This window comes from Lithobates pipiens, unplaced genomic scaffold, assembly GCF_037356315.1.
Source record: "Lithobates pipiens isolate NorthernLeopardFrog02 unplaced genomic scaffold, aLitPip1_a1.2 Scaffold_16, whole genome shotgun sequence".
NCBI classification, from domain to species: Eukaryota; Metazoa; Chordata; class Amphibia; order Anura; family Ranidae; genus Lithobates; species Lithobates pipiens.
The window spans coordinates 594730274-594874452 of record NW_027507748.1 but is presented as its reverse complement, the minus strand read 5'-3'; the positions used below and the strand labels follow the sequence as shown (position 1 = coordinate 594874452).

The 144179-nt window shown below is 45.9% G+C and overlaps 2 protein-coding genes across 2 annotated transcripts; both read left to right on the top strand.

Moving 5' to 3' along the window:
• Nucleotides 1-13002: 13002 nt before the first annotated feature.
• On the top strand, nucleotides 13003-13487 carry LOC143983847 (cytochrome c oxidase subunit 6B1-like). Its single transcript, XM_077483947.1, has one exon. The coding sequence runs from the start codon at nucleotides 13072-13074 to the stop codon at nucleotides 13330-13332; it is 261 nt and encodes an 86-aa protein (XP_077340073.1). The 5' UTR covers nucleotides 13003-13071; the 3' UTR covers nucleotides 13333-13487.
• Nucleotides 13488-32247: 18760 nt separating this feature from the next.
• Nucleotides 32248-133591, top strand: LOC143983846 (polyunsaturated fatty acid lipoxygenase ALOX15B-like). The gene is made up of 14 exons (XM_077483945.1): nucleotides 32248-32396; nucleotides 42806-43004; nucleotides 44816-44897; nucleotides 73381-73509; nucleotides 75899-76002; nucleotides 83179-83351; nucleotides 97908-98051; nucleotides 99511-99714; nucleotides 114004-114090; nucleotides 118126-118295; nucleotides 123635-123756; nucleotides 125792-125892; nucleotides 132972-133142; nucleotides 133289-133591. Exons 1-14 carry the CDS (start codon nucleotides 32256-32258, stop codon nucleotides 133466-133468), a joined length of 2007 nt encoding a protein of 668 aa, XP_077340071.1. The 5' UTR covers nucleotides 32248-32255; the 3' UTR covers nucleotides 133469-133591.
• The last annotated feature ends 10588 nt before the right edge of the window (nucleotides 133592-144179 follow it).

Below are 144179 nucleotides of genomic sequence, written 5' to 3'. Positions count from 1 at the left end.
ACTGTCGTGAGCTAGGCGAGTACGCTTATCGGTCACGATCCCCCCTGCTGCACTGAACGTCCTTTCGGACAGGACACTGGATGAGGGGCAAGCCAACAGTTCGATTGCAAATTGGGCAAGCTCTGGCCAGAGGTCAAGCCTGCCCACCCAGTAGTCCAGGGGTTCATCACTCCTCAGAGCTTCCACATCGGCCGTTAACCCGATGTAGTCGGACACCTGACGGTCTAGGCGTTCTCTGATGCTGGATCCGGATGACACCTGTCGATGGGTCGGCTGAAAGAATGACCTCATATCCGAAGTCACCAACACATCTTCAAACCGGCCTCTTCTTGCAGGCGCTGTTGGATTGGTACCCGCAACTCCTTCTCTGGGAGTGGGAATTGCTCCTCTGCCAGCGCACGCAAAAGCAGAATGCAGCATTTCTCGAAGCAAGGCCTGAAAGTGCTGCATTCTGACAGCCCTCTGTGACGGCGGTAACATTTCCACCATTTTGTGTTTGTACCGGGGGTCTAAGTACGTTGCCACCCAGTACTGGTCCTTGACCCTTATGATTTTCATACGGGGGTCCCTATTAAAACACTGGAGCATGAAGGCCCCCATTTGCACTAAAGTGGAAGCGGTGTGGTGGCCTGGCTCCTGCTTATCATCCAGGATAATGTCGTCCTCTTCATTCTCCTCTCCCCATCCATGCACAACAGGGATCCTGAAAGGTTTAAAGCATGCTCTTCTTGCTCCTCCTCATCCGCCCCGGCACCATCCTCCTCTGTCTTCTCTTCAGACTCCTGTTGTTGACTTGTCTCAGATAGAGTAGCCCCCCCTGGGAATTCATTCAGCATTGCGACTTCCTCAGCTTCCCGCTCCTGCTCCTCCACAGCTTGATCAATGACACGACGCAATGCACGCTCCATAAAGAAGGCATAAGGTACCATGTCACTGATGGCGCCATGGCTGCGACTGACCAGTTTGGTGATCTCCTCAAATGGGCGCAAAAGTCTGCATGCGTCGCGCATGAGCAGCCACTGGCGTGGTGAAAAAAAAACCAGCTCCCCAGAACCGCTTCTGCCGCAGAGTTCATACAGGTAGACATTAACTGCACGTTTCTGGAGCAGCCTATCAAGCATATAGAAGGTTGAGTTCCATCGCGTCGGGCAATCGCAAATAAGACGTCTGACTGGCAGATTGTGTCGCCGCTGAATGTCAGCAAGGCAAACCATGGCCATGTAAGATCTTCTGAAATGGGCCGAGATTTTCCTTGCCTGCCGCAAGATGTCCTGGACCCCAGGGTATTTGACAAGGAATCGCTGCACGACCAAGTTTAAGACGTGTGCCATGCATGGCACATGCGTGATATTGCCCTGTTTCAATGCGCTAAGCAGATTGGCACCGTTGTCACACACCACTTTACCAACTGTCAAATTGAGCGGTGTTAGCCACTGATCTGCCTGTGAACGCAAAGCTGAAAGGAGTGCCGGGCCAGTGTGGGTCTTTGCTTCCAGGCACAACAACGCAGCGCGGCATGGCAACCTCTCACCTGGCATGTCGAATAGGTTCTGGGGAGCTTGGGCGGCGCAGCGGAAGAGACGCTAGCAGCGGAAAAGGAGGAGTCAGCCGAGGAGGAAAGGGAGGAGGATGGAGTAGGAGGAGGAGGAGAAGAAGAGTCAGGCCTGCATGCAATCCGTGACGGTAAAACAAAATCTAAACGGGTGCCACGGGTTACATGCTTGACAGCCGTCAGATGGTTCACCCAGTGGGCAGTAAAAGTGATATACTTTCCCTGCCCGTGTTTGCTAGACCACGTGTCTGTGGTCAGATGTATCTTGGCACCGACACTGTGTGCCAGAGATACATTCACTTGCCGCTGAACATGGCCATATAGCTCTGGGATGCCCTTCTCTGAGAAATACTTCCTCCCTGGGACCTTCCATTGTGGTGTTCCAATGGCCACAAATTTGCGAAAGGCCTCCGAGTCCACCAGTTTATATGGCAGTAGTTGGCAGGCTATGAGTTCTGACAAGCCAGCCGTCAACCGTTGGGCAAGAGGGTTATCCGGCGTCATCATTTTTTTACGCTCGAACATTAGGCCCACGGAAGCCTGCCTTTTTGCAGAAAAACGTGAGCTTGGCGTGATGGAAGGTGGAGTGGAGGACAATTGTGAGGAGAGAGGAGAAGAAGTAGAAGACGAGGCTGGAAGGTGAGAGCCTGCAGTGTGGCTTTGTGTGTTCCGTTGCTCCCACTCGGCTCGGTGATGGCTGCTTATGGGCCTTCTTAAGGCGGTCGTCCCTAGGTGAGTGTTGGGCTTACCGCGACTAATGCGTTGACTGCAAAGATTGGCAACGCTATTGTCAGCAGCGGACACGTTAAAGAAAGCCCACACTGCGGAGCCATGTGCTGGTGTCCTGGGAGCGCCAGATGTGACCGTACATGGTCGATGACTCGCTCCTGATACATTTGCTGTCTGCTTTGTCCCTCCTGTGCAATGTAAGTTATTCCTGCTTCTCCTCCCTATCTGCTGGTCCATATCTCCCTCTGAACTCCCCTCCTTTTCCTTTTCTTGTGGGCACCCATGTGACATCACTAGACACATCATCATCAACGTCACCTTCCCCACCGCTATAAGTAGAGATCTCGGAGTAGGCAGCAACACCGGGGACCAACCTCCTCCTTGGGATGATCTGGGTACTGTCGTCAGACTGCTGAGTAGCGGTTGTTGCTGCCTCCTCTTCCTGATCCAATACCAAGAGTGGCTGCGCATCAGAAATGTCTTGATATGGATCGGAAAATAATTCCTGTGACTCAAGCGGAAGGTATGTGGTGGTGGTGGTGTTGTTGGTGGTAGTGTCTTTGGGGGTGCACACAGCAGAGAGTGAAGAAGAGGATGAGGAGGGTGCAGAAGAGTAAGGCTGAGCGAGCCACTCAACCAAGTCTGGTGCATCCTTTAAAGTAATTGAACGCACTTTCTGCAACTTCCTACTTTGGCTCAAGCCTGTTGCTCCTTCCCTACCCCCACCACCCCTGCGGAAGGGCCTGCCTCTTCCTCTGCCTGTCATTTTTTAAATGACCCTGTGACAAAACTCTCAGTCCCTATACCGATGAAGGACTGCTGCAGTATAGGGCAGCGGTCAGCAGTAGTGCACCTCAACCCTATGTATTGTGGACCTATACCAGTCCTTATAGAGTAGCAGACTGTACCTCACTCAACCCTATGTACTGTAGCACCCTATACCTTACCAGTCCTTATAAGGACTTTTGTGGACCAAGTAGGTTGTGTGTGAGTGATTAGCAGACTGTACGTCAGTCCCTATACCGATGAAGGACTGCTGCAGTATAGGGCAGCGGTCAGCAGTAGTGCACCTCAACCCTATGTATTGTGGACCTATACCAGTCCTTATAGAGTAGCAGACTGTACCTCACTCAACCCTATGTACTGTAGCACCCTAGACAGACCAAGTTACCAGTCCTTATAAGGACCTTTGTGGACCAAGTAGGTTGTGTGTGAGTGATTAGCAGACTGTACCTCACTCAACCCTATGTACTGTAGTACCCTATACCTTACCAGTCCTTATAAGGACTTTTGTGGACCAAGTAGGTTGTATGTGAGTGATTAGCAGACTGTACGTCAGTCCCTATACCGATGAAGGACTGCTGCAGTATAGGGCAGCGGTCAGCAGTAGTGCACCTCAACCCTATGTATTGTGGACCTATACCAGTCCTTATAGAGTAGCAGACTGTACCTCACTCAACCCTATGTACTGTAGCACCCTATACCTTACCAGTCCTTATAAGGACTTTTGTGGACCAAGTAGGTTGTGTGTGAGTGATTAGTAGACTGTACGTCAGTCCCTATACCGATGAAGGACTGCTGCAGTATAGGGCAGCGGTCAGCAGTAGTGCACCTCAACCCTATGTACTGTGGACCTATACCAGTCCTTATAGAATGGCAGACTGTACCTCACTCAACTCTATGTACTGTAGCACCCTAGACAGACCAAGTTACCAGTCCTTATAAGGAGATTTGTGGAACAAGTGGGTTGTGAATGATTAGCAGACTGCAGCAGAAGGGCAGCAGTCAAGTATAATATTCTTTCTATATTTGGAAGAAAGAATATTATACGTGTACACGCCTATTACCATACCACTGATACCAGTCCTGAAAAGAACCTTTGTGGAACTAATAGTAACAGCTACTGATTAAACTGACCCTCACTGCCTCACACACTGCTTCCTGCCTGTCCCTATATAAACTGACAAAACAGAGGCTACTGGAACAATAATTGAAATAGCACTTTTGTGGACCTGATAGTAACAGCTAATGACTAAACTGGCTGTCCCTGCAGCACACACCGTCCTGTCCCTTTCTCTAAACTGACAAAAGACACTCAGGCTGCTGCAACAATCACTAGCACAGCACTGCCTATCCTGAACTACACCTAACACCTATACCAGTCCTGAAAAGAACTTTTGTGTACCAAATAGCTAGCGATTTGGGTCACTGTAATCTCTCCCTGCTCCACACAGCAACCTCTCCCTATAGTGACAGAAGAAAGAATGTAAAATGGCCGCCGGATCGGGTGTATTTATAAGTTAGGGGGAATGTCCAAGTGTCCATGTGCTGTCATGTCTGAATTGGCTCTCCTGTACCCCATGATGGATGTGTCATCATAGGTCAAAGTTCTTTTACACAGTAAACACGGAAGTCCGCCGGGCGAACGGCGCCAATAGTCCGCCGAACTTGCGGACCGCGAACAGCCGAAATTCGCCGCAAAACGACCGTCGGGCGAACCGTTCGGCCATCACTAGTGAGGATATCGCCTTTGGGCGCAGTGTACTGCAGGCTGCAGTATGAGTCCTCTAGTCTCTTTTGTTGTGTCTCCCTCCCTTCAGTTGGCATTGCTATGGGACATCCCACATAATAACTACTATGGCTCTGTGTTCCATGATGTATGATAAGAGAATAGTATTTTTATAACAGCTTACCTGTAAAATCCTTTTCTTTGAAGTACATCACGGGACACAGAGGTCCCTCCCTTCTTGGTATACACGTGTATTGCTTTGCTATAAAACTGAGGAACTCCCAGCAGTAGGAGGGGTTATATAAGGCGTTCACTTTTTTGTCTTAGGGCATGCCAGTGTCCATCACCTGAAGGTGGCCTATAACCCACATAGTAACTACTTTGTGCCTCATGATGTACTTCAAAGAAAAGGATTTTACAGGTTAGCTTTTATAAAAAATCCAATTGTCTCCTACGATGTCTTGTCCTTAAAAGGGTTGTAAACCATCGTGTTTTTTCACCTTAATGCATCCTATGCATTAAGGTGAAAAAAACTTCTGACACTAACCAGCCCCCCTATTTTACTCACCTGAGCCCGTTAGTTCCCACGGCAGAGACACGCTCTTCGCTTTACCCCAGAAGATGACGATCTGAGCCACTCTATGCAAAATGAACTGTACAGTGAAGCTAAGCAGGATATGTTTGTTTTTTTTTGTTTGTTTTTTTAAACGAGGGTTTACAACCTTTTTAACACCCTCTGACTTTTTCCTGGTTCTTTTCCTGTTTCTTTTTGTACCGTTGTTTTTTGGATTTTTGTCCTTGCTCCCCTGAGGTGTTTTTACTATACTTTTTTGTGGGGACCTGATTTTTGGTTCTGGTGTCTGTATTCTCTAAAAAAGTTACCGATTTATCAGACCATTCACCTTCGCTATCTGATGAAGAGTATAGGTACTGAGAAGGGGTGTTATTTCTAGTTCTACCACGGTGTGAGCGGCTCCTACCACGTGGTACAGTTAGATTGAATATATCCCCTCTTTCCCAGTCTTGGATGTTTTGTCTGAACTTTTCCTGTTTATTAACTCTCATAATTTTTTGAGCTTTCTCTACCTCCTTTTTGAGCTATTCATTGTATTTTTCAAAATCGGGGTCCTGTCTGTATGGCTCAAGTAATTGAGCACTCTGATCGATTTCCACCTGAATTTCCACCAGTTGGATTTGTGCCCCCGTTCACTACTACTTTTTTCCACTTTTCCAAAAACCTTGGGGTCTGGAGATGTGCGGCTGGTATAACTTTTTTCTTCAAGCTCCTGGGGATGACCACATCCATAATGTGGAAATTCAGCGAGGAAATATCGCACTTTCGATTAAGGTATTTTATAGTCAATTTTCTGTGATTGTTTTTTTCAAAGATTCATTCCCAGGGTCCCCAGAGGACTGGTCACGAGAAACTGCTGTTTGTATCTCAAGATTAATTTGGTCATCCAGCACATATGCCATCTAGATGTTATGTTACTATATAATGCACTCAGGTTTAAATGTTAGGTAGGAGGTCACTAATACCGGTATATAAAATTACAATGATATAACGAGGGAGCACTGTGATAATGGAGGGTTAATAAGAAACCCAGACCATATAGTATACATAAAGAAAAAGATAAAAATCACTGAGTCATCACCTCCTCTGGAGATATAGAGGAGAGTATCCTATAAGGAATCAGATACCTCAAACTCTATCTCATAGACATGTGCAGAGTAAAATATTTCGTTTCGGAATTTCGTTTTCGTCTGAAAACTTAATTTATTTAGTTACTCCCGAAATTCGTTTTTATTTATTTCGTTTTTCGTTCAAAAATTGCATTCGTCCGAAAATCCACATGAATTACGGTCGAATCTGTCTTGGAAGGCTTATGGTGTCTGTCGAATGTATAAAGAAGATTCGACGGAGCTAACTATATAGCATACTTTAGAACCCTATTAAAGTCTATGGGACTCCAACGTTCAAAATCTAAAGTGCTAATTTTAAAGGCTAATTTGCAAGTTACTGTCCTAAAAAGTGTTTGGGGACCCGGGTCCTGCCCCAGGGGACATGTATCAATGCAAAAAAAAGTTTTAAAAACGGCCGTTTTTTCGGGAGCAGTGATTTTAATAATGATTAAAGTGAAACAATAAAAGTGTAATATTCCTTTAAATTTCGTAGGGGGGGGTTGTCTATAGTATGCCTGTGAAGGGGCGCATGTTTCTGGGGCTTAGAACTGTCCCTGCACAAAGTGTCATTTATGCAGGAAAAAAAGTCCTTTAAAATCACTCGCAGCTATAATGAATTGTCGGCTCCCGTAATACAGAGAACACTCATTGAAAGTCATTGATAAAAAAATAAATAAATAAATAAATAAAAAAAAAAGCGTGGGGGTCCCCCAAATTCAATTACCAGGCCCTTCAGGTCTGGTATGGATATTAAGGAGAACCCTGCCTCAAATTTAAGAAAAAATTTGACGTGGGGTTCCCCCTAAATATCCATAACCAGACCCTTCAGGTCTGGTATGGATATTAAGGGGAACCCCGCGTCAAATTAAAAAAAAAATTGACGTGGGGTTCCCCCTAAAAATCCATACCAGACCCTTTATCCGAGCACGCAACCTGGCAGGCCGCAGGAAAAGAGGGGGGGACGAGAGAGCGGCCCCCCCTCCCTCCTGAACCATACCAGGCCACATGCCCTCAACATTGGGAGGATGCTTTGGGGGTCCGTGACCCCTCAAAGCACCTTGTCCCCATGTTGATGAGGACAAGGGCCTCATCCCCACAACCCTGGCCGGTGGTTGTGGAGGTCTGCGGGCGGGGGGCTTATCAGAATCTGGAAGCCCCCTTTAACAAGGGGACCCCCAGATCCCGGCCCCCCCCCCTGTTTGAAATGGTAAGGGGGTACAAAAGTACCCCTACCATTTCACAAAGAAAGTGTAAAAAATGTTTAAATAAAACAAACACACTTTTTAAAAATTCCTTTATTAAAAATAAAAAAAAGATTCCAGCGGCGGTAATCCACTCTTGCTATCCAGCGACGGACGGTCAGCTCTCCATCGATGTCTAATGTCATCCAGCGCAGCGCAGCATCCTTCTTCTGTCTCCTCCACGGAGACACTGGAGGCATTCCGGCGCTGACGTTTCTTATATACGGAGGGCGGGGCCACCCGTCACCTGACCCCGCCCCCCTCTGACGCAAGGGGAAACCCGGGGTTCCCCGTGACGTATGGGTGACCCCGCCCCCCTCTGATGTAACGGAAACCTGCCTGTGTTACATCAGAGGGGTGCGGGTCACCCCTACGTCACAGGGAACCCCGGGTTTCCCCTTGCGTCAGAGGGGGGCGGGGTCAGGTGACGGGTGGCCCCGCCCACCCTATATAAGAAACGTCAAGCCGCCGGAATGTCTGTAGTGTCTCCTCCACGGAGACAGAAGAAGGATGCTGCGCTGCGCTGGATGACATTAGACATCGATGGAGAGCTGACCGTCCGTCGCTGGATAGCAAGAGTGGATTACCGCCGCTGGAATCTTTTTTTTATTTTTAATAAAGGAATTTTTCAAAAGTGTGTTTGTTTTATTTAACAATTTTTTACACTTTCTTTGTGAAATGGTAGGGGTACTTTTGTACCCCCTTACCATTTCAAACAGGGGGGGGGCCGGGATCTGGGGGTCCCCTTGTTAAAGGGGGCTTCCAGATTCTGATAAGCCCCCCGCCCGCAGACCTCCACAACCACCGGCCAGGGTTGTGGGGATGAGGCCCTTGTCCTCATCAACATGGGGACAAGGTGCTTTGAGGGGTCACGGACCCCCAAAGCATCCTCCCAATGTTGAGGGCATGTGGCCTGGTACGGTTCAGGAGGGAGGGGGGGCCGCTCTCTCGCCCCCCCCCCTCTTTTCCTGCGGCCTGCCAGGTTGCGTGCTCGGATAAAGGGTCTGGTATGGATTTTTAGGGGGAACCCCATGTCAAATTTTTTTTAAATTTGATGCGGGGTTCCCCTTAATATCCATACCAGACCTGAAGGGTCTGGTTATGGATATTTAGGGGGAACCCCACGTCAAATTTTTTCTTAAATTTGAGGCAGGGTTCCCCTTAATATCCATACCAGACCTGAAGGGCCTGGAAATTGAATTTGGGGGACCCCCACGCTTTTTTTTTTATTTATTTATTTATTTTTTTATCAATGACTTTCAATGAGTGTTCTCTGTATTACGGGAGCCGACAATTCATAATAGCTGCGAGTGATTTTAAAGGACTTTTTTTCCTGCATAAATGACACTTTGTGCAGGGACAATTCTAAGCACGGGAAACATGCGCCCCTTCACAGGCATACTATAGACAACCCCCCCTACGAAATTTAAAGGAATATTACACTTTTATTGTTTCACTTTAATCATTATTAAAATCACTGCTCCCGAAAAAACGGCCGTTTTTAAAACTTTTTTTTGCATTGATACATGTCCCCTGGGGCAGGACCCGGGTCCCCAAACACTTTTTAGGACAGTAACTTGCAGAATCTTTTCTCTCTGTCAAATCTTTTTTCTCTGTCGAATATTTTCTCTATATAATCTTGGACTAATAGAGGTAAGGTTAGGCACATTCGACCACAGGTTCTATAGACAGATTGTTATTGTCAGAGTCATGTCGAATCTCCTATTCTATATCGAACTGTTGTAACAATGAAAACGAAAATAAAGCATTTATTTATGTCGGATCTTTCGTTTTTCGGATTTTGTGCTTTCGTTATCGTTTGTCAAAACGAAAACGAAAATAGCTGAAATTCGGACGAAAATGCATTCGGACGAAAACGAATGCACATGTCTACTATCTCATACACAGTCAGATCATCCCCATACAATTATAACAGGGAGTGGATGGTAGTGTGATCCTCTAGATATATAAGCATATATTTAAGGAGGACTAAAGCTTCGTACACACAATCAGATTTTCCAACGGGAAATGTGTGATGACAGGCTGTTGGCGGAAAATCCGACTGTTTGTATGCTCCATCAGACAATTGTCAGATTTTCCGCGGACAAATGTTGGATGGCAGGCTTTAAAATTTTCCGTGGACAAATCTCTGTTGTTGGATTTTACGGGCGTGTGTTCACAAGTCCATGAGGCAAAAGTCCAAATTACAAACACGCATGCTCGAAGGCAAGGATGAGCCGGAAGCTGTAAACTAGCGTTCCTAATGGAGAATTAACATTCGTGACATGGCAAATTCTGAAATCTCGAAATGCAGCGCACATTCTCTTCTTCTTTAATGGGATAATAATGAAGCTGCTTTGTTGGTGATACTGATGGAGTTATTGATGGAGCAAACACATTTTCAAAGGCTTTTTTTTCTAGTGGTATCAAGAATAATATTATTATGCTTGTTATTTTTATTTTTTTTTGGTGCAAGTTACCACAACACCATTATCCCATAGTTTTTCAGATTAAAGATACAACTATGTTGGTGTCCCTTGTCAATTTTTAATTTGTAATTTTTAAAATGTAACTGCCTACTCCCAAACTGTCATTTGAAGTAAAACACATAGCCAAGTATTATTCAACCAAAAAATAAAATAAAAGCCTCATGCACGTGTCCTGCTTCTTAACTAGTTGCCGACCGGGCCATAGCCGAAAGATGGCTACAGCACAGTCAGCTTATTCTGGGAGGGTTCCATGGACGTCCTCCCACAATCTTGCTCTCGCGCGCCCCCTGAGGTGTTCTCCCGGAAAAATCTGTGACCGCCGCATCACGGATCACAGTAAATGGCCCCTGGTAGCGGCCATTTACCACGTGATCGCTCCATCAAATGACAGAGCGATCAATTGTAAACAAACCGTTGTCTCATGTCATGACGCCGGTTCCTCTCTCCACTCTCTGTACTGATCTGTACAGTGCGAGGGGAGAGAACGTTTGCAGCAGCTCTGTGGACTTGATCTGTAGTGCTCACAGCGCTGCTCAGTGCCCATACTCTGCAATATTCTGCAGTACTCTGCCCATACTCTTCAATACTCTGTCACTAATCTGCAGTACTCTGCCAATACTCTGCAATACTCTCCACTACTCTGCCAATACTCTGCAATATTCTGCCAGCACTCTACAATACTCTGCAATACTCTGCAATTAAGGATGAGCCGAACACCCCCCTGTTCGGTTCGCACTAGAACCTGCGAATAGACCTAAACTTCGTGTGAACTTTAGAACCCTATTAAAGTCTATGGGACTCGAACGTTCACAATCTAAAGTGCTAATTTTAAAGGCGAATATGCAAGTTATTGTCATAAAAAGTGTTTGGGGACCCGGGTCCTGCCCCAGGGGACATGGATCAATGCAAAAAAAAGTTTTAAAAACGGCAGTTTTTTCAGGAGCAGTGATTTTAATAATGATTAAAGTGAAACAATAAACGTGTAATATTCCTTTAAATTTCGTACCTGGGGGTGTCTATAGTATGCCTGTGAAGGGGCGCATGTTTCCCGTGCTTAGAACTGTCCCTGCACAAAGTGTCATTTCGCAAGGAAAAAAAGTCTTTTAAAATCACTTTCCGTTGTCAGCTCCCGTAATACAGAGAACACTCAATAAGTGTTCTCTGTATTAGCCGACAATTCATTCATTGATAAAAAAAAAAAAAAAAAGCGTGGGGGTTCCCCTAAATTCAATTACCAGGCCCTTCAGGTCTGGTATGGATATTAAGGGGAACCCCGCATCAAATTTAAAAAAAATTTGCAGTGGGGGTCCCCCTAAAAATCCATACCAGACCCTTTATCCGAGTACGCAACCTGGCAGGCCACAGGAAAAGAGCGGGGGACGAGAGAGCGCCCCCCCCCTGAACCGTACCAGGTCACATGCCCTCAACATTGGGAGGATGCTTTGGGGGTCTGTGATCCCTCAAAGCACCATGTCCCCATGTTGATGGGGAAAAGGGCCTCATCCCCAAAACCCTGGCCGGTGGTTGTGGGGGTCTGCGGGTGGGGGGCTTATCAGAATCTGGAAGCCCCCTTTAACAAGGGGACCCCCAGATCCCGGCCCCCCTGTTTGAAATGGTAAGGGGGTACAAAAGTACCCCTACCATTTCACAAAGAAAGTGTAAAAATGGTTAAATAAGACAAACACACTTTTGAAAAATTGCTTTATTAAAAATAAAAAAAATAAAAAAAAGATTCCAGCGGTGCTAATCCACTCTTGCTATCCAGCGACAGATGATCATCTCTCCGAGGTCCAGCGATGGTTGATCTGATCCAGCGACGGGGGTTTTCTCAGTCCAGCACTGTCCATACATGCATACATCTTCTGTCTCCACTGCGGAGACACTGCGGGGATCCCAGTGCTGACGTTTCTTATATTAGGAGGGCGGGGCTACCCGCCACCTGACCCCGCCCCTCTGACGCTGGTGAGGGAAGCCATGGGGTTCCCCAGTGACGTATGGGTGACCCCACCCCCCTCTGATGTAACGCAGGTTTCAGAGATCCCCTGTCACAGTTGGCCAGTCTATGACTTCAATGGTAGTACAGGGCCAGACGTGATGTGGAGTATATGAGAGATGGATGGCTGAGTCCGCTGAAACAGAGGCAATCAGTGGTGCATTCGCATAGTACAGCCGTAGGTACAGGTAAAGGCTGAATGGAGTTTGTGCACCAGCATACTCAATGGTAGCCGAACAACTAACCTGGCTAATTAAAGCTGGACTGGTCATCTTAAGCTACCTCCCTGGCGGTATTCCCGAGTGTGTCTCGGAGTTACATTTCAGTACCATTATCAGTAACCCCGAGCCACACTCGGGATTGTGTTGTAGAATCCTGGTGCAGTGTACTTACCTTGTCCCCAGGATCCTGCAATGTCCCCCTGCTGTGTTTGTGCGCTGTGTCTTCTGCTTGATGTCCTGCGTGCCGGGCTCCTTTCCCTGCGAGCATTGTGACGCATGGGGGTGGAGCCTGGCAGCAAATTCAAAAAGTACACAAAACATAACACATACAGTACATTGTTATCTTACAGATGACATTACTGTATCAAATCATTTCACCTCCCTTTTATCCCTAATGCTTTGTCCAGTGCCCCACATGTAGTTTTATATGATATATACTGTTATTCTGCCTGGAAACTGGAGATTGTCCATGGCAACCAAAAAGTGTCCCTTCATGTAAAAGTGGTTTTAGAGCAACTAGAAAACAGAGATAATAAATTAGAATCACTTGCAGAATTGAGCGATATAAAAAATAATAATGCTAGCGGCACTTCCGGTCTCTGAGAGAAGTGGCATTGAAGCGGGGTGTACGGACTACGAGGCTGAGCAGGCAAAATGGCAGACGACATTCGTACCAAGATTGAGAACTATAAGACCGCGCCATTTGATGCTCGTTTTCCTAACCAGAACCAGACCAAACATTGTTTCCAGAACTACCTGGATTTTCATCGATGTGAGAAGTCTTTGAATGCCAAAGGACAGGATCCCTACCCATGTCAGTGGTATAAAAAAGTATACCGGTCCTTGTGCCCCAACTCCTGGGTGGAGAAGTGGGATGATCAGAGAGAAGCAGGCACATTCCCGGCCAAAATCTGAAGGATCTACGTTGGACTTGTGAAGTTTATTCCTGTAATCTTGAATGTTCATGCCGGACCTGATGTTTCTGCTGGTTTTGTCCACATACATTTTGCTTCCATTTTAAATCGATGGAGGAGCATCCAGTAACTTTTTATTTCTATGTCAATAAAACATGAAAATTAAAAAAAAAAAAAAATAATAATAAAATTAATTTTACTAATTATTTATTATATTATAATTTATGATTTTGTGTATCAAACTTCATCATACCCGGGATGTCTACTAGACTCTTGTATGGACAGATTTAAGTGTGTTATTCCTAAGAATTACAGGCCTACAATATAAAACACCAAATTTCTATGCAAAACAATTGTACCGCTTTCAGCATAAAAAAATCTGCCATAATCATACTGCCAGGGAGGGTAAAGTGCTTGTAAACCTACTTACAGGTAAGCCTATAATCAGGGTGGCCAGGTGGGTGCTTGGGTGTGCGAAAGTCCCCCCAGATAGTCTTCAAGCACCCTCATAGCACCCCCAAAAATTCCACTGAGGTATTGGCATAAAATTCGCACATTTATTTTATAATATTGTACCTGCTGTGAATCTTGTCTGATACTTGGCTGGGGACTCTTTTTTGAAGAGGAGGGATACAGACACATAAGCAGCTGTTTAATTAGATCTGTCTGAGAGGGGGCGGATTGATCCACAATGTTGTGCAGAGGCTCTACCTTTTAAAAGCACCTGTGACAGTCCAGCCCAGCAGTCAGAAGGAAGGAAGGTGTGAGGTCAGCTGAGTTGCTGGTTGTGTCTTTACATGGGAGACCGCTGGGGAGGAGCAGAGAGCTGACTGACTCTGCAGTGCTAGTTATCTGACAAGAGAAGGGGGTTTTCTGGTGTGCAAAACAGGGGGGGGGGGGCTGTGGTCCTAGGAGGAGGGAGGATTAGGAGGATGGGTGCTGGCTGTTCTTTTCATTTGGGAGCTGTTATTGTGCTGGGGGAGGGGAGGGAGACTCCACTCTGCAGTTTTCTGCCATTAGTCTGAGCTGCACACTCCATGCGTCCCCCGTCATACACCCCCCGTGCTTGCTGCACGCTCCATGCGTCCCCCGTCATACACCCCCCGTGCTTGCTGCACGCTCCATGCGTCCCCCGTCATACACCCCCCGTGCTTGCTGCACGCTCCATGCGTCCCCCGTCATACACCCCCCCGTGCTTGCTGCACGCTCCATGCGTCCCCCGTCATACACCCCCCGTGCTTGCTGCACGCTCCATGCGTCCCCTGTCATACACCCCCCCGTGCTTGCTGCACGCTCCATGCGTCCCCCGTCATACACCCCCCCGTGCTTGCTGCACGCTCCATGCGTCCCCCGTCATACACCCCCCCGTGCTTGCTGCACGCTCCATGCGTCCCCCGTCATACACCCCCCCGTGCTTGCTGCACGCTCCATGCGTCCCCCGTCATACACCCCCCGTGCTTGCTGCACGCTCCATGCGTCCCCCGTCATACACCCCCCGTGCTTGCTGCACGCTCCATGCGTCCCCCGTCATACACCCCCCGTGCTTGCTGCACGCTCCATGCGTCCCCCGTCATACACCCCCCGTGCTTGCTGCACGCTCCATGCGTCCCCCGTCATACACCCCCCGTGCTTGCTGCACGCTCCATGCGTCCCCCGTCATACACCCCCCGTGCTTGCTGCACGCTCCATGCGTCCCCCGTCATACACCCCCCGTGCTTGCTGCACGCTCCATGCGTCCCCCGTCATACACCCCCCGTGCTTGCTGCACGCTCCATGCGTCCCCCGTCATACACCCCCCGTGCTTGCTGCACGCTCCATGCGTCCCCCGTCATACACCCCTGTGCTTGCTGCATGCTCCATGCGTCCCCCCATACAGCTATACTCGCTGCACACTCCAAAAAAATATTTTTCAATGCCAGAGAAGAAGCTGAAATGACCCCTCAGCTCTTTCAAAGGACTTCAGCCTGACATTGGGGAGGATTTGAAAGACATCTGTGTGGGTTCATGCACAGATGTATATTGAAATTGCCTCAAAGTTGCCAGAGGTAGTACAGGAACTACTTTGTAAATCAGTGCAGCGCCACAAAGTCAGCATTGCACTGATTGGGCTACTTCTATTACTTGCAATAGGCTCTGATTTGACCTGTCTAATCGCATGTGAAATAGCATAGATTTGATGGCTGTCTGATACCCATGATTGCTCCTGAGAAGAACGGAGATCTGTTTACATTGACAGACCTGTCAGGGTTGAGGAGAGCGACCTGTTCCTACTACTTGGTCTTCTCCCCTCTATGCAGCTATAGGGGTAGCAGTTGGGTGTGGTAAAAATGTGGCTCAACTGCAGGATTTTACAGTCCCCTAACATTGCTGGTGTGGTGTCACAGTATATCTCACTATAAGAAAACATTTTGCAGTTTTTTAGGGTTATGGGACAATGTTCCTGACTGCATGGCCTGCTTTTCAATGTGTGACTGAGTTTTTATGGTTCTCTGGCTTCTTTGTGACTGTTGACTTGTTATACTTGACTATCTCACTGACTTGAGGTTATTGCTGGCCCTGACGTTTGCTGCGGGGGGGTAAATCATTGCTGGCCCTGACGTTTGCTGCGGGGGGGGGGGGGGTAAATCATTGCTCGTCCTGATGTTTGGGGGGGGGGGGGGGTAAATCATTGCTCGTCCTGACGTTTGCTGGGGGGGGGGGGTAAATCATTGCCCGCCCTGACGTTTGCTGGGGGGGGGGTTAAATCATTGCCCGCCCTGACGTTTGCTGGGGGGGGGGGTTAAATCATTGCCCGCCCTGACGTTTGCTGGGGGGGGGGTTAAATCATTGCCCGCCCTGACGTTTGCTGGGGGGGGGTTAAATCATTGCCCGCCCTGACGTTTGCTGGGGGGGGGGGGGGGGGGTAAATCATTGCCCGCCCTGACGTTTGCTGGGGGGGGGGGGGGTAAATCATTGCCCGCCCTGACGTTTGCTGGGGGGGGGGAGTAAATCATTGCCCGCCCTGACGTTTGCTGGGGGGGGGGGGGGTAAATCATTGCCTGCCCTGACGTTTGCTGGGGGGGGGGAGTAAATCATTGCCCGCCCTGACGTTTGCTGGGGGGGGGGGGTAAATCATTGCCCGCCCTGACGTTTGCTGGGGGGGGGGTAAATCATTGCCCGCCCTGACGTTTGCTGGGGGGGGGGGGTAAATCATTGCCCGCCCTGACGTTTGCTGGGGGGGGGGGTAAATCATTGCCCGCCCTGACGTTTGCTGGGGGGGGGGGGTAAATCATTGCCCGCCCTGACGTTTGCTGGGGGGGGGGGGTAAATCATTGCCCGCCCTGACGTTTGCTGGGGGGGGGGGGGGGTAAATCATTGCCCGCCCTGACGTTTGCTGGGGGGGGGTAAATCATTGCCCGCCCTGACGTTTGCTGGGGGGGGGGGGTAAATCATTGCCCGCCCTGACGTTTGCTGGGGGGGGGGGAAATCATTGCCCGCCCTGACGTTTGCTGGGGGGGGGGGGGGGGAAATCATTGCCCGCCCTGACGTTTGCTGGGGGGGGGGGAAATCATTGCCCGCCCTGACGTTTGCTGGGGGGGGGGGGGTAAATCATTGCCCGCCCTGACGTTTGCTGGGGGGGGGGGGTAAATCATTGCCCGCCCTGACATTTGCTGGGGGGGGGGGGGGTAAATCATTGCCCGCCCTGACATTTGCTGGGGGGGGGGGGTAAATCATTGCCCGCCCTGACGTTTGCTGGGGGGGGGGGGTAAATCATTGCCCGCCCTGACGTTTGCTGGGGGGGGGGTAAATCATTGCCCGCCCTGACGTTTGCTGGGGGGGGGGTAAATCATTGCCGGCCCTGACGTTTGCTGGGGGTGGGAGTAAATCATTGCCGACCCTGACGTTTGCTGGGGGTGGGAGTAAATCATTGCCCGCCCTGACGTTTGCTGGGGGGGGGGTTAAATCATTGCCCGCCCTGACGTTTGCTGGGGGGGGTTAAATCATTGCCCGCCCTGACGTTTGCTGGGGGGGGTTAAATCATTGCCCGCCCTTACGTTTGCTGGGGGGGGGGGTAAATCATTGCCCGCCCTGACGTTTGCTGGGGGGGGGGGGTAAATCATTGCCCGCCCTGACGTTTGCTGGGGGGGGGTAAATCATTGCCCGCCCTGACGTTTGCTGGGGGGGGGGGTAAATCATTGCCCGCCCTGACGTTTGCTGGGGGGGGGTAAATCATTGCCCGCCCTGACGTTTGCTGGGGGGGGGGGGGTAAATCATTGCCCGCCCTGACGTTTGCTGGGGGGGGGGGGAAATCATTGCCCGCCCTGACGTTTGCTGGGGGGGGGGGGAAATCATTGCCCGCCCTGGCGTTTGCTGGGGGGGGGTAAATCATTGCCCGCCCTGACGTTTGCTGGGGGGGGGGGTAAATCATTGCTGGCCCTGACGTTTGCTGGGGGTGGGAGTAAATCATTGCCGGCCCTGACGTTTGCTGGGGGTGGGAGTAAATCATTGCCCGCCCTGACGTTTGCTGGGGGGGGGGTTAAATCATTGCCCGCCCTGACGTTTGCTGGGGGGGGTTAAATCATTGCCCGCCCTGACGTTTGCTGGGGGGGGGTTAAATCATTGCCCGCCCTGACGTTTGCTGGGGGGGGGGTAAATCATTGCCCGCCCTGACGTTTGCTGGGGGGGGGGGGTAAATCATTGCCCGCCCTGACGTTTGCGGGGGGGGGGTAAATCATTGCCCGCCCTGACGTTTGCTGGGGGGGGGGTAAATCATTGCCCGCCCTGACGTTTGCTGGGGGGGGGGGTAAATCATTGCCCGCCCTGACGTTTGCTGGGGGGGGGGGGTAAATCATTGCCCGCCCTGACGTTTGCTGGGGGGGGGGGGGGTAAATCATTGCCCGCCCTGACGTTTGCTGGGGGGGGGGGGGAAATCATTGCCCGCCCTGACGTTTGCTGGGGGGGGGGGGAAATCATTGCCCGCCCTGACGTTTGCTGGGGGGGGGGGGAATCATTGCCCGCCCTGACGTTTGCTGGGGGGGGGGGGAAATCATTGCCCGCCCTGACGTTTGCTGGGGGGGGGGGGTAAATCATTGCCCGCCCTGACGTTTGCTGGGGGGGGGGGGTAAATCATTGCCCGCCCTGACGTTTGCTGGGGGGGGTAAATCATTGCCCGCCCTGACGTTTGCTGGGGGGGGGGGGTAAATCATTGCCCGCCCTGACGTTTGCTGGGGGGGGGGTAAATCATTGCCGGCCCTGACGTTTGCTGGGGGTGGGAGTAAATCATTGCCGGCCCTGACGTTTGCTGGGGGTGGGAAATCATTGCCGGCAGCTATAATTTGGCCACAGCCATTTTAGCCACACATGCACATTTTGATGTCTGCTCCCTTTTTCTTCCGGCTCGGCACCCCCAAAAAATTTGGGTTGCTGACAAATTTGTTAAAGGTCCGGGGGGATTATACTCAAATGGTGCATGTGATTTCAAGAAATAGTGCCAGTCCAGACTGCATTTTTAGGGCATTGCAGCCCACTTTTATTTAAGGGAATGGAAAGTTCACAAAACAGCAATTTCTCCCTCAGGGGGTTCCACCATTACTGTAACTTGCTAATTCAGCCTCCTGGCTCATTCACTTTGCCACATGGCTGCTTAAGGCCTCAGGCCTGCTCCTTAGAGCAACACAAATACCCTTCAGTCAAGCTCTCTTGTACCTCACTCTGGATTTTTTTACTTCATTGTGACTACACAAGGGGGATTCAGTCTAATATTACTAATAGCACTCTTCTTTCAAGTAATCACTGTCATTGCTATATTTTTCCACTTAACACCATAGCTTTTTTTTATCATTCTTTATTTTCAGACAAGGTGTGTTTATCAGCATAACTGCATAGGTACGTAACAAGGGTCAGACAGTTTAACCCTTTCATGACTAAGCCTATTTTTGGCATTTGGTTTTTACAAGTTAAAATCCATATTTTTTGTGTGTGTGTGTGTGTGTGTGTGTCTGTGTGTGTGTGTGTCTGTGTGTGTGTGTGTGTCTGTGTGTGTGTGTGTCTGTGTGTGTGTGTGTGTCTGTGTGTGTGTGTGTGTCTGTGTGTGTGTGTGTGTCTGTGTGTGTGTGTGTGTCTGTGTGTGTGTGTGTGTGTGTGTGTGTGTGTCTGTGTGTGTGTGTGTCTGTGTGTGTGTGTGTGTGTCTGTGTGTGTGTGTGTGTGTGTCGCACTGCATTTGCGCAGCTGTGTTTTAAACGCAACGTTTTGGCAAAAGGGACATTTTCATGATTTTAAAAAATCTAAATTTTTTTGCATAATGTGAAAGACAATGTTGCGCCGAATAAATGGATACCAAACATGTCACACTTTATAATTGCGCACACTCATGGAATGACGACAAACTATGGTACCTAAAAAAATCTCAATAGGCGACGCTTTACATTTTTTTTTTTTTCTCAAGTCATCTTCCAGGATGGCACACCTGAGATGAGGCTCTTCCCTACAGGAAACACAATCAATCAACAGCTGTTTTAAGTCCCCACCCTTCCCCTTGATCCTCAGTTTTTGATTGCGTTTCTCCCTACACAGCGGAACTTTTTATTTATTTTTTCAAAATGACCCGAAGCCTGGGGCTGGTGGTCTCCCCCTGGGAGTCGGACCACAAGCTTGGGAAGCGTCTGAGTCTGGTAGGATAGTCTTGTCCTTCCTGGGGGGTTCCCCTATCTTTTCCTCAGGGGGGCAGCAGAAATTGGAAGAGCCCCCTGAGAGCTGAAGGACCCTGGGTACAGTGGTGTACCCAGAACTTCAGGGGCCATTATCCTGTCTCCCCTCCTTACTTGTACAGGTGGCTGTTCAGACAGGGGTGCTGGCCATCGGTTCTTTCCGGGGGATCGTGTCCCTGACTCCTGGGTCCCCAGTAGCTCACATGGGCTGCCGGAGAGGGCGTGGCAACAAGCACCCGCGTCATTTTCAAACCTCGGGAAAATGGCGGCGGCGTTCTTGCCCAGGAGGGAAGGCTGAGTCAGTCAGTAGGAGCAGGCGCCCACATCCTCCTTTCTCTAGAGCGAGGAGGCACCAGTTTACTACGGTGGATGTCTGCCTTTTCCACCTCAGATGGGAATGAGGAACGGAAGGCATTGCCCCCCCCCCATGTGTATTGACTGACTGGTACAATGCAGGACACAGCCTAACCTGGCACCTCCCTATGGGGACAGCAGTGGGGGGGGGGGGGGCACTTTGGCGGCTATCCTTTTGTGTGGATCTTAAGGATGGAAAAGCAAGCATGCTGGCTGTGGCAAAAAGAGGAAGACAACGGTGAGTACTTTCCTTTTGCCGTGGGAATTTAGCTGCAAAATCCCCAATTCCAGCCAGAGGGTTTCTGGGCAATTGAGATCTCTCCTGGGGTCTGGATTCAAATAGCCCTGAAGCGTCTGCTAAAAACACCAGCTGCAGCTCCCTCTTACATCAGAGAAGCTGTATGGTGGACAGGTGGTGCAGAGGAACGAGTGTGCCTAAACCACCTCAGATGGGAAAGAGGTAGGTAGGCCATTGCTCCCCCTTTCCCCGTGTATATACTGACTGGTGCAGTGCAGAACCCAGGGTTGGGATATAAATGGCCCAGATGCCACTGCTAAAACCACCAGCCGCAGCTCCCTCTTACAGCAGAGACACGGTGGTTATTGCAGCAGTAGGTTGCCAGCCTCTCCCTACATGCCCTGTTGTGGTACATTAGTAGGGATGAATATAGCGTACAGAGGGGACCTGGTAGATACAAAGTTAGGCCAGAACAAGTTACAGGCTAGGTATACCACTGAACAAGTTATTAATTGGGCAGTGGTCAGTGGATTCAGAAGCTCCCCTGGTCAGCAGGTGCACTAGGTTACCGGCCCTATTAGCCCAGCTGCTAGGAATCTGAAGTTGCTTCATGATGCTTAAAAGCTGACCTAACATTAAAGGATGGGCAGGGACCAAGCTTCTGTGTGGCACAGTAGGGGTTCCCTTGTGACAGATCCTCCTTTTGGGGGTTGCTTGCTATAGGTAACTTTCATAAGCTCCAACCTCCCACTCCACCTTTACACTGTGGTTATATTATAATGTAGGAGTGTAGGAGGCAAGAAGAAACTTTTTGGTTTGGGCTACAATCCACTCAGTGGCAGATCTAAGGGCGATTCACCATAGATCGCTTCCTACATCCTTTTAATTGAGGATTTTCTGTGCAAACCTATGCCAGAGCTACATAATTGCTTGTTTGAAGCCTGCAAATAGCTATTTACCCCCCCCCCCCCCCCCCCAGGCTAAATTGGTAACCACCTCTTTTAGAGGCTTTTTTTTAAATTGGTCTCTAGGGCTGGGCTCATTGAGACTTTAGTTGCTAATCGGCACCACCTGGTATGAGCTGGCTAGCGTTTTCTCAGTCTATGGAGATAAGGTAGGACAACAACTACTAATAGTAGGGTGTCCAACCATTTTAGGATTTGTTCCTTCACTGGTGAAGGTTTAGTATCTACAGCCCAGGCTATGCCTATGAAATTGCCTGTTGGTTATTTCATAAAGGGATAGACCATGACTCCTCATTGGCTGCACACCAGTAGACCTCAGTAGTGAAGGTTTGTCCTTGCTGGGATGTTTTTGTGGCACAGCAGAAATACACATTGAGATTTGTGACATCTCTGCTTATAAGGGCTATATTGCTGTACATCAGAAATGTGCTGCACTGAAGCTTGTTTGCTGTCCTTTATATCCTAAAGGTACTGCTTTGTTTGGCTACAGATCAGAAAAATACAACAGTGAAGGTGGTCTGTACTTTCTGGTTTTGTGCTGCACAGCAGAAATGCACATCATTGAGTCTGGTGATCTCTGCTCATAATGGTTATATTGCTGCACATCAGACATACACAAGATTGAGGTCTGTCTGTGGGGCTTTGTGTCCTGTTTTACTGCCTTGTTGGTTACTTATCAGAAAGGCAGCAGTGAAGTCTGATGGTCCTGATTTGAATTGGGTTTGTCCTGATTCAGACAGTGCTATTAACGGCAATGGCTGCCGAGTTTAACCACTACAGATCCGCGCTATTGCCAAATGACGGCATTAGCGCGGACCTACATTTCCGGGACTACGTCTATTGACGTAGTCCCGGTTACGAGCGGCCTGCGCGCCCCCTGAGGGGCGCGCGCGGCGCGCTCTGTGATCGGCGAGTCCGTGAGACTCGCCTGATCACCGATCCGTGTAAGGGGTTGATCCCGACCCCTTATCACGTGATCAGCTGTCAGCCAATGACAGCTGATCATGTGATAGAACGGAGCCGGTAATCGGCTATTCCTCCTCGCGCTGACAGCGCGAGGAGAGAAAAAAAAAGCCGATCGCCGGCGGCCGTGATCGGGACATCAGTCCCAATCACGGCCATCAATACAAGGGACCACCTGCCACCTGCCTGTGCCCACCTGCCTCCCGCAGTGCCATCCTGAAATAAAATAAAAGCAAAAGTGCCCCCCGTCAGTGCCCCCCGTCAGTGCCCCCCCACAGTGCCCCCCCACAGTGCCACCCACAGTGCCACCCAATCTGCCTCAAAGGTGCTGCACCCCAGTGCCGCCCATCTGTGCCCAGCAGTGCCGCCCATCTGTGCCCAGCAGTGCCGCCCATCTGTGCCCAGCAGTGCCGCCCATCTGTGCCCAGCAGTGCCGCCCATCTGTGCCCATCTGTGCCCAGCAGTGCCGCCCATCTGTGCCCAGCAGTGCCACCTATCAGTCCCATCTATCAGTGCCCATCAGTCCCATCTATCAGTGCCCATCAGTCCCATCTATCAGTGCCCATCAGTCCCATCTATCAGTGCCCATCAGTCCCATCTATCAGTGCCCATCAGTCCCATCTATCAGTGCCCATCAGTCCCATCTATCAGTGCCCATCAGTCCCATCTATCAGTGCCCATCAGTCCCATCTATCAGTGCCCATCAGTCCCATCTATCAGTGCCCATCAGTCCCATCTATCAGTGCCCATCAGTCCCATCTATCAGTGCCCATCAGTCCCATCTATCAGTGCCCATCAGTCCCATCTATCTGTGGTACCTATCAGTGCCCATCCGTGCCATCTTATCTGTGCCCATCTTTGCCCATCGGTGCCGCCTTATCTGTGCCTATTAGTGCCGCCTTAACTATGCCCATCAGTGCCCACCGGTGCAGCCCATCAGTGCCCACCAATGCAGCCCATCAGTGCCCACCAATGCAGCCTATCAGTGCCGCCTAATCAGCGCACTTCAATGAAGGAGAAAAATGACCCGTTTGCAAAATTTTATAACAAACTATTAAAACATGATTTTTTTTTTTTTTGTTTGTTTGTTTAGCAAAAAATAAAACTCCGAGCTGTAACTAAATACCACCAAAAGAGAGCTCTATTTGTGGGAAAAAAATGATAAAAATTTCATTTGGGTACAGTGTTGTATGACCGCGTAATTGTCACTCAAAGTGCATCAGCGCTGAAAGCTGAAAATTGGTCTGGGACTGAGGGGGGTTTAAGTGCCCAGTAAGCAAGTGGTTAATGCGATTTGACATGTTGAGTCGCATGACAAATCATTTCAATATGGATGTGCTATCTCTATTCAGAATTGTTATATTGTTGCACATCAGACATATACAAGATAGAAGGTTGTCTGTCCTTTATGTCTTGCATATACTGCCTTATTGGCTGCATATCAGAAAGGACACAGCAGTGAATATTGCTTGTCTTTTTCTGATGTTGTTTTTGCTGCTCAGCTGAGACACATTGAGGATGGTGGCATCTCTTCTCAGTATTGGTATATTGCTACACATCAGACATACACAAAGATTGAATGTTTGTGTCCTGTATGTCCTATATTTACTGCCTTATCGTTTGTATATCAGGCACAGCAGTGAGCAGTGTTTCTCATTGATCTACCTTTCTGCATTTTAGGGATACACAGCAGGGGTTTGTTGGCTGCAATCCTCCAGGGAGTCACAGCACTGGGGAACCCTTACTTGTTCGACCTGAAAATTGCTATTTTTTTTCCCTGCGACCTGTGTACTCTTGAGGTCTGTGCATCCAGGAATCGGGGACTGCTGGAGTCGCACACACAAATGGTACCCATTGGAAGCCATAGTATATGACTTCTCATGCGTCTTGCAGTCCCAAGTCGCAGGTTGGGTCGCACGGGTGTGGGAACCCTAAACTTATCTGTCCCTTCTGATTTGAGGTTTTATTTTGCAGCAGACCAGAAAGATTGAGGAAAAAGACAGACAGCCTTTACAGCTGCAGTGTCTGCTTTTATGTTGCACAGCAGAAATACTCAAGATTGAAGCTTGTTGGTGCTTTGTTTCAGAAAAACACAATGCTGCAGGTTGCTTGTGTCCTTTCTCAGTGTTGGTTCCATCTGAACTACACTACAGAAGTACAGAAAGGATTGTCTTGTGTTCCGTGTTTTACCCTGTAGCATAGCAGAAATGCACAACACGGGAGCTGGTGTTCATATTGATCTTATATCTGTATTTGCTGGTTTGTCAGAAATAAACAACATGGAAGTTTGGGTCTTTTTGCCTTTATATTTATAGCTTTGTTTTGCTGTACATCAGTAAAACACAACAGTAAGGCCTCATGCACACTAGCGTTTTTACAGCCGCTTTTTTTGCAGCTTAAAAACGGCTGTCCATGTTGGTCTATGGCTTCATGCCCACCTAGGCGTTTTTGAGCTGCAAATGGCATAGGCATTTTTAAGCTGTAAAAAAAACCCAGGACCAGTGCGTTCCGTGGCGTGGAGCTAGAGCTGTAAAAACGCGAATTGCGGGAAAACGCGCATAAACGCACAACATATTTTCTTTGTTTTCTGAGTGCTATAGCCAAGAGATGTGTTTCTTAAAAAACGCTACTTAACGCTAACCGCGCAAAAACGCGGTAAAAATCGCGTTTTTAATGAAGATTTTTCCAGGTATCGGAGCTAGCTTTGCAGCCAGTTTTTTAAAACGTCCATGTGCCTGAGCACTAAAGGGGGTTCCTGTCCTTTCTGTATTTATAGATCAGTTATGACCTAGCTAGCTGCACTAAAGAAATGCGCAGCATTTAGGGTTTGCTTGTGTCTTAATGTTATGTCTTGGTAGCACATCAGAAAACCAGACTGTGAGGACTGTTCGTCTACATGGAGGTTCAGATTTGGGTCTCTTCCCATATTTGATATATGGGTTTAGCTAGTCACACTCAGGCACACAACATTGTTGTCTATGCTTGTGTCCTTTCTGTCTAAATCTATTGTGCCGTGCCCACAATCTATGATCATTTTATTTGTGATATTAATAACACCTGTATCACCTTTTGTATTTCAGCCTTCTTTTCCATGGAGGGGCCAGGACTTCAGGCTGCAGATGCCACATGTCAGAAAACCTTGACCACTTACATTCAGGGATGCCAGAACCATTTCCTAGGGTTGAAGCCCTGTAGGGTTATGGGACACTGGAGGAAGGGGATAATGAATCGCCCTGTTTAGTAATAACTTGGAGAGTTCTGTTCAGAGGAGTATTAGGGCCTAAGGCTGAAGTATAAAGATGTATACCCGATCGAATAGGTTTCGGCTCGGTGCATGGCCTTCATCTTGCCCCCTTATAGCAAAACTAGACGTAGCAATATGGGTAGTCTACTCCTGCTAGGGACTTTAATCTCCTGAAGTGGGCTCTCAGGCATAAGTAAAGACACAGATTGGGCATGCCTTAAACCCAGGGATCAAGCTTCTGTTAATCTATTTCCCTTAAGTAGGCTTCCCTTTAGTCTATGTCAGCAAAGTTAAAAAGGAACAAAAAAATTGTCTGTCAGGGCCCCCCTTTTTTTGAAGTTTTATTTCCCTGAACAGGGTAGTGTTAAGATGGGCCCTCTTATTGATTAATGTAGTGTCCTTGCCTTACACAGGTCTCTTATTTCTCTTTTTAGTGGTTCTAAGTAGCACCTACAGGCACAATAGGCCATGGTTGTTAGATGTGTGAGGCAACATTGCTAAACTACAAGTTTAACATGTTTTCTGATTCCATCTTTAAGAGCCCATTTCACTTAGATACTGTATCCGAAGTGGAAAAGGCAGGAACATCTGTGGAGCAGACCTGCAGATCAGCCGTATGATCCAGCTAAGATACCTTCATCAAGCATATGGAGTGGAGGTAAAGCTCACTGCAGAACCAAGGTTCACCAAGAGTCTTGCAGTGGCCCCACCCTACGGTAGGCCTGAGGTACTTGTTTATCCTCTCAGGTGTGCCGTCCTGGAAGATGACTTGAGAAAGGTACCAGTTACTTACTGGTAACTGTCTTTCTGGGAAATCTTCCAGGACGGCAGGCCTACTTCCCACCTGTTGGAGAAGGGAAAATTCTAGAACATTTGAAGGTGAGTACCTATGAGGAATAATTTCCCTTGTGAACCGGGTTCAGGAGTTACTTCTCTACAAACTGAGGATCAAGGGGAAGGGTGGGGACTTAAAACAGCTATTGATTGTGTTTCCTGTAGGGAGGAGCCTCTCATCTCTCAGGTGTGCCGTCCTGGAAGATTTCCCAGAAAGACAGTTACCGGTAAGTAACTGGTACCTCCCCCCCCCCCTTTCTTCCCCGGTTACCAGGTTGGTTACAGAGGAGGTCTAGTGCTAGAATTATTGCTCTCACTGACTATCACGGTGATGCCTCACATGTGTGATTTGAACAGTTTACATATGCGGGCGCGACTTCCTATGTGTTTTCTTTGCTTCGTGGGGACGGCGGGCACTTTAAAAAAAAAAAAAAAAAATTATTTTAAAATTAATAAATAGTTAAAAAAAAAAGTGATCACTTATTGCTGTCACAAGGAATGTAAACATCCCTTGTGACAGTAATAGGTGGTGACAGGTACTCTTTATGGAGGGATCGGGGGGGTCTAAAAGACCCCCCCATCCCTCCTTTACATTTCAAAAGTATTCAGATCACCGTTTCGGCAGTTCTGAATACTGTATATTTTATATTTAAATCCAGCACCATTGGCAGCCGAGTAAACGGGAAGTGACATCATGGCGTCGCTTCTGTGTTTACAATTAGGAGATGGGAATGAAGCCACTTACGGCTTCATTCCAGTCTCTTCCCAGCCGCCAGAGGCATCGGTGCTCCCGATTGAACGGGAGCCCCGGTAAGAGTGGCGGAAGGGGGATGTCTCCTCCGGCATAACAGCCTAGCGGCTTTTAGCTGCATCAGTTATGGCTGGAAAGCCGATGGCAGGCTCTAAAAATCAGTACTGGGATGATGCCTGCAGGTGCGGGCATCATCCCGGTATAACCCCCGGAAGCTGAATATGCACATCTGCATATGCTCGGCGGCAAGGGGTTAAACAGTCATAAGACTGGGTCAACATATCAAGTTCTCCGCCTTTGCACATCAGGTAAACCATGTGGGGGTAAAACAAAGATTCCCCCAGCATAGAGATGGTAGCGGGGGCCGGGGAGACATCTCCACAATTGCTTGTACGAGCTAAAACTGGTAATGACACATACAAATTTACACAACACTACAACATTCCGTGCATTTTTATAGTTGTGTGGGAAGCTAAGCAACCCAAAGGTCAGGTAAGCCCAGACATGGGACACATGAAAAAGTAATGCACTTCAGTAGGTTCACAGTATCTGATCAAACAGCCCATGAGTGGGTGAGTTGTGGGAGAGGGATTTGTATTAAGGGAAAAGGGGATAAAGGGTAGATGAGGGGAGAGGTGTCAAGGACCAGTAGAAGGAGGGGAGGTAAGCAGGGTGGAGAGCAAGTAGCAGAAAATGGAAGAGGGGGGGGGGGGGTGTCGAGAAAAGTAGAGTAGGGTAGAATAGTGTGCTGCCCCCCTGGCCAGGGAGCAGGACAAGCCCATGGGGTCAGCCTGACTGTGCAACCTCTTTGAGATAAGCATCCATGTATAAATTAAATGTTGCCAGGGTCTCCTCTGTTCAAGGTGGCAGTGAGATCTTCCATGTCTCTCTTCGTTTACTTTAGAAAACCACAGGGACTTCATCGGTGGGTTCTCCAATCTCCAACAGAGGGGGATGCATGCCTAAGCAGCATTCAGTAGCTGACTGGTTTGAAAGGCCTTGTATTAATGGGTGGTTCTCGGCGAGTTGTAATTTTGTAGCAGGTCTCTTGGACTCTAGTGGCTATAGAGGATTTTGCAACAAAGTGTAGGATATTCTTTCTCTAGGAGTCAGTGAATTGTGTGATGAGTTCCGCTTCCCACTTAGAGAAATGGGGGGGGGGGGGGGGGGGGAATAAACCCTTCTGCTGTTTGAGTCAGGGAGGAGTGTATAAGCGAACCGCACTGGTTCCCCGTAATGAGATGAGTTCTAGTCCAGTAAACTAGAAAAGTTGCGCAGCTGCAGAAGTTGGGGGGGGGGGGGGGGGGGGGGGGGGTCTGTAGCAGTAGAGTTTCCCATTAGGCCTAGTACCCGACACTTAAGGTGAGGGTTCTGAAGGCCGGCTGTAAATTCTGGATTACCCAGAACCGGTACCATGGGGGAGGGTAGTGGAGCCACTGAAGAGTGCTGGAAGGTGTCTCTAGCCACTATTGGAGTGCTACCTAGTGTCGGGTGGTCCGCAAGGTCCCTCGGCAGAGGTATAGCAATCCAAGGCCAGCTCTTGGCCATGTCCCCAGAATCCCCCATTTCCATAGCCACCCAGTGCTTTGCCTCTGTGGCAGTGCCAATCCACTACCCTGGTGAGGTGAACCGCCCTGTAATATGCTTTCATGTCTCGGAGGCCATGCCCAGGCCTTCACTACAAACAGTGGGGCAAAATTTGCCAAGTACAAATTGGTGGGATCAGGGGTTATATCGACTCCCAGGTATTGAATTAGGCTAGTTGCCCATCTCAGCGGGAAGGCCGATCATAGATGTTGAACAGTGTCCCTACCCACTGTTATGATGAGAATAGAGGGTTTAGATTAATTTGGGAGAGCGCCATATTTCTGAAGGGATTGAAGCAGGTTTGGGAGGGAAGTGAGTGGTTTCGTTAGGAAAAAGATCAGGTCGTCTGCAAATGCAGCCACTTTGTGAGTCTCTGAAGATTTGGGGTAACCGATGATGCCCGTGTCAGCCCTTATTCTGCACAGAAGGTGGTCCAATGAAAGTATAAAGATCAGAGGTGACGGGGCAGCCCTGCCACGTGCCATTTGCAGTGGTGGCGTGAGTAAAAGGACAGTATCCATCCCAGCATAGATGACCGAAGGCCATTTGTAGCTTTTTTTTTTATTTTTTTTATTTTTTTTTTCCAATTCCATAACCCAGAACAGTAGAATTTTGACACAAGGTGTTTTTTCTGCACTGCAATTTCTTGTTACTGTCACATTAACCAAACGCTTTAAAGGGTATAAGGGGCTGTGGTACTACGGAGCCATGCTTGTGCCCGGCGGCTGTGATGTCTGCAGGGCACCCTCGATTGCTCCTGACAGAGCCAGACCAAGGATCTGTGTATAAACACACAAAACTACGTCCTGTCAGGGGAGAGGAGACGGCTTGTGTTCCTAGTATATAGGAACACCGATCGGTGGTCTCCCCCAGGCAGTCCCATCCCCTACAGTTAGAACATGCTGAGGGAACACATTTAACTACTTGATTGCCTGTAGTGTTAACCTCTTCCCTGCCAGTGACACTTATACAGTAATTGGTGGCTATTTTTACCTCTGATCGCTGTCAGTGGTCCCAGAAAGTGTCAAGGGTCCAATTTGTCCGTCGCAATGTCGCAGTCCTGATAAAAATCGCAGTTCGCTGCCAATACTGGTAAAAAAAAGCCATAAATCTATCCCCTATCTTATGAACACTAACTTTTGCGCAAATCAGTATACGCTTAATGTGTATGTGTTTTTTGAAAAAAAAGCTGAAAAATAAATATATAAACTAAAGAATGTTTGTTTTTAAATTGTCATGCTTTGTTAGTGCAAAAAATAAACCGCAGAGGTGGTCAAATACCACCAAAAGAAAGCTCTATTTGTGGGGGGAAAAAGGACATCAATTTTTAGTTTTTGTATTAAGTCGCATGTCAATTGTCAGTCAAAGTGACGCAGTGCTGAATTGCAGAAAATAGCCTAGTCATTAAGGGGGTAAATCCTTCCGCTGAAGTGGTTAATCTGGGGAACTTCCCTGCAGTGCTCTTGTCAAGCTGGGATGTAAATCACTTCATAGGTAACAGATCTGATGAGTGATTGCCTGCAGGTCTATCCTTGCTGCCATAAATTCCCTCTGCAGCTTCAGGACTGGAGACCAGGGGCTTCCTAAGTTTTTTTTTTTTTTTTTTTGTTTTATTTATTTTTTATTTTTTTGTTTTTTTCCTGGGTCTTGTGGCTCCTTGACTTTTTGCTGTCCAAGATCAAAACATCAGTGTTCTCTTTATGCCCTCAAGTGCCCAGTTCACCTTGATGGGTAAAGCCAAGCATACCTGCATTTTCATGGTTTTTCTTGAGTGTCCTGTTTGGTCTGTATGGGCAGTTTGGCCCACTTGACTATAATTACCTTTGTTAGCCTGCACTGACTTTGCTACAATCCCTTGTCTTACTACCAGAACCTCAGCCCAAGTGTCCTCCTTTCCTGAAAGATGTAAATGGGTGCAAAATATATTAGCCTTGGCTGTATTGCAGAGAAAACGGTCACTACATGGAAGGCTGTCCCTTCTAGCTGCAGTGACTAGGTGAGCTCATGGAAACCCACCTAGTTGACGTGTTTATCAAATGTAGTTCTATCTACTCCAGTATTGGTGGTGGACTGTCCAGATGCGGCGCTTCCCCTCCTAATCCATGTGCATTGCCTCTAATCTACATGCAAGGCGTCGGCCAAACTGATTCCTTTTTAACACATTAGAGCCTGATGCTGTAATTGGCTTAAAAAAAAAAAAGGTGGGCTAAACCATACCATTAATATGTTACTGTTATAGTAGTAATTATAGTTGAATATATCTTTTACATTGTATTGAATATATAACTCTGAGCTTCATTACTTCTGTTGTATATTATGTACTTGACCTATTGTCAAATACTCTATTGTATGTTCAATAAAATATTTTTGACAAAAAAGGTGGGCTAATTGCACCAAGCACTGCACCCCATGTCCACCCAGTTGTGACAAAAGCGGATTCGCTTATCGCCATGATTCTCCTCCTGGCCAATCAGGAAGCAGGTCCTGAGAACCGTCACCTGATAGGACTGCTTCTCCAATTAAACAATTGGCCACCTAGGAGGGAGGAGATGCATGGCGAAAGCGGCCATGAGGAGGAGCTTCAGGGGAATCCGCTGCCTGCGACCTAGATGGGGTTTAAGTGCAGGCTGGTGACCAACTGCCTGACCAGTGTTTTCTGCCCCCCAATCAATATACCACAAGCTGCCCCTGTTCAGTAGTTTTGATGCATTAGCAGCAGCTTAACACTTATTTAGACAGTGATGCAGAGTGGGGGATATACTTTTAGGCCCAGTAAAGTGTTTGTGTTGTGTTTGTGTTGTGTTTTTGGTTTTTTAAGATAAGGCCCCTCTACAGTGGGGACTGTAAATGTAAAGAGTGAAAGCATGTATGGTGCTGCTGCATGTCTGTACATAATGCCCAGAACGCCCCCCATCAGCTAGATCAAAGCATAGTAAAAGGTTTTTGGCCAACCTATATGTGGCATAGTACATTAACACATGCAGGACTCCTGCCATGTTGTAGGACATTAAAAAATAATTCCTGGAAGTGCCATGCCAACTTCCTTGTCTGAGTTTTTTCAGTAGTATATATTTACCAGAACAGATATAAAAAAAAAAAAACGAATATCTTATGCATGTTGTGCTATATTTTTTAGATTGAATTATCTATGTACTATGTCCAGACAGGATTGGTTCATGCTACTGATCTTATAATTGTAGGTGTGAACTTGTAAATTGCATAAGAGAGATGTATAGCTGACTGTTCAAATGTATGTCTTGCAGAGCTGCTTCCTTAAGGATAATCTCCTGAAATCCTGAAGATGTATAGGTTGAAGGTAGTGACGGGAACTGACCTGGCTGCTAGCACCTGTAGTAATGTCTCTATAGTCCTTGTGGGGGTGCATGGAGAAAGTGAAATACACAAACTGCCCCATAAATGGAACAACTTCATATCTGGAGCTGTGAGTATCACTACATTGTGCTGACAGTGTTTGTAATAGGTTACAATTGCATTACAACAGTCATAGCAGCCAACACAGCTGCTATGGGGTCTGCGAAGAGGGGGCTGATTAAGGAGGCTGGTATTGGAAATTAAACATAGAAAATGTGTAGATCCAAATCCAGTACTCCGAGTTGGAGAGGTTGATGCTAACACTCTGTAAACCCTATGACACTTCCAAACGTTTGTCACCTCTATTTCTTTTCTTAAATCAGGGGACACAGCCATAACTATGTGGGTTATATTGGCCTATCAGGTGCTGGACACTGGCACGCCCCTTACGGCGGGAACTTCCCCCATATAACCCCTCACATTACTGGGAGTCGTGTGTTTTTTTTTTTTTTTCTTTTTTTTCTTTTTTACCAGTGCCACAAGGTGTTGGGTACGTGTAAGGATGTGTTGTACTGAGCTCCACGGGCAGTAATCCTTTGAGAGCCAGCCATCCTGACTGGATCCATTCTGATGTCTCCGTAATGGACTAAATGAATGGTACCCAGGCTTCATCATTCATCGACATGAGGTATTGCTTGCGAATGCTTTTAAAGCTGGGCCCTGGGATCCAGTACTTTTTGGTAGTAAAGCCAATAAGTTTACTGGCAGGGTCTTCTCGCAGGTCCAGGATTGCGGGATTACCTGAGTGTACCCCTGTTCCTGAAGGTTTCCTTTCAAGGTCTCGGAGCCTACTGTGAAGGGTGACTTTTTTTTTTTTTTTTTTCTCTGATAAACCCTGCTGCGAGGAAAGGTAGGGGAGATTTTTCTCAGGAATCTCTCCTTCCATGTATTATGTCTTTCACCTCTGGAGGCTGTATTGAGAACTCAAATGTGTAAAGAGTAAACTAGTGCGCTCCACCTAATATGTCATAAAAAAATACAAAATTGATGCGCATAGGAAGCAGCCAGCATAAAAACAGTGATCTCTGCACTAAAAAATAGGTATATAGATTAATAAGAATGCGGCGCTACCTAAAGGTGCTAAAACTTATAAATAAATAATAATCCCAAAATCAATATAAATCAAATAATATCGACTAAATGAAACATGGATATAATAAGAAATGAATCAATATAAATAATCCAAATTAAGATACGCGTGCACGCAATAAATGTGCAACAATTAGTGAATAAAAGTCCGTGAAAAATTATCAATCCAGTGATTAAATAGAAATAATTTGCATAGATAATCCAAATGTAAACAAGCATATAAAAAAAAATATATATATATATATATATATATATATATATATATATATATATATATATATATATATATATATATATATATATATATATATATATATATATATATATATATAGTGAAAATCCGTGAAAAAAACAAATGTAGTGACTATTTAAATAATCAATATACACACGTGATTGTCCATAAATAGAGTGCACTGATGACTGATAAAATTGCAAAAAATATATAAATAAAGTTCATGCAAAAAAGTGTGAAGAATCAATTCCCAAGAGTGGCAAATCACTGCAAACTTCAGTGCTTAATGGGTGCACCAACTATTTTCCCCAGCCTCTCACCTCCAATAGCTGGTAAACAGGCACTGTGTAAAAGGGTAACTGCTGGCTTCTTAATCATTCAGTCACACTGCTCCACCGCTGTTTGTATTTCACTGTAAGGTTATATATTATATGCCCTCCCAATAGCTCCAGGATATCCAAGCCATATAAAATGGAAAAACACAGAGGGCTTTCATGTGTAGTATCTTCGCTATTTTATTGAAATAAAAGGTAAAATCCACACTTACATTCACAAATACAGCAGAGTGTGCAGCAACCGCGGACTTCCGGTTTCGGCCGTAAACCGGAAGTGATAGGTCCGACACCAAATTCCTTCCCTGACGCGTTGCGTTACAGAACGTAACTATTTAATCACTGGATTGATAATTTTTCACGGACTTTTATTCACTAATTGTTGCACATTTATTGCGTGCACGCGTATCTTAATTTGGATTATTTATATTGATTCATTTCTTATTATATCCATGTTTAATTTAGTCGATATTATTTGATTTATATTGATTTTGGGATTATTATTTATTTATATGTTTTAGCACCTTTAGGTAGCGCCGCATTCTTATTAATCTGTATTGAGAACTCGCCTTTCTGAAGCTGGAAATAGTAGCCGCTCACCATGATGCCGGCGCTCACTCACTTCTCTGTTGGAAGGGGGGGGCTTGGCTAAATGGCGTCAGACACCGACCACACGTGGAGGAAGTTTAGAGCTCTGCAAATGAAGCTGCTGCCCGGTGGTGGAGGAGCAGAGCTGTTGGTGGTCAGGTTTGGTGACGGGCATTTCCCTTTTTACAACATTGTACTGTATAGCTATGATAGCAGTTATTCTGTACTATAGCCTAGCAAGTGAAAAATTCTTTTGCTGGTACTTCCTCTGCCTTGTACTGTAAGCTCAGTGACAAAGGGACCAGGAACTCCTCCAAGGGTTCTAAGGGGTTAATGGTATGCTACAAACTAAAAACCCTTACAAAATGTCTTCCTCCCCTGAGAGGTAAAAAGAAAAATACAGCCAGATTAGCAGTCAAGGGTAGAACATGTCTGTCCCTGTGTATTTCATACAGATTTTTTTTTTTTTTCTTCTACCATTTAAAAGATTATTGCTGTCTCTCCATAGTAGGACTAAACATGGCAGATTCCCATCTAGTCCTCTGGGCCCTTTTGGGGATCAGGTAGATCTTCCCAAATATTGGAAGATGCTTATCTTTCTCCCTTTGTCTTTCAGGACAGCACCTGGAGAGAGCATGGCTCCACCCACTTCCCCAGGAAACACTGCAGTTTTCTTTAAAGTCCGGTCACTTCCACAATGGCCTCGGTCATAGTGTTTTTCTCTGGCCATGGTGGAAGCGCTGCAGGGAACCAGGGGGTGCTGCGCTTTCTCCAGATGGGGAGAGCTGGAAGCATACCTGTGCCTGTGGTGTTTTTTTTATTTTTTATTTTATTTGTTTACTCAGACCAGCCCGGCCTCCTACCTTGCGTGTGGGGGTCGCTCCGGCGTCCTCTCCCTCAAGCCCAGGGGAGTCTTTGGCTGCTGGAGGTCCCACTTTCCCTAATAGACCAGCGGCATGAGGCTAAGGCGCTTCTTGATTTCCGCGCTGTTCTCCTCAGGGTTTGGATGGAGAGTGCGTCATTCTGGCTGGGGGAGGGACTTCTGGCGATGCAGGTTCCGGCTGCTGGAAAGCAGGAAGAGGGGATGGTCTTGGCTGACATCACTTCCAGTCCTCACAGCGGCAAGAGCACACAAAAATCTAAATATTTAAGCACCTAACGCCAGAGAAGCCGATGATGGAGGATCAATCTTACAAGTGGTTGCAGGAGGCTAAACAACCAACAGATGACGGACTCAGGAGACGGTGGTCAGAGGATTTACAGGTAACAATCAGTATAACAATGGAGGAATGCTTGTTTTAGCTCATAAGTGCTCAATTAGCACCAAGATTCAAGAATCTGCTTATAAACTGACACAATGGTATCCAACACCCCAAAAACTACACAAATGGAGTCCGCAGGTCTCCGGCCTGTGTTGGAGGTGTCGGGGAGATGTGGGTTCTTTATTGCACATTTTGGTGGTGTTGTCCACTGATTACTCCTTTGGGACTTGGTAAAGAAGCTCATCAAAACCATAACAGAAATCACTTTGACCTTGGATGCTACTGGCTGCTTACTGCACATATCCAACTGGTCCTTGAAAAAATACAAGCGCACTCTCACCATACACTTATTAGGTGCAGCCAAGTCATTGATTCCAGTCCACTGGAAGTCCTCACTGGTCCCATCCACAAGGGACTGGCTCTACAGAGTCGCTGAAATTTATGAGATGGAAAACACAAGGGCACAAGCTAATGAAAAGGTGGAGTGTTTCTTGAACTTGGCAACCATGGATTCTTTTCAAACACTCCGAGGCCTTCTCCGATATTGTTACGGGCTGAGTCGGAGCTGTACGCCAGTCCAACGCCCCCCCCCCCATGTTACCGGAAGTTGCATGGTAGTGAAGCCTTTGGTTAAGTGGGTTGACCCTTATCCTCTTTTCCTTTCTACTCCCCCCCCCCCTTCACCCTTTTATATATACTTCTCTCTACTACTTATTCTCTCTACAAATCTCTCTTGAGGCCCTCTTATACTCCTAGTTCCTATCCAACACAATAGGGACCAGTAATTCGGTTAATCTCACTTGAGGTACTCAAATTCAGTTTTTTTAATCCTATTCAGTTGTATTATGGGATACTGGATTAGCCACTTGAGGGGAAAAAAAATGTAAGTTGACATCCAACCATATATTGTCACTCTTTGCTCTTGCTCATAATGTTTGTGGTTGCGTGGATAACTTTCATTTGAATATGACTGTACAAAAATGGATCACATTGTGTTTATCTTAATTTATTGTCTTTTGTTTTAATGATAAAAAAAAATTGTGAAGTGGAAGGAAAATTATAAATGGTTCAATTTGTTTTTTTTTTTTTTTTTTTTTTTTTTTTACAAATATGTGAAAAATGTGGCATGCACTTGTATTTGGGGCCCCCCTCAGTCAATACTTCATAGAACCTCCTGTTGCAATTAAAGCTGCAAGTCTCTTTGAGGGTGTCTCTACCAGTTTTTCACATCTAGAGTGACTTTCTTGGCCATTCTTTGTAAAATAGCTGAAGCTCTGTCAGAGAAAAGCATCCCCACAGAGCACCTTCTTCCACATGTTTGCTGTGTCCTCCACATGGTTTCTCGCAAACTGCAAATGGGACTTTGCATGGTTTTATTTCTACAATGGCTTTCTTCTTGCCACTCTTCCATGAAGGCCAGATTTGTGGAGTGCATGACTAATAGTTGGCTCTCTGCAGCTCCTCCAGAGTTACCATGGGCCTCTTGGCTGCTTCTTTGATTAATACTCTCCTTGCCCAGCCTGTCAGTTTAGGTGGACGGCCATGTCTTGGTAGGTTTGCAGCTGTGCCATACTCTTTACATTATCAGATGATGGATTGAACCATCTATGTAAGTCTTTGACTTTCAAATTTGTTTTTGTAACATGACAAAATGTGGAAAATTTCAAGGGGTATGAATAAGGCACTGTAAATGCTGGAATAAACATATGGGGAAAGACAGTTAAAAACAAGACCCATCAATGTGTTTTCTTTAACCACTTTCAGACCGGACCATTTTGCTGGTAAATGACCAGAGGTCTTTTTACACTTTGGCACTGCGCTGCTTTAACTGGTAATTGCGCGGTCATGCAATATTGTACCCAAACAAAATTTGCGTCCTTTTCTTCCCACAAATAGAGCTTTCTTTTGATGGTATTTGATTGCCTCTGCGATTTTTATTTTTTGCGATATAAACGTAAAAAGACCGCAAATTTTGAAAAAAAATGATATTTTCTACTTTTTGTTATTAGAAAAATCCAATAAACTCAATTTTAGTCATACATTTAGGCCAAAATGTATTCAGCCACATGTCTTTGGTAAAAAAAAAGTCAATAATTGTATATTTATTGGTTTGCGCAAAAGTTGTCACATCTACAAACTAAGGTACGTTTTCTGGAATTTACGCAGCTTTTAGTTTACGACTGCCTATCTCATTTCTTGAGGTGCTAAAATGGCAGGGCAGTACAAAACCCCCCCAAATGACCCCATTTTGGAAAGTAGACCCCCTAAGGAAATTGATAAGAGGCATGTTGAGCCCATTGAATATTTTATTTTTTTGCCTCAAGCGATTGAATAATGACAAAAAAAAAATTTTTTTTTTTTTTTTACACAAAGTTGTCACTAAATGATATATTGCTCACACATGCTATGGGCGTATGTGAAATGACACCCCAAAATAAATTCTGCTGCTTCTCCTGAGTACGGGGATACCACATATGTGGGACTTTTTGGGAGCCTAGCCGCGTACGGGGCCCCGAAAACCAAGCACCGCCTTCAGGCTTTCTAAGGGCGTAAATTTTTGAGTTCACTTCTCACTACCTATTACAGTTTTGAAGGCCATAAAATGCCAAGATGGCACAAAACCCCCACAAATGACCCCATTTTAGAAAGTAGACACCCCAAGCTATTTGCTGAGAGGCATGTTGAGTTCATGGAATATTTTATATTTTGCCACAAGTTGCGGGAAAATTACAAACTTTTTTTTTTTTTTTTTTTTTTTCACAAAGTTGTCACTAAATGATATATTGCTCACACATGCCATGGGCATATGTGAAATGACACCCCAAAATAAATTCTGCTGCTTCTCCTGAGTACGGGGATACCACATATGTGGGACTTTTTGGGAGCCTAGCCGCGTACGGGGCCCCGAAAACCAAGCACCGCCTTCAGGCTTTCTAAGGGCGTAAATATTTGACTTCACTCCTCACTACCTATTACAGTTTTGAAGGCCATAAAATGCCAAGATGGCACAAAACCCCCACAAATGACCCCATTTTAGAAAGTAGACACCCCAAGCTATTTGCTGAGAGGCATGTTGAGTCCATGGAATATTTTATATTTTGCCACAAGTTGCGGGAAAATTACAAACTTTTTTTTTATTTTTTTTTTTTTCACAAAGTTGTCACTAAATGATATATTGCTCACGCATGCCATGGGCATATGTGAAATGACACCCCAAAATAAATTCTGCTGCTTCTCCTGAGTACGGGGATACCACATATGTGGGACTTTTTGGGAGCCTAGCCGCGTACGGGGCCCCGAAAACCAAGCACCGCCTTCAGGCTTTCTAAGGGCGTTACAGTTTTGAAGGCCATAAAATGCCAAGATGGCACAAACCCCCCCCAAATGACCCCATTTTGGAAAGTAGACACCCCTAAATTTAGGGGTACACTAGTGAGACTAGGTAATAAATGGCGGGTGCCCTGAAACTATAAAAAAATAACTAACCAACCAGCGTCACCTGTAACAGTTATATGGTGATCACTGGTGAAAGGGTTAACTAGGGGGCAATCAGGGGGCTTTATGCGGTAGTATATGGGGGTCCCTGGCGCTATAAAAAGCTGCGGCGAACCTAAATACCTACTTGCCTAACTAGCGTCACCTGTGACACTAATACAGCGATCAGAAAAACGATCGCTTATTAGGCTGGGTTCACACTGGAGCGATGCGGGAACGCCACGAATGCGCGGCGGGTTCCCGCATCGCATGCCTCCCGGCGGCAGTTCACACTGCCCTATGCGAACTGCTGGGAGTGTCAGTGAAATGTTACTGACACCCCCAGATCAGTTCGCATATCGCAGTGCGATCTGCAAACTCGGATCGCATGGTGTGAACACCCATGCGATCCGATTCTGCTGCGGGCCAAAAAAAGGGTCCCGTGCGAATTTGCGGCGGGTGCGGCGGGTGTGGCGGGTGCGGCGAATGGCTGAACTCGAATCGCACAGAGATCGGATGTGATTTGCACTGCAGTGCGAATCACATCCGTTCTCAAACCGCTGCAATCTGAACCCAGCCTTAGTGACACTGGCGACGGGGGGTGATCACGGGGTTAAACCTTTATTGGGGGGGTTAGGGGGGTACCTTAGAACTAAAGGGGGCTAACCCTAACTGCCCTAACAGTTATTAGTCACAAATGACACCCGCCGGGTGATCAGGGGGTTAAACCTTTATTAGGTAATAAATGGCGGGTGCCCTGAAACTATAAAAAAATAACTAACCAACCAGCGTCACCTGTAACAGTTATATGGTGATCACTGGTGAAAGGGTTAACTAGGGGGCAATCAGGGGGCTTTATGCGGTAGTATATGGGGGTCCCTGGCGCTATAAAAAGCTGCGGCGAACCTAAATACCTACCTGCCTAACTAGCGTCACCTGGGACACTAATACGGCGATCAGAAAAATGATCGCTTATTAGGCTGGGTTCACACTGGAGCGATGCGGAAACGCCGCGAATCCGCGGCGGGTTCCCGCATCGCATGCCTCCCGGCGGCAGTTCACACTGCCCTATGCGAACTGCTGGGAGTGTCAGTGAAATGTTACTGACACCCCCAGATCAGTTCGCATATCGCAGTGCGATCTGCAAACTCGGATCGCATGGTGTGAACACCCATGCGATCCGATTCTGCTGCGGGCCAAAAAAAGGGTCCCGTGCGAATTTGCGGCGGGTGCGGCGGGTGTGGCGGGTGCGGCGGGTGCGGCGAATGGCTGAACTCGAATCGCACAGAGATCGGATGTGATTTGCACTGCAGTGCGGTGCGAATCACATTCGTTCTCATAAACCGCTGCAATGTGAACCCAGCCTTAGTGACACTGGCGACGGGGGGTGATCACGGGGTTAAACCTTTATTGGGGGGGTTAGGGGGGTACATTAGAACTAAAGGGGGCTAACTCTAACTGCCCTAACAGTTATTACAGTCACAAATGACACCAATGCAAAAAAAAAAAAAAAAAAAAAAAAAATGACATTGGTGTCACTGTGACTGGGGGGCAGGGGTAATTGGGGGGGTGATCGGGGGGTAAAGGGGGGGTGTGAGTGTGCCTGGCATGTTCTACTGTGTGTGGGATGTGTTGGTGCAACTCACTGATCCGCTCTCCTCCGTGTCGGAACGAAAAATACCGACACGGAGGAGAGAATACATCACTTCCTCTCCTGTGTTTACATTACAGGAGAGGAAGTGATGTCACCGGGGATTTCTATTCGTCGGGAGCGATCGCGAGGGGGTGGCCATGAATGAATGGCCGTCCCCTCGTCCGGGATCGCTCCCGAACGAAAACCGACCGCCGCAGGCACCGGGCGGGGGCCCGATCGGGCCCCCGACCCGCGGGAGGCAAATCACGTACATGTACGTGCTTATGCCTGCCCGTGCCATTCTGCCGACGTACATCGGCGTTAGGCGGTCGGCAAGTGGTTAAAAGAAGTCTTTAGTAACAAACATGTCTCCTAAGAATAATCCAGTGCTTCTTTCTCATTAAATGCTCCAACAAATCGTGCATGGTGAACTACAGTACACCTCCCTGGACAGATCCCGTGCTCTCTTCTGCTCACACAAGCTATGTACTCACCAGACTCTCATGACCCTCTTATCCTAATAAGTGTTTTGTGCTGTCACTCTAGGCAGCCTTTCAGGTCACCTTCAAATCTTGGGTCTCTGTACCCTTTAATCCTCTAAATACATTTTGACCATCATGAGTAAACAATGTAATAGAATGCAATAATGTAGACTTTTTTATAAAAAAAAAATGTAAAAACTCTTCCAAGTGCGTACTCACATTAAAAACAAAGGCCAGCATTTTAATATGGTTACTATGCAACTTTGATCCAAGATGGCCACTGATGACACAACTTCCTGTCTACTTCCAGCATGTGTTCTACAGGCCGATGTTTCATAAGATTAGGCGACCCATCAGAATATGTAACAAAAGTGATGTTCTATTGCTGCCGTCTTGCTACACCCCACACTCCACCACCGTAAGAATACACTGAAAAGGGGCAAGCGGACATCTTGTTACACCCATCAGTTTTTCATTTCAGACTTATTTAGAAGAAACTGATCTTATATGGTGAAATGGAGTATTTGGAAAGCCATTGGACCATTAAATCTTTAAAATTCAACATCTGAGCAGTTTGGGTGTCTAAATACTGCATTTCACCTTATAAACTGTTAAAAATAAGTGTTTAAATGCAAAACTCCAGTGGGTGTAACAAGATGGCCTCTTGCCCCATCTGTGTATCCTTGCTGTGGAGTGCAGGGTGTAGCAAGATGGCGACGGAATGTAATTTCCATTACACATTCTCACTTATCTGCTGAAACATTGGAGGGGATAGGTTATTGTGATGAATAGCCCTGCCCAATGTGTTTTTTTGTCCAATTAATGTCAGGGATGGATGTTTAGCATGCCCCCTCTGCCTCTTTATGTACTACTGCTTCTTTTTTTTTTTTTTTTTTTTTTTTTTTACTTACTATTGCCACAATCTTGGTTCTCTTTGGTACCCTCTTGCACCTTGCCCATCCGGCATCACAGAAAACATCACTCCTGCTCTTGTTTTTCCACCAGCTGAATCGATTCAATCTACTTAAAAACTAGTCGGGAAAGTTTATTTTCAGCACCTTTAAAAAATATAAATAAAGGCTACCAATGAAACCTAAAAAATGCTTTAACATGAGAAAAATATTGGTAAGACTTATTAAAACTTGACCTATTAAAGTTTGTGGCTTTTGCTATGTTTATTGTGCTGAATATTTGATAATTCATGGCAATTTTTCACGTTCTTTATGAGCACAGTATTTATGCATGTTGGGAGTGCAGCACTTTGGTTGTACCTTTTCAAAGTACAAAACATCACTTGGTCTTTAATCGGCTTTAGTCTGTATCTCTACCAGCATGCTCTTTGAATTATCCATGATCAGTGGTTGAATTCCACTTTTGGCTTTTCCAGGTGACAGAGTTTAATATTGCTGTAAATCAAGACCTTGGAGAGCTCCTGATGATTAGGCTGTCCATGGAGCGCTACCTAAAGTTCCCTCTGGATCCCTGGTACTGCAATTATGTCACTGTGACCTGTCTCAAAGGCCAACTCTACAAATTCCCATTGTATCAGTGGATATCCAAGTCTGTGGAGATCCCAGAAGGGAAGGGTGAGCTATGACTTGATCATTATTATAATAGTGTTTAATTTAACTGTCTATTGGCACTTTTCTGAGGCAGACATGAAATATTACCAAACCATAACATTGAGTCTAATTATGGAGATCTTTTAAAGCGCTACAAAAACTCCCTGCAAAAGAACATGCCCATAGCAGCATGTGTACAGCATACATGTACTTTCAAACTTTTTTATTTTTATTTATTTTTTTTCCTCCAGGAGGGGGTGGGTTATTGGGAGATGGAGGGCTTTACCCATTTACCTTGTACTCTAGGCCCGTGCATTGTATACATTATCCACTCCTGACCCCTGCACTACTTGAGCATTATGTACTTGTAACCAGGCCCGGATTGGGACAAAAAATAGGCCCGGTCATTTTAGACTGAGCAGACAACTTTTTCAGGGATCAGGGAGTCGGTAGACATTTGTGGGGGTGGTTGTGGTTGGTACGCCACACTGTAATGTGCAGGGACAGTGTGATATAAAGGGAAGTATACTAAAAAGGCAGTTCCCTTTATATTAGTGTCCCAGTCCTATTGTGGCCATACAGTGCCAATACTGTCTGTCTCCTATTGTGCTCATGGCACAGTGACACTGACCTGCTCTGGTGCGGGTAGAGCTTGGCTCTCTGGTGGTGCTGGGGCTACTAGTTCCCCCAGCACACTCCTTTCGTTTTTCATGTCTCCTGTAATAGCTGCTACAAGCACTCCTCAGCTTGTTTCTGGGTTTTCTTTCACTCCAGCAGCGTGCATGCTGGGGACTGTAGTCTGCTCCCTGCTGAGACCAATGGTGCCATGTATCTCAGACTACATTTCCCATGATGCCCCTCTAGTTGCTTCTAATTGGCCCTCTGTTTTGGCCAATGGGGAGGGAAAACGAACACAGTAAATCCTCCTCCTCTTCCCCTGCTGCCAACATGAGAAGGGGAGCGAGGAGGGGAATATTGTGATGGCAGCCTGCAGATCTCCACGGCTGGAGGAGGAGAGCGGAACTGTCAGCGTGGCTCTGAGGCTGAGCTGTGTGTGAAACGCACGGCTCAGCCCATGCAGCCGCCAGGTCCGCATGACACAGGCACGGCTGCATGGTGGTAGGCTAGCAGCGACAGTGGCCTGTGTTTACCCATGATCAGGCCGCAGTCACCACTTGCCTTCCGCTGTGCAGCCTGATCAACAGGCCAAGGAGCGGGCCTGTCTGCCCTATGCCCGGTCTGCCCTATGGCCAGTCTGGGCCTGCTTGTAACCCAGAGCAGTGTATGCCTGGGTTTTATTTAATTATACCCATGCAAGCCCCTCTCAATTTGGCCTCACCCACCCATCAGTGTTGTGTCCTGTGCTTATATCGGCTTTGTCCTATACTTTGCCCTCCATATTTGTCCCAACAAGGGACAGATTTTCTATAGTAATGTTTGAAGATTATTGCACACTTTTGTAGAAAAGGCAGCAGAGCCTGGCTCTGAGACTCTTGGAAACTAGACTGTATGGCTCCCTGTAGACTGAACCCCGGACATCTGAGAATGGTGGGGACAGGTAAAATACATTTTAAGATAACTGTACTAAACCCACTGTTAATAGTATATTCCTAGTTCCACCCATGACAGAACTAGTTTATTAACATAAGTCATTTTAATGTCTGTGCCAGACTGAGAGAATCTAATGCACGGCTGCTATGGGCTACAGTAACTTTTTGGTATCTGATCCTGCAGAGTACAAACATTAACTGGCTGTTTGGTACATCTGTCAGATTTATGTGCTAAATGGGGGAATTGTGGTAGCAAATGTGACTGTATAATCTGTTCTGTTTCAGGTGTTGTGATAACTAAGAATATTCACCCTGCTCTCCAGCAACAAAGAAAATTAGAATTGGAGATGAATAGAGAGACACACAAGTGAGTGATCGGCACATACATTCTCTGTATGGTGAGAGGGGGTTGTCCATTATAGGACAGTTCATTTTCACTCGCATCTTGCTAATGACAAAACTTCTGCTCCAGCCATCCTGCTGATTGTTCTTTAACCACATCAATACTGGGCACTTTCGCCCCTTCCTTCCTAGACCAATTTTCAGCTTTCATCGCTCTCGCACTTTTAATAAGAATTGCACGGTCATGCTACGCTGTACCCAAATTACATTTTTAGAATTTTGTTTGCACAAATAGAGCTTTCTTTTGGTGGTCTTTATATTTTTTTTTTTTTTTTTTTGCGATATAAGCAAAACGGAAATTTGCAAACCTTTTCTTCATTAAAAAAAAATTTTTTCATAAATTTTAAGTCAAAATGTATTCTGCTACATGGTTTTTGGTTAAAAAAAAAATCCTGTTAAGTGTATAATTGGTTTGTGTGATCACGGACATGTTAGGCAAATGATCATTGGGACATGTGATTTTACTGTTTGTATATGTGGGGGACCTGTGTTTTTTACTGTGTGGTGACAGACTGGTGATCAGTGAGTAAAAAGCTGTAAACAGCTTGTACTCACTGATCACCAGCTGGCTGCAGAGATCCACTCCACTCCTCAGCGACAACTTCTGTGAGAGGAGAGCTGTGTCCAGTCTGGTTTTTCCTGGTTGGAATTGATCACTGAGAATTGGGCCAGTCTGGCAGTAAGGTAGTATCTATGTAGATGTGGGAGGCCTAGCCCGCCTTGTTTTCATTTGATAGTTTCATTTTGATAGTTTGGGGAGGCTCAGGGTATAATATAAAACAAACAAACAAATTTTAGAACTTTTTGCTTTGGAAGGAACGGAGATGGTCCATCCTTAGTGGGATGGGGAGGGCTTCTTCTGGATCGCTAGCGTCTCAATAGCTATGGTGAATAGTGGGGATAAAGGGCAGCCCTGCCTTGTGCCTCTAGCAATGTGAATTGGGGCAGATATCCCTGTGATGTGATAAAAGCTGTTGGTGTTGTACAGAGCTTTTATGATTCCTATAAAATGCTTGCCAAACCTCCATCCTTCTAAGAGTGAATATATACTGCCAGGACATGGAGTTGAGCGCTTTTTATAGATCTAGGAAATGCCACATATCCTGTTTGGAGCCTCCAGGCCAGTTAGATTGTAAAATTGAAACTGTCAATGGTTTGTCTGGTTTGGCCTCTAAAGTTTCTGCTAATGTAATTTGGTCTTCCATGATAGCGTTATGTTTTTCAGAGTGTGGGGATGGGGGAGGGTGTTGGAATTGTGATATGGAGCTGTTACCTCCCTGTTGGTTGTCATTATACAATTTGCTATAGAATTCTTGAAAAGCAGAGATTTTGGTGGGGTCTGAGGCTGTAATCTGTGTCTGGATCTAGAGGTCGACCGATATGGGTTTTCCTCTGGCCGATATTTAGAAATCGGGGCAGCCGATGGCCGATATGAGGCCAATTTTATTTTTTTTATTTTTTTCTTTATTTTATTTTTTTTTGTCCTTCCTTAATTTCATTAAATCTAACAGTTTATAAAGGGATACAGAAAATTGCTTAAATTAACCATTTATTAAACAGAAGTACACAACAAGCCTCCAGTCAGTGCACATGTATATCAGTTAGATAAAAACATAACTATGTATCTTAAAAATACACAGTTAAGGTAATCAAAACTTTTGAAAGAAATCAACGTAATCAACAGAATAGATAGTAAACAATGAAAAGTGCAAATTTTCTTTAGTTTTAGGCTTTTTGCTTCAGTTCCAGTTCTCGATTCTCTTCTTCACCCACATCCATCACCTAAAAGTTCTCTTGGTACTCCCAGTTTAAGAGCTTCAGGTTGTAGTTCAGGAAACGGTCTCTCTGCATTTTCTCCTGTGAGCCTGCTCCTCTTCTTGTCATAGATGATCCCAATCTCACTGAACACTCTTTCACTGGGAACAGAAGAGGCAGATGGACAGAAATTTTCTTGCCAGTGGTGCAAGGTGACACAGGCGGGATGCATTCTGTTTCCACCATTCCAGTGGCAGACCAGTCCGTCTATCAGTGGCTCTCGGAGGTACTTTTTCCAACTGCTCAGATATTAAGTGCTCATCACTCTCTTCAGCAGGAGTTCCATGAGCCCCCAAAATGTTTGCTTACATTTTCTCCAGAAGACCAGAGGGACTGGGTTCCTCCTTCTGTTCTACCCTTGTCCTGGTCTGGTTTTTGTTCTGGCCCTTCATCTCCACTGGTGGCTCTTTTTTTTGTTCGGACACAATAGCATTCTCTTCTCGCAGCCAAGTTTTTGCTTTGTTCAGTGTGTCCCCTGCAAATACATGAGCCTTGTACCAAGGATCAAGCAGTGTTGCCAGCACCAAACATTTGGTATCTTCCATCTTTGTGAATCGTCTCTCCAAGCTTTGCCACATGGTTTCCCGTGTTTTGATCCCCCTTGTGGTGTGACCCTCTGCCTGAAGCACCATCTTCAGCACAGCAATGCATGGGATGATGCAGGAGATGGAGGCCTCTTCCTTGCGGATATCCAAAGTCACTTCCTCAACAGGGCCCAGTGTATCTATCAAATTTGAGATGATATCCCATTGTTCTGCTGGAGGTGTGGTAAACTTGCCATGTTCTGCTACATAGAGATTCAGGGCACGCTTCTGCTCCAGCATCCTCTGCAACATATGTAATGTGGAGTTCCAGCGTGTGGGAACATCCTGAATGATGCTGTGCTGGGGGAGGCCAAGATCTTTTTGGATGGCTCCAAGACGCTGCTTTGCAAGCACAGAGTGGCTAAAGTGTGTAGCACAAGTCTTTAATTTGGCAATGATGTCCCCCACTACTCGCTGACTGCTGATGCCCTCTTTCACCACAAGCTGTAATGTGTGTGCGCTGCAGCTTAAGTCTGGTATATCTGCCAGTCTGAGGCCTTTAATCATGTTGGCACCACTGTCTCGCAGCACAGGCACCACTCTGTCTTGGTTGATGTCCCATTTATTAAGCATGCTAAGGAACATCTCCCTGATATAGTCCCCAGTATGGGAGCCAGACATGGCCTTGACATTTTAGAATTACCTGTTTCCTTTCCCAGTTACTGTCTATAAAATGACATGTTAGGCTCATAAGTGATTCTGCTTCACCAGACCAACAGTCTGTTGTGAAGGACAAATGGGGGCCAGCATTCTTTGTTGCAATTAGTGTCTTAATCCGCTGTGTAACCTTCTTGTACACACTTTCCAGCATGTCTGTGCGGTAGTATTTTTCACTTTTGATTGAATATCTTGGTTCTATGGTTGCCAGCAAGTGTTGGAAGCCATGACCTATGCATTCGGTAATTACCCCTTCCGTAAGTTTTCTTACCCGTACCTGTATCAATACCCTTTTACCTTTTCCCATTCCCAATAAATAGACCACACCGGAGTTTGGAGTATAAATTGGCCATAGCAGCCTTTTATTTAACCAGAACTTTAACCAAAATAAAATAAATAACTTTAATGTTATAATAGAAACATACTTATATACATATTGCAACAGCAATTACAACTCCCAGTCGTTTGGTCTTTGACGGTACCTCGGTTCCATTTAACGTTACTATTTTCCAAAACCAAAAACCCACTGCGGGACCAAATTTGTACCATACAAGGCCTCCGGTCGTTTAACAGCCCGGAGACAACCCCACCTTCCCGCAGTGTAACCAAACCCGTATCCCAGCCTACCCTTCCGCTGGGATACACCAAAAGGGGCACATACGACCTATGAGCCCCCCACACCGTTCCATCACCTAATTTGTTTTACCCCGTCAAAGACCAAAGACACCGCCTTCCACTGCTATGACGACCTCCACCACCGAACCTGCAAGAAAAATGAGAAACCCGACAGCAATCGGAAAACAACAGTACAATAACTCAAAATAAAGGGGCGGGTGGGTGGGCAACTTCCACACTTGTGACCCACGCTTCCTGTTGCAGCTCCTCCCCCTCCTTATATGGCGCTCCGCCCTCTCCTCTCTCTCTCCTGCCGCTCCACCCCTCCCTCTTTCTATTCTTCAGTTTAACCCTATAAGGGGCTACCTAGCATTTGTCATGCCAGCCCTGCACCTACGTCTAGCCTGCGTTTCCGGGCTTCCCTTGACCTATGCATTCGGTAATTACCCCTTCCGTAAGTTTTCTTACCCGTACCTGTATCAATACCCTTTTACCTTTTCCCATTCCCAATAAATAGACCACACCGGAGTTTGGAGTATAAATTGGCCATAGCAGCCTTTTATTTAACCAGAACTTTAACCAAAATAAAATAAATAACTTTAATGTTATAATAGAAACATACTTATATACATATTGCAACAGCAATTACAACTCCCAGTCGTTTGGTCTTTGACGGTACCTCGGTTCCATTTAACGTTACTATTTTCCAAAACCAAAAACCCACTGCGGGACCAAATTTGTACCATACAAGGCCTCCGGTCGTTTAACAGCCCGGAGACAACCCCACCTTCCCGCAGTGTAACCAAACCCGTATCCCAGCCTACCCTTCCGCTGGGATACACCAAAAGGGCACATACGACCTATGAGCCCCCCACACCGTTCCATCACCTAATTTGTTTTACCCCGTCAAAGACCAAAGACACCGCCACAGCCCGCAAGGATGACCCCTTAGCCTTAAGGGCCCCTCCACACCCGAAGAGCCCGCTCAATCCCCTCCTGCACTCCCAGAGTCCACAGGTCAGTACCCACCGCCGTGAGATGCACACCATCCCCCCTGAGGTACATGCCCACATTTACCTCCAACTCCGTGTGCCGTATCACCAACCCCCCATTCCGGGACACAAACCTCCCCAGGGCCTTATTAACCTTAATTCTAGCCTTATTAATTCGAACCACAGAGCGAGCCATACGCCACGCGGTCCGTGCAACGATGTCCGACCAGATCACCACCATGCTCGGAAAATCTCTCCGAAGCATGAGAAAATCCCGTTTTACATCGGACACAATGTCCCTGGTAGACCGGGCCCCCAAATCGTTACCCCCCACATGCAGCACCAACACATCCGGGGGCCTATCTAGCCTGGCGTACCGAAGAAATTCCGGCACCACCCTGTTCCATTTAAGCCCAGGAATCCCCAACCAACGTACACTCGCCTCCCCCCGGGAAATCCCCAGCTGCCTTCCCTCCGGCCTGACATCTGCTCTCCTGGCACCCCAAAAAACATAGGAGTGCCCCAATATCCAGACGAGGCGTTCGCGACCTCCATCTGAAAGGAAAAACAAAAACACTAGAGCAACTATACCAATCCCAACCACGACCCCACCAAAACATCCACCCCCCCCCGCCTGCTACAACACATGAACCCAAACCCTGAACACCCCTTACGTCAGATGTGGTCGCACGTACGACCGAAAACGCCGAGATTCCCAGCGCCCAATCCTCTTGACCACCGCCTCGTCCAACCCGCACCTGGCCGCCTCAGTGGCTGCCCCGATGCGGAAGGAGTGGGAGGCGAACTGAGTGCAATCCAAACCCCCAGCCCGCAGACACCTCCGAAACACCGCCACAAATTGAAAACGGGATAAAAAGGTGCCGTCTTGATGCACCAGCAACGGGCCCGCCCCTTGCGGCCGAACCCTCAGGAACTCCGAAACCACCCTCACTGGGCATAACCCCGACCCCGGCAGCTCAAACAACCATACATCCACCCCAATCCCAGTCTGATCTGTCTTGGACCTACGCAGGCGCAAACGCACCCTATCAGCCCCCAAGGTCACATCCTGACCCAACAAACCCCCCCCAACCGTCTTAGCAGGACTGACCAATTCCCCAACCCGAAAAGCCCCAAAGAAGGCCAACGAAAAAGCCGCTCGGAACAACCGCACCTCGTAACCCGAAGTGCACTGTTCCCCCAAGCGCCCGCAGACAACCTGTAGAACCTGGAAGGTCACCGGCCTCCGCATATCCCTCCGCGGATTGCCCTTTTTGTACCCCTTAACCGCCTGCTTGACCCAAAAATCCTTCGTGTGATCAACTTCCCCCCGCAACTTAAACCAAAACGCCAGTGCCGTAAGCTTGCGCTCAATCAAGGACACCGACCCCGCGCGTTCCATCACCCTAGCCACAAAGCACAACACCAAAAGCCCCTGCTCACCACTCCCACCCAGCTCAGCGTCCGCTAGCCGTGTAAAATCCAGCCATTCCTTCCATACTTTACAGTACGCCGCCCAGGTCGCCTTGCTCACCGACCTCCTGATCCAGTCCGTGGCGAGTCCAACGCAACCTCCCAGAGCCACCCCGGGCAGGGGATCCCATCTCTCGCCGCCTCCGGAGCCAACGCCCGAAACCTCTCCCACTGGAATCGAGATAAGGCATCAGCCACGTTATTGTCCACCCCAGGCACATTAACGGCATACAAAATTATGTTAGCCTGCAAACACCGCAGCACCAGGTGGCGCAGCAGCCGGATCACCGGCTGCGAGGAAGCCGACATCCGATTGATCACCTGCACCACTCCCATGTTGTCACAGTGCAACCTGATCTTCAGATCCCTGCACGACGCCCCCCAAAGCTCCATCGCCAGCACCACCGGAAACAATTCCAGCAGCACCAGGTTCTTCGCATACCCCGCCTCCACCCACGACCTGGGCCAAGCCTCTGCGCTCCACTGTCCCCGAAAAAAGGCCCCATAGCCCGCGGACCCCGCCGCATCCGTCACCAACTCCACGTCAAAATTACTCACCGGCCCTTTCATCCACACCGACCGTCCATTGAAGTCTTCCAAAAAAGTCTGCCAAATCCGCAAGTCCTCCCTAAGATCCCGTGTCAACCGAATGAAGTGGGTTGGAACCAGGACACCCGCCGTAGCCCCCGACAGCCGGCGGCAAAATATCCGCCCCATCGGAATGATCCGGCAGGCAAAATTTAACTTACCCAGGACCGACTGCAATTTCCGCAGTTGCACTTTCCGCACGCCGAACAACTCCCGCAGCTCCTGCCTCAGTCCCTCGACTTTGTCGTCCGGCAAGCGGCACTCCATAACCTCCGTGTCTATTTCAATGCCCCAAAAAACTCAAGACCGTGGCCGGCCCCTCCGTTTTATCGGCCGCCAACGGCACCCCAAAGCGATCCGCAATGTGTTGCAACGTGGCCAAAAGGATCGCACACACATTGGAGGACGGGGGGCCCACGACAAGAAAGTCATCGAAGTAATGAATCACCGACGCCCAGCCCGACACATCGCGTACCACCCATTCCAAGAATGAACTAAACAGTTCAAACAAGGCACAGGACACGAACAGCCCATGGGCAAGCACTTGTCCACGTAAAACCGTTCCTGCCAATAACACCCCAAGAGCCAAAAGCTCTCCGGGTGCACGGGCAACAGCCGAAACGCCGCCTCAATGTCAGACTTTGCCATAAGGGCCCCCTTACCGTACCGCCGCACCCAGCCTACCGCCGCATCGAACGACGTGTAAGAAACCGTGCAGGCCTCGGGATCGATAGCATCGTTCACAGACCCCCCTTTTGGGAAGGACAGATGATGGATAAGCCGGAACTTGTTGGGTTCCTTCTTAGGCACCACCCCCAACGGCGACACCACCAAGACCGGCAAAGGCTGCTCCACGAACGGTCCACACATCCTCCCCAAGGAAACCTCCTTAGCCAATTTGTCGCTGACCACCCCCGGATGCCGCAAGGCGGACCTCAAGTTCCTAGCCACCGGGGGAGCCACTTCCAGCGAACACGGAATCCGAAAACCCACCGCAAACCCCTCCCCCAGCACCCGCGCAGCCCCCTTGTCCGGATACCTATTTAGAAAAGGACGCATCCTTTCCACCCTCACCGGGGTTGCTCCCCTTGAACGCAGGGTCCCCAGTACGCTTGCCCCTCTTAAAACAACGGGAGAGGGAGTGAGTGCCTCCGCAACCGGAACACTCATGTTTAAATCGACAGGACCCCCCGAACTTGCAGGCCCCTTCGTTAAATTGCCAGCACACGCCCATCTTTTTTCCGGCCGGAAGTCCAGAGGCGGGGGTACCCCCGGCCCCCCCCTGAAAAAACTGCGAAGGCGTCCGCGCCGACGCCATCAACCGCATCCAAAGGCTGATATCCTTGTGGTCCCACCGAATATCAGGCCGCGCCGCCCGCCGCTGCCGAAACTGCTCGTCGTACCGCAGCCAAGCCGTACCCCCATACACCCTATGCGCTTCCCCGATAGCGTCCATGTAACAAAACAGAGCCGAGCAGTGCTCCGGCGCTGTCTCGCCAATCACGCTGGCCAAAATGGCAAACGCCTGCAGCCAATTAGGGAAGGTCCGCGGTATCAGCCGATACCGCCTCTTCTCCTCATCGTCCTTCTTAGAGCTATCAGGCTTGACCCTGTCCAAATTGAACTTCTCCAGGGGAAGCAACGAAAAGATCTCCACATACTCACCCTTCTTGATCTTGTCCCTTACCTCCTGCTTGAGATGCGCCCCCAACGGCCCCTCATAACAGACATAAACCTCACACTTAGCCGCGTCGGCAAGCCGAACCAAATCAACCCGAGCCGCGGCCTCTTTCGCTGCCACCTCCTCCCCCATACTTACCGAGGATGCTCCCGCCACCGGCGTTTCCTGTTGCGAACTTACCTCCACAGTCCCGGCCACCGGCGCCTGCAACCCTGAGGGCGAGCCCAAAGCCAGCGACCCGAATGCCCCATCCCCTGGCCCTCGTAAGGCACCCCCTCCCTGGGGCACCCCACCCCCCAGAAGTGAACCCGAACTGGACCCAGACCCCAGACCACCCACCCAAGGCGCCACCTGCGGGGGGCCCCCAGAAGCCCCGTCAGCAAACCTCTGCAGCAGATCCTTCAAACCCCCCAACAACGCCTGCAACGATTCCTGGGTCCCGCCGGAGGCAGGCAACCCGCCCGCCTCCCGCGGCACCACCCCCGCGCGGCCCCACGCCCCGCTCCCAACCACTCCCCCTGACAGACACCCCACATCATCAGGCAAAACATTAGCATGAAAGTGAAGCCCCTTACCTGGCTGCGTGGGTCCCCTCCCGTCAGCCGACCCTCCGGAACCTCCAGCCGTCTCCACTCGACCAAGGACCTCCTCTTCGGAACCCGACAGCTCCCCCTCGGAACGCACATCTGCCGCGGATGGCATAGGCGTCGCAGACCCTCCGGCCGCTGGGCAGCCCGGGGGTGTAGCAGCGTTGCTGGTAGACGCTCCGTCGTTGCAATAGGCCCGACCAACCATCCTGCCGAGCAAGGCACCCGCACTGCGCACCCGTGCGGGCCCCGTAGGCCTGTTCCCGTCCACCCTCAGGGCTCCGCTTCCACTCCTCTCCGACCTGCCCGCCGCGTCTGGTAGCTTACGCGCAGGTGTGGCTCTGGAACTCCTCCGCCGTGTCTCCCCGTGCGGCGGCAGCACCGCGGCCGCAAGGGGAACCGTGCTCCTTCCGTCAACTGACCGCGCCGGTGGGGAGGGGGTGACCGCAGGCTCCAAACCCCCACTCCCCGAGCCCCGCCCATGAAAAGGATTCCGCCCGGACCCCCCCCTAGCCCCCGCAGATGACCGTTTCGCGGGGGGGGCCGGCGGGTCCGCTATCGGGCTCCTGGTAGGGCGCTGGACTCTGGTGGAGGGGCCAGGAGAGAAGCGCTCCGGTGGCCTGGACCGCCGAGCGCGTGGTGTGGCATCCCCCCCCTCTACAGGCCCCCCCGCCGCCGCACGTGTAATGGCCGCCACCTGCTCCTGCAGCCAGTCCGTCCCTCGCGCTCCCGCCGCCGCACGGAGCCGCTCAAAAAGCTCCTCCATGTCCCCCATCGTAGGCAATGTCCTCCCAAAGTCCCTGGCAGCCAAAAATACCACCCGTCCCGCCCGCAATGCCGCCGTGTAGCCCGCGCTGTACCTGTGCGTCCTGCCAGCCAGGCAACTTCCACACTTGTGACCCACGCTTCCTGTTGCAGCTCCTCCCCCTCCTTATATGGCGCTCCGCCCTCTCCTCTCTCTCTCCTGCCGCTCCACCCCTCCCTCTTTCTATTCTTCAGTTTAACCCTATAAGGGGCTACCTAGCATTTGTCATGCCAGCCCTGCACCTACGTCTAGCCTGCGTTTCCGGGCTTCCCTATATCTGCAACAACTGTAAAGGGCTGGTTGTCTGTGGCAATCATTTCTGTGATTAGGGTATCAATTTTCTTGGACCGGGGATCAGTATTTTGCCATTTTCTTTTAGAATCAAACATCTGTACTACAGTGGGCTGAAAGTTGGCTGAAGAAGCTGCATCTTTCTCCCTCTGTGCGCCTTTATAAGCTTGGAGGTGGTGGACTTTCAAATGATTCCACATATTTGTGGTATTTTTAGCCTTTCCTTTTTCTGCTCCCATGCTCAGCAATTTCTGGCAGATATTGCACTTGGCCTTCCCTGATGTTGGCTCACTGAAATACTGCCATACTGGGTTTGATTTCTTTTCAGCCGTCATCAGACTGTAATTATTAAAAAATTTAAAATTGCAATCTTAGTCATTTTAAAGGAGGGCACAGCAGTGGCGGCTGGTGCTCAAACGTTTTTGGGGGGCGCAAACAAACTGAAAAAAACACACCCCATCAAACGCAGCCACTGTGCCCCATCAAATGCTGCCAGTGTGCATCCCCGTCTGCCCTGCACTTACCTTGTCTCGGTAAGGCAGCGGGTCACGGCGGTGTGCTCCACAATCCTCGATGTCTTCTCCTGTCCTCTTTATAGGCATCCAATCAAAGTGACTGTCGTTTCAGCCAATCAGGTGACAGGTAACAGACCCGAGCACCTGATTGGCTGAGAGGCGGTTCAGGGTTAGGAAAGTGAATGAATTGGTTTCCTAACACAGCGCTGAGTGAACAGCGAGCACCCAGCACCTTTTTGGATGCTTATTAGAGCCTGTGGCTCTAATCGGGTGCTTCCAAAAAAAAAAAATGCCATGCGTGATAGAGATGTGACAGGAGAGAGGCGCTGGCGCCCGTGTGCCCCTTATGGATGCACCTCCACTGGGGTACAGAGAGGCGGCTGTGGAGGAGGGGTTGCAGAGAGGCGGCTGTGGAGGAGGGGTTGCAGAGAGGCGGCTGTGGAGGAGGGGGGGGGGGTTGCAGAGAGGCGGCTGCGGAGGAGGGTCATCCATTTTCTAAATGTCAGCCTCAGCCAGGTTTCACTTTAAAAGGATATTAAAGTCTGCAAGGGGGCACAGTAGCACACTCCATTTTTGTGACTTACCGTGCATACATATCTGCATGCACCTGATAGGGCTAGGTGCATGCTGATGAGCTGACCAGCCAATCGCATAGTGAGCTAGAAGCAGCCAGCAGGCTCCGCCTCCGCAGGCAAGGAAGAGGAGCTTAGCTAGTGCTGGCTACGATCTCCTGCAGAGGCTTGTGATAGTCTAAATGATGTTCCTCTGTGGCCAGCCGCACGGGTGAAGGATCGAGGATTAATTTTACTTGCTGCTGCTGCTGCAGCGGGGACATGTCTGTACTGCAGGCGGCCGGGTATAGTGTTACCCGCAAGTCGGCATGGTCTGCACAATCTGCCGATTTCATAAAAACTGACAAATATTGGTCGACCTCTATCCGGATCTTAAGGATAGCTCTAAGCCTTGTCCTGGGGTTTAGTTTGTTGGCTAGCATTGAGCCTAACCTGTCTTTTTGTGAATAAAATTTGGCCCCGCTCCATTGTAATTGTTCTCAGCTCATGCTGTGAGCTAGGTTTAGTTCTAGCCTGGCGGTGTCAAGTTGAGACGTGATTCTGTGTGGGTCTCTTTTGTGCTGAGCCCGAAGGGTCATAGGTTTTCAAGTTTGCTAATGCCTGCCTCTTTTCCTTTTTTTTTTTTTTTTTTTTTTTTTTTTTTTAATTTGTGAAGCTAGTTGTATAATTTTTTCCCCTGACTGTAACTTTATGGGCTGCCCATAAAACTTCTGCCGAGACATCCCCGACTGTTTAATAGAGATGTATTTTAGTAGTGCTTTGTTGATCTCGATCATCCTAATGGGGTCTGCTAAAATGGACTTAATCTCCGGTGGAAGTGCTTGGGTCTGTGGAAAGTTATGGAGTGGTCAGAAAGTGTCTATGATCTTGGAGTTTTCTACATTGGGTAGGTGATGTGTGGGCAAGAGGATGTGATCTATCCTGGCATAGGATCGGTGGGGGCTAGAAAAGTGGATGTAATCCCTCTTCGTTTGGTTGGCTTCTCGCCAAACATTGACATTCCCTGAGCATGAATCGGTCTAGCAAATTTTAGGCTAGCTTTGGTGGGGCAAGTTAGCGTGATTTTGGTTGGGTTGGATTTGTCCAACCCTTGGTCTAACTCCCCAAGAATGGGAGTCCCTTCCAGGAGGGAATTTGGGGTTGACATCATTGATTGGAAAAATTTGTGTTTGTCCTTTAAGGCATAGTATGATGCAAAGAAGTATACTTGGCCATCTATATTGACCCTTTGACCAGGATGAATCTCCCTTCTGGGTCTTGGTATTCTGCCAGGCGAAGTTGCTAGTTTTAGAAAACAGAATTGCTACTCCTTTTTGTCTCGCCCTCTTTTGCTAGGAAACAGTGGGAAGTGGTGGTGCAAGTAGTTGGGGCTGTACAGTTTGGGGAAGTGAGTTTCTTGAATCAAAACCATGTCAAATTTGAGGGACTTGTAGCTGTTGAATAACCTTCTCCTTTTGAAGGGAGAATTCAGTCCCTGGGCGTTATGAGTGGCTTTTTTAAGTGCCCTTTTGGGGGGGGTCAGCCATGGTGGAGATGCTGCCAAACTGTGTGTGTCTGTGTGTCTGTGTGTGTGTGTGTGTGTCTGTGTGTGTGTGTGTGTGTCTGTGTATACTAGATGGAAAGGGAGGTGAGAAGAGATCGGGGGGGGCGGAGAAAGGAAGAGGGAAGAAAGAAGGGGCCATAGGAAGCCACCTTGTAAGTTTTGGACTAGCTCCCTGGGAACCTAACTGTACCCTGGGTGCTACGCCTACAAGAAACATATGCTCAGCTAAGGGCAGACAACCCAGACCAGATTCTTGGTAATCTGCGGGACATGCACAGCACCTTAGCACCTATGGTTAATATTTTAACCCTTTCATGACTAAGCCTATTTTTGGAATTTGGTGTTTACAAGTTAAAATCCATATTTTTTGCTAGAAAATTACTTGGAACCCCAAACATTATATATATTTTTTTAGCAGAGACTCTAGAGAATAAAACAGCGATTGTTGCAATATTTTATGTCACACGGTATTTGCGCAGTGGTGTTTTTAAACGCAACTTTTTGGGAAAAGGGACACTTATGAATTAAAAAAAAACAAAACATTAAAATTAGCCCAATTTTTTTTGCGTAATGTGAAAGATAATGTTACGCCGAGTAAATAGATAGCAAACATGTCACACTTTATAGATTGACGACAAAGTACGGTACCTAAAAATCTCAATAGGCGAAGCTTTAAACATTTTTTACGGTTACCAGGTTAGCGTTACAGAGGAGGTCTAGTACTAGAATTATTGCTCTCGCTCTGACGATCGCGGCAATACCTCACATGTGTGATTTGAACACCGTTTACATACGCGGGCGCGACTTCCGTATGCGTTTTTAGGTGGTGACAGGTCCTCTTTATGGAGGGATCGGGGGTCTAAAAGACCCCCCACCCCTCCTTTACACTTCAATGTATTCAGATTGCTGAAAACGGCGATTCTGAATACCAGATATTTTTTTTAAACCGGCACCATTGGCAGCCGAGTAAACGGGAAGTGACGTCATGACGTCGCTTCCGTGTTTACGATGAGGAGACTGGAACGAAGCCGATTACGGCTTCGTTCCAGTTCCTCCGCAGCAGCCGGAGGCATCGGACACGGAATCGGTGCTCCCGATCGAACGGTAGAGGCGGCGGGAGGGGGGGGGACGTCCCCTCCCGCTCCTCCGGCATAACAGCCGCATCGGTTGTTATATCTGGATAGCCAATCTCCTGCTGCAAAAAACGGTACCAGGATGATGCCTGCAGGTGCGGGCATCATCCCGGTATTGCCCCCGGAAGCAGAGTACGCATATCTGCGTACGCTCGGCGGGAAAGGGTTTAAAGTCCTAAAATAAAATATAAAAGTAAATAAACACTTGAACGGAACACAGTGATCATCTTAAGAGGGTTGTTTCAGTTCCTTTTAGAGTACCCTTATTGGGTATTCTCCTCGGTCTTCCCTGGTAATGAGACAGCCTATAAACCTTCCTGACTGTGCCTCCGTTGGAGCAAAAAACAAGATCGCTGGAAAAAAACAGGAGGCAACCTGGGATCTAGGAGACTATGGTCATAGGAAGTCCTCTTAGTAAATTGGAGGAACAGTGGTTATTTAGGCTGATCTAGTTGGGAAATTACCAAGTTTGGACCTGCTTCCCCCAGAGTCTGACCCATCTGAGGTCAGTGGAGAAAAGGGGTTGTCCATGGGAGGACCAGATATGTTCTGGTGAGTCAAGGGGGATATAACTTGGAAAGTGGGGGAGCTATGGCTCCTATCAGTGGGGGAGGAAGTCCCTGGGGATTACTCCTTCTTGGAGTAAAGAAAAGGTGGTATTAAGTTGAGTAGGTGATATTTCTGCGCTCAGGTCTGAGTGTTCTTTTTTTTTTTTTTTTTTTTTTTTTTTCTCTTTTGGCTGCTGCTTGTTCCACAAGGTTATCGGGCTAGTTGGGGGTGGTCGTTTAGCTGAGTTGTATGGCAGGTTGCAAGTGTCCATGTCTGCTTCCCGTGAGATTAACTTCAAGGAAAGGAGGGTCTTCTCTCCATCTTGGAAACTGGAGAATGAGTAGTGTTTGCCCCTGTGATGAAATTTGATAGCGAATGAGAATGTCCACCAGTATTTTATTTATTTTTGGGCTAGCACCAACGGAAGGGGTTTCAGGGCTCTTCTCTGGTTTGTGGAAGGGGACAAGTCGGTGAAGATTTGTATAGGGTGAGCATGACCAGAGATTTTAGTCACTCTGGACTGCTTCATTATCTCCTCCTTGACCAGATAGAAGTGTGGCTTGGTGATGTCTCTGGGAGTCCCATCCTTTCTGGGAGGTCCCAGGGCTCTGGACTGCCCAGTTTCAGACTATGCTGTGGTATATTCAGAATCAGAAATTTGATTATTTCCTGGGTTGCTTGTGACACATCAACAATGGACTCCGGGAGGCCTCTGTTCCTGAAATTGTATCATCTGGATCGGTTTCTTTATTGTACATCATAGGACAGTCTCAAGTAACTACTTGGTGGTTTAGAGGCCTACCTTCAGGTGTTGACACTGGTATAACCAATACAGGAAGTTGACTCCGCTATATAACCCCTCCTCCTTCCAGGAGCACTTGTTTTTTTTTCGCCAATGTCTAAGGTGTTGGTCACGAGTGAACATGTGCTCTAAAGGAGCTCCAGGAGGGATCCATGCTGGATTTAAAGAAACCTCCACAATCGGATCCATCCACACCACTGAGGCCATAGGATGGTACCTGGACCTCGATGCAAGAACAAGGTTTTGCCTGTAATGCTTCTCTTTGAGAGCTGGACCCTAGGAACCGGGAAGCTTTTTGGTCTTGCTAAATTTCCTAAAGTTGGCCTGAGGGGTGCTATACAAGGCCCAAAGGAGCGGTAACACTTTTAAAAGGTCCCCAGTCTTTAAGCGTGTTTAAACGCAGCCTGCCGTGATGGGTGGAAGTTGGATCTGTCAAATCAGCAGTATCCTACATCTATGAATGATGTGTCTTAGTGCAGCTCTGTCTCAGAACATGTGTGGTCCCAGTGGCAGAGGGGGTTCTATTTCTCTGCAGAGGAAACAATACTTTAAGTTCCCAAAGATCCCTACTTCACAATCTGAAGTACAGAGGCTAGCAAAGATGGTTTGCTCTACTTGCATGCTACCCCTAACAGTTAGCTGAAGGGCAGGTCTCTTTCTTGTGTTCATTGAAGCCTTTACAGCCTTTGCATGCGTTTCCCGTCCACACATTACTAAAAAAGCTTATTTATACTGAATGGCATCATCCGGATAAGCAATTTTTTTTTTTTTTTCCCTTTCATAGAGACTCGCAAAGCTCTATCCTATAGAAGAAAGATTCACTAAAAGATGGAAAGTTCCAGCAGTTGACACTGCGAATTCCAATGTGTGGAAATCCCCCCGTGGACAATGCGCTTATGCTTAAAGCGGGAGTCCACCGGGACTCCGCGTTTTTTTTTTTTTTTTTTTTTAAAGCCAGCAGCTACAAATACTGCAGCTGCTGACTTTTAAATAGTGACACTTACCTGTCCAGCGCGCCCGCGATGTCGGCACCCGAAGCCGATCGCTCGCTCGGCTGCCGGGTCCCGCCGCCATCTTGGGTATGGGAATCAGGAAATGGAGCCTTTCGGCTTCATTTCCCGGTTCCCTACTGCGCATGCGCGAGCCGCGCGGCGCAATCCGGACGGTCCCCGCTGCCTCTGGGAGCTGTGTTTCCCAGCAGGCAGCGGGGCACTTGCTGAAGGGGGCGGGCGCTTGCGGAACGGGGGCGTAACCTACGCTCGTTCCGCAGAGAGCTAGCCCGGAAGTGGGTGCAGTTACCTGGATTATCCAGGTAACTGCACCCCCCTCCCCCCTGAAAGGTGCCGATTGTGGCGCCGGAGGGGGGGGGGGATTCCGATGAGCGGAGGTCCATTTTAGGGTGGACCTCCGCTTTAAAGATCCAACAGATAAGTTGGAAGGTCTGTTAAAATCCTTTTTTCTTAGGTACTATTGCTCAGCCTGAAATTGCAGCTATAGGCATCTGTCGGTCCTTAAAGGACCAGTTCAGATGCTCTCAGATGAGCTCCCTGCACAGGAACTGGCCGAGCTACCTAAAGCTTTATGCTTTGCTGTAGACGCTATGAAGGATTCTATTCACCAGGCATCACGCCTTGTGTTTGTACTTGTACATATGCGAAGTACCCTTTGGTTAAAGGGTTGGTCAGCTGAGACGCCTTGTAAGAACCTTCTAACTAGTTTCCCCTTTAAGGGAGAACGATTATTTGACAATAGTTTGGATGAATACATTCAAACTATTTCCAGTGGAAATGGTACTCTTTTGCCAGTCAAAATAAAATGTAAGTGCCTTTCATTTAAACTGTTTGGCCTCTGCCATCAGACCAGGCATAAAGGAAGACCTGGGGCTACAAATCTGCAAAGCAGAATACATGACCTCCTTATGAAGAGGCATCTCCCCTCACCAAGGTGGGGGATTTCTGATGTACTCAGAAGTCTGGCAAAGGGAGATTCAGGACAAATGGACTCTCTCCAGTGTCTCTAGGATACAAGCTAGAGCTTTGAGAGTTTCCTCCATCTCGTTTTCTGAGATCAAATATTCCCAAGGATTCAGGAAAAAGGCAATCCCTGTTGCAAGCATTAGACCGATTATTGGCTCAAGGGGTGATCAGACAGATTCCCAAAAAAGCAAGGTTTGAGGTTTTACTCAAACCTAATTACGGTGCCAAATGGGGATATCAGACCAAGTCTAGATCTATGTAATCTAAATCGGTTCCTGAAAATCCGCTCCATTTGCATGGAGTCAATCAAGTCAGTAGTTTCCATCCTGCAAGGAGAAACTTCTGGCGTCCATCGACATCATAGATGCATAGCTGCTTGTCCATATATTTCCTCCTCACCAGAGGTTTCTGCAGTTCAAAGTAGAACACAAGCATTTTCAGGTAATAGCCTTGCCCTTCAGGCTTGCTACAGCACCTCAGGTATTCACTAAGGTATTAGCCCCACCTCTAGTCAGGTTAAGGGCACAGGGCATGACAGTCTTGGCTTACTTAGACGTTCTATTAATAGACCAGTCAGTGGCTTGCTTGAAGCAAGGTGTAGCCATCACAAGCGGTTACCTTGAAGGTTTGGGTTGGATTCTCAACCTAAAGAAATCCTCCCTAAAGCCACTAAGGCTGGAGTATCTGGGCCTGATCAGACACAGCCCAGAAAAGGGGTGTTCTTGCTTCCTGCAAGGATCAGCTCCATACAGGAGCTGGTGAGGATGATCAGGTCGAAGATAAATCCTTCAATTCGCCTTTGCATGAGGTTGTTGGGGAAGATGGTAGCTTCATTCGAAGCATTTGCCTATACTCAATTCAATTCTAAACTGAAAGCAGTATTCTGTCTGCTTGGAACAAAACGATTCAAGCTTTGGACTTGCCAATGTGGCTGTCCCATGAGTGTCCCAAAGCCTCAGTTGGTTACTATCTTGGAACCTGCTGAAGAGAAATTCCTTCAGATCAATTATCTGGAAGGTAGTAATGATGCCAGCCTTTTCTGGCTGGGGAGTAGGAGCCTTGCCCATCAACATCCTAGAGATTCTGGCAGTGTATCTGACTCTAGAAACCTGGACCTCCAGGTTAAAGAATTGTCCTGCCAGGATCCAGTCCGACAATGCCACAGCTGTGGCATACATCAATCACAAGGGGTCACCAAGAGTCTCTCTGCTCAGAGGTAAACCAGATTCTAACTTGCCAAGAAGAGAATGTCCCATGCCTATCAGCAGTTTTCATTCTGGGAGCAGAGAATTGGCAGGCGGACTATCTAAGTCGCCAGCAATTCCCGGTGGAATGGTCTCTTCACCCCAATGTGTTTCAGGCTGTTTGCAAAAGATGGGGGACTCCGGACGTAGATCTAGCGTCCAGATTCAACACTAAGCTAGTCAACTTTGCATCCAGGACAGGTGACCCACTCGCATACGGAACAGATGCGTTGGTGACCCCGTGGTATCAGTTTTTACTGATCTATGCACTCTTCCCCCGATTCAGTTGCTACCTCAAGTTCTTTGCTGGATCAAGCTGGAAAGAAAATCTTTAATACTGGTAGCACCAGCATGGCCCAGAAGGTTATGGTACGCAGAGATTGTAAGGATGGCAGTGGAGGGTCCAGGGCTCTTCTCACTAAGGCCAGACCTGCTATCCCAGGGGCTGATATTCCATCCTACTTTACTACATCCTACTTTACAAACACTAAATTTAATGGCTTGGCTATTGAGACTCAAATTCTGAATAAACGTGGGCTTTCCAGGTCAGTTATCTCTACTTTGATTAATGATAGGAAGCCAGCTTCTAGAGCTATATATTAAGCTTATGTTTCCTGGTGTGAGTCCAAGGGTTGGTACCCTCGGAGATGTATCCTAGGCAGAATTCTTACCTTTCTACAATTAAGCATAGAAATGAAGTTGGCCCTGAGTACTATTAAGGGCCAAGTCTCAGCCTTATCAACTTTTATTTCAGACTGCTTGCTATGCATTCTTTAGTCCAGGGTTTCATGCAAGGAGTGCTGTGGATTAATCCACCAGTTAAATCACTTAAGCCCTTGGGAGTTAAATTTTTAGTTTTGTCAGTGTTAAACAGCCATTTGAACCATTGCAGCATGTTCTCATAATCCAATTAGGATTTCAGAATTTGCTGCTCTCTTGTAAGGAGTCATATTTGATTATTCATGAGGACATTGGTGTTACACCCTCGTCCAGGTTTTTTGCCAAGTGTTTCAGGCTTTCATCTGAAGACATTGTCCTGCCAGGGTTTTTTTACCAAGACCTTGTTCCAGGGAAGAAGGGTCACTACATTGTCTTGATGTAGTGAGAGCAGTGAAAAGGTATTTAAGAAAACTTCTCCGATTTTGTAAGACTGTCTTATTTCTTCCAGAGGGTCCTAAGAAGGGACAGGCAGCTTCAAAATCCACTGTTAAGTGCATTTGGCAAGTTATAATTCAAACTTATGATTTTAAAGGGAAAGATTCCCCCTTTTCAAGTTAAGGCACACTCTACCAGAGCTGTTGGTGCTTCTTGGGCAGTGCGTCACCAGGCCTCCAGGTCTCAAATCTGCAAGGCCGCGACTTGGCCTTCAGTACATACATTTGCAAAATTTTATCAAGTGCATGTAAGATGGAATGAGGATATCTCCTTCTGGTGCAGTGTGCTGCAGGCAGCAGTATAAGTCCTCGGGTCTGGGGGTTACCCTACAGGCTGTCTCTCTCCCCTCAAGTAGCATTGCTATTGGACATCCCACCAAGTAATTACTTTAGACTGTGTCCTATGATGTACGATACAGAAAATAGGATTTTTAAAATGGCTTACCTGTAAAATCCTTTTTCTTGGAGTACAACATAGGACAGAGCCCCCGCCCCTCTGTTTTATGGGGTGAGAGTATATTACTTGTATTGCTTGGCTACAAAAACTGAGTGCTCCTGGAAGTAGGAGGGGTTATATAGGGGAGTCAACTTCCTGTATTGGTTATACCAGTGTCAACACCTGAAGGTAGGCCTATAACCCACCAAGTAATTACTTGAGGCTCTGTGTCCTATGATTTACTCCAAGAAAAGGATTTTACAGGTAAGCAGTTTTAAAAATCCTATATTTTTTTTTCTAGTTCATCGATTCTCAGTGTGGTCCAAGTTTTGGTTGGTGACTGCCATGTCAAGTTTATGCTCAATAGCTTCCATCCTGGATCCTAGGTTTTGGAAATCTCTCCTGTTATTTTTGCTGCAGTGGATGCAAGACCCCTTACTAGTAGAGCTGACAGTTTCAAGAGGAGGCCATCTGGATGGGGGCCAGTCTCGGAGTGTGTATGCTGGGGAAGATTCCCCCCCCCCCCCCGTAGTGGTGTTAGATTCAGTCCTACTGGAGAGAATGCGGGGTCTCCGAAGTTTCTGCTGAGCAGTGATTCAGTGGATGCAGGCATTGGTGTAATGTGCTGCATGATCATGCTCTGGTTAGCTGGCGTGTATGTGAGGGAGGCTGGGGCTATCACTTGCCTTTGCTCCATGTGGCTCTCCTTCCCTGAGGCGTGTCGCTGGGCCGCAGCAGCCGTCTTGGTACACCTGGGCTGCAGCGCCCGTTCAAGTTGCGAACCTGGTTTCCGGACATGCGATGGGCTGTTGGGGGGTGGGGGTGTGTCTGGCTCACCCGCTGAATCTCGCCAGGGAGCAGTCTGTGTTGTAAGCGATGTTGGGGCTCGGTGTGGCGGAGGTCCCACTCAAGTGGCCACCTTGGGTACTCTGCATGCGCACTGAGTGGCTATATTTTAAAGGGATTGTAAAGTGAATTTTTTTTTTTAACAAACCTGTTATACTTCCACTGTGCAGCTCGTTTGCACAGTGGCCCCGAACCTGCTCTTCTGGGGTCCCTCAGCGGGTGTCTTTGTTTCCTCCCGCAGGTGCTTCTCACGTTCATGCAAGCTCCCTCGCATGGTGAGAAGCATCTGCGGGCACGCTCCCGTGATGCAGCCGGCAGCTATAGCCGCTCACTGTATCACATGGTCCCGGCGCTCCTCGTCAGTGGATGTGATTGAAAGCAGCGTGAGCCAATGGCTGCGCTGCTTTCCATCCACTCCAGCCAATCAACGGCCAGGCTGAACGGTGGAAAGGACGTCGGGACGAGCGCGGGACATTTGAGGGGTGAGGTAAGTAGAACGGGGGGCTGGGGGCGCTGACACTGTCAGATGTTTTTTCACCTTAATGCATAGAATGCACTAAGGTGAAAAAACATTTACCTTTACAACCCCTTTTTAATGTTTGTTTTGGGAGATTACTTATGCACTTAGTAATCCCTGCTAGTCCTACCCACAAAGATGTAATGAGCTCTTTTTTTTTTTTTTTTTTTTTTTCCCCCCATAATGAAACGCCTACAAAATGGATCCGAATCAATTTGGATCATTTGTTATGTTGAATGCTTCAAACATTCAGAATGAAAAATTACATTTAATCTGAATTTTTTTTTTTTGTGCAAACTTTTTATTCTAATGAAACAAATTGCACGTGTCTGTATATGCACTCATTCTAATGATGGCTCTAAGGCATTTTTCAGGGTAACTTTCCTGATGGGGACAATGGTGGACTATGTGCAAATTGGGGTTGCTATGGGTACAAACATACAGTATCTCAAGAATACACCCCTTACCATTTATTTTTTGTAAATATTTTATACTTTTTTTTTTTTTTTTTTTTTTTTTTTTTTTTTTTTTTGTGACCACTGACTTTTCTACAATGTAAAGTAGTGAGTGTACAGCTTGCATAACAGTGTAAATTTGCTGTCCCCTAAAAAAACGTAACACCCAGCATTAATGTCTAAACCGCTGGCAACAATGCGTACACCCCTAATGAAAATGAACAAATTGGGCCCAATTGGCTATTTTCCCTCCATGTCATGTGACTCCGTGTTACAAGGTCTCAGGTGTTAAATTTGGTGTGTTTTGGTCTTTCTGGTCACTGAAAGTTCAGCCTAGCACCTCATGGCAAAAAACTCTGAAGAAAATAATTATTGCTCTACATAAAGATGGCCTAGGCTATAACAAGATTACCTATAGTGATGGACAAACTTCTGACGGGACGTTTCGCGAATGCGGCCAAAAGTTCGAACCGCAAGGTTTGCAGTGGACCCCATTGACTTTAATAGCAGGTGAACATTAAACTTCCAGGTCATATTTTCAGCCACAAAATACTAGCTGTGCGCACACAGTCCCACAACATGGACACTGACCTAAAAAAGTATTAAGGGGAAACTGGGATCAACAAGTTTTTTTTTTTTTTTTTTTTTTTTTTTTTTTTTTTTAAAACCTGTGAAATTTTGACAATTCAGGAGCGCATGAGGGCCATGGAGGAGAGGCCAGGATATGAAGGGGATGCAGGAGATCAGTGCCACAGTCAGGGCAGCGCAGTCCTGTGCTTGAGCACCTCCCTTTGCCCAGCCCTTACCCCCACCTATGCAGGGCTCCACTGCAGTGGTCCGGGGGTGCCAGTCCAGTGCTGATCCTCAGCCATGGTGCTGGCACTGCCTGCTGATTGGCTTCTCCGCTGCTCTCTCCCTCACTGTCTGAAACCAGCCCCGCAGTAGACTGAGCACTGACACCACCACCGTGATGGAGAGCACTGAGACCAGCAACTCGCTGCGGGACCCAAAAATATGACACAGCTCAACCTCTTCAAACTGGAGGGTATGGGCATATAGTACGGTGTGCTTTTTTTTGTACAAGGAAGTAAGCCAAATGTAGAAAAGTCCGTGTGCTTGATTAAATAAATAGTTTATAGAGTTATGCATATACATGGTCTACTGGTCACATCTGTTGAATTCATCCGAGATCCATGCCTCATTCATTTTTATAAATGTGAGGTAGTCAACCCTGTTGAGCTAGGTGAGTGCGCTTATCGGTCACTATCCCCCCCTGCTGCGCTGAACGTCCTTTCGGACAGGACACTGGACACGGGGCAAGCCAACAGTTCAATTGCAAATTGGGTAAGCTCTGGCCAGAGGTAAAGCCTGCCCACCCAGTAGTCCAGGGGTTCATCACTCCTCAGAGCATCCACATTGGCCGTTAACCCGATGTAGTCGGACACCTGTCGGTCTAGGCGTTCCCTGATGCTGGATCCGGATGAGACCTGCCGATGGGTCGGCTGAAAGAATGACCTCATATCAGAAGTCACCAACACATCTTCAAACCGCCCTCGCTGTTGGATTGGTATCTGCAACTTTCTCTGGGATGGTAATTCCTCCTCTGCCAGCGCACGCAAAAGCAGAAAGCAGAATTTCTCTAAGCAAGGCCTGGAAGTGCTCCATTCTGACAGCCCTCTGTGATGGTAGTAACCTTTCCGCCATTTTGTGTTTGTACCGGGGGTCTAAGTACGTTGCCACCCAGTACTGGTCCTTGACCCTTATGCTTTTTATACGGGGGTCCCTATTAAAACACTGTAGCGTAAAGGCCCCCTATTTGCACTAAACTGGAAGCAGTGTGGTGGCCTGGCTCCTGCTCATCATCCAGGATAACGTCGTCCTCGTTTTCTCCCCATCCACGCATAACGGGGATCCCAGAAAGGTTTAAAGCATGCTCTTCTTGCTCCTCATCATCCACCCCAGCACCATCCTCCTCTGACTACTCTTCAGACACCTGTTGACTTCTCGGAGTAGCCCCCCCTGGGAATTCATCCAGCATTGCAACTTCCTCATCTTCCTGCTCCATGGCTTGATCAATGGCACGACGCAATGCGTGCTTCATAAAGAAGGCATAAGGTACGATGGCGCCGTGGCTGCGACTGACCAGTTTGGTGATCTCATCAAATGGCCGCAGAAGTCTGCATGCGTCGCGCATAAGCAGATGTAAAAAAAAAGCTCCCCAGAACCTGTTCTGCTGCAGATTTCGTACAGGTTATCATTGATCTGCTCCAGCAGAAACGTGCAGTTCTCAATCGTATAGAAGTTTGAGTTCCATCGTGTCAGACAATCGCAAATAAGACGTCTGACCGGCAGATTGTGTTGCCGCTGAATGTCAGCAAGGCGAGCCATGGCCGTGTAAGATCTTCTGAAATGGGCCGAGATTTTCCTTGCCTGCTACAAGATGTCCTGGACCCCAGGGTATTTGACAACGAATCGCTGCACGACCAAGTTTAAGACGTGTGCCATGTATGGCACTTGCGTAGTTTTGCACTGTTTCAATGCACTAAGCAGATTGGCACCGTTGTCACACACCACTTTACCAACTGTCAAATTGAGCGGTGTTGGCCACTGATCTGCCTGTGAACGCAAAGCTGAAAGGAGTGCAGGGCCAGTGTGGCTCTTGGCTTCCAGGCACAACAGATGCAGCACAGAATGGCAATGTCTCAACTGCCATGTCTCTGGGGATCTTGCGCAGTGGAAGAGATGCTAGCAGTGGAAAAAGTCAGCCGAGAAGAGGCAGGCCTGCATGCAATCCGTGGCGGTAAAACCAAATCTACACGGGTGCCACGGGTTACATGCTTGACGGCCATCAGAAGGTTCACCCAGTGGGCAGTAAATTTTTTTTTTTTATATATCTTCCCTGCCCATGTTTGCTAGACCACGTGTCTGGTCAGATGTATCTTGGCACCGATGCTGTGTGCCAGAGATGCATTCACTTGCTGCTGAACATGGCCATATACCTCTGGGATGCCCTTCTGTGAGAAATGCATCCTTCCTGGGACCTTCCATTGTGGTGGTCCAATGGCCACAAATTTTCCAAAGGCCTCCGAGTCCACCAGTTTATATGGCAGTAGTTGGCGGGCTATCAGTTCTGACAAGCCAGCCGTCAACCGTTGAAAGAGGGTTATCCGGTGTCATCTATTTTTTGGAGGACAACTGGAGAGAGAAGTAGAAGATGAGACTGGATGGTGAGGGCCTGGAGTGTGGCTTTGTGGGTTCAGTTGCTCCCCACTGGGCTTGGTGATGGCAGCTCATGTGCCTTAAGGCGGTCGTCCCTAGGTGAGTGTTGGGCTTACCGCAACTTATGCGTTGACTGCAAAGGCAGCAGATGGCAACACAATTGTCAGCAGCGGACACGTTAAAAAAAAAAAAAGCCCACACTGCGGAGCCATGTGCTGGCGTCCTGGGAGCGCCAGATGTGACCGTACATGGTTGATGCCTTGCTCCTGATACATAAGCAGTCTGGTTTGTTCTACCTGTTGGTCCATATCTCCCACTGAACTCCCCTCTTCCTCTTGTGGGCACCCACGTGACATCACTGGACACGTCATCATCGTCCCCTTCCCCCACCACCATAATTGGATCTTGGAGTAGGCAGCAACACCAGGGACCAACCTCCTCCTTGGGCTGATCTGGGTACTGTCGTCAGACTACTGAGTGGCGGTTGTTGCTACCTCCTCTTCCTGATCCAATGCCAAGAGTGGCTGCGCATCGGCAATGTCTTGTGATGAATCGGAAAATTTCTGTGACTCAAGCGGAGGGTATATGGTGGTGGTAGTGTCTTTGGGGGTGCACACAGCAGAGTGAAGAGGGTGAAGATCAAGAGGATGAGGGTGCAGAAGAGTAAGGCTGAGTGAGCCACTCAACCAAGTCTGGTGCTTCCTTTGACGTAATCGACCGCACCTTCTGCAATTTCCTACTTTGGCTCAAGCCTTTTCCTCCTGCCCTACCCCCTACCACCCCTGCAGAAGGGTCTGCCTCTTCCTCTGCATGTCCTATATGTGGTGTTTATTTTTTATTTTTGACCCTGTGACAAAAGTCTCTAGAGAAGTGCAGTATGTATGTGGAAGAAGGTATATAACACCCCACTTCAATCTGTCATTTTGGGGGGCCACTAGTCTATCACACCAGTTATAATTTTTTTTTTTTTTCTAAATTCCGTTTGTCACTCTTTGTAGTATTGCTGCAGGACCGCTCAGCAGTCAATGCTGCACAGTGGAAATGCACTATACTATGCTTTCTATATTTGCAAGTATTTTATACGTGTATTACACCGCTATATACTGCACACCATATGGTACACCTATACCAGTCCTTAAAAGGAACGTTGTGGACCGAAAAGTAGCTAGTGAATTGCAGACTGTCCCTGCTCCAAATGCCAAACTGTCCCTCCCTACACTGAGAAATGACAGCTGCAGAATCTGACAGCAGTGCACTATAATATATTTTCTTTCAAATATACAAAGCATATTATACATGTACAACTCTATATACTGTACACTATACCAGTCATTAAAATGACCTTTTTGTGGACCTAGTAGCTGGTGATTTGCAGACTGTCCCTGCTCAGTACACCAAACTGTCCCTCAGTCCCTACACTGATAAAAGACCGCTGCAGAATTGGTCAGCAGTCAAGTATAATAGGCTTTCTATATTTGAAAATGTATATTATACGTGTACAACCCTATATACTGTACACATATACCAGTCCTTAAAAGGACCTTTGGACCTAATAGTAATAGCTAGTGATTAAACTGACCCTGCTCCAGTGTCCTGTCCCTACACTGACAAGACAGAGTAAAATGGCCGCCAGATCAGGTCCATTTATAAGGTGGGGGATATGTCCAATTGTCATGTGCTGAAATGTCTCAATTGGCTGTCCTGTACCTTTTATAATATAAAGTGTAGCGCTTCTCATAACATAAATCAATAAATCTCATAGATCCTACATATAAATGTAAGAAATAGTGCTCAAGATTATATATATATATATATATATATATATATATATATATATATATATATATATATATATATATATATATAATTTCTCATTCTCAAAAAATGTCCAAGTAAAAGTGAAGAAAAATTCAAAGTGAAAAAAAAAATCAACCAATGGAAGAACAAAGTCCCAAAACACAAAGTCTTTAGTGTGTGATGTCTTGGTATGATCCACAAACGTGAAATAAATTGTACCTCCTTTCAAAGATTCATATATCAATCGTGTAAAATTCCCATCACCAATTGAATTGGAGGCTTACCGGAGATGTTGGATCCTCACAAATTTACATTTTGGGGGATCATACAAGCTTTTGCAACTATATGCAAATCCTCACAGCAGTAGTTAACCAGGAGGACCCCAAGTATGGATGATCTCTTCATGGGTTACAAGGCATTTTAACTCCAACCAGATATATCCAAAAACGGTTTAGGAACCTGAGGGGAAAATTTTTTGTTTTTTTTACTCACTTTTTGATAAAGAATAGCGCAGTTTTTTGTTACAAATTTTATGTCCTGTACCTTATGATGGGTGTCATGCCTCAAAGTTCTTCACAATGTAAAAGCATATGTCCGCTGCGCAAACAGCACTTTAAGTCAGCCAGTTTGGCAAAAGGCAAACTAGCAAAATTAGTTGCGAACCGCAAGGCCACCTCTAAGTACCAATGTACTCACTTTTGTTGCCAGCGGTTTAGACATAAATGGCTGTTTTGATGGGACAGCAAATGTACACTGTTATACAAGCTGAACACTCGCTACTTTACATTGTAGCAAACTAATTTCTTCAGTGTCACATTAAGATATACTTTACAAAAATGTGAGGGGTGTACTCTTGTGAGATGCTGTACATGTATGCGTTATTGCTGCTATCTCCAGGAGCAGGAACACTTATTTTGGATTGTTCTTGGGTGGAGTGTTAAATACATTTTTTTAAAATGTATTTTACAATTTTACCAATTTTCCTTTGATAAATAAAAATCAGGAGATGCCAACCATTTACCACCAAGTATTTGCAATGGTATGTACAGCTTTACTTATGTCCAAGATGCAAAACTCTTCAAATATTTAGATTTATTTAGAATGGTTGCAACAACCGTATATCGGTGTATAACATGCACATTTATTTAAGAGTGAAGTTTCAGGAAAAAAAAAATTAAAGTTGAAAAAGAACTTTGGCACTGACCTTTTTTTACTTTACTTCAATCTACAGCCTCACCATTGCTATCAGTGAAGCCTTTTCGATGCCCATTTGCAGCCCAGAGGGGAGGGGGATGGGACAAGTGCCGACAGATGGCATACAATGTGAATCTCCTATGATACAGGACAGTGGTCCAATGGTGGCCCAGGAGACCGGACTTCCTATTACAGAAGCCAAGTAATCCGGTTCTCACTGTATGCAATCTGACAGTGCTCGTCCCGCCCCCCCCCCTCCTGTCCCCTCCAAGATAGCCAAAATTGTTGTATTGGCGTATAACACGCACACTATTGTCACTCAATTTTCATGGTGAAAAAGTTAGAACCAAGTCAGCATTTTTCTGTATTTATTGGTGTATATTAACTGGCCCCTAATTTATTATGTAGGTGGAAAGTTTATGCAGAAGGTGCCCCTCATTGCATTGATGTAACCAATGATGATCCACAGAATCTGCCTCCTAATGACCAGTACTCCTTCCAGAAGCGGGCCCATTTTGGTTCTACATTACAGTCCACGTATGTATCGAGCATCTATTGACCTGCAAAAAAAATCCCAGACAACATAAAATGTCAGTAAACCCACTGCCACCGATTTTTAGTATAGGGCAACATAAGCTGCAGTCTGTACTGTAGGAAATGTGAAAATATTGTCTAGTACCTTATTTTCTGCAGGCATGTGACCCTTTACTTGCCATGAGCCGTGAGCTCAATGGGTGGAGCACTCGGGAAAGATCCTTTTGTTTTTCCTGTGCCTGCACAGAGCTGATTGGCACTGTTGTGGGTTGGTAGGAAAAAATATTCAAATTGAAATGAGACTTATTAAGCAACATTTAAGCCATGTAAAATTACTTTATTTTTTTTATTGCCAGCCTCCTGTCAAACTCATGAGCCACAATCCAACACTTGTTATGCCTACACAAACTGAAAAGCCAGGGTTGGTTGCTACAGCATTGACACTAGTAATGGAAATGTGCATTGATTAAAGGTTGCGGAAAATGGTTAGAAATCAAAGGATAAAAATGGGGTTTGAGAACCTAGGCTCAGCAGGGACCGGCTGAGATTTGAACCATCTATGGGCAGGCTGATTGTACCAAGTTTTTCCATTGATTTGGGTAAAACCAGAATGTCAGATTTTTATATGCGGTTATTGCCAGCAGCTATAGCCTCTAGAAATCACGGTGTTCTCCTGGCAGGGACAGCTTCTTGAATTCTGCATTTGCATTTCAAATTATAGCTAAACGCCAGAGTTTTAAAATGCATATACATTATGAGTTGGTTTCCGTGACAGGGATTTGTATTTCTGCCAATTCAGTTCAGAGATTAACAATGTTCTACCACACATCACAGCCATGTCAGGTAGCATATAGGAGACCTGATTTTTAACTGTTGCAGTTCTGTAAAGCCCCACCAGTCTTTGAATAGTAAGATGATGCAGCCCAATGGTGAGCTCCACTCCGTCATTCTGCTGTCTGCTTCTATCAGCATGTTCATTGCAGTACAGCCATAGCTCCAACTGTTCCTGATTTCAAGGGACTGTCCCTCATTCAGGACAATGTCCCATTTTGGACTAATCTATATAGTTGTGTGTGTGTGTGTATATAGAATGCACTGCTTATCAGTTTTTCCCAGTTTCTAAGTTGCTGCATTTGTAAATTCCAGAAGCCAGTATAAAGGAATAGTGGTAAAATCACTTGTGGGTTTTACTAATCACGTGTGTGTGTGTGTGTGTCAATTCCCATCAAGGCCAATTCTGACACTTCGCTCCTCCCTCCTATCAGGATGGCACACCTGAGATGAGGGCTTCTCCCTACAGGAAACACAATCACTTGACAGCTTTGTTACAAGTCCCTACCCTTCCCCTTGATCCTCAGTATTGATTCTCCCAAACACAGCAGCATGTTTTTTGCAAGACCGAAAGCAGGGGACCATCAGACCCTCCCCAGTCGGACAGGTTTTAGAGAAGCTGGGGAAAAACTCATGAATTAAAACACTAGTTAGCCCAATTTTGTATAATGAGAGAGCTTATGCCGAGTAAATAGATGGCCAACATGACAACTTTAAAATTGTCTGCTCGTGGCAGCAAACTACAGTGCTTAAAATTCTGTATAGGCGATGCTTTAAGCACCTTTACAGGTTACCAGTTTAGAGTTGCATAGGAAGGCCTGGTGCTAGACTTGTCGTGAATGTCAGAGCAACAATACCTCGCATGTGGTGAGATCACTGTTTACATATGCGTACGGTAACGTATGCATTCACATTTTAAGCACAGTGGGGTGGGGACACTTTTTTTTATTTTATTTTTTTACAAGGGATTTACTTTTTTTTTTTTTTTGTACTAACTTTATTGCTATCACAAGGGACGAACATCCCTTGTAACATCTAGGTTAGTGACAGGTCCTCTTTACGGAGAGATTTATAGTCTATTGGTCCCAAAGTCTCTCCTGGCCTCCCATGCTGCCGATCACTTTCTGTAGTTCAGCACCTGGCTACACAACAGTCTAATATGATGCTGTAGAGAATAAAACCAATACATTCTACATGTACAATTCATGTCTTATTAGCAACTAACATTTGACAAAATTGTTATCGGAGGGCACATGTGTTTAAAAAATATGGTTAGCATACGTCTGTGGTTCTCCTCACTAAGGGATTTTGGGGCCATAACCAGCCAAACAATCTTTTTGCCCTAGGGTAAGGCTTAACTTCCCTGGTGTCCAAACCTCGGGATGGCTGTTACCTGGCATGTCTGGTTTATTGGCTGTTGTCTATGGTAGCTCTGCCTCTTCAGATAAAAGATCTGCAGTGAAAGGCTGAATAAGGTGTCATTTACAGGGTACAGACTTGTGTACCAACATTATCCATCAATAACACTGGTATTAATGATCTTTGTCCTATTTTCTCTTAGTGGCTTAGAAGTAAAGCTGAATGGATTTGCCCTAAATGCTGATTCATGGCATATCCTGGAAGACATCAAACTAGTGTCGTCCCTGCGAAGATCACAGTATTCAGGTATTGTAATTAAAATCTGCTTCTGAATCTCTGGTATGCTTTTCAAACTTGGTCTGTAAAAACATAGTATCTCTAAACTGAACTTGAGTTTTTCTCGAAGGGGCTGGGGGGAGCAACAAGTACACCCATCCTCCCCCCCCACATATTCACCTTCCTATAACTACCCTTTCATCCAACAGGTGCAAACCTTTTTTATGCACCTGATTAGAGCCATAGGGTGAACTCTAAGCGCTCGGAGCCCACCTAGGTGTTAGAAAATCAAATGAATAGTCACTCTTCTAACACTGAATCTCCTCTCCGCCAATCAGGAAGCGTCGGCCTAATACCTTCTTCCCAATCCTGTTTGGAGGAGTGGGATGCACAGCGGAAGGCACCGTGGTCCAAGCCACAAGGCGCCAGACGCTGCCTGTCTGCTTCCCAGATGGGGTTAGTGTGGGACTTTAATGTCCCGGGGGGGTTTGTGGCTGTTTGCCGCCCCCCAAAAGGAAAAAACAGCCACCACTGAGCAGCACTGTCAGCTCGGTGCTTGAAGGGCTTGGTTTAAGGTAAGTTTTAACATAAAAGTATATTGGAACTGGAGAGTGCAGAGAAGGGCAATCTAGCATCTAAGGGGCACGGAGGAGCTCAGCTGAAAGGAAAGATTAGAGGAACTGAATTATTATTTTTTTTTTCTCGAGATTAAGGGAGGATATAATGTACAAAATACATAAGTGGTCCATATAGGTTACTTGGTGTTTAGTTATTCACTTTAGGTGGTGGTAAACAGACAACATAATCTGTTCAGATAGTAGATAACACAGGCAGCTGATTGCTGCCTGTGAAAGTGAACTTACTGCTGTAATTCCAATGAAAATCATAATTTTCTCATAGATGTCCTGTGCGGTATACTTTCATTAATGGCAGGTAAAGTGTGCAACTTGTGTATTCCCTGCATGTCGGAATTATTGTGAACAAGCTTCCCCCTCTGAATGGCAGAAGTCTTGTGGTGATGCACTGATTCTTCTTCCTGATGCTCCCAGCACATGCATGAGTTTTCAGAGTAAGGGCGGAAGTGATTCAGTAAACTGCTCTAAAAATGGCACGGCCAATATCGAGAAATGAGAAGACAAACACCCTAAATAAGGTATTTACAGACCTCGTTTAGGGCCGATTTAAATAGATTATCCCTTGTAATGAGCTACTGAATGTTTAAATTTGGGGGGGGGTTACGAAAAATCGTTCGTGTTTAGTCATCTGAGGACAAGGTGGCACTCCATGTCTAAAGGAAAAAAGATTTGATCTCCAAATACGGAAAGGTTATCGGCTGTGAAAATGTGGAATAGACTCCCTCCAGAGGTGGTTCTGGCCAGCTCAGTAGGTTGCTTAAAAAAAAAAGCCTGGATTCTATCCTAGGTGGACATAATATAACTGGATACTAACATTTACAGGTAAAGTTAATCAATCCAGGTAATAGAAAATTGCCTCTCGGGGGGAGAGAAGAAGAGAGAATCTAAGGAATTTATTCCCCTGTCACAAGCGCATATACTTTGAAGGAACAGCATACCCATGCCATCCCTTCAGAGCTTTTTGCCGTAGTCTATAACTGGTGTCATCGTGGCTAGGCCAATCAGATGGCCGGAGCACATGAACACAGAAGGAGGTCTAAGTGAAGACTGAAGCTCTGTCAGTTGTGATGGTGCACCACTAGAGGGCTTATTTCTAATACAAGTATTTTCTAATGTGCTAGTACACTATGCATACTAGCACACTTGGCAATTGTCTGGCAGGGTTTAAAGTACAGTTTCTGATGGCTTTAAATCAGATTTAAAGGCTAAATATAAATTATAAACAGGCAGGCTCTTTATTTTGGAAGAGACATGCTGTTTCTTCAGTAAAAAATACTGTTACACCATTTAGGAGATTTTCTATATAGGCTGCCACCATCAGTGCATGCTCAATGAAGATATGGGCCGCTGTGCCGTTTAAGACCCATGCTGTGACAGGTGGGGCATGTGTGGGAGTGACATCACAGCGCCAATGCCTCCTAACCCAGAAGTAACGCCAGGAAACATGTCAGCCATGGGAGCAGAGTGTGGGTGGCGCTGAAGGGCATTGTTCTAAGGTAAGCATTTCATAATGACCTAGTATGCGATACTAGCGCATTGTCTGTCTTGCAGGTTTTTTGTTTGGAATATCTTTACAACCGCTTTAAGCTGCACATGTGCAGCACATTTTAAATGCCAGCAGTGTTTGTATGCCAGGATGACTGCACTCCTGCACATGCACAAGTGACTTCATCTCACATCAGCCAATCAAGATGGTTGTAGACTGGCGTACAAGACACCAGGGAGAGGATTCCTCTACCAGCGAGGGACCTTGCAGGCTTTGATGCAGTGGTGAGTAGAGATGACCAAATGATCCCCCCCACCCCCTTTCACATTAGATTTTTCAAACATTGCATAAGTTCAGAGCTGAACGAACACTATTAAAATCTATAAAACCTGTACTAGAAAGTGCCCCTTTTGAAGGCTTATATGCAAGTTATTGGGCACAAAAAGGGTATGTGGGTCTGGGTACTGACCTGGGGGACATGCATCAATAAAAAAAATTGTAGAATTTTTAAATGAGCAGTGATTTTAATGATGCTTAAAGTGGAATAATAAAATGAGACTTGTCATTTTAATTTTCTGCAAGCTTTCTTTAAATTGTAAACAATGGCTTTGTGCCAGTCTTTATTTTGAGACCACAGTTTAGTGCACTCTGACAAAGATTAGAGCTTTTTGGTTTAATTCTGGTGTCTTTGAAAGACTTTGGATGGAAATGAGGCTTGCTTACTGTGGTATAGGGATGAGCTTGGTGTTCGTCTCGAACATCAGCTGTTCTCACGTTCGAATACCGAACGTTATGGGCCGTACGCGCTAAATTTGTGTGGCGCTCACGGCCCACAATGTGCTGCACCATTGCTGGCTCATGATAGGCCAAGCATGCACTGTGACCCCGCATGCTTGGCCAATCACAGCATCGGCAGTGAAGAGAGCCATAATTTGCTGCCTGTGGCCAATTATAGCTCAGTGTTTAGTACACGCCCCACACTATATAAGACCGCCAGCACGGCGGCCTTGTCTAGTGTGTTCTGGCATGCAGGGAAAGGGCTCGATAGGCAAAACAGTGTGCTTTTCTCAAGCATCTGCATGAGTTAAAGTGGGTGTTGTGCCTCCAGCACAGTATACACCTGTATCTACCATTTATTGCTGGTGTTCTCTCATACAGGCATCTGCAGGAGTTAGTGGGTGTTGTGGGCCTCCAGCACAATATACACTACCCAATTGCTGGTTTTCCCATCTCCCTGCAGGCCATTACGATGTCTGGAAGGCCAACAAGGAGAGGCAGACAGTCTTGAGCCAATAGGAGGGCAAGCAGGCCCTGTCTAGAGACAACACTGCTGGTCGTGGACACGGTGCATCGTCATTCAGCACGTGGCCATGGGACATGCTTGTCCTCATTTTCGGCAGCTGGACGTGTTGAGCCGTATCATGCTAGGGTACTAGCAAAGCGGCTGCCAACACGTCCTCTTCCCTCATGTCAGTGTTATCAGTTTACTCCTTCCCTAGACCCACCATGTCCTGAGTCCCCCGAACTGTTTGAGCACAGTGTTGGGTACATGCTCCAGGAGGATGCCCAGCTAGAGGAAGGCAGTAGCGTGAGCGCAGAGAGGGGATGCTCAAGAAGGACCGCAATCTGGCAGTCATGTTCCATAAGCTGCAGCATACTGCCAGGTTTGCTCCAGTGATGAAGAGGGAGGGGATGTCACTGACTCCATGTGGGTGCCTGATAGAGAGGGGGCACAACAGAGGCACGAGGCCCTCCAGGGGCCAGCTTAGGGGCAGCACACAGACTGAATCACACTGCAGAGCTCCACCTGTGCAGGGCGCTGCCTTTGTGCATTCCAAAAGTTCTTTGGTCTGGGCCTTTTGAGACCAGTGCATCAGATCACACCGCTGCACTGAGAGGAATGAAGGAGAATTGGGTGTCACAGCCAAGTACTTGCGGGCACTCTGCTAGCAGTACACTGATGTCCGATTGTAGCAGGCAAATTTACTTGCCCCAGCTGCTGGACCGTCAAAAGATCACTCCCAGCGGTTGAATGCTAGCTTGGCTAAAGTGCTAGCACTTCAACTGCTGCCTTTTCAGTTGGTAGACTCGGCCCCTTTACATGAGTTTATGCAATGTGCGGTTCCTTAGTGGCAGGTCCCCAAATGCCACTTCTCACGGAAGGCGATTTTGGCTCTCTACCAGCATGTAGCAGGCAATGTCCTTGCCTCACTGGACAGGGCGGTCAGTATTAAGGTGCATAATTACCGCTGACTCATGGTCCAGCAGGCATGGACGGGGACGTTGCCTCTTTCCCGGCCCATTGGGTCACTCTTCTGGCAGCTGGGTAGGATGCAGGACAAGGTGCAGTAGTGCTGGAGGTTGTTCTGCCACCATGCCTCCAAAATGCTAATACTGGTTGTGACACACCTCTCCTCCACCCCCTCCTCCTTCCTCCCTGGCCTCTTCCAGTGCTGTCCTCGGAACCAGCTGTGCTCCATAGGCATTCAAGAGGCTACGCAAGTACGCAGGCAAAAAGATGCCATGCCGTGCTTGCACTAGTTTGGGGGACAGGAGCCACACTGGGCCAGATATTTTGTCAGCTCTACAGGGGCAGGCCGAGAGGTGGTTGACGCCCCACTGGCTTAAGCCAGTAATGGTGGTTTGCGACAATGGCACCAACCTCCTCTCCTCCCTCTGACAGGGACAACTGACCCATGTGCCCCGTGGCTCACGTCCTTAACCTGGTGGTAGAGCAGTTCTTGGGCAGGTACCCGGGCTTACAGGATGTCCTGAGACAGGCCAGGAAAGTCTGTGCATTTCCGCCAATCATTTAATGCCAATGCTTGCTGGCTGAGCTCCAAAAGGAGTTGAACCTGCCCAAGAACCGCCTTGTATGTGCCATGGCCCACCAAGTGGAACTAAATGTTGGCCATGCTGCATCAGCTGCACATGCAGCAGAGGGCCATCAATGAGTACCTGTGCAACTACGGCACCAGGACAGGGTCAGGGGAGATTTTTTTTTTTTTTTTTTTTTTTTTTTTTTCTCTCACCACGTCAGTGGGGCATGATCGGGGATGTATGCACTATCCTGCCTCCGTTTAAGGAGGCCATGAGGATGGTGACGGTGCATGCATCAGTGACACTGTACCTCTTGTCCACCTGTTGGCGCATGGAATAATTGACAGGGCACTTGAGGCAGGAAGAGGACTTCCTTGCCTCTCATGGCCCCCTTTATCCAGACTGTTCCTGCTGTCCCACCCATCACACAGGAAGAGGAGACTTGTGTCAGTATGGAGGTGGAGCCTGGCACTCATCAGCAGTCTTTTAGGGATGATTAACAGTACCAAGAAACACGTGGACTTGTACATGGCTGGGAGGAGGTGGCTGCGGATCATGTTCTTAATGACCCAGAGGACCCCAGACCAAATGCATCAGCTAACCTACACTGCATGGCCTCCCTGATCCTGCAACACCTGCGGAAGGATCCTTGTATTCTGATCAAGGAGAGGGACCATTACTGGCTGGCCACTCTCCTTGATCCACAGTACAAGGGTAAGGTTGCAGACCTCATCTTGCTGTCGCAGAAGGATCAGAGGATGAGACCTCTCTGGGAGGCCTTGCAGAAAAATAATTTGGCATTGACCCATGTGACCTGGTGCAGGAGCCGGGTCCTCAAACCATTTTTAGGACAATATCTTGCATATTGGCTATTAATATTGGCACTTTTTATTTTGAATGTTTGAGTCCCATAGACTTCAATGGGGTTCTAAAGTTCGCACAAATTTTTGGTCCGTTTGAAAGTTCTGGTCTGAACCGGGGGGTGTTCGGCTCATCCCTACTGTGGTGCATAACTTGTGTGAAGAAGCCAAATTATAGCACACTCAGGCCCATGGGGGAACATGATTTCCAATTTGTTTCAGTTTTCCTCCCTCTCTGTAGGCTCATGTTCTGCCTTTCTCAACCTCAGAACCAGCATCAGAATCAAATGTCTGCATCGTCAAGAAGCAAGTAGCCGATGTGTTCAATTAATTCAGCTGACTTCTCCATACATGAGCTTGGGGCTATGGCAGGAGTAGCTGTGGACAAGGCAGAAAAAATGGGTTGCTCTAGCAGCTGTGATGGCCTGCACACGAGTCTCTGCTTAAGTGATGGAGGATGAGGACAGTTTAGTAAGCCAGTCCACCACCTCTGCATGCTGTGGCTGGATGGCATGGGCAGCATCACTAAACAGAGGAAATGATGCCCTGCCTGAGGACAGATCATGTCCACCATTGAGAGGGCCAGCAGCATCTGTGTCCACAGGCATAGTGTCATGGGAACATCTGCCTCTTGCTGGCCAAAATGTAATGGGGAGGGGGGCCTTATTAACAAAATGTAATAGATAGGGAATTGTGTACTTGGATACACTTTAATCAATGGAAAGTTCTGTTTGGTGCAATTTTAATTTGAGGACTCACTACATACCTACTCCTGACATACTTCAATATACTACAGTAAAACTGCCCTAGCACACTTCAATATACTGCAGTAAACCTACCCAGACACACTAAACTGACACTAAACTGACACTAAATTGAAAAATAGTGCAGTGTGACCATCACTATATTCACACTACACTCAATAGAATAACAATGGCACACTAACTTGCTAGTAGCAATGAACAGCGCCCTTTTTCTATCTCCACTCCAATAATGCACTGAAAATGGCTGCTCTGGGAAGGAACCTTTTTTAGTGTGGGGTGGGTCAATGAGCCATGATTGGGCAGTGTCATTACTTTCTCCAATCATGGCTCTGACAGTGTTCTGTGCCCTGATTGGGCAAAGCCTTCATTGCTTCAGCTAATCAAGGCTTCCAGTGCACTGTGCAGCACGCAGTGCATTGTGGGGTGCTTGGGCTGAACAAACATCCGAATTCCCTGACAATTTTAGTGTTTGCCAAATGGGCGAACAGCCAATGTCAACTCATGCTTGGGCCGAACCATTCACCCAACACTACTGGTGAGTGTTCCTGCCTTTTTAGTTCTATTTAAAGCCACTTGTACACTTGACAACCCACTAGCTGCTGCTTTTATGCATCCACATTTTTAAAACTCTTGTATTTCAGATATAGTGAGTAACATATGGAAGGAGGAGTCTTTCTTTGGAAGCCAATATCTGAATGGACTCAACCCCACGATGATCAAGAAATGTGTTCAAGTTCCAGGCAACTTCCCAGTCACTGACCACATGGTGGCCCCATCCCTGGGGGCTTGCACAAATCTAAAGAAAGAACTCCAGGTGAAGTTGTTATCTGGTGTGTTGATATGGATTTAAATTGTACAGTCTCAATTCCCAAAAAGTTAAAACCCTGTGTAAAATCTACATAAAATGCAATGTTTCAAGTCTCATAAACCCATCTTCTATTCAAAATGGAAAACACCTCAAATGTTTAAACTGAGAGAATGTACCACTTTAAAAGAAAATGGGGTAAATTTGAAATTGCCAGCTTTGTTGCCCTGTCCAAGCTTTGAGATGTGTTGCTGACATCAAAGTGATGCTAACAAGGAAGAGCTGGAAGAACATTTTACAGCTAATGGGTTATTGGCAACAGGTCAGTAACATGATTGGGTATAAAGAGCATCTTAGATGAAGTGTTTAAACACTTCAGCCCCAGAAGATTAGGCTGCTCAATGACCAAAGCCTGTTTTACAATTTGGCGCTGCTTTAACTGGTAATTGCACAGCCATGAGTTGTTGTACCCAAATGAAATTTGTGTTCTGCCACCTTAAGAGACCTTGGCTCCTCCTTTCACAGAAAATGCCACCTTATCTTCAAAATTTAAGCCCCTCCTGCCCCACTGGGCCCTAAATTTCAGGGTTTCCTCCCACGGGGAGACATCGCTGGGGAGGTTGAAGCTGGTTATTGGGGAGGGAAGCTCACCTCACTTTTTTTTTTTTTTTCTCTGAACCTTGGGCCTTAGGGAATGTACTGTTCGGTCCACTGCTTGGCAACCCCAGCTTCTCCTGAGGGTGAGGAAGAAGCTTTGGGTGCCCTGCCCTCATTCTGTCCAGGCGAGCATCGGAAGTGCATCGTTCCTCCCTGCGTTCGGTGTGGCCAGTGAGGGAGCCCGAAGCTGGAACACAAGACAGAAGTCACGTCTGTTGGGGGCATGCACTTCTGCCGGGGCCGTGACTTTTGGTTCTGAGGGCCAGGCTCTGGCTGGTGCGAGCCTGCAAACACTGTAGATGTTGGCAACCAGCTCAAAAGCAGGACCACCACAATCCTCAGTGGGAGATGGTAAAGGTGGCCCAGACTACTCATGGTAATGCCAGTACCAGCCACTAAGGTGAGAGGGACCCTGGAGTGTGTTTTTCTTTTTAACCAGTAGCTCCATGGGTGTAGACCCCTCCCAACCCTCAAGGGGTTGGGAGGTGGCAATTGGACCTTGGTGGTGGTTGGTCCTAGGGACACTCCTGGTGACACTCTGCTTAGGGGTATGGCTTTGCATTTGGGTTTTGAAAAGTGAGCTGGAGGACAGCAATGCCCAGCTTGCCCTTTGTGTAGTAAGCCTGAAGAACTGCAATTCACAGCATGCCCCTTCAGTCAGGTTCAGCCCCAGGCTGCCCCCCACCAGTTCAGCCGAGTATTGCACCTGCTTGCTGGTCTTATCTTCCACTAATGGAGGGGCATCGAGGTTCACTAGTGACAAGCTGAGGAGCCAGTTAGTGCTTCTTCAGGCTCCCAGGTGGATTCATAGGTAGAGGGGTTGGGTGACGAGCCCTCTAGACCCTCCTTGCTACAAACTTTCCCTTGAGGGGGTGGAGGATCTCTTGGGAGGCATCCATACCACCCTAGGAATCCAGGAGAAGCTGTTATCACTCCATGACCAGATGTATCTGGGATTTGGGAAGCAGAAGTTGTTCCTGGCCCAGGAAGGTCTGGTGGAAGCCATCAACAATTGTCAAGATCTGGGGAGGAAACCCTTCCTTTCAAAGGCCCTGTAGCCTAGGTTTTATTTTCAGAGGATCAGTCGGTAGGGTATCCATACTGGACACAGCCTTCTATCAGGTTTCCAGGCATACAGACCTTACTTGGGGAAAAATAACATGGGAAGGAGGATGGATCCACTCTTGAAGGACTCTACCTAGGGGCAGGGACAGACAATCTTGTGCTTTTTGCAGGGGGTGTCATATAGTGCAGAGGCCTTGTCTGAGTCACTGCATATGTCTGCCAGATCCTCAGCCCTAGTTATCTCAGTTAATGCTTGGCAGTAGGACAGTGCGTCCAAGGCTAAGCTCTGCGGGATTCTCATGGAGGGCTTGTTTTGGTTAGGTGCTGACCTGTAAACCATTTAGATCAGATGGCTGATGGGAGAGTCCTTTCCCATCTGGTGTTGATGGGGGAAGGAGTAAGTCTCGCCCTCAGAATTCAGGGTCCCAAAGACTGACATTCCAAAGAGGTCTTGGGGTCAGAAAGGGGGGGGTTTGTCCTCTTGAACAGTCCAAAGGAAGATTGGGGGCCTTCCTCCCATAGCGGGTAGTGGTCTCCAATCATTTCTTCTGGTTGGGTTACCAGATTGATTTTGCAAGCCCCCCACCCCCTGGCCACTCATCACCAGTTTACCAAACTGCATGTAAAAGCACCAGCCTTTCTACCCTCCCTGAAAACCTAAACATTGTATCAACAGTGGCTTAGTGACTAGCACTCCGGACTTGCAGCACTCAAACCATAGGTTCAGTCTCGGACAGGTTATCGCCTTCTTGGAACTTGAATAGTAAAGGGCCTAGTTACCAGTGCCACATCAGTAGGTTTCTAAAAAGGGTGTTCCTGGTCCTGGAAGCTTGGGTGGAAGCTGTCAAAGGATGGCAAGAGGTGAGGAAATCCTTTTCAAGGCAAGGTAGAGGAGCTAGTTGGTGCTTCTTCAGGCTCCCAGGTGGAGGTAGAGAGGTTGGATGGTGAGTCCTTTAGACCCTCTCACTACAAGCCTTTCTTGGGGGTGGAGGATCTCTTGGGAGCCATCCATGCCATGCTGGGAGTTCAGGAGTAGAAGCTATTGCTCTGACCAGAGGGATTAAAGTGGTGGGACAATGGGTCAACATTTCTGCCTACCAGCACAGTTTCTGGGTTTGCACACCAAGCATGCCACTTCATATAGAGAAGGCCGGTTCTTCCTCTTAAACACAACTCCTGACTGAGGGACTTTCCTAAATTCAGGGCCTGGGGGAACAGTAGCTACAGAAGGCTTTGTATAGACTCGGTTCCCCCTCCCTCCAAACTGCTTAATGGCAATCAGACATGAATGACTTATTTGCACATCCCTATGCCGGAGAGCTTTTAGTTTCGCAGGCTGATGGTAGAACCAGGGAAGGGGTGCAACTCTGGGGCATTTTAATAACCACCTAGCTAGATTACCTGCTCCTATTTATCTTCAAACCAAGGTTGTCTCCTGTTCTCATTGCATCGTATTGGCCCCGGATGCTGTGGTTCCCTAGCCAGTATGTTCTGGATACTACCAATCTGGGGGGACCTTCATCTCAGGTCTTTTCTGCTGTCCCCAGGTGAAGAGGTGGATTCTACCTGCATGGCTTCTGAGGAGGCATTGCTAAATGCAAGAACTACTTGGATGAGGTGGTGGTCCTGCTAAGTAGCAGGAAAAGGAAAACCCGCTCCATCTACCGGAGACATTTTTCAATAGCTGGTATGCAGAGGGCATTCCTGATCAGGGGTCCCCTTTTCTAAAAATTTCCATACCAGGGGTTTTCTTTAAGAGGGTACCCGCAACGTTTCAAAGGCCAAGAAATTTTGCCAACTTTCGGTTCAAATCCTGTGGGTGAACATATGTTGGATGGTAAAAGGTTGTAGCACCTAAACCAAATGCTACAGGTTGAATCTGTGGATCATTAAAGTCCTACAAGTGGTGGTCCCACCCTAGGGTTAAGTGCTCATTTATCCTCGGATGGCTGTCCTGAAAGACTTCTAGGGAAAATCAGTTGCGTATCGGTAATGTATTTTTCTAGGAGTCTTTCAGGACAGCACCGATAGCCACCCAAAAAGTGCAATAAGGAGACTGCCCATTGGTTAAGTGGGTAGTAGTTCCGTCTAGCAACACTGGGGTTGCTGGTTCAATTCCTCAACATTCTAATAGAGCCCCTGACAGAACAGTCAAAAGGATTAAGCTTATATGTATGACAAGTCGTCTCCCCAGCTGGCCGGAGGAACTCTTAGACTGAGAGCCCAGTGGGGCAGGAGGGGCTTAAATCTTTACGCTAAGGCTGTTTCCTGTGAAGGGAGGAACTGAGGTCTCCAAAGCTGGTTGTCCTGAGACTCCTAGAAAGTACCCCCCCCCCCCTTTTTTTTTTTTTTTTTTTTTTTTTTTTTTTTGCTAAAACAGACCGAATATTCAGGAAAAATATTTTCTACTTTATTATAAGAAAAATCCAATAAACTCAATTTTAGTCGTGGATTTAGGCCAAAATGTATTCAGTCACATTGTCTTTGGTTAAAGTCTAAGCGTGTATTGGTTTGTACAAAAGTTATAGCGTCTAAAAACTATGGTACATTTTCTGGAATTTACGCAGCTTTTAGTTTGACTGCCTAATTTCTTGAGGTGCTAAAATGGAGCAGGGCATTACACCCCCCCCCACAACCCCATTTTTGTAAAGTTGGCACCCCAAGGAAAGTTGGGGCTAGTTGAGCCCATTGAATATTTTTTTTTTTGTCACATGTGATTGTGTAATTCTTTTGTCATTTTTCAAATTTGTCACTAAATGATTGCTCACACATGCCATAGTTATATGTGGAATTACCCCCCCCACCCCAGAATATATGCTGCTTCTCCTGAGTCCGGTAAGATCACATGTGATACTTTTTTAGGAGCCTAGCCGCATACAGAACCCCAAAAAACAAGCACAGCCTTTCAGGATTTCTAAGGGTGTACATTTTTGATTTCACTCTTCACTATCGGTTTTGAAGGCCATAATGCCCAGATGGCACAAACCCTCACCCCCATGACCCCATTTTGGAAAGTATACTGGATCTGGATCCATCCTCGCCACTGAGGGCATAGGATGGTACCTGGACCTCAATTCAAGAACGAGGTTTTGCCTGTAAGCTTCTGAGAGCTGGACCCTAGAAACCAGGACTTTTTAGTCTTGCTACATTACCTAAAGTTGTCCTGAGGGGTGCTATACAAGACCCAAAGGAGCAGAACCCCCTATTAAAAGGGCCCCAGTCTTTGAAGGTTTAAACTACACTGCTCACCATGATAGGTGAAATTTGGATATGTCTGTTAAATCAGCAGTATCCTTCAGCGAGCAGAAGGTAAGAGAAGAAGCTATGCTTTTCCTTCAATATGCCTTAATGTCTTAGGAGGGGTCTTAGTGCAGCTCTGTCTCAGAACATGTGTGGTCCCAGTGGCAGAGGGGGTTCTTGCTATAGATCTTGTGGTATTTGGTAAAAATACAGCAGTTACTAATAGATGTGTATAAACGTCTATGGGCAGTGGCTGAATGGTTGACACAGCCGCTTTAGCTGCATGGTTTAATTACAACCCAGCCCTTCCAAGTAACATTGGGAAACTCTCTGTGCCTCTGGTTTTAAAGACTATAAATTTGCTGCCAGAACCCCTTCCCCCTCACCTCTTGTAGAGGTGTATATAGTGCGTCCACAAGTTAGCTACTCGCCTTTGTGGAGAGGCAGTCTGTCACACTAAGACACCAGAGCGCTGGGCATGTAAGGGTGTAAACGGGAATTTCCACAAAGGGGAAAAACTATTGTTACTTGGCAACTAAACTTTTTTTTTTTGTGACCTTATCTTTGCTGGAACTGTTAAGCAAATATTGTGTTCCTCTGCTTTGTGCTTGGCACCGTAAAGGTGACGCGCCCCCCCGGCGCTTGAAATCCCAGTTATGCCTCCATACTGCCTCTTTGGAGAGATCAGACATGGCAAGCCAGGGTGAGTCATTGGAAGCTAGCGGTGGTGCAACTGCTTCACACACTTCAGCCCCTGCATATGTGACTGAAGATGCATTTTCCTCTGCCTTGCAAGGCTTAGAAGGAAGATTAGCGGCTTTAATCGCATCCTCCAACCAAGTGCATGGGAAGCATCCTAGATCCCCCCTCCCCCACCTTAGACTCTTTAGTTAGTGGAGGGTCCAAAAGAATTATGGGAACAGGATGGGGTATTGCCCTCAAAAGATCAGGAGGCAGGACAAGCCAATTATTCCTCTGCAGAGGAAACAATACTTGAGGTTCCTACTTCACAATCTGAAGTACAGAGCCTTACAAAGATGGTTCGCTCTGCTTTAATGCTACCCCTAACAGTTAGTTGAAGGTTCGGTCTCCTCCTTGGGTTCCTTGAAGCCTTTACAGCCTTTGCATGCGTTTCCCATCCACGATTTACTAGAAATTGATACTGAATGGGATCACCCAGCTAAGCATTTTTCCTCCCAAGAGTCTCAAGTCTCTATCCTATGGAAAAAAATTCACTAAAAGATGGAAAGTTACAGCAGTTGACACTGTGATTTCCAATGTGAATAAGTTTTTAACTTGCCCAGTGGACAATGTGCTTATGCTTAAAGATCCAACAGATAAGGTCTGTTTAAAATGCTCTTTTCCTTAGCAGGTACTGTTGCTCAGCCTGCAATTGCAGCTATAGGCATCGGTCAGTCCTTAAAAGACCAGTTCACAGAAGCTCTCAAATGAGCTCCCTGCACAACGAGCACAGGAATTGGCCAAGCTACCTAAAGAATTATGCTTTGCTATAGAGGCTATGAAGGATTCTATTCACCAGGCATCACGTCTTGCGCTTGTACATATGCAAAGGACCCTTTGGTTAAAGGGTTGGTCAGCTGAAACTCCTTGTAAGAACCTTCTAACTAGTTTCCCCTTTAAGGGAGAACAATTATTTGGCAATAGTTTGGATAAATACGTTCAATTTCCAGCAGAAAGTACATTTTTGCCAGTCAATAGAAAATAGTGTCCTTCATTTTAAACTGACTCCCCCTGTGCCAGGGTCATCCACCTCTAGGCAGGGGCGATGGCCTCCGCCATCAGACTCTACGGGAAGTGCCCCGGTTCAAACCCAGGCACAAAGGAAGACCTGGGGCCGCAAGTCTGCAAAGCAGAATACCAAGACCTTGTCATGAAGAGGCATCTCCCCTCACAAAGGTGGGGGGGAAGATTTCTGAGGTACTCAGAAGTCTGGCAAAGGGAGATTCAGGACAAAGACTCTCTTCAGTGTCTCTAGGATACAAACTAGAGTTTCGAGTGTCCAGTCTCTTTTTCTGTCATCAAATGTTCCCAAGGATCCAGGGAAAAGGCAATCCCTGTTGCAAACATTAGACCAATTTTATTGACTCAAGGGGTGATCAGACAGATTCCCAAACGAGAGCAAGGTTTGGGGTTTTACTCAAACCTATTTACGGTGCCAAAGCCAAATGGGGCTATAAGACAGTCTAGATCTAAGGAATCTAAATCTGTTCCTGAAGATCTGTTCCTTTTTTGCATTGGAGTAAATCAAGTCCGTTTCCTGCAAGGAGGAGAACTTCTGGCTGTCCCCATGAGTGTCCCAAAGCCTCAGTTGGTTACCATCTTAGAACCTGCTGAAGGGAAAGTCCTACAGACAATTTATCTGGAAGGCAGTAATGACAGATGCTAGCCTTTCAGGCTGGGAAGCAGGAGCCTTGCCCATCAACATCCTAGAGATTTGGGCAGTGTATCTGGCTCAAAACCTGGACCTCCAGGTTAAAGAATTGTCCTGTTGGGATTTAATCCAACAATGCCACGGCTGTGGCATATATCGATCACCAAGGGAGCACCAAAAGTCTCTCGGCTCAGAGGTGAACCAGATTCTAACTTGGCCAGAAAATGTCCCATGCCTATCGGCAGTTTTCATTCTGGGAGCGGAGAATTGGCAGGTGGACTATCTAAGTCACCAGCAATTCCCGGGGGAATGGTCTCTTCACCCCAAGTGTTTTGGGCTGTTTTCCAAAGAGAAACTTGGGGTCCAGGACAAGGGACCCACTCTCATACGGAAAAACAGATGCGTTGGTGACCCAGTGGGATCAGTTATCGCTGATCTATGCATTTCCTCTGGTTCAGTTGCTACCTCGATTTTATTGCAGGATCAAGCTGGAAAGTTGGTAATACTGGTAGCACCAGCATGGCCCAGAAGGTCATGGTATGCAGAGATTGTAAATATGGCAGTGGAGGGTCCATGGCCCCTCCCACTAAGACCAGACCTGCTATCTCAAGGGCCGATGTTCCATTCTACTTTACGAATGCTGAATTTAACAGCTTGGCTATTGAGAACCACGTTTTAAAGAAACGCAGGCTTTCCAGGTCGGTTATCTCTACTTTGATTAATACTAGGAAGCCAGCTTCTAGAGCTATAAGTCTGGAAAGCTTGTTTCCTGGTGTGAATCCAAGGGTTGGCACCCTCGGAGATTCATTATAGGCAGAATCCTTGCCTTTCTACAATTGGGCGTAGAGATGAAGTTGGCCCTATCTGTTTTATTTCAAATGTTGCTTGCTACGCATTCTTTAGTCTGGGGTTTTATACTAGGGGTGACGTGGATTAATCCGCCAGTTAAATCACCTTTAACCCCTTGGGACTTTGTCAGTGTTACAAAAACCGCCATTTGAACCATTACAGCATGTTCCCTTAGTCCTGACTAGAAAGCTATATTCTCAGCAAGGATGGTTTCAGAATTCGCCGCTCTTGTAAAGCGACATATTTGATTATTCATGAATACAGTGGTGTTGTGCCCTCATCCAGGCTTTTTGCCAAAAGTGGTTTCAGGCTTTAATCTGAGGATCTTGTCCTATTGTTTCCCCCAAGACCATGTTCCAGGAAGGAAAAGTCACTACATTGTCTTGATGTAGTGAGAGCAGTGAAGATCTAGTAAGAGAACTGCTCAGATTCCTAAGACTGACGTCTTATTCTGCCACAGGGTCCTAAAGGACAGGTCCAGTCGAAATCCACTGCCACTAAGTGGATTCGGAAAGTTAGAATTTTAAACTTACTGATTTAAAGGGAAAGATTCCCCCTTAAGTTAAGGTGCACTCTACCATAGCAGTTAGTGCTTCTTGGTCAGTGCATCACAAGGCCACCATGTCAGATCTGCAAGACCGCAACTTGGTCTTCAGTACATACATTTGCAAAATGTTATCAAGTGGATGTAAGATGGAATGAGGATATCTCCTTCAGGCGCAGTGTGCTACGGGTTGTCTCCCTCCCCTCAAGTAGCATTGCTATGGGACATCCCACTAAGTAAATACTTGAAGCTCTGTGTCCTATGATGTATGATTAAAAAAATAGGATTTTTAAAATGGCTTATCTGTAAAATCCTCTGAGTACATCATAGGACACAGAGCTCCTGCCCCCCCCCCCCCCCAAATAAAACTGGCAGGAGCTTTGTGTCCTGATGTACTCCAAGAAAAGGATTTTACAGGTAAGCTGTTTTAAAAATCATATTGTACTAAAAGCAGAATAAAATGGTGCTCTTCCTGGCAGCTGCAGGGTTAAATCTGTGAGAGGCTGTTTGACTTTGTTGATGGTGACCATAAGCATGTATTCCTCCCTCTTACTCTGCCCTAAGTGACAGTGTTCTGCTGTGTAATGATTCCCAACAGTTGCTTGGCTCCCCACTGCTATGAAAGTTTGCACCCCCTGTGCCTCAAATGCTGCCCAGTGTTTATGGGGTTACTTATTTTGTCTCCTCAGGCTGGAGCTCCTTTTTTGGAGTGACCTGTGTGGATGGCTTTGGGACACAAGCCACCTTCTCTCATGCACAAGTCTCCTAATTGGTCTCGGTAACAGGAGAGGAAGTATGGCTGTTTCAGTCTGTTCACTGTAGGAAGGTTGAGAGGATTGTAGATGGCTGGCTGCTCCTTTTTTCTTGCCCAGACTGAGGGCAGATGGCTTCTGCTGCTTTGCTGTGTTTTAGGTGGACTGATCATTTTAATTTCGATTATTTTTTATTTTTTTGGGTGGGTTTACAACCACATTAACCCCTTCCTGTCTGGCCTATAGCTGAATGGCAGCCAGGAAGTGGTTCTATTAGCCTGATTGGGCATCATATGACCTCTAGCAGGGGCATGCAGCACAGTGATCAGTAGTGCGGTGTGTTGCTCTGACACACCATCTCTGATTTTGGTGAAAACCCTGAGTTAAATGTAAGCTTTTTACAATGTGATCAGATATGTCAATCACAGCTGATCCTATCGTAACCAGGAAGTGCTGGTTATCAGCTTTTCCTCTGTTCATGCTGAAGAGATGCGAGTAGAGGAGAGCTGATGAGCATCTGACAGGTCTAGGCTGATAATCGGTGCATTGATTACGTTGGTGCCTGTCGATGAAGGAGAAATAACTTTTACAACATTTTATAGTAGAAACAAATTTTTTTTTTTTTACTTGTCATGTTTGTAGCGCAAAAATGAAAAACAGTGGCTATTAAATACAACTGAGTTCTATTTGTTGGGGTCGATTTTCATATGGGTTAATTGTTACGTGAGCACAATTGCCATTCAAAGTGCGACGGCTGAAAACTGGCCTGGGCAGGAAGGGGGTGAAAAGTGCCCCATATTGAAGTGGTTAAATTTGTGTGCACCTGTGAAATGCTGTCAAACTTCAGTACTCTATTTTCTATAGGTAACACTTCAAAAAGCCCCCTATAGCCTCTGTAACCCACCAACAGGTCAAATGACAGATGTGAACAATGGATGGCTTCCTTGCAAGCCATTTATCGTGTACAAATGTGTTGCTAGCTGTGATTGGTCTCATCTGTGCCATGTGCTCAGCTTTGGCACAGCTAATAAAAATCTATTTCATTCAGTAAAATGCTTGTATGAAATTCATGGCTATATGCAAATGTATAAAAAAAAAACTTCCCCAGAATAAAAAACAAAATTCCAGGAAATTTACCCTAGTTTGTAGATGCTATAACTTTTTTGCACAAACCAATAAATATACGCTTATTGACTTTTCTCTTTGGTATAAAAGGGGCTATATACATGTTGGCCTAAAATGTGACAAATTGAGTTCATTGGATTTTTTTTTTTTTTTATAACAAATTGAAAATCTCAATTTATTACAAAAAATTGAAGTCAATCAAATACCATCAAAAGAGCTTTATGGGAAAAGTGCAAATTTTGTTTGGGTACAGCATTGCATGACTTGCAATTGCCAGTTAAAGCAGAGCAGTGCCAAATTGTAAAGTGCTCTGGTCATTAAGATGACAAATTTTCCAGGGCTGAAGTGGTTAAAATGGCCTGTTACCAAGTGGAAACTGTTCTGTGATCGGACAAATCCAACTTTGACATTCTCTCTTTGGCAACCATGGACTAAAGAGGAGAGGGACCTTCTGGCTTATCAGCACTCTGATCAGAAGCCTGCATCTCTGATGGTATGGAGTTGCTTTAGTGCATATGGAATGAGCAGCATGCACATCTGGAAAGACACTCAGTGCGGAATGATGTATAAAAGTTTTAGCGCAGCATATGCTCCCATCCAGATGTATTTTTCAGGGAAGGTCTTGCATATTTTAGCAGGACAATACTATAGTGCATCCATTACAACAATATGGCTTCATAGTAAAATCTGGGTGCTTAACTGGCCTGCCTGCAATTCAGTCCTTTCACCAAGCAGGGCTGGTGCTACCAGTGCCAGGTGCTTTTCAGTGCCTTGTTCGCTACCCTGCTGTGTCAGTTGTGATGCCGCTGGCAATCCTTTCACGGTGCCCTGCAGTTCTGTGGAGGAGGCACTGGGAGCTTGTTGGTTCCTTGCTCTCTATCCTGCTGTATGACGGGAGTGGCTCTGCCATTACTACTTTCATTTGGGTAGCTGGTGAACGTGTCATAAGAACTGCAACAGCTGTTGGCGGGAGAAGGTGAAAGCAAGAGGAACAGGCCTGTGGAAAACATCAGTGACGGTGCTCCCTCTCCCTGTACTGTGTTCCTCCCCCCCCCCCCCCCCCTCCTCAAGCCTATGTGTCCTGTACAAAGACCCTATACAAAGCTCAACCACTCACTGGAGAGCCCAGAGCCAGCATCTGGACTTGGCCCACCGACTTGATCCACTGAGCTGGAGGAGAGTGCTGGCCTAGCAGCTGTGTGCCTGGGCACTGATGGGAGTATAGATCTCAAGGGATGGCCAGAGACTATTAGATATACAGGAACATCATAAAAGGGAAGTTTAGGAAAGGCCTCTCTGAGTATTAGTTTAAGGCATCAGCCTGGGGGGGAGGCAGCTCAGTGATATCATATACTTCTATGTGTATATACTATGGACTGGGGGACTCTGATGTCTTAGTGGTGGTAGGTACCCTAATATATTTTAGCACTGGCATTTAATGAGAATAACCGTGTATGGTGTCACTGGTAGGTGCCCCAGTATCCGGTAGCATTGCCATGCAATCTACCTGACAGTGGTAGGTACCCTAATGTCCTTTACCTTTTTGGCACATGACAAGGATGACCATGTGTAAGATGTAATAAGTAGTTACCCTTGAGTCTGATAGCATTGCCATGTGATAAGGATGATAGCCTTAGATATCCTAGTGTCCGGTAGCATCAATATGTGATCTATCTGGCTGTGGTAGGTGCCCTAATGTTGTGTATAATGTGTATGATGGCAATGGTATGTACCCTGAAGTCTTGTGGCATTGGCATGTAGTCAGGATGACCATCTGCATATCATTGATGGGTACCCTGCAGTCTTATAGCGTGGTAAAGGTGACATGAGTGGGTATCCTAACTTCTCATAGCACTAGCGTGAGGATGACCATGTGTTTGGTAGGCACCCTGAAATCTTTTAGCATTGGCATGTGATAAGGATGGCAATGGTAGGTAACTTATTGTCTCAAAGCATTGCTATGGATGGCATTGGTAGGTGCCCTTATGTCTGAGGATGACAATGTGCATGATGGCAATGCTACAAGTCTTTAGGGTTGCTACCCGTGCTATGTAATCTTGGCAGTGTTAAGTAGCCAAATGTCTTGAAGCATTGCCATGTTATAGGTGGCAGTTGTAGATACCCTTATGGTGGCATTGCTATTTTATAAGGCTAGCAGAGGTAGCCCAATATCTGGCAGCATTGTCATATGGCAAGGATGGTAGCAGTTGGGTCTGTCATGTAACATTGTGATGTGCATTAGATGGCTATATGTGCCCTTAAGTCTGGTGGCGTCATGCCAAAGATGGCAACAGTTGGTACTCTGTCATGTAGCATTGCCATGTAAGAACTGTGGCCATGTGTTTAGGAGTTAAATCAACACCTACAGTTAGGTCGCTGCACTATGGGTGAGCAGGATCTTGGGTAGCATTGCACCTGTGTTTTTAAACCTTTTTGGGGGGTTAAGGGTGCCAGTAGCTGGGCTTGCCTAGGGCACAAAATAGTCAAGCACTGGCCCTGTCGCCAAGTGAAACTATTTGGTGCATGTTGAAACCAAACATGACAGATACCCAGGACTATTGAGCAGTTACAATTCTGTAATAAAAATATCCAATAGTTTGCACATTGCTTTACAACACGAGGGCAGACTGTACAGTTACTATACAATTTAATACACGAGGAATCTGAGGGCCCTGTTAAAGCTTACAATCTAGGAGGGAGGGTCAAGTCTTACAAAGGGTAATAGCTGTGGGGGATGAGCTGATGGAGAAAATAAAAGTACAGTTGATAGGTGGGGGAAGAGTAGGCTTCTCTGAAGAGGGTTTTCAGGCATCTAGAAGAGTAGGCGATGGTCGGACAGATTGGGGTAGGCAGTTCCATAGGATAGCAGAGACTTTGGGGCGGTCCTGGAGGTGAAGATGGAGCTAGAGAACAGGAGGTCATGGGAGGAAGAATTGGGTTGGTCATTTGAGATTCGATTGATGTAGCTGGGGGCCAAGTTTTGGATGGCTTTGTAAGTTGTTAGAATTTGAATTTGGGTGAGTGGAAGCCAGAGGAGGTATTGACAGGAGTAGCAGACACTGAAAGTTTGAGGTGGATGAGCCCAGCATTCATGATGGAATGAAGTGGGGATAGACCATATAAAGGTAACCCTATGAGGAGGGAGTTACAGTAGTTGAGGTGACATGACAAGGGAGTGACTGATATCCTTGGTTGGGAAGAGGCATATTCTGGAGATTTTTCCGAGGTGCAGGTGTTAAGATTTGAACAGTGATTGGACGTGGGTCTGAAAAGGATAGGTGTAATCCTGGAATCTGAGCTATCAACTTGGCATGTGGGGTAGGGCTGATGGTTGTACTATTGATCTTGATAGAGAAATTGTGGAAAGAGGCACATGGGGAGGAAAGATTTTGAGCTTGGTTATGGATAAAATGGGACAACTCCAGCAACTGGTCTCAGTTCTCAGACATTTAGTGTTTCTAAAAGGTGATGCTACACTGAACATGGCCCTGTCCCAATTTGAGGCATGTTGCTATTTTCAAAATTACATTTTTGTTTAATGCATTTTTTCAGTTTAAATATTTGGTACATTTCTGTTGTGAATAAAATATGGGTTTGAGATTTGCAGATCATTGTATGTTATGTAGATTTTACAGTGTACCAACTTTTTTAATTTGGGTTGTAAAAGGAACTGGAATTGCATGTATAGCCAATACATGGATACAGTAGGAAGGGAATAAAATCCTTGTCTCTCTACTTTTTGCTGTCTGTGTGCCATTGGGGAGATTTCCTCAGACAAGAGAGGAGAAATCTGACACTTTAGATTATAATCTGTGTTTTATAACCAAAATACATTTTCTCAGTCTTTGTCCTACATGACAAAATTATACATTTGCTTTTGTGTCCGGCAAGACTAAGTTAATTCATTTCATTGCTGATCAGATTTCCTAATTACCTTTCAGAATGGTCACATTTTCCTGGCAGATTATGAGGTTCTCCAGGGTGTTCCCACCAATACCATCAATGAAAAGCCTCAATACATTGCAGCCCCTATGTGTCTACTGTGGAAGAATCCTCAGGATCAGCTTGTCCCAATTGCCATCCAGGTATTTTTCCTTTTTGTTCTCCAGATACAAATCTTCATAGACTGAGGTATAGTTAGCATTGGGCTTTTGCTGTAGCCACAGGAGCCAGATTTGTTTTAGGTTGGTCTGGGAGTTTGATTACCTCCACCTGACTCTGAGAAGCTTCTGGAGATTGGGGTGGGAGGATGCCAATTCCTGGCCTTAACCTTGGGGAGGGGTGCCCAGATGGTGGATAAGTTCCTAATTAAATAGGCTGGAGTATAGAGGAAAGGGTTCTCTCTTGTGAGGGAACTGATCTGAGTTCCAGGGGCTGTTGCCCTGGAGCACTCCTTGGCTAGACTTTTCCTTTTGGGGGGTTGTGCCCATGGGTTGTGAATAACTCCGTGTAAAACCTCTTGAGGCATAGGCATATAGACCAAAAGTCACACACATGTACATTTTTAGTGTTTTTTTTTTTTTGCCTCAGAACAAAGGTTCTGAGGGTTAATTGTGTAGCTAGGCCTTAACACCAGTCTGGCCAGGCTGAGTTAGGACGTTCTGCCTGGTCATGTGAACGGCAAGGTGCACATGACAGGCCAGAACCAGGTCTGGTTGGATGTTTAAGTATCGGCCTTCTCGGAGCCAATCAGTGGGAGTGCCGGGGCCCGCTGAGGAGTCTGGCAAGGGGTACTTAAGGGGGTGTGGTCACGTGTTTGAAGTTCTGGAGTTGTTCGTGTGACCCGTGTGGTCTGTTCTGGTTCCAGGACCAGGGTAGCCCCCGTGAGGGGTCCCAGTCACAGGGGGGGTTCAACACCCTGCAACATGTTCCTGTCAGTGGCCCCTGATAGACCTGCCTGCTCTGGGGTAGGGATCAGTCTGTTCCCGAGTCTCGGAACCTGCTGGTCCGAGGCGCAGTAACTGTGGGAGGGTTCAAGGTGTAAGGGTGTGCCCTCGGCATGGAGGGACATCACAGCTCATGGAAATGACGGTGGATGACTCTTTGGAGGAGGGCCGGCAAGTGACATCCTGAGAAGTGCCTGGTTAATGAGTTGGGAAACACATTGACAAATTCACACATTTCCAGTACAATTGAGGAAACTGGAAACGTTCCGGGTACAGTGGAAAGATTCCTTTTCACCCTTAGTTGATCATTCAAGTTCTGAGTCAACGTGCTGACTGCCACAATCTGTGGCTAGAGATCTGTTCAGCCTTGAAGTACCCAGCTGCGAGTGGCTACTCTCTGGGTGGAAATAGACTTTTAGACCTGCAGTTCAAGGTGCCTGAGTTCTTCACCCGTGCCCTCTGTTCCCTAAGACTGTTTGAAAAGTTCTACTGCAAAATTAACTTTTTTTAAAAGGACTTCACAGGCATTGAAACATGGACTACCTCAGTCTTGCTCTTTGTGCTCTCATCAGGTCTGTCTGTCTAAAAAACACAATGTTTTGGTTACATTTTTATGGCCAATAGATACCATGGTTTTTTGTTTTTTTTTGTATTCCAGTTATCTCAGACTCCTGGAAAAAATGTCCCCATCTTCCTGCCCAGCGACTCGGAATATGACTGGGTATTGGCCAAGATGTGGGTGCGTAATGCTGATGTCCAGGTGCATGAAGCCAACACTCACCTTCTCCATACCCATCTGTTAGCTGAGGTCTTCTCAATTGCAACTATCAGGCACCTTCCAATGGGGCACCCAGTGTATAAAGTGAGTAAAAAGTCCAAGAGAAAATGGTCTGGTGTTGCCAGTGACACACACACCCATCCCAAAATTAAATTCAACAAAGAATGGCGCCCATGGGATTTTAAATGAGGTGAGCACTAAGATCAATAAAAGTAAACAGTTTATAAATGTATTAAAAATGTATAACATTTATCATATATAGGATGCATAAATGTGCCAAACCACTTGGCAGTGATGCATGCAACATACCAAGTGGCCACATGCATAGATATTGGAATTTTTTATATAAAATACTACACAGGCTTTATAAAAATTTGTTTTCATATCAACAATTCCAATATTTGTATGTATCACTGAAAGTATAACAGGGATGGGGAAGTTGACGCTACCCATGTGGGGAGAAGCGATCTAGCAAGTCACGTTGTTTGGCCCAAAGGACTCTACAACAAATGTGGTATAGGTCTACACCCTACATGAGGGGTATGTGTGCGGCGGTGCACCTAAAATAAGGGCAAACCTCTGCCTAAATACCACAAAAGGGTGAGTCCTACAGTGATGGATATAAAATATACCAGTGCCCCAAAATGTGATCTGATAGTTCACTTTATATGGCATGAAAAAATGGGTCACAGTGATGTAATAGACCTGCACCCTACATGTGGGGGTGTAAGGGTCGGCCTATTGAAGACAAACCTCTATCTTGACCTTGGAGATGAGTGTGCATTGGTAATCCTACAACACCCATTTAAACATACTAAATTAAAAAAAAAAAAAAATTAACCAGTGATATTAAGCCATATAAAGTGTGACCTGCTAGATTGCTTTTCCACACATGGGTAGCACCAACTACCCCATCCCTGCTATACTTTGCCTCCCCTAAAAAGCTCCCATAGGAGAGCCCTTGAGAGAAGTGTCTCTGTGTCTCTGTGTCTCTGTGTCTCTGTGTCTCTGTGTCTCTGTGTCTCTGTGTCTCTGTGTCTCTGTGTCTCTGTGTCTCTGTGTCTCTGTGTCTCTGTGTCTCTGTGTCTCTGTGTCTCTGTGTCTCTGTGTCTCTGTGTCTCTGTGTCTCTGTGTCTCTGTGTCTCTGTGTCTCTGTGTCTCTGTGTCTCTGTGTCTCTGTGTCTCTGTGTCTCTGTGTCTCTGTGTCTCTGTGTCTCTGTGTCTCTGTGTCTCTGTGTCTCTGTGTCTCTGTGTCTCTGTCATTTTTTGCTACAAGCGTTGCCTTCTATTTCTAAATCTGTATGTATCACTCCCACCTTTGTTTATGCATCCCATAATTAAAAGATTTAGACATTTATAAACTTTCTACTAGGTATACTTTTTTTATTGACCTTTTTTGTGCTCACCTAATTTAAAGTCTCACGGGCGCTGTTCTTTGAGTCTGAACTTGCTGCTTTTTAAGGAGATTGACTGACTGGATATTTTGCTGGAAGAACTGCTGGCAAATGAGCCAGTCATTAGAATCGCATGAGGCAGATCTAATTTTGGTGCAGATATTTTAGTAAAGGTTTATAGGCACCTTTTTATAGGTGCTACAATAGTGAAATTGCAGCGACACACAAGTATAAAGGTATTCCTTATGTGTATCAAACCATGTAACAATGATGGTGCAAGCTAAGTGTTCATCCTTAAATCAGATTGACTCTATCCATATATCTTATTCATAGTTTGTGCGATCTTCCACCATGCAAATGTCTGTCGGTGTTTTTTCCATCACTCGTAAGTAGAAAAAATTCAAACTCCCCACAAACTGAAAGGGGACCTCTCACATGGTGCGGTTTGCTGGAAATTGGCAGCATTTGGTTCTTTGATGCGCCTAAAGACTTTTCATACACTATTTGTGTGGACGTGAGATTTGTTTTGGTGCACATGTTTGTTTTTGTACAGTACTACCACCTCAAAAGTAATCTTTGCAGTGAATTGCATATAATGTATATTCAAAATTCTGTTTTTGGCTAAAGTTTAAGGTTAATGTTGGGGTTTAAAATTATAGTAAATGTAGCGATGAACCCCAGAAGGAGCTGCTGGATGTATAGGGTGCCCTGTTCTGTGCACCACACACTGTCCCATCTGGGTGGGCAGGTGTTTATTGCTGGTAGCTGTGTATATACACCCCAAAGGCTCAAGGTGCATTAATGCCAGGAGGGACAGCAACTTAAATAGCAAATGGTATATTGCAACAGGGAAAACCAAAGCCTATTTATACTGTAATTAGAGGTAAAATAATTATATTGCAATGGGTAAAATAACATACTGCAACAAAGTTACCCCCAACATTTCATATTCCTGATATGTGGCTGCTGTACTTGTATGAGAAAGTATCCAGTTTTCCTTGTATTTCCTTTGTGTGAAATCCCTTGCATTCCTGCTAGTCCCCTGCTTTCCTAATGAATACGGAGTTCCCAGCATACCACCATGGTGTGCTCTCCAGCTTAGACTTGTCCTAACGCCCCCCTTGCACAGCTTGCTACTGGGAAGCTCAGTGTACTTCTCAGCTGCATAAGAGCTGGGGGAGGAGAAGCAGAACAGGAAGTATGATCACTTATAAAAAGGGGGGGAAGTACACAGTCCTGAGTTATGAACAGGTTAGGGACTGCCTGCTCTGAAGTCAGATTTGTTTGTAATCCGGACGCGCATGCGCAGAACGGTTTTTCCGCTGGTATCCAATGTGCCCGGCACCACCTGCCGTTCGTAAGTTGGATGATCGTAACACGGGGACTCCCCATAGAGGGCAAGTCTTTTAAAGTGGTTTTGTACAGAAAATTGCAAGTTCATCTTATTCAAATGGCTTCGGAACATAGATGCAGTTATGACCATTGAAATAAAATATGCAGTATTTACCTTTTTTATTTTTAATGTTTATGCCGACTTCTGGGCTCTCCTCCCGTGGGAGTAGGCGTGTTTATCGGCTTCACAATGGTCCCTGGGAAGTTTTTTAGCTATTTCCCAGGAATCAGTGGGGGACACAGTCATGCCGAAATCTCGTGAGATTTCGGAAGGACGACGCCGGTCACGTGACGAGGGCATGTCTGAAATTGCCATTTTGAAAGTGGGCAGGCAGCTCTATCTGCCATTACCACTATAGCACACGAGGCAAGAAGAAGGAAAACGAAGAGGACCCTCAATGAGCATGATGGAGCGGTGGATGCTGGGAGCTCAGCGTCATCGCATCCAGGAAGTAAATGCCTGTGGGCTTCAAACGCCCACAGTGAAAATAAAAACCGCCGGACTGCTTTTTAAAGTTTTCCTTAGCAATGAAATCGCCACGCCGGGGGTTAAAAAGATGCCGATCGTGACTGCAAAGACACCGTAGGAATCGCCCACCAGTGACACAGGTAAAAAAAAAACGGCAGTGGAATCCCACTTTAAAAGCGCTCGCGGCTATAATGAATTGTCTGCTCCCCGTAATGAAGAAAACGGTCATTGAAAGTCATTGATAAAAAAAAGCTTGGTATTCCCCCAAATTCAATTACCAGGCTCTTAAGGTCTGGTATGGATTTTAAGGGGAACTCCACACCAATTTTAAAAAAATGGCGTGGAGTTCCCCCAAAAATCCATACCAGACACTTTATCCCTCCTGAACCGTACCAGGCCACATGCCCTCAACATTGGGAGGATGCTTTGGGGGTCTGACCCCTCAAAAGCGCCACATCCCAATGTTGATGGGGACAAGGGCCTCATCCCCCACAACCCTGGCCCACAACACTGTTCTCTGTATTGCGGGGTGCCGACAATTTGTTTTTAGACGCGAGTGCTTTTAAATGACTTTTATTCCTGCAGAAATTACACTTTGTGCATGGACAGTTCTAAGCACAGGCAACATGCGCCCCTTTACAGGCATACTATACACACCCCCCAGGTATGAAATTTAAAGGAGTATTACACTTTTTTATTTCACTTTAAGCATTCTTAAAATCGCTGCTCCCGAAAAAATTTCAGATTTTTTTTTTTTTTTTTTTTTATCATTGATGCATGTCCCCTGGGGCAGGACCCAGGTCCCCAAACACTTTTTTTTTTTTTTGACAACTTGCATATAACCCTTTAAAATTTGGCACTTGAAATTTCTTCTTACAGGGTGTTCCGTGGCTTTTTGAATTTGACGCAAACACCCCAAATTGTTCGGTGACTGGGTGAACAGGCAATGTTTGAGTCGAATATTAGTTTGATTTGAACTCTAGGCTCAACCCTAGCAGGGACTACTCTAACAAGCAGGAGGAAGGCAGCGCTGGATAAACTGTTAGATTTGGTGAAGCCTATGTATCCCATGGCAGACAACTATTTGAAGGCCAAATTTGGTAGACTAAGGAGCACATATAATGGGAGTGCAAGAATCTCCAGGATTCCCTGAGATCCAGAGCAGCAGATGACTTGTATGTCCTCAGACTGTGGTACTAAAACAGACTGCGTTTTTGTCTGACCAGATGGAATCCAGGCCATCACTCTCGACACTTCTTCCACATCAGCTGAGTATCCTCAAGTCCAACCTGGGCCTTCCCCCCCCCCCCCCCCCCCCCCCCAGTAAAATGTGGAGGAGCCCAGCTTGACCCGGGTATAGCATTGTTGAACCTATTTCTTGACATCTTGAATCATGTTAACTAGATGTTCACAAATTTCTGATTTAACAAAGTGGTTTACATATCAATACAGTAGTAGCTAAAAATGATTTGGGGCAACAATGAAAAATGCTGGGGTCAGAATGATGGTCTTTTCTATTAGCTTTCAATTTGCAACAGTCATGATATCAAAATTGTGTGTGACCAAAAAAACTAAAACTATGTACCATTTTCATACACAGGAAAGTCTCAGCCAGGAGGAGGCTGTGGCAAGCAGCCTGAGTGAATCCCAGATTCCCCCCCTCTGCCCTCCAACCAAAAGTAACAAAGGCAAGGAACCTGGAGGAGTCTGTGGCTGGTTTCCTCAAACGGGCTACTGTCACTTTACCACGACACCTGGTGCCCACAAGTCATTTGGATGTGTCGCTGTGAGCAAACTAGAACACATGGAGGGGGCCAAAGCATGATCTGAAGAAGTAATTCTTCTGGCACTAAACAAGGGGGCGAGGGGCCAACTCTCCTCAAACCCACCTCCCTGAGTTGGACCACACTCCTCCACCTCTGGCAACACCACAGCCACCCAACCCACCACAGCAGCATGGAAGGAAGTGTTGAGTGATGGCCTGGGTGTGGTGTGGTCTGGCAAAAAACGCAGGCTGTTGTAAGACCACTGCTTCCCATGTCTGAGTTCTGGGCCCTATTGTGTGCCCTATTAAATTGACTCCTTAGGTTCCCAATTTTGACATTCAAATAATTGTCTGCCCTGGGGTTTGTACCAATTCCAACAGTTTCTCCAGCGTTGCCTTCCTCTTTTTTATGACCCTATGCTCCCTATTTAAATGTAAAATGTTGGTTTTGACAAATACTTGGCTATGTTTTACTTCAAAAAGGACAGTTTGAGTAGGCAGGTACATTTCATTAATACAATGTCAAATTAACAAGGGACACCAACATAGTTGTATCTTTTGAGGTTAAATACAAGATAATGAACTAGCCAGAAATTCCGGGTTCTCCTCTCCCTTGAGCCCCCTCACCCCTATGCGAGACAACCCAGATTTTCCCCCGGACTTGGGTAACCCTTTGCTCACACTGTCTAATCTGAGCAGACCGCTTTTGGCGACTAATTGTTTCCTCAACAAAAAGATGATAGACTTTGCTCAACTCAAATTGGACTGTAGCATGCCACATTTGCCTATGTGGACGTACTTCCAATTGCGCAGCTACGTCAATGCCACTAACCGTAGGCCTCACTTTTCGAGAGACCGAACAGACTTTGAGTCGGTGTGTTCAAGGGGAGAACCAATCCCGAAGACCACATCGCTTTCCTATGCCTGGTTACAATCATTGGGTCCGTGGGACCATAGACTCAGGGGAGCGATGAATTCAGGAACTGGGACTACCAATCTCGGACGATCAGTGGTATAGGGCTTGCATTCTTTCACACAAATGTTCTCTAGGCACAAAAATGCAGGAAGCGGCCTACAAGGTCCTCACTCATTGGTATGCCACCCCAGTGAAAATTCACCGGCGGTACCCGCATTCGTCTGATAGGTGCTGGAGAATTGCGACACTGAGCAGGGCTCTCTGTTTCACATATGGTGGAACTGTAAGTTGCTGAAGCCATTCTGGACAGGGGTTAGGAATTTGATCATCCAGATCACTGAGACCAGACTTGGGTTAGACGCTGCTTGCTGCATGCTACATGTGTCACCATGTCTTTCAGACAGTACAAACATTCTCTCACGAGGCACATGTTGAATGCAGCCAACTCCCTTATTCCACTTTTCTGGAAATCTAAAGCCACACCCACCTTGAAGGACTGGTTAAACAGTCTCCATCTGTGAGATGGAGGACACAGCGGCTCAATCTAACGAGCCAGTGGAGCGCTACCATAAGACCTGGACTCCGTGGTTTGTCTTTAGATACTCCCAGACATATCGGGACATGATGAGTTGGGAAGGAATGCACATGTGAAAGTCAGTAGCTTACGCTGGTCCTGTGTCTCGGCTAAATCCTTCAGATATCTCTATCCTGACCTAGGAATTACAGATTATACATCTCATGTACTAGTTAGCCAGTGATGTGTTACGTTATTCTACTTCTTGGTATAGGCACCCCCCCCGCTCTTCCTTCCTTTCTTCTAGATGTTTACTATACCCTGCTCCTTCTTTCGTCTATTACTCTTTCTACCTTCGTTCCCTTTTCATATATTGGACATATGTGGGAATAGTTTGAATTGAGGTGTTATATGATGACCGAGCCTCCAAGGGCTATTTAGGCCTATTCTGGAGGAATCTGATTCTTCACAGGCAATACCTCTGTTATTGTTCATGTAAACAATGTTGACATGTCTACGCTTTATCCTGGCTTGTAATCACTCATTTGTGTCAATTATGCGCCCATGTTCTTTGTGTTTTTATTCATGCAAATTATCTTGTATTTATCATTAAAGAAAAAGTTTATGTGTTAATTGACACACAACTAACAACTTATGGAGATCACTAGAAAAAAAACTAAGATTCTGGAGATCACGAGAAGTAGTTTTGTCATAACTCTGAATAGCAGCGAAGCAACTTCATTATTATAGCATTATAAAGAGAATGCGTTGCATTGGGAAATTTCATAATTTGCTGTGTCACAAATGTGATATCTCCATTACAAACGCTAGTTTTACAAAACTGAGCGCTTCCGGCTCGTACTTGATTCTGCGCATGCATGAACTTTTGTGCGCCGACTTGTGTACACACTATCAGAAAGTCCGACAATTTTGTTGGTGGAAAATTTGAGAACCTGCTAGCAAACATTTGTTGGCAGAAAGTCCGACAAATTTTCGCTGGAACATGCACATGGTCAGACTTTCCACTAACAAGCTCACATCCAACATTTCCCGTTGGAAAGTCCGACTGTACGCAGCATTACTGTAGTTCTTACAGAAACTGTTCTACTTTTAGCAAGGTGTAATGCAGGGTTGGCCAGTGACCTCTCACCACTCTGTCAGCAGGGGATCTACTTCTGATTACTGGCAGTGTACCCCAGTCAATGTCCTTGCCACCTGGCTCCTCAGTTGGGAAGCAGGCTTAACCGATATTCATGGCTTTCTCCAATGCCCCAGAACAGGACTGACACTGTCCCCTTTTTTTATTCAGGTGCAGTGATCCACTCCCAGCCAAGTTTCTTCAAGTTGTTGCCTCTTTTCTGGCAGCTTACACCCCCCCCCCCCCCCCCCCGGATGAAAGGCAGCTAACACTGGCTGTTCTGTTTTTTGTCAGCAGCCACAGTTTGTCACTGAGACACAAATCTCCCCAAGCATAAGCAAGAGAAACGGTGTACACAGGGAACGGTCAGTCAGGTTAATCTTACTCTTGCACTGCCAGTTCTGAAAACTGGGCTACACAAATGATACCTGTATTCGCCAAAAGTAATCCATACACAAACTACTTAATAAAAAACACAAATAGTACTTAATCATCCATACACAAAAACTAACCCTGCATGTTAGTTGCGGTCACTTGTATTGCCCTATGCACCCTACAAAACCCCATAGTCCTTAATCCGTCTCAGGAGTGAACAAGAGTGAATGCTTGCATTAAGGCTGGGCTTACACTATTGCAAATTTGATGCAGGTTTCCCCACATCCAATTTGCGTGTCAGGAGCCTGTGACCAGCTCAATGGAGCCGATTCACACAGCTCTGGGACTGCTGCAAAGCGCATTGCACAGGAGTCCTGTGCGTCTTCTGGTCCATTTTGGGGCCAAATTCAGCCAAAAATTCTGACTGAAGTCAGACCTGAAATGGTGAACAGGGATGCACTGGGCCCCTGCTGTGACCCCCCTTCCACACGGAGGTGTGAACCGAACCTCAGACACAGTGGGGCCATGGAGAACAAATTGGATTTCCTGCTGGAGGAAGGCTAAATCACAGGGTTAAAAAAAGTATTTGGATGTAGCAGTAGCCCTGTAGGGGCTGGCAAGTATTGTGGCCCATCTGTCACCCTGCCCGGCACTCCCTTCCCAGACAAACAGTCCATGTGCTTGTGTTTTTTTATAGAGGAAATTTAACTTGGGTGGGGTAAGGGACACGTGGGATGCCCAGTAATTGCAACTTGATTTGTGACAGAACCATATACACTCTGTACATACAACTACTTCAGTCTCTTCCAGCACTTTCCTTGCTTGCAGACTATTCCTCTTCCTTCCTCCTGCACATCTCTTGACTCCCAAGAGTAGCTAGCACATGTTGGGCCTGACACTAACTCAGTCAGGCCTTAGCAGTTGCCCTTTTCAAGCAGGAACTGCAGACCCCTATAGTGTAGCAAAATGGAAAATAGTCTCTAGTGCCAACTGTCATACAGATGTAGTACTGCTCCCAGTCAGCCCTATTCAGGCAGTGCCTGCCCTCCTGACTGCAACTCCACTGCCCATGACACCACAGTCCACTCCACTGGCTCTACACCCATCCCCAGGCTGCATGCACCCAGTCCTCTCAGGTATGCCTCTCCAGTCCCCCCAATTATGAATGCCACTCACCAACCCTCCTGGCTGTAACCTGTTCCTCTCCTTAAACTTGCCTGGCAATGTTATTTCTTGCTCCTCTTGTTCAGAGCCTTCATGACTTCTTGAAGGGCTCCGTCCTGCACCCGAGCCTCAGGCCCAAGGTCACCCCCCCCCCCCCCCCCTTCCAGACTGGAGAGTTCCCTCAAAGGCCCGATAGCCTAGCATTCCATCTTCAAGCTCTAAAACAAAAAAACTATTCAACTGCTCCCCCAGCTGGGCTGACCATAGGTATTTGAGGCCTGCTCCCTGTCAATCCAAGTTGGGGATTGGTTATGGCTCCTTGGAATACCCCAGGCAGATCCACCTTCCATCTCCTTTTATTTCTAGTACTTTCCAGAAAGCTCTAGAAAAAGTCTTGGGGATGCTGCCTATGAGTCACCAGCTGCTTCTGAGCCACTCCCAGCTCACACAAACAGGCCTAGCTGCTGGTCTGCCTAAATTAACCTCACCTATCACAAAAATCTTATACTAGCACCTACCTAAGTAAAGGTTGCTATACTGGGAAGACTGAACAATAGAAGGTTCTCTCCTTCAGAAACGTCCCTCTAGAGGGGGATCACGGGGTCCACAGCGGCGTGATCCAATGCACTCACCCGGACACGGAACATCTCCGATCGGCCTGTGTGATTGGCACTCCTGATCACATGATGGCCATGTCCAATCACAGCAGTCATGTGATGTAAACAGAGCCAGTTGCTAGGCATGTCCCCAAAACGCATGCCCCCAAATAAACACCTGTCTCCCACTAAAATCACATGACCCAATGATTGTCTGCACACATGTCCATGACCACTAGCGTACATCTGTCCATGATTATGTACATCTGTCCATGATCACACAAACCAATTATAAACTTACCAGATTTTTTTTTTTTTTTTTATCGTGAATACCACAAAGAGCACTATTTGTACAAACAAAATGATAAAAATCTCATTTGGGTACAGCGTACCATGACCGTAATTGTCATTGAAAGTGTTAGTGTTGAAAATTGGTCTGGAAAGGAAGGCAGCGACAGTGCCTGGTATTGAAATGGTTAAGATGAGGATCAGACTTGAGGCTCGTGCACACTGCAGCTAAAAACTGCTGTGTTTTTTTTATATGCTTTTTCCACAAACCCTCAAAGTGGGCACAAGTTGGATAGAAGCTGCTTTTGTAGTACAGGAAACTTTGTTAAAGTTGGAGTTCAGTAGTGCGAATTAAGACCGCTTATATTGACTAAAATGTTTATCGATTTTTATACTCCGTTGTGACAGAACGCTACTTGTATTGCAAGACCTCGCTCATTTATAAAATTAAAATGTATAAAAAAAAGCCTTTTAAAACACTCAGACCAAGTTACTCACTCACAATCCAAGGTTGTACTGTAGGAACAAAACAAACATGCACTCTAATGCCTACCTCTAACATTTTTTCCAATTGCTTTTTTTTTTTAATCTATCCTCCCTTTACTATAAAATTATTATTCATCAGCTTGTAAAATGGCAGAGGGGGTATATAATTTAACTAGTAGGTACTGAATGGCCTCACCATTCTCAAAAATGGGCATGTAAGGTCAAGTGTATGGACCAAGCAACTTTCCTCTTAAATGTGCCTCTCATGCCATTGTGTTGGAAGCTGTACAAGTACTTTGGAAGTTCAGCTATTTGACTATAAATACGCATGTCTAGCTATTATAATTTTCTTACCTTAGTGATTGTAAACCCCAAGTCATTAAATCTGACCTGGACACCTCTATCTGCAGTTATTAATTTCTGTATAAAGCCTCAATTCTTGTCTTTCTGCTGTTCCATTCCTGTTATCAGCATAACCTCTGCCAAGTTCTCAAATCCAGGAGAGAAAAGCAGCTGGAAATTTTGAGGCAACTTACAAATACATTAGCTTGTCTATTCAGTTCAGCTCTGCATGTTCCTTCATTCCTCTGCCTATGTGGAGTGGGGGCATGCCTTTCTGCCAATCAGCTGTCAGTGCGCACCCACTGCTGGAAGAGGAAACGTGTGTAGCGCTGGCTCCTGACGAGCATACACTGTTTTGGAAAGTTAATATTCCTGAAACCACAGTTGGGTTTTAGGGCTAATTTTACTAAATTATGACTTCAGTACCAGTCCAGTTGGGTTGCGCTAGGTTCTCCTTGACCGCAGGTGTTTCACCGCCAAGTGTGAGAATGCAGTTTAGCTGGGTGTATTGAGTGCCATTTTTTTTTTTTTTTCTCTGAACCAGTCCAGTGGAAGTGTTCTCCTGCTGTGCATTGTGGGATGGGGTATTTAAGGTACTGACATCGTGTGCTACGGGGTTCCGTGCCAGAAGATTTTTCTGTCTGTTTGGTTCTGGTCCTCCTGACCAGCCCCCATGGCCCTCCTGGCCTGGGGTGCGGTTCCATGCATTTCCAAGTCTCGGGGCTGGCTAGCTGGTCGCAAAGCAACTGCAGGGACAGGCCTGAATGGATATCGGGGCCTGCTGTTTCAAGAGTGGTCCGGTGCCATCTCATCTAAGGAGAGGCCCAGCAACTGGAGAAGCATCCAGGGGAGGACACTTCGGAAGGCCATGCGCAAGGCTGGCTTCTCTGAAGCAGCCTGGAGGCTCAGTTGAAGGACACTTCATGGATCTACACTCATATGGTATCACCGAACTGCCTGAGACACTGGTACCGTATGATAGCTCTTTAAATTTGTCTGTCCCTCAGTTATGCTCAAGTCTATGGCAGAGCCTTTTCCTTAAGTATTCTACATTCAAGTCTAGCAGAGACTTTACTTGGCACCCCACTGGCTGCTAGGCCTAGTGAGATCTATCCGGGGGTTGTGTGAATCCAGCTGGATTTCTTCTGTACCGCCGGCTCCTGCAGAGCACGCACTATGTTTTTGAAATTTAAAGTTACACCTTAACTGCAGTTTGGTTTGGGTATGATTACAAATTTTGACATCCGCATCAGTCTGACTGGACTATGGGGTGTTTGGCCTGGCCATGGGGGGCACTGTCTCCTCTGGTAGGCATGGAACCACAGTCTGGTTGGGTGCTTTTAAGGTTACTTTCTCTCTGAGCCAACACAGTGGGAGTGTCACTCTTGGTGTCTTCTGGGAGAGGGTACTTAAGATGCAGATGTCACATGGTTCGAGGTTCCGGTCCAGAAGTATGTTCTGACTCCATGGTCCTGGTCCGCCTGACCGACCCTCGTGGCCTGGGGTGCGAATCCATCCATTTCCGAGTCTCGGGGCTGGTTAGCCCGAGGCGCAGTAACAGAGGGTTCCAAGGTGGTCCGGTGCCATCTCGTTTTCGGAGAGGCCCAGCAACCAGAAACACAACCGGAGAGGACTCTTCAGAAGAGGGCCACACACTACATGAGCTTTTCCCCTAATGAGACACTGTTTTTTGTTCAACATTTTTTGCAAATAAAAATCCATAGTCAGTCTCTGCAGTTCCTTGGGCCATCTACCTCTGGAAACCCCTAGATGCACACGAAGTCAAGAAGGTAACGGTAAGCCCATTCATCTCAGCCGCTCCTTCGGGGGCTACACTTCAATAAAAGATTTTCCATTTTTGGCAGTCCAAAGTACCTGAACTTCCTCCTAACCCTGTACCCTAAACTGAGATTCTGTTTCTACTTCAAATAACCCAAAAGATTCAGTGTCAGTTTCTAATTTCTTTGGGCCATCTACCACGGGAAACCCTAGACGGAGACTAGGTCAAGAAGGTAACAGTAAGCCCAATAAAACCAGCAGCTCCTTTGGGGGGGTCAGTGCTACACGTGATTTCTAACATGATCTGCACTTAGGAGATCTATATATATTTCTCAAATTTGAGCATGAGTAGAAATTGTAATACATCCCAGGCCATATGCAGTAATCCACAGCCAATGTCCCATACTGACCCCACCTGTAGGGGTAATTCTGTGTCTGCTTTGTACACTGCTACTTTAACTTGCTACAAACTTGGTTTGCAAAGGCATTTGGTGTACACAAAGTGGATTTACATCCTTTGTCTATTGAGCAATATATTTTAATGAAGTTTTGTGCCTGGCATTCAGCTTTAAGGCATTGTGTGGGCATATTACTAGGCTTGCAGCATAGGCAGTGTTTGCCCTACATCTGTTATCTGACACAGCTACAAGATCACTCCTAAATCCCTGGTGTGAATTGGCCTTATTGCTACTTATCCACTTCAGCCCTGGAGGATTTGGCTGGCCAAAGACCAGAGCACTTTTTGTGATACGGCACTGCTTCGCTTTAACTGACAATTGCGCGGTCGTGCGACGTGGCTCCCAAAAATTTTAACTTTTTTTTTTTTTAGACAAATGGAGCTTTCTTGGTATTTGATCACCACCTGTTTTTTATATTTTACATTCTTGAAAAGCAGTATTTAATTTTTGCTATAATATCCCCAAAAGTATATAACTTTTTTTTTTTTTTTCCCTCAGTTTAGGCCGATAAATAAATATTTTTGGCAAGAATCACAAGCGCTTGGTTTGCGCAAGTTGTAGTGTCTACAAAATGGATAGATTTAAGGCATTTTTATTTTTTACTAGTAATGGCAGTGATCCTTTTTTTTTTTTTTTTTTTTTTTGACCTGTGACATGGCGTACAGACCACACTTGGTGCCATTTTGGGACCATTCACATTTATACAGCAATCAGTGCAATTTAATACATTGATTACTGTGTAATAGTGACTGTTAGTGATGGGGTTAACCAGGAGGGGCACTGCAGGGGTTAAGTGGTTCCTAGGGATTTGGTCAAACTCGTGGGGGGGTGGGCTATGTGTGACATGACACTGATCACCGCTCCCGATTACAGGGAGCTGTGATCAGTGTCCTGTCACTAGGGCAGAACAGAGAAATGCTTGTTTACATCAGCATTTCACCCGTTCTTCCTTTCCGTGAGACTGCAGGTATCCGCATGGACATGCTATCCAAGCCCTGTGAGATCACGTAATGTGATTTTTGCACAGCAGAGCCAACTTGCTGCAGTAAAACTCTGGCGGCTGGTCCGCAACCAGTTAAAGCATGGTGAACGTTTCCAAAATCATTCAATTAAGGACTGGGAAGTGATACCTAATGCTAGTGAAACAATGCTATATAGGTAGATTTCTCGTGGTTGAAGTTCAGCTTTAAATTGTTAGAAGGCATTAAGATACCTTACAATTTACCTATCCTACAGCAAATGTCAAAGCTGGATTTCTTAAACTAATGTGTGTTTTTGTGTTTTTGTTTTATCCTAGCTGATAATTCCACACTTTCGCTACACCCTAGAAATAAATACCTTTGCAAGGACGAGGCTCATTGGACCAGGTGGCGTCTTTGATCAAGTAAGAACCAAATCGCTGGCTATTTTTTTGCTGGTCAGCCTGTTCCATTATTGCCTGGCAAAGTGATGTCAAACAGAGCACAATCGGTAAAATACACACTTTGCTTTTGTGCTTCAAGAGCAAAGTACCCAATTGATCAAAAAATAGAAAATGCAAGAAAAATGTTACTGTTCTGGTGGTTGGGAGATGGGGTGGGGTAAAGAATTTGTGGATGGAGACTGAATCATTGCTTTGTGCCAATGTCTGCCTATAACTATTTTTGTTAATGAATATGCTTTATATTTAGGGCTTTATTTTCTTTCCATACTGCCTAGGCACATGTAAAAGATGTTTGTTTTCCCCTTTTTTGTTTTCAACAATTGTACGCAATTGTTACTGAACAAAACTAAAAGATTGTAATCTACGTTGCATACAACATACTGCCATCCAAATTTCCAGAGTGTTCTTTTGCACCTCCAGTCCCTCAGGCTGGGTTCACACTTATGCAACTTGGATATGGGTTTCCCCGCATTAAATTTGCATTACTGGAGAGTGACTGGCTCTCAATGGAGCCGGTTCACCCATCTCTGGGAGACAGCCGCAGATCACACTGCAGAAGTGTCCTGTGCGTCTTTGGATTTGTTTCAGGTCTGAATTCAGGCAAATATTTGGACCTATTTCAGACCTGAAGTAATGGACAGGGATGCACAGGACCCCCTGCTGTGCACCGGGGCTACACGTAGTGTGAACCCAGTCTCAAAGTGGAATTGAAGCCAAAACCAAAGATATAATATATTGCAGCTTACCAGTCTTTAGATGTCTCCGTTTTTCACCCACCTGGTGATCCTGCCAGTAACGCCTCCCTTGTGTGTTTTTTTTTTTTTTTTTTTTTTTTTTAGTACCCCCATTCTAAATGAAGGGGCACAGGGGGCATATTTGGAAAGCAGCTGTTAGTCTGGGGGCAGAGGAACGCTATCCTACTCTAATGTACCTAGACATTACCTTCATCACAATAAGAACCGATATGGTACTCAATTTCAAATCATTTAAGTTTGTTCCTCAATGGAGAGGTGATTCTAGCCTGAGGTGTCGCGTCTTGAGACATTCTGGCTTTGACTAGAAATCATATTTGCCTAATGGCATGAACATTGACTGGGACATTAACGCCTTCAAGCATAATGCCCCCCTTTTTTTTTTTTTTTTTTTCTCATTTGAGATTTTATATAGGTTTACAGGAATGGAATATGGCTGTTAGCAAATGTTAAACCTATATTTCAAATTTTGTCATGCCAATGTGTATACCTAACCCTTTGTAGAAGTATTTACTGCTGTGATTGGACCTGATGACTCTCTCCATCCTTGTTGCAAGGCTTAGATTTTATACATGGAGGTCATGTGATCTGCATCTCTTCACTCATGGATGTCACTCTGCTCACCGGCATTCAATGGGAGATGTGGCATGCATGCCATCCATCATGCTGGACAGGCATCAGTGCCATGAATGGATTGATGCCAAATTGATTATACGATTATTTGTAACTATATATGCGCAGTGTAGGGGAGCAGGATCATACCCCAGTTGAAATCCTGTAGGACAAAGTGTTGGCTTATTGCTAGCTAGCTCTACACATTGGTTTTTGGATATCTCTGGTGATCAGTGATTTTTTTTTTTCTGTACACATCATTGTGATAGTATTTTATATTAAATGAACCTATGTTTTTCAATCTGCACTGTGGAAGCTTTTTTTCACGATTCGATTTACCAACCTTTTTGCTTGACGTGAGTTCCGTGGGTGTCTCTTGCTGTTCCGGTGGTCAAGGTCTAAGATCCTGTATCCATTCCTAAGCTTGTTTGACCCATTGCTGCTGGTGTCAGTCCACCACTTCTGGCAAGAGTACTTACCCTTGAGTGGTGGATGCAGTCCCTGGTGTTTCTTCTACAGATAGTGGTTCATCTTCATTTGTATAGACCAGCCTTTCTCAACCTTTTCAATAGAGGAACCCTTGAAGTAACCTTCTGGTCTCAGGGAACCCCTGATAAAAATTGCACATGTACGTCTGATCACTGGGAAGAATGCTCCTTATTTGTGGTCATTGAAAATAACCCCCCCCCCCCCCCCATTTACAGATAGCTAAAAGGATAGTTGGTGTCAGTGGGAAATTATCTGAGCGACAAATTGCTCAAGGAACCCCTGGAAACCTCTAGAGCAGGGACTTGCTATTAGGGGACCTTCAGCTCTTGCAAAACTACAAGTCCCATCATGCCTCTGCCTTTGGCTGTCAGTCTTGCTATGCCTCATGGGACTTCTGCAATAGCTGGAGGTCCACTAATTGCATATGCCTGCTCTAGAGCAGGGGTCTCCAAACTGGGCCAGATGTGGCCCGTGGGGGGAATGTTTCATCCACTGATACTAACAATGGGACATCCCCCCCCCCCCCCTCCCACCACCACCAATGAAGGGGCACAATTTCTCCCAATTGCACCAAAGATGGGACACTATTCCCTCCCCCCCTCCCATGATGCCAACTATGGGGCACATTTTCTCCCAATGACGTGGCCTAATTCCCCCAATAATGGGGAACAATTTCTTCCAATTACACCAATGATGGGACAATTCCTCCAAGTGATTCCAACAATGGGGCACAATTCCTCCACTGACACCAATGATGGGGCATACTTGGCCCACTGAGACAAACAACCTTTTCTACTCCCAAAGGTCAGTCCGGCCCCCTAAATTCTGAAGAACGGTAAACTGGCCCTTTGTTAGAAAGTTGGGAGACCCCTGCTCTATGAAACCCTGGTATAGACTGCACTTCTCATTCATATCTGTTTAGTGGGTTGAGATTCATTCCAACACGAATGTTGGTGGACTTTCCTGTTTTATCCATATTTTAGAATTGTAGTTCGTTCTTCCTTCATCAGCATTGATTTGCACAATTATAGCTAGCACTTTGACACCTGCTGGACAGATGGTTCTGTTGAAAAATAGACTTGCTGACCAGCTCATCAGGTGAAAATAAAAAAACCTAACGGAAAACGAATGCAAGCATCACATCTAAGATTTGCTAAGCTGCACTATAATACAAATTTGCTTTTGGATTTTTTACCGCCTTAAAGTGTGTGCAAAATACACAAAGTACATATATTGCAATGTGCACATATGGCAGATATTTTCTCTTCAAATACAATGCAAGTACAGAAAAATACCTGATCTGACAGTAATCCAGTGAGCTTACTTCCCATTTGGACTGACAACAGTGCTTGTGCTGCACTGAAATTCTAAGCAGTGCTGTCAACCCTGCCTGCTGTGCCTTTCCACATGCTTGCATTGATTTCACAAAATAATGGAGTCTTTTCATTGCCAAGAGCTTGCTCACTAGTGTGTAGGTTAAGGGCTCTTGGGATTTGTAGATCCAGGGGTATACCTATGCAAGACCACTTTTTTTTTTTTTTTTTTATCACCTTTGTAATATTTCTAAACTCCGTCCCGTTCTTTCCCTTCCAAATGCCAAAAAGTTGGTACATGCTTTTGTCTCCTCCCAGGCTGGATTACTGTAACTCTTCTCATTGGGATTCCTAAGTCTGCAGAGGCTTCAGTACATCCAAAACGCTGCAGCAAGGATCCTGATGAGTGCGGAAACATGAGCATATTACCTCCATTGTCTTCCTGTCTCCGCCAGGATTGAGTATATGGTTTCTCTCCTCACATACCAATGCATACATGGATAGGGGGGGCCCCCTATCTCAAACTACAAAATAAATCACGTTCTCTCCACTGTACTCATTCAAAACTTCTTTAAATACCTAGAACTAGACTGAAGACAATGGGAGACAGGGCTTTTTGTGCAGGTGCCCCACACTTGTGGAATGCCATACCTGACATTTTGAGAGCCCCTCAATCTGACGGTTTTAAAAGTCTTAAGACATTTCTTTTTAGATGTTCGCTTTGTTGTATGAACTGTTTTTTAACCTGTAGCACTTTGAGATCTTTTGATGAAAAGGTTGTTTTTATAAATTTTTACACATTTTGTTTTTTTCTGTATTCCCTCCTCAAGGCTTTTGTGACTGGGAAAGGAGGGATTCCAGTTCTTATGAAGAAAGCAATGGCTGAGCTGACCTATAGCAGGCTTTGTCTTCCTGATGATATAAAGGGAAGAGGAATGGAGCACATTTCCAACTACTTGTATAGAGATGATGGCATGAAGATCTGGGCCGCTATGGAAAGGTATAAATCTTCCATATTCAAAGACAAGAATGCTTAGTCTACAACCATCTGCGGTCCTACCTCACTGAAATCAACCTTCGTGCTTGAAGCACTCCATAGTAACTGCCCTACTAAAACTCATTTACGAACTTTTAAAACCAATTGCCATTACTCCATACTCATTACTAGACCTCTCTGCAGCCTTTAATACTGTTGACCACTCGCTCCTTCTCAAACTCCTCTTTGTTGGCCTCCAAGATTCTGCTTTTTCCTTTCTATCATAGCGCTCCAGTGTTGCCTATAACTGTCTGCTCCTCTCCACTTCCTCTTTCCATAGGGGGTCCCCCCCCCCAAGGCTCTGTTCTTGGACCCCCTTCTCCTCGTACACCTCTCTTGGTCATGTGATAAACTCCCACAGCAGCTTTCAAAGCCATCTCTACACAGATGACACCCAAATCTCTGCTCTTCAGATCACTCCTCCAATCTCCTCACATTAACTGATATATTAACATGGATGTCGCATCACTTCCTAAAACTTTCTAAAACCACCCCTGTGAAAGTTCCACCCTGCTTGTTCCCTTCAAGATCAATAATACAACTCAGTCCCTCACCTCACGTCAGAGTACTAGGTATACTCCTAGACTATGATCTGACCTTTCTAATCCAAATCTCAGTCCAAAAGCTTGTAGACTTCACCTCCTTAAAATCTTTACAATTTGCCCCTTTTTAACCACTTAAGCCCCAGACCATTTTGCAGCTAAAGGACCAAGCCCCTTTTTGCGATTCAGCACTGTGCCGCTTTGACAATTGTGCAGTTGTGCGACGTGGCTCCCAAACAAAATTGCCATCCTTTTTTCTCCACAAATAGGGCTTTCTTTTGGTGGTATTTGATCACCTCTGCGTTTTTATTTTTTGCGCTATAAATAAAAATAGAGCGACAATTGAAAAAAAAAAATGCAATGTGTTTTACTTTTTGCTATAATATCCCCAAAAATATATAAACGCTGTTCCTCAGTTTAGGCCGATAAGTATTCTACATATTTTTGGTAAAAAAAAAATCACTAAGCGTTTATTGGTTTGCACAAAAGTTGGTGTCTACAAAATAGGGGATAGTTTTATGGCATTTTAAACTCTTTTTTTTTTTTTTTTTTTTTTTTTAACTAGTAATGGCGGCAAATATATGTATGGTATACAATTTTGACACATTTTTGGGGATCATTGGCATTAATACAGTAATCAGTGCAATTAAAAATGCATTGATTACTGTAAAAATGTCATTGGCAGTGTAGAGGTTAAGTGTGACCTAATGTGTTTTTCTCAAGTCATCTTCCAGGACGGCACACCTGAGATGAGAGGCTCTTCCCTACAGGAAACACAATCAATCTACAGCTGTTTTAAGTCCCCACCTTTCCCCTTGATCCTCGGTTTTTGATTGTTTCTCCCTACACAACGAAACTTTTTTTTTTTTTTTTTTTTTTTTCCCCAAATGACCCGAAGCCTGGGGCTGGTGGTCTCCCCCTGGGAGCCGGACCACAAGCTTCGGAAGCCTCCCAGTCTGGTAGGATATTCTTATTCTTCCTGGGGGGGTCCCCCTATCTTTTCCTCAAGTGGGCAGCAGAAATTGGAAGAGGCCCCCCCCCCCCCCCCGAGTGCCGACGGACCCTGGGTACAGTGATGTACCCAGAACTTCAGGGGCAATGCTATCTCCCCTCCTTACCTGTCCAGGGGGCTGTTCAGACGGGGGTACTGGCCATTGGTTCTTTCCAGGGGGATCGTGTCCCCGACACCTGGGATCCAGGTAGCCCTTGTGGGCTGCTGGAGAGGGCGTTGTGATAAGCGCCCGCATCATTTTCAAACTTCAGGAAAATAGCGGCGCCGTTCTTACCCAGGAAGGAATGCTGAGTCAGCAGGAGCAGGTTCCCACATCCTCCTTTCGCTAGAGCAAGGAGGCACCAGTTTACTATGGTGGATGTCTGCCTAAACCAGATGGAAATAAGGAACGGAAGGCATTGCCCCGCCCATGTGTATATACTGACTGGTACAGTGCAGGACACAGCCTAACCTTGCACCTCCCTATGGGGACAGCAGTGGGGGGGAACTTTGGCGGCTATCCTCCTTTCGTGTGGACCATAAGGATGGAAAAGCAAGCCCAGTGGCTGTGGCAAAAGGGGATGATAACGGTGAGTACTTTCCTTTGCCTTGGGAATGGAGCTGCAAAATCCCCAATTCCAGCCAGAGGCTTTCTGGGCATTTGAGATAATCTCCCCTGGGGTCTGGATTCAAATGGCCCAGAAGCTTCTGCTAAAAACACCAGCCACAGCTCCCTTACATCAGACGCTGTATGGCGGACAGGTGGTGCAGAGGAACGAGTGTGCCTAAACCACCTCAGATGGGAAAGAGGTAGGTAAGGCATTTCTCCCTTTTGCCAGTGTGTGTATATACTGACTGGTGCAGTGCAGAACCTGGGGTCAGGATACAAATGGCCCAGACGCCACTGCTAAAACCACCAGCCACAGCTCCCTCTTACAGCAGAGACATTGTGGTTATTGCAACAGTAGGTTGCCAGCCTCTCCCTACATGCCCAGTTGTGGTACATTAGGGACGAATATAGCATACAGAGGGGACCTGGTAGATGAAAAAAGTTACAGGCCAGGTATACCACGGAACAAGTTATTGGGCAGTGATTGGTGGATTCAGAAGCTCCCCTGGTCAGCAGGTGCACTAGGTTACTGGCCCTATTAGCCCAGCTGCTAGGAATCTGAAGTTGTTTCAAGATGCTTGAAAGCTGACCTAACATTCAACTATGGGCAGGGAACAAGCTTTTGTGTGGCACAGTAGGTTCCCTTGTGACAGATTCTCCTTTTGGGTGTTGCATGCTATAGGTAACGTTCATAAGCTCCAACCTCCCACTCCACCTTTACACTGTGGTTATATTATAGTGTAGGAGGTAAGAGAAACCTTTTTTTGTTTTGGGCTGCAATCCACTCAGTGGCAGATCTAAAAGGTGATTTACCATCGCTTCCTACATCCTTTTAATTGAGGATTTTCTGTGTAAACCTATGCAAGAGCTACATTGCTTGTTCTGAAGCCTGCAAGTAGCTATTTACCCCCAGGCTAAATTGTTAACCACCTCTTCTAGTGGCTGTCTCAAATTGGTCTCTATGGCTGGGCTTATTGAGACTTTAGTTGCTAATCAGCTCCATCTGGGTATGAGCTGGCTAGTGTTTGCTCAGTCTATGTAGGTAAGGTAGGACAACTACTATAGTAGGGTGTCCAGCCATTTTAGTATTTGTTCCTTCACTGGTGGTGAAGGTTTAGTATCTACAGCCCAGGCTATGCCTATGAAATTGCCCCTGTTATTTCATAAAGGGATACAGCATGACGACTCATTGGCTGCACACCAGTAGACCTCAGTATTGAAGGTTTGTCCTTGCTGGGATGTTTTTGTGGCACAGCAGAAATGCACATTGAGATTTGTGACGCCTCTGCTCATAAGAGCTATACTGCTATGCATCAGAAATGCACTGAAGCTTGTTTGCTGTCCTTTGTATCCTAAAGCTACTGCTTTGGCTACAGATAAGAAAAATACAACAGTGAAGGTGGTCTGTACTTTCTGGTTTTGTGCTGCACAGCAGGAATTCACATCATTGAGTCTTGTGACATCTCTGCTCATAATGGTTATATTGCTGCACATCAGACATACACAAGATTGAGGTCTGTATGTGGGGCTTTGTGTCCTGTATTACTGCCTTATTGGTTACTTATCAAGGCAGCAGGGAAGTTTGATGGTCATGATTTGTTGCACATTGAACCTGGGCTAGGGGTAGTGCATATACTGCCTTTGGTAATCGGTGCACCACCGCAAAGTGGCGTTGATTCAGACAGTGCTATTAATGGCAATGGCTGACTATTTTAAGCATGCGATTTGACATGTTGAGTCGCATGACAAATCCTTTGAATAGAGAGAGCACATCCATATTGAGAGTATTTTATTGTTGCACATCAGACATGTACAAGATTGAGGTCTGTCTGTGGGGGTTTTGCGTCCTGTATTGCTGCCTTATCAGAAAGGCAGCAGTGAAAATTCATGGTTCGGATTTGTTGGGTTACATAGCAGAAATACAAATTGAACTCCTGCCAATGGTAGTACATATACTGCCTTTGGTAATCCGTGCAGCACCACAAAGTGGGTGCTAAGTGAATCCAGTCTCGTGGGTATTGCCAAGCTGGCTGAAAGATCCAGGTATCACAAAAGTGTTCTACAAGTTTGTTTCCTGAATGCTCTACAACAGTCTGTGGCAGACATATTCCTGTATGTTCTACAACGTCTGTGGCAGAGACTCGTTCCTGAGTAAAGCACCTTGTTGGCTGCTAGGCCTTTTGAGAGAAGGACTATCCAACTTGAGTAAACATACAGTTGTGAATGGCTATTCTCTGGATTTAGTCAAAGAAAGTCCTTCCTCATTGACTTTGACACTAATGTCGCATACACACGATCGGAATTCTTGTCAGGAAAAGCTCTGGTGGTTTTCCTGACTGAATTTGGCTCAAGCTGTCTTGCCTACATAGTCATACCAAATTCTGATCATTTATAACGCGGTGACATACGACGTGACTAGAGAAGTTCAATAGCCAATAGCTTCTTTCTCATGGTTGAATCTGAGCATGTGTGATTTTTGCCGTGTCGGACTTGCATACACACGATCGGAATTACCGATAGAAAGTTTTTCCGTCAGGAAAATTGAGAACATGCTATCAATTTTTGGCTGGCAGGAATTTTGACAGCTAAATTATGATGGGAGCATACACACAGTCGTATTTTCCGATGAAAAGCTCTCATCAGTCTTTTTCTGGCCGTAATTCTGATCGTGTGTACTCAGTACCTGAACTTCCTTCCTAATACTCTGATCCTATTTTAAGGGACTGTTCATGTTTTTGCAAATAAAAATTCCTTTATGCGGATCTGTAGTCAGTCTCAAGTTACTGGGCCATATACCACGGGAAACCCCTAGACACAAATCGAGGAGAAGGTAACGGTAAGCCCAAACAAACCAGCAGCTCCTTCGTGTCTTTGTGTGTGCTTTTCTGTGCTCCCCTTTCTGTCACTTAAATATTAAAATGTTGGTTGTTAGCACATGGGCACTGTGGCATGAATGGTTCCTTATACTGCCTCTCCCTCCCCCAGCATAAACTCTACTGTACAATGAAACACAAGTGGCCAATACCAGTTCAAAATCTTACACTGCTTTTATCAAAAAAGTCTTGATGAATACAATTCTGCATTCATCTGTTTTTCTATCTGTTTGGACTTGGCTTTCATGTGCATCTCCCTGAAAGTAAGTAATTGTTTTTCTTTTCAGTTTTGTGTCCAACATAATTAATTACTATTATACAAGTGATGCGATGGTCAAGGAAGACCCTGAACTTCAGGCCTGGGTAGCTGAGATTTTCAAGGAAGGATTCCTCCAAAATAAGTCTTCAGGTATACTTTCACTCCAGTGTTTACGTGCCTTTAGTCAACACTGACTAATTTCTTAAACATGAGTTCTATTGTCCATGTAAAGATGTGGTACAAACAACCATTCAGGTGCCTCTGAATCTGGTTAAGTTTAAACTGGGTCTCTTTTACGATGAATTTATGAAACATTCTCCAGTATGCTGTCATTTCAGCTATCAAATGTCCCCTCACTTGCATTATTTTAAGTATTATAAATTCAGCTGCTTGCTTTTGCCTCAATACTGGACAAGATCTGTTGGTGAAGAAAAGATTAGCAGGTGGAACATTGACTCACATCCCACCACTGTTTTTGAATTTGCATTACATTTAGGTAGCAACTTCATATTTCTGAGCGCAACATCTTTACCTGTGTTGTACATGGAAGCAAATATTTAAAGTTTTTAGTCATGTTTTGTGGTGAATACATATTAACTGATGTTAAATTGAACCTGTGACCAGCCTGCTCCAGATATTTATAGATTAACAAGCAGCAAATGGACTTTAAAAATGGCATGTGTAGCTGCAGGCACTATGGAGCAATTCATCTTCAAATTTCACAACAGAAAGCGGAAGTACTGCAACTGGTCAAATGGTTCTCTGCAGCTCAGTTTACCCTTTAATGGTGTGACTCGTTACCAGCTTTGCACTCATGTTTTCCCTCCCAGCTGTGTATTAATGGGCTTCTAGACTTATAAACAGAGTGAAAAGTATCTCTGTCCCTGTGGGTTTCCTCAAGGTGTTCTAATTTGACCCACTAAAGATTAAAAAATGTATTTTACAAAGAATCTTTATTTAAAAACCAGTCTATGGGCAGCTTTAGCAATTTAATGGGTTAGAAAACCTTGTTAACCTCTCCCTGCCCCTGCTATAGCTGAAAGACTGCTACAGCACGGGCCTAAATTGCCGGAAGGGGTCCATGCATGTCCTCCCATGCATGAGTTGACTGTGTGCCCGCTGTGAGGCTCGCAGGGCGCTCTCTGTGATCAGTGAGTCAATGAGACTGCTGACCGGAGTAAGGGGCTGATCCCAGCCCTTATTCACGTGATCAGCTGTCAGCCACATGATGTAAACAGAAGATCGTAATCAGATTATTATATATTTTTTTCCCCTCACGCTAACAGCGTGAAGAGGAAAAAAGAGGAACATCGATCCTGCGCTAAGCAGTGCTCACCAGTGTCGCCTCATCAGCACACAGCAATGAAGGTGAAATTACCTGTTTGCAAAATTTTATAACTGTTTTTTTTTGTTTTTTTTTGCTTAAAAAGATCATCAAAAGAGCTCCATTTGTGTGAAAAAGATTTCATTTGGGTAGAGTGTTGCATGACTGTGCAATTGTCATTCAAAGTGAAAATTGGCCTGAGCAGGAAGGGGGTTTAAGTGCCCAGTAAGCAAGTGGTTAAAGAACTATAGGCAAAACTTTTATTTTGGATGGAGTAAGGGAGGGTTCTAACCTTTTTTGTTCTTCTTTTTTTTTTTTTTTTTTTTTCTCTTCTGCCAGTCACAGGAAGTGACGGAAAATCCTTGCAAATTAAGGGATTATCCCTGCAAATTAGGGGCATTTATTTGGGACCCCCGGTTCACATGAACTAGTGCCCCAATTGGATGATTTTCCCTTAATTACTTTTCTGGGGATAACCCAGAATTTGAGCTTTTTATTTTACTTTCATTTTTAATGTGTTTGGTAAACAGGACAAAGGATGAATCTCCCTAACTGGGGCACAGACAACAATACAAACTGACAAGCGTTCCAATCCATTCTCCACTCTATCCAAAACCAAAAACGTTTGGTCTGTAGTTATGCTTTAAACTGTTCCTATTTAGGCAGTAGCACAATGTAAAGTAAACATTTATGTCTCTACAGCATTAATGTTTAGAGGAAAATCTGTGCCTGAAAACTTTTGAAAGCTTGTCAGATCATGCATTCACATGTAATTGTTCTCCAAAGTATATGGCCTATTGTCTTGTATCCATTCTGAATAAGCAGAGGAAATCACTTAAACTTGGTTCTCTTTCTTGACAGAAGTCCCATCTTCCTTGGGAACGAGAGACTCTCTGATCAAATACCTGACAATGGTGATCTTCAGATGTTCTGCTCAGCATGCAGCTGTCAATAGTGGTCAGGTGAGTATGATTGTACTGTCCTTGTGCAAATAAATTAACAATCCAGAATCAGAATTGCATAAGTTTAGCCAGTTACAAGCATTTGGCCTTGGAGACCCCCATTGTATCAGTGTCCCTCCACCCCTTTTAGAGACTTCCAGAGAGCAGAGACACCCCCACCCCCTATATCAACGCCTCCTGCCCTCTTTAAGACCTATTCAGATTGCATTACCAGTGGGACCTGGAAGCCAGTGCAAGCACAGAGGAAAGTGAGAGCCGAGCTAAGGGCGCAGAGCTGGGAGTTGGAGCTGCTCTAGGGCTATATACCTCCCACTGTGCAGCAACCAAGGTGTCATTGGTTGCTAGGACACCAACCAATGACCGCAAAGGAGATCATCGCAGCAGTTGGTGTGAGGTGCCAGGTTGTGCAGTACTGAAGGCAGAGAGGCACAGCCAAAAGGAATCCTCACTGGGTTAAGGATAGCCTATTGAATGGAGTGCAGTGCTGGAACCTGGTTTGACATTGGCTCCATCCCCAGAAGTCAGTACCGACTGGATCCATCCAGTAAATGTCCTGTGTCCTCGGAACCCGGGTGACTGTGTCCCAGAAACATAATGGGTCCACAGTTCTGCGGGTCGCAGGAGTAAAATTATTCAACAGCTGGTCTAACATATCCATTAAATGTCACAGGGATCAAACTAAGAAGGTTCGGATGTCGTAAGAAAGGCAGCAGTTTCTTTCTCTTTTTTTTTTTTTTTTTTTTTTTTTTTTTCCTTTTTTGTTCTCCCCAGGAGAGGTGGTTTGATGTCGTCGTCCTGAATTCCAAACAAAAGTTGTAACAGGTTTTCATTTAAACCAATCTATTCTTCCTCCTTTCTCCCCAGAGCCTCAATCTAAGGAAGAGAAGGCACTACGTTCCCTTGATGTAGTAAGAGCGAGCAGAATCTATTTAACTAGTTGCTGACCACCGGCCGTCAAATGACGGCTAGGCGGCGCACCTATTGTAGCGGGAGGAAGTCATATGACTTCTTTCCATTTTAAACAGGGAATGTGCATCCCTGTTCCTTCGGTGGTGGCGTGTCACGGAGACACCATTTGCCACGGGGGGTGAACAGCCGTTGGGTATGGCTGTTTATCACATGATCGGCCGTGATGAAGTCACGGCTGATCAGATGGTTGCACTCCCACTGTGCACGGTGCGAGCATGTCGGTGGCGGGGTGTTCCTGGGAACACTGCTCGTCACCGACGCTGGTAAACAGCCATTGGCTGGCTGTTTTACACAGCCGATCACGTGGGTAAACGGCGGTAATGAGATGTTACTGGGTTCTCCTCGCACACTGATCGTGTGTGAGCAGGAGATTGTGGTAACATCTCGTTAACACTTACAGTACACACATCACACGGATTGCCCCCAATAAAGAGGACCTATCGCCATCCATCATACTGCCTGGCGCTCGCAGTCTATCCGAGTGCCTGGATATCTGTCACCAGCTCATGCCTCAAAGAATATACGGTGGGGTGTTTGCTTTCCAAAATGGGGTCATTTTGTGGGTAATTCCATTGTCCTGGTGCTCCAGGACCATCAAAAGTGTGATGGGTAGGAATGACATGAGATGTCGTTTGTTCTCCTAGAACGCCTGAAAGTACTACTTCAATATTCGGCCTCTGTATGTGGCCAGGCTGTGTAAAAGTCCTACACATGTGGTATCACCATACTCGGGAGGAGTAGCAGAATGTTTTGGGGTGTAATTTTTGCTATATACATGCTATGTGTTAGAAATATCTTATAAATTGTCAACTTTGTGTAAAAAAAAAAGGCATTTTTCCAAAAACTTCTGGAAAACGAACCGTTCAAAAGACTCATTATGCCTCAGATTATACGTTGGGGTGTTGGCTTTCCAAAATGGGGTCATTTTATGGGCAATTCCATTGTCCTGGTACTCCAGGGCCTTCAAAAGTGTAATAGGTGGCTGTGAAATGAGGTGTCATTTTTGCTCGTAGAACATCAAAGTGCCACTTCAATGTTGGTGCGCTGTATGTGGCCATGCTGTGAAAGTCTCACACGTGGTATTGCCTTATTCAGGAAGAGTAGCGGAATGTATTTTGGGGTGTAATTTGTATGCATATGCTGTCGGCGCAATAACCTGATTGGCACCATAGTTTGTAGACTGTACAACTTTCACAAAGACCAAATATACACTAATGTGTGTTATCTTTACTAAAGATATGTAGCAGTATAAAATTTGGACAAAATTTATGAAGAAAAATTACTAATTGGCAAAACGGGCATTTTTTTCACGTGTGTGTGGTGTCTGTCTTTTTTTTTTTGCACAAAAAATAAACCCACTAGTGATTCAATACCACTAAAAGAAAGCTATATTTGTGTGGGAAAGACACAAGTTTAATATGGGTACAGTGTGGCATGACTGAGTAATTCATTCAAACTGAGTGCTGAAAGCTGAAAATTGGTCTGGTCAGGAAGTGGGTGTAAGTGCACTGTATTGAGGTGGTTAAAGGCGACCGCTCTGGCAGTACAAACAAAACATGTTTTTGAAAACCTGAGGGTCCAAAATGTGTATAGGCAGCGTCAAAATCCTTATGTTGGAGCACACTCATCCAAGGCGATTTAGTGTCTTTTCGGTGGTGCATCATACCTCTATGGCTCAGATCTGTAAGGCTGCGACTAGGTCTTTGGTTCATACGTTTCAGATTTAATCAATTTTAAAGGTCATGAGGATATTTCTTTTGGGCGCAGTATACTGCAGGCTGCAGTATGGGTCCTCTGGCCTCCTGTTTGTCTTCTCCCTCCCTTCACTTGCCATTGCTATGGGACATCCCACATATTACGTACTATGGCTCTGTCCTCTGATGTAAGACAAGAAAACTGGATTTTTGAAAAGGGCTTACCTGTAAAATCCTTTGATGTACATCAGGGGATACACAGGTCCCTCCCTTCTTGGTATACACTTGTATTGCTTGGCTACAAAACTGAGGGGTTATATAGGGAGTATACTTGCCTTGGGGCGTGCCAGTGGCCCTATATCCCATATAGTAATTACAGTGGCTCTGTGTCCCCCTGATGTACATCAAAAAAGGATTTTACAGGTAAGCGGTTTTAAAAAATCCTGTGTTTTTTTTTTTGCCTCTTCAAACAACTGCAAGGTGAGCCAGTTCCCCTCATGCTACACTCATCCATTAGCAGAGGGGATGGATGCCTGGACCCATCCCTGGGTTGTGCAACTGGCCTATGCCTTCCCTCCAATTTCTTTAATCCTGAAATTCCTGAGATTCCAGAATTTGACAGTCATCGCAGTATTGCCTTACTGGCCTCAGACTATTTTCTCTCTGGCAATGGATCTCGGCATGTGCCCACCTCACTCTTCTCATGACTCCTCTCCTGTTGCAAGGACAGATCCTACAATGATCCGCAACCATCATGACTGGCCTCAGTGGCCTGGAGATTGAAACTTTACGAACTCTGTTACAAGAGTTTGTAAAGTTCTAATGGCCTCTAAAGAACATCCCGAGTCCCAGAAAGGGGTCAGCCAATGCAATCTACTCTAGAATATGGAATAGGTTTACAAGCTTTGCAGCTGGATGTCAGTTTGACCCTAGTGACCCAAATGTATCTCAAATCCTGTCTTTCCTGCAATCCAGATTGGATTTGGGGCTTGGCCTAAGTTTGGCCTAAGGTGCAAATTTCAGCCATCTTTGCTTTTACCCAAAAGAAATGGTCAGAAATCCTGCTGGTGGAGCACTTCATGAGAGCGGTGCTTGGACTACGCCCTCCCAAGAGAAATGGGTTCCCTCAATGAGACCTGGAAGTAGTTCTCAATATTCTAGCAAACCCTCCTTGTGCTCTGCCTGTTCATTATGGGATATTACCTTTTTAAAAACAGCTTTCCTAATGGCCATAACTTCAGGGTGAAGGGTGTCATACTCCAAGAATTTGGGGCAGCCAAACCTTATTCCATTTGATAGAAGAATTGGGTCTTGGACTTTATAGGCACAGTCGACAGTTAATACAAAAATGTTTTAATCACAAAGTATACATATTAAAAAAAAAACACATTAATGGTACCATACAAAGTGACATACAATACCGCTACTGCATGAAACACATTTTGTCTACTAGAGGATGAAAGACAAAATTGTTCCATATAATGTAGATGCCCATAAAGTATAGTTCAGATGTCAGATATGCGGTGTGATGGTATAGAGTAGTATGCTGTGCTCTACCGGTTATACGCTGTATTGCGCTTCTTCAGGAGCATATATCTTTGGTTGAAAATATGGGATAAATGGGTACATATAGCCATCAATAAAACGGTGGCAACCACGGAAATAAGCCAAGCCAATAGATGGAAAGAAATGGCATAGCTGAATGGATACCGTATGTAGATGGCGTACTAAATATAAGTACCAGGTTAATCCAAGGATGGCAAATGTGGAGATTCAAGGTGTCCAACATAAGTGGTGAGCTTCTCTTGATCACTAGCCCCACAGCGGATCTTTGTTGTGATGGTGTTGTACCTTTTTTGATTACATTTCAAAATTGATCACTGAGAAATCTCTGCTGGACAACATTCTGTGGCTATTTACTAACCTGGGGGGGCTACATTTTATACGCCCTATTTTATTACTAGATTTGGCACTCTTAGTGAAGCTTTGCCACTATTAGAAATTCCCCTCACTCAAGTTGGACACTTTGAATCTCCACGTTTGTCATCCTTGGATTAACCTGGTACTCTACTACGCTATCTACTTATCTATATCATCACACTGCTCATCTGCCATCTGAACTATAATTTATGGGAATCTACATTATATGGAATGATTTTTTTCATCCTTTTTGTGCTCTAGTAGACAATGTATTTCATGCAATAGTGATATGGTGTCACTTTGTATAGTACTGTTAATGTGTTTTTTAAAAATATGTATAAAATTATTTTGTGATTAAAAATTTTTTTTTCAAGAAATCTTTTTATTGGAAAATGGAAAAGGAATACAAATACAGTACAGAGAGATACATTTGTACATGTATAGAACCAGGCCATTCTTAATAAAGCAACTACATGCATATAGTAGTATTTCAGTCCGATATCAATCCAGTGCTAAGGATTATATAATTTATTCATGGTGTCGGAGTGCTCAGGTACATATGGCGGGTTGGTGAGGCTTTGTTGCAACTCAAGGAGATGGGATGGGGAAGGTACTAATGTTACAGCCTCAGCCCCCTATGTTGTCCCCTTTATGTTGGTTTTCCTGTCGGTTGTGTTGGATGAATAGTGTTTTTTAGCTTATGGCTTCAGCTGCAGTTGCATGACTGCGTTTTCAAGCATGCGGCAGCGCACCATCTAAATATGGCCTAGTCAAGAGGATGGTTGGGAGAGAGAGGGGGGTGGGGTACGGTATCTGGGGATAAAAAGGTATGAAGTGTGGGTTTTGTCATAGGTTGATTGGGGTGTGTTATGTTTGATTTAGGCTGCCAAGTTGGGGGTGTAGTTTCTCCACCTGGAGGGTGAGTTTGTTGACGAAGCGATTGATTATTTCATTTTGAGCACGACCAGATGTTATGGGTGTGAATCGGCGACTCAGTTTTTCTAGCTTGTAGGAATATCATATTTTTAGTCTTTTTTTCTAGGTACTCTTTTGTTGATTTAAAGTGAAACCAGCAGGCCCAGAGCGTAGTAAATTTGTGTTGGATTGTTTTGTGATATTTTGATCAGCTCCTCCATTTCTGCAATTTTTTTTATTCGTTTGTACCAGTCTGAAATGGAGGGTGCTCTGGGGCACCCACAACAGGGGTATGCTCATTGTGGCTGCGTTGATTAGCATCATTCCTAGTGTCCTGAAGTAGGGTTCGTCGTCTGGTTTTTGGAAGTGTATTAGGAACTGGGCAGGTGCGTAATCTAGCTTGTAGGTGGTGATTTTTTATTTTTTTTTCTAGACTATTGACCATTTTCCAAAAGATCTGTATGTTGGGACAGGTCCACCAAATGTGTAGGTCGCCCTGTTCCTATTGGCATCTCCAGAATTTGTCAGAACGGGATGCATCAAATCGGTGTGGTACCACCTAGAGATTATTTCGTAGTTTCTCTTGGATGGATACGTTCATGGATCCTTTGTGTGCGTTTCGATATATTGTATCCCAAGAGTCCCTTGTCAATCCTATGTTTAGGTCTTTGTTCCAAGCCTTGCAGGCTATTCCCTCATCCGTCTGTGTATTCCAGAACAGTTTTTGTATTTTAGAGATAGTGTGGCACTGTGGTGTGCCGCTTAAGCATACGTTTTCAAAATCAGTTGGTTCATTCATTCAAGTCTGTTTTGCTTTTTATGCTGTTTATGTAGTGCAACAGTTGCCAGTAGTTTAGTGCGTTTAATGTATGCTTAGTCCATATTGCTTCTATCTGCTCTTTAGTAAGTTTCCTTTGGGTTATGTGGTGTATGCGTAGGCCTGTTTCTGGTTGCTTATCGGAGAGTGGGTAGTGTTCCAGACCTGGTGGGAATTGTGGGTTGGACAAGATAGGCGATAGGGGTCCGGTTGTCTTGGATAGGCCAAATTTTCGATTGGCCCGACCAAAACATTCCATTGTGGAGATTATCATTGGGGGGCTCGTAATATCTGGAAGGGGGTTGAGTTTGGTCCACAGGGTCCCTGTGATGGGGATTGGGGAGGAGTTTTCAAGAATCGCCCAATCTTTAGTCTGTTGATGCGTGTGCCAGTCTACAATTCATTGAAGATGACACGCCCAGTAATATTGCTGTATGTTGGGTAGACCTATTCCCCTTTGGCTTTAGGTTTGATTATCTGGTTGTGGCTAATTCTGTTTTTTTTTTTTGTTTTTTTTTGGGGGGGTTTCATATAGTTTTTGTTTCTGGTAATGTTTTTTAGGAATTGCATAGGGAGTTTAATCTTCATCGTTTGGGAAAACGGCCATTATCAAAATGAACATACTACCAAGTATACTCTACCTTCTACAAACCATGAGAACTGTGCTTTGTTCTGTTTTTTTATTTTATATTTTTTTTATTTATTTTTTAGGTCCTCTAAAAATGAATGAATGAATTTAGGTTCTGTGTTTGTCTCCTCTGCAGTTTGACTTCTATTCTTGGATGCCTAATGGCCCCATGACTATGAGAAGCCCCCCACCCAGCACCAAAGGTGTCACTACAATGGAGACTATTTTGAAAGCATTGCCGGATGTAAACAGTACAGCTGCTGGTATAAGTGCTGTGTGGATTCTCAGCAATGAGCCCATGGATAGGGTGAGTGCCTGGAAGTAGTGAGAATACACACATGCCTTGGGCCTAAAAACTGTATGTCAAATAGAACCTAACAATCTAATGCATTTTCAGGGTCTGCTATGGCATACAGTGATTATTTAATAATGCAAGGTCTCCTCCCTTTGCAGAGGCATCTAGGAGAATATCCCGATGAACGTTTTACAGAAAAGACCCCACAACAGTTCATTAAGAAGTTCCAACAGCAACTGTCTGAGATCTCCAAATGCATCCAGGAGAGGAACAAGACCATACGTCTGCCCTATCCCTACTTGGACCCAAGTCAGATAGAAAACAGTGTCTCCATTTAATGGTGATGGATCTGCTTTCTGTCCTTTTTTCAGTGCTTTGCATCCCTTCTTTCTATGTGTGATGGTATCATTGCAGACTATAATTAAGGATAAATGTGAATAAAATCTTTTCTATCAGTGATATATAGATTTTTTTTTCAGTGAATATCCTTTTATGTAAAAAAATATTTACCATCTCTTCGCTGCTGTGTTCCGCTCAGCAGTAGACCAGCATTTGTCGCCACTGAACATAATGGTTAGGAAAACATATATGGCAGGTCCACATGCATGGTTTGCCTTTTACATTTTGTTCCTTCATTCCACGGCTAGGAGATGCTCTGTATAGCTAGTCCCATCCTCTTTTCTGTGTCTTTTTAGTTTGTTCTGAGCACATGTAATTGCTGGAGAAAGGTAAAAAAAAACATAGTAAGTCTATCTGATGTTCATCTGTTAAGATCTGCACAAGTTTTGAAATTTAACGCTATCTGCAAGATGTCATTTGAATCAAGTCATAGTCTCAGTAAAATAAGACAGTAAGTTGCAACTATCTTGCCACAACTGGTTCATTTTATAGAGATCACAGTTCTGCTTTTCCAATCTAAGCACTGAACATGGAGTATATACGTATAAGAACTAGGGACACAAAGCACAGTACAAAAGATGTTTGAAAACTGGCAGATACTTTTTGTGTTTTGCATAAAATGCACAACATGAGATTCTCGGGCCCATTTTGAAAAATAAAAAGCACTATTTTCCAGATTTCCTGAATGAAAAAAAGTGGTGCTGATCTTTTACACAGCTTTTAGACTCCTTTCACACTGAGGTTTTTTTCGGGTGCTTTTGGGCTAAAAATGGCACCTGAAAAAACGGCACCTCCAGCAAGCCGCATCTTTGGAGCGAAATGAAGGGGTAGCATCGGCAAACCGGTGCTTTGCAGGTTGTTTTAACCCTTTTTTCGGCCATTAGCAGGGGTTAAAAACTTCACACTGGGGCATTGGCGGTAAAGCGCCACTGTTTTTAGCAGTGCTTTACAATCTGCCTAAAACATACTGAAATGACCTGTATTTTACAGCAGGTCACTGCAGGGACATATAGAAATTTTAGTGTTTTTTTTTTTTTTGTTTTTCTGTCTTGTTCACACCAACTCTGGTGTCATGTGCAGTGTGGTGCACTAAAAGGCTAAATGTATGCAAGCGGAACTGCCCCATCCTGTACAGCAGGGATATGCAATTAGTGGACCTCCAGCTGTTGCAAAACTACAAATCCCATGAGGCATAGCAAGATTCTGATAGCCACAAGTATGACACCCAGAGGCAGAGCATGATGGGACTTGTAGTTTTGCAACAGCTGGAGGTCCACTAATTGCATATCCCTGCTGTACAGGATTCCCTTCCCTCAGCTCCCTAGGCCCTCTTTGGCAGACATGTGGATGGGGGGGGGGGGGGTGTACACGCTTCCCCTCTCCTCCCTAGCCAGATGCAGGCGGATTGTTTCAGGAAGGGGTATAGGGAGTGGTGAATGATCACTCACTGTTTATAATTAGTGTTTACTATGCTTCAGTTTGAGCAATTGGGTCCGCGGGTCCCACGGCCATGGAGCTCAGGACCGGGTCGCGAGTGTGCCGCTGTCGGCTAGGCTCTTAAAGGGCAACGTGCCTGTGCCCAGCCGTGCCATTCTGCCGACTTGAATCGGCGTGAGGCAGTCCTTAAGTGGTTGAAAATGCATTGATTACTGTGTAAATGTGACTGGTAGTGAAGGGATTAACCACTAGGTGGTGCTGTAGGGGTTGTCCTAGGGAGTGATTCTAACTGGGGGGTTGTGTGCGACACAGCACTGATCACTGCTCCTGATTACAGGGAGCGGTGATCAGTGTCCTGCCACTAGAAAAAACAGGGAAAAGCTTGTTTTGTCAGCATTTCCCCATTCTTCCCCTCCGTGAGATGATCGCGGGTATCCCCGTGGATATAGTCTGCGGGACCCACGATCACACCCTGCAAACCAGTTCTTAAAGGGCAGCATACAGGTGCCTGTACATTCCCTTCTGCTGTAGTATCTGCGTGAGGCGGTCGCCAAGCGGTTAAAGACTTATGCAAATTATTGTCATAAAGTGGGGACCTGGGTCCTGTCCCAGGGAACATGTATCAATGCAAAATATTTTTTTTTTTTTCTTTTCCTACATCAGGGGAGACACAGCAATAGTAATTACTATGTGGGTTATAGGGCCACTGATGGGTGATGAACACTGTCACACCCTAAGGCAAGAAGTGTACTCACTATAGAACCTCACAACTGGTAAAGATGTGCTGTGGTGAGTTCCACTGAAGCTTCCTTGCTAGGGCTAGCCATGCTGACCAGATCTGTTCTGATGTCCTTTTCATGGGCTGAATGGATGGTACCCGGGCCTCATGTCTGAAGAAACACGTTTTTGCTTGAGAATAATTCTTTTAGAGAGCTGGACCCTGGGATCCAGTACTTTTTGGTAGTAAGGCCATAAAGTTTTTGCTGGCAGGGTGCTGTTGCAGGTCCAGAAATGGAGGAAGTGTAAAGCGCTGTGTATGTGTACCTGGCTGTGGAGAGACCGAGCAGGAGGATGGCTTATTCAGGTTAATGACACAGGCATTTCCCTTTTGAGACATTATACTTTACCAGGCTAGGATTAATGGCGCTGGACTATAGCCTAGCAATGTACATTCTTTTGAGTGCCTCTGCTTTATGATTTAGGCTATGAGTGGTAATAGGACCAGGAACTCCTGAGGCTGCGTAAACACACGGGCGGATTGTCTGGCCAACTAAGTTCGTCAGACAATCCGACAGACACTCCGTTCAAAATTTGCATGAAAGGACTTGACCACACACGATGAGCAGACAGTCCGCTGAAAGCGTGCGCAATGACGTCAATAGCACGTACGACGGGACTAGAAAAACTACGTCCTATACACTGCAATGCAACCTTCGGCCGTGTAAATCCTTTCTGATCATGCGCCATACTTAGTCCGTCCAACTTGCCTACACACGAGCGGACTGTCCGCTGAAACCAAGTTTGAACGGACTGTCTTACGGAAATTCCGTAAGACTTTGTTCGTCAGATTGTCCGCTGAAAAAGTCCACTGAAGCCCACACACGAGCGTATTGTCCGCTGAAACACGGTTCAGCGGACTAAGTTGGACAGACAATCCGCCCGTGTGTACGCGGCCTAAGGGTTCCATCAATTGATGCTGCAATCACCTCAGTGAGCAAGAATGTTAAAGGATCCAACAGATAAGTTGGAACTCCTGTCTAAAAAATAATGTCTTTAGCAATTTCAGTAGTGCAGCCAGTTCATGCTGCAATTGGTGCATCTCAGTCCATTAATGAACAGTTTGTGGAGATTCTTAAAATTCTGCCTGATCAACAGGCCCAGCAATGGGCTGTTATATAAAGACGCACTGTTTTTCACAGTAGATGCTATGAAAGACTGTCATTTAAGCCTCATGGCTTATGCTTGGACTAGTGCATTCTCGCAGAGTTCTGTGGCTGAAAAATTGGTCAGCTGAAGCACTGTGTAAAAAGCTTTTATCCAGATCATCTCTAAATAGCCAATTTTCCCTTTCACAGTGAATGGCTAAGTACGTCCAAAGGATCTCTAATGAGAAAAGCTATTTTACCAGTAAAGAAGTTGTTCAAATATCGCCTTTTAATTGTGCTGCCTCTCCTGCGACAGGGGCATTAGCCTCTAGGCAGTCTCGACTGCCTCACCGCCAGGTTCAAGGGCAAGTCCCCAAGGACACCACCAGAGTCAGAAGGGAGCTTTGGGCAAAAAGCATACTGCTTTGTGGGCTAAAACCTCCTCATGACGGGGTGCAATTCTTGATCTTGCAGGACAGATGGGTGGCTTCTGCAGTGTTTTTTTTTTTTGGTTTGTTTTTTTTCTCTAGGTTATGGCTAGAGTTCTGAGAGTTTCCGTCTCCTCATTTTTTTTTTTCTAAGGGAAAATGTTCCCAAGGATCCAGAGCGTCTTTCTGGCTTTGGATCATCTATTATCCCAGTCGGTGATATCCGAGGTTCCCTTAGCGCAGTGTTTCTCAAATCCAGTCCTCAGGCCCCCCCAACAGGTCATGTTTTCAGGATTTCCCTCAGATAAAACGGCTGTGGTAATTGCTAAGGCAGTGAAACTGATCAAATCACCTGTGAAAAATGGAAAACCTGAAAACATGACCTGTTGGGGGGGCCTGAGTACTGGATTTGAGAAACACTGCCTTAGTGGAACAGAGCACAGGTTTTGATTCAAACCTTTTACGGTTCCAGAACCAAATGAAAATAAGACCCATTCTAGATCTGAATCAACACTTAAACATCCGATCCTTTCGCATGAAGTCAATCCAATCGGTTGTGTCCATCCTGCAAGGAGGGGAGTTTTTTTGGCTTCAATCAATATTAGAAATGCATATCTTCACGTGCCAACATTTTCCCGCTCACCAGAAATTTCCACGCTTTGAAATATTAAATCATTTTCAATTGTGGCCCTGCCATTCGGTTTAGCCCACAGCACCACGGGTGTACTGAGATTCTGGCACCTCCTTTAGCCAGATCATGAGCTCAAGGCATAACTGGTCCTATCTATTAAAAGGTAGATTGTCTAAATAGGCTCATTCAGTCTCAGGTCTAAACCAGAGTTTCACAGCTGTAACTATCTGGAATCCCTGGGTTGGATACTCAGCCTAGAAAAATCCTCCTTAAAATCAAGGAGATTACAGTACTTGGGGCTGATTTTATAAGATGCCATACAGAAGGTATTCTTACCCCAGAAAAGAATCCGTTCCATTGTAGGACTAATTCAACTTATCAAAATGAGGAAAAATCCTTCAATTCAACTGTGCATGAGATTGTTAGAGGAAAGGGTGGCCTCCTTTGAGGCCATCCCTTGTGCAGTTTTCACTCAAGTCTGCTTCAAAACACCATCCTGTCAGTCTTAAATAAAGATCCAGGCCTTTGTTTTTTGTTTTTTCCAATACGCTTGGCTTCCAATGTAGTCAGAGCCTAAACTGGTGGTTTTCAGCAAAAGGGAAAGTCTTTTCTACCTGTATCCTGGGAAGTATTAACAGATGCCAGCCTTCTAGGCTGGGGAGCAGCCCTGGAAGAAGATTCTGTCCAGGTGACATGTTCCAGGTTAGAGGACCTTGCCTATCAACATTTTGGAAGATTCTGGCAGTGTCTGGCCCTAGAATCTTGGACGGTCAGACTACGGGACTGTCCTGTCAGGATTCAGTCCAAGGCCACGTCGATGGCTTACATCAATCACCGGTGGGGGGGCACGAGAAGTCGTGCTGCCCAAAAAGAGGTGAATGTTATAGCTTGGGCAGAACACAACACTCCTCGCCTATCGGCAATTTTGAGTTGCCAAAAATTATTCCGGGAGGATGGTCTCTTCACCCCGACATCTTCCTAGACATTTATGTCAGAGATGTGGTATTCCGGACATGGACCTATTCCCGTTGAAAATAAAAAACAAAGTCGACAACTTTGTCGAACAAGGGATCCGCTAGCAGACAAATTTATTCTTTCCATGGGATCAGTTTTTTACTGATCTGTTTCCTCCAGTTCTGCTACTTCAGCGCCTTCTCCACAAGATCAAGCAAGAACGAAAGGAGGTGATTCTGGTGGCCCCAGTGGGTCCCACAAGATCTTGATTCACCAAGATCATAAAGATGGCAGTAGGAGTCTTTCGGACTCTGCCATTATAGCCAGTCCCTTCTCGCACAAGGTCCGGTATTTCATCCTACCTTACGGATGAAAAATTTAACAGGTTTGACTGTTGAATCCCACTTTATAAAGGATTGTGTATACTTTGATGCTGTGAAGCCGGCTTCCAGAATCCATTTTACTATAGGGTCTGGAAGGCATATGTTTCTTGGTGTGGATCCAGGGGTTGGCACCCCAGGAAGTATGTCATAGGCAGGATCCCTGATTCCTGCAAATGGGAGCTGAAATGAAGCTGGCCTTGACTTCTATCAAGGGCCAGATCTCAGCCTTGTCAGTGTTTTTTCAATGGCCTCTTGGTGCGTAGCTTATTCAGGGGAGAACACAGGTTATTCCCCCTCTCAAGACCAAAATTTAAATCCCAAGGATTTAGGAGGTGCCTTATCAGATTTGCTGAATCAGCTGTTTGAGCCTTTATGAGAAATTCCCTTGGTTCTTTTAACAAGAAAGATACTCTTCTAGCAGAAGAAATGGCAACCAGAAAGATTATCGGAACTACCAGCTCTGTCTTGTAAAGAGCTGTATTTGATCATGCATAAGGATGAGGTGGTTTTATGTCGTCCTCCTGAATTCCTACCAAAAGTGGTAACAGGTTTTCATTTTAAACCAAGATATAATATTCTTGCTGCTTTCTCCCTAGAGCCTCAATTGAGGGAAGAGAAGGCACTACATTCCCTTGATGTAGTAAGAACAATCAGTCTATTTAAAGGCGACCGCTCAGGTTCGCAAAACGCACGTTTTGTTTGTACTGCGTGAGGGTCCAAAACATGGACAGGCAGTGTCAAAATCTACTATTTTCCAAATGGATTTGTCAAGTGCTTGTTCAAGCTTTGACTTGGGAGGGAAGCATTTTCTTCTTTATGTTAGAGCACACTCAGCCAGGGCCCTTGGTGCCTCTTGGGTGGTGCATCATCAGGCCTCTATGGCTCAGATCTGTAAGGCGATGACTTGGTCTTCGGTTTATACATTTACCAGATTTTATCAAATCTATGTTAAAGGTCATGAGGATATTGCCTTTGGGTGCAGTGTACTGCAGGCTGCAGTATGAGTCCTCTGGCCTCCTGTTTTTAGTTTTTGTAGTAATTACTATGGCTATGTCCCCTGAGGTATATCAAAGAAAATATTACAGGTAAGCAGTTTTAGAATTCCTGTTTTTTCGAAACTGACTTTTTTTTTAAATTATGCTTAAAGTGAAGCAATAAAAATGAAATATTCATTTTAAATATTGTGCCCGGGGGGTGTCTATAGCAGCCTTTCTCGACCTTTCCTGGTTGAGGATCACTGGTCTATAGCAGTGGTCATCAACCCTGTCCTCAGGGCCCACTAACAGGCCAGGTTTTATGTATTACTTTGGGGAGATGAGGACTAGAATACTGCAATCACTGAGCAGCAAATGAGATCACCTGGAATGTATTTCAGTTATCTTGCAAACCTGGCCTGTTAGTGGGCCCTGAGGACAGGGTTGATGACCACTGGTCTATAGTATGCATGTAAACTGGCTCACTTTTCCTGTGTTTAGAACAGTTCCACAGCAAAATCCCATTTTATAAAAGTAATTTAAAACTGATCGCGGCTGTAATGAATTGTCTGGTCTCGGCAATATAGATAAAAAGAGCAAGGGGTCTCCCCCAGTCCATTACCAGGCCCTTTGCATCTGGTATGAATATTAAGGGAAACCCTTAAAAATCCATACCAGGTCCTTTGGGTCTGTTATGGATTTTGGGGGCACTACTTTTTTTACTTGGCACAGGGTTCCCCTAAATTTCCATAACAGACCATTCAGGTCTGGTACGTATTAACGTAAATTTTAACTTGACTGTTGCCGCCCTCCGTCAAATCATGGTGGGATAGTGCAGCTCTTGTTCTGGGACACAGTTTGGGTATGCGGCGATCGTGCTGTGTTGCTAGGACATGGTGCGACCCCCGATCTGTGTAAAGAGCCATGGCCGCAGCTCTTTAACCATGTGATCGGCTGTGTCCAATCACAGCTGGTCACAGGTAAACATGTAGATTCCGGTTATCAGCTCTCCTTACCACTCTGTCAGTGTGAGGCGTTGGGGGCAGGACCACCCAGTGATGTACCTGGGTGACCCTGCTCCCTCTGATGCCACAAGAAATCTATAGGGAAGTCCCTGTGGTGTCAGAGTGGGTGGGGTCACCCAGGCATGTCACTGAGTGGCTCCGTCCTCAGTTGTATAAGAACTGTCATCATCGAAGAAGCGTCACACTGCGGGAGCCTCCCATAGACATAGAGGTGGGTCGGCTGCGGATTTTTTTTTACTTTTTCGGTCCATCATGGTGTGAAGAAGATAAATGGACCTCTTTATTTTTTAATAAAGGACTTGTTCCCAAGCTGTGTATTGTCGTTTATTGTATTGTCCTTTGTAATATTTTGACACTTTTTTTTTTGTGTGTGTGAAATGGTAGGGGTACTTGTACCTCGTTACTATTTCACAGGGGTGGGAGGCTGGGATATGGGGGTCCAAAGGGGGCAGATTCTGATAAGGCCCCACCCACTGACCCCCCCCAACCACCGTGCAAGGGTTGAGGGGGATGAGGACCTCCTTCCCCTCCACATGGGGACAAGGTGCTGGGGGGGGGGGGGGGGGGCGAGCGAGCGCGCGCGCGCTATCCCAAAGCACTCCTCCCATGTGGAGGGCATGTGGCCTGGTACGGTTCAGGAGGATGGAGCGTTCTCCCTCCCTCCCCTGCGGCCTGCCAGGTTGCATGCTCCGATAAGGGTCTGGTATGGATTTTCTTTTACATTTTGGAGCAGTGTTCTTAAAATCCATACCAGACCTGAAGGGTCTGGTAAGTATTTTGGGGGTGGTACCTACGCCATTTAAAAAAAATAAAATAAAATTGGTGCAGGGTTCCCCTTAACCACTTGGCATCCATAGGCCATCATATGACATACTCGGCATCATTCAGATATTGGCATTTTCAGCCGGCAATTCTCTATACCATAAGAATGATCATAGCGGCTGTTCTGCCACTTGATCATTCTTACGGGCGGCGAAAGGGGACATCCCCCCCCCCCGCCTCCATCGGTGAGTCGGACAAAGGATCCGCCGACCCCAGATGTTGATCACAGAGCTTTCTGGTGGACCAGATGGTCGCCGGAGTCTCTATGAAGGCCGGGCGTGATGTTAAGGTGTTGCGCTCGGCCTCTAAGGTAAAAAAAAGAAAAAAAAAATTTTTTTTATTATTTCAGGCTTCCCAGCCTAGTGGTGAGATGTGGGGGTCTTATTGACCCCCACATCTCACTGTAAAGAGGTCCTGTAATGTCATATTTCTATTACAAGGGATGTTTACATTCCTTGTAATAGGAATAAAAATTATAAAAAAATTTTTTTTAAAGTGTAAACATTATGTAAAATTACCAATTTTTTTTTTTTTTTTTTTTTAAGTGCCCCTGTCCTCGTATGCTTGTACACAGAAGCAAACGCATACGTAGGTCCTGCCCACATATGAAAATGTTGTTCAAAGCACACGTGTTGTCACTGCGATCGGTAGAGCGAGAGCAATAATTCTAGCCCTAGACCTCCTCTGTAACTCAAAACACGTAACCAGTAAAAAAAACATTTTTTTTAAAGCATCGCCTTTGGAGATTTTTAAGTACTGAAGTTTGGCGCCATTCCACGAGCAGAGGCAATTTTGAAGTGTGACATGTTGGGTATCTATTTACTCGGCGTAACTTCATCTTTCACATTATGTAAAAAAAAAAAATTGAACTAACTTTACTATTTTTGTTTAATTTTTAAAGCATGAAACAGGGTTATTTTTTTTATTTTTTTTTTAAATGTGTTTGAGAAAAAAATTACTGCGCAAATACCGTGCAAGATAAAAAGTTGCAAGGACTGCCTTTGCATTCTCTAGGGTGTCTGCTAAAATATATATATATATATATATATATTAGTGTTTGGGTGTTCTATGTAATTTTAGAGCAAAATAATTATGATTTTTACATGTAGGAGTGAAATGGTTAATTTCCATATAATATATATATATATATAATACCCCATGCTAGTTTTTTTCAATGAGTTTTATCTATATGGCCGAGACCTGACAATTACAGCCACAATCAGCTTTAAATTACTTTTTTCCTTTAGAAATTGAATTTTGTTGTGGTACTGCTCTAAACACGGGAAAAATGCGCCAGTTTACAGACATACTATAGATACCTTCCCAGGCATGATATTTAAAGGAATATTCCATTTTTATTGGTTCACTTTAAGCATTAAAAAAATAATAATAATCACTGCTCCTGTAAAAATGTCCGTATAAATAAATTGCATTTATACATGTCCCCTGGGGCTGGACTCAGGTCTCCAAACACTTTTTATAACAATAAACTTACATATAAGCCTATAAAATGAACACCTTTTTTTTTTTTAGAAATTCTTTATTTTTATTTTTTTAACAAGGATAATAACATAACATTGCATGTGAATACAACATCTCATCTATTTATCACATTCTTCCTCTCTTCCTTAATTACTATAACGATATTGTGTTATCTTTGATCTGCTTCATTGGTTATTCTCATTTCCATATAATTCCCTCTACAACGACTTCCTTTCTATCCTTCTTCCCGTTTCCTTCCTCCTCTATCTGAAAATAACATACAAAACACGAAGAAGAAGCATCCCCCCACCATCCGTCGTCCTGAATGAGCACCCCAGGATTATTTGGTACTGACTCATTCCGACAATTTTATTTAGGCATTTTGTTCCCTATATTTAATATAGGTCGTCCAGACTTTCCAATATTTTATCCTCCTGTTCTCTCAGCATCATAGCAAGGTTTTCCATTTGCTGGATTTCTGGTATTCTACCAAGCCATTGTGATCTAGTTGGAGATGCAGTATTTTTTCCAGAGAACTACATGCTTTTGCTGCCGTCAGCAAATGCCTCGAGGGAGTTTTTGTATTTTTCAATAGATACTGTAATATCATTTAGTAAGAAAGCTGCTGGATTTTCTCCAAGAGACACTT

What these genes read in the sequence shown, in the direction of transcription:
- LOC143983847 (XM_077483947.1), top strand. Translation starts at nt 13,072, where the DNA reads ATGGCAGACGACATTCGTACCAAGATTGAGAACTATAAGACCGCGCCA.
- LOC143983846 (XM_077483945.1), top strand. Translation starts at nt 32,256, where the DNA reads ATGTATAGGTTGAAGGTAGTGACGGGAACTGACCTGGCTGCTAGCACC. An exon ending in GGAGATCCCAGAAGGGAAGG is followed by an intron (nt 43,005 to 44,815) that starts GTGAGCTATGAC and finishes GTTCTGTTTCAG; the next exon opens with GTGTTGTGATAACTAAGAAT. An exon ending in TTGTCCCAATTGCCATCCAG is followed by an intron (nt 98,052 to 99,510) that starts GTATTTTTCCTT and finishes TTTGTATTCCAG; the next exon opens with TTATCTCAGACTCCTGGAAA.